The sequence below is a fragment of the Molossus molossus genome, unplaced genomic scaffold (genome assembly GCF_014108415.1).
Source record: "Molossus molossus isolate mMolMol1 unplaced genomic scaffold, mMolMol1.p scaffold_m16_p_2, whole genome shotgun sequence".
NCBI classification, from domain to species: Eukaryota; Metazoa; Chordata; class Mammalia; order Chiroptera; family Molossidae; genus Molossus; species Molossus molossus.
The window spans coordinates 71,325,357-71,469,535 of record NW_023425355.1 but is presented as its reverse complement, the minus strand read 5'-3'; the positions used below and the strand labels follow the sequence as shown (position 1 = coordinate 71,469,535).

At 38.9% G+C, this 144,179-nt stretch overlaps 1 protein-coding gene and 1 pseudogene across 4 annotated transcripts; both read right to left on the bottom strand.

The window, feature by feature from the left end:
- Positions 1–37,167: 37,167 nt before the first annotated feature.
- Positions 37,168–37,606, bottom strand: LOC118635346 (annotated as a pseudogene).
- A 3,001-nt stretch (positions 37,607–40,607) lies between these two features.
- FHL1 (four and a half LIM domains 1) lies at positions 40,608–138,885 on the bottom strand. Of its 4 annotated transcripts, none has more exons than XM_036271530.1 (7): positions 138,734–138,885; positions 106,978–107,051; positions 45,329–45,510; positions 44,694–44,868; positions 43,908–44,077; positions 43,256–43,442; positions 40,608–42,118 (listed from the first exon to the last, which is right to left on the bottom strand). In XM_036271530.1, the coding sequence occupies exons 3-7, from the start codon at positions 45,482–45,484 to the stop codon at positions 41,964–41,966; spliced, it is 843 nt and encodes a 280-aa protein (XP_036127423.1). In that variant the 5' UTR covers positions 45,485–45,510; positions 106,978–107,051; positions 138,734–138,885; the 3' UTR covers positions 40,608–41,963. The 4 variants fall into 4 exon arrangements, with proteins under 4 accessions (XP_036127423.1, XP_036127421.1, XP_036127420.1 ...); XM_036271528.1 differs by having other exon boundaries at positions 138,763–138,885; XM_036271531.1 differs by lacking the exons at positions 106,978–107,051; positions 138,734–138,885 and adding exons at positions 42,502–42,701; positions 53,391–53,481 and having other exon boundaries at positions 41,936–42,118.
- Positions 138,886–144,179: the final 5,294 nt, after the last annotated feature.

Below are 144,179 nucleotides of genomic sequence, written 5' to 3'. Positions count from 1 at the left end.
TTTTCCCTGTCCAACATAATTGTTGCCTTTTGTTTCATACTAAACCATTTACTTACTGAAGAATCTTCACTACATTGATTCAGGTCAAATGCCACTGTCACAGGGATCTTTATGAGAATAAAAATTTATTAGAGTGAGGTAGTTACAACAATATTAAATTTTAGCAAAAGAATTCTGTCAGTTCCTTGGAGCTTTTGGCAATGGACTTGACTAGTATAACTGTTAGCAAAGTTGTTTTGTCATGTACAGCTCTTTTCTTCATATGTTTCTCCATAGAGACTTCATCACCCCAACAAAAGCAGCAGTAGCCAGGAGCAAAAGTGCTTCTTCATCATCAATCCCTGGAAAAGATATTCTAGGTAACAGGCATTGGGTAGAAACCTGAAAAGTGTTAGTATTTGTACTTAAAGAGTTGGTTGTATCACTTAATATGTTGCAATAAGGCATGAAAATAATTTGAATCAATAGTTTCCAAGTGAGTGATTTTACCCAACATTTTATGTTGCATGTTTATTTTATGACTTCTAGCATTGTAGAGTAGTTATTTGGGTGATAGGTCATTTATAGGATGAGATAGGTAACTTTGGTGGTGGGTGTTAAATTACAAAGCTCTGTGGTTTTCTTGACCTGTGCTTATGTGTCACAGTACTGTAAAAAGTACTGGATTTTAAAAGTATAGAAAAACTTAATATCAAAGGAGTAAGTTTTGTACTACATATCCCTTTTTCCCCTAAAATACAGAAAAATAACACTGAGATGCTCTTTGGCTTGTAATTAAGAACACAAAGGTTGTTAGTAAAATAAAATAAAATTTCAGGGTTATGTAGATTTCCTCATTTATAAGTCACATATAGTGTTAGACACGCCTGTGGGTAGTTATACCTCCTCAGTAATGGAGAGATCTAACACATTGTTCCCATCATTTGTTTTCTCCTTTTTTCTCCATTTTTTTTTTTACAGTTCATAATTCCATTTATTGTAGATGATCTTGAAATGAAAACAAAGTAACATATTTTTAAATGCCAGAACAATTTTGTTTTGCTATATATGTTGAAAATATTTTTTCAGTAATACATATGCATTACAATATTTTGGTGTATTTTTTATGTTTTTATTTATTTATTTTTGTTTGTTTTTTTATGAATTTTTATTTATTTTTTTTGTTACAGATATTTTACCTTTTTACCCCATTGGCACCCCCCACCCCACCCCACCTCTGCCCCATCCCAAGCTTAGTTGTCCATGTCCATTGGTCATGCATACATGCATATAAGTTCTGTGGTTTATCTCTTCCCACCCCCCCAACCCCCATCCCCTCTTCTGAGGGATGTCAGTCTGTGCCCTACTTCCATGTGTCTGGGTCTACAGTATTCCTCAGACTGTTATGTTCATTATATTCCGTATATAAGTGAGATCATGTGGTATTTGTCTTTTTCTGCTTGGCTTCTTTCACTTAGGATAATACTTTCCAGGTCCCTCCATGTCGTCTCAAAGGATAAGAGATCTTTCTTTCTTCCCACTGCATAGTACTCCATTGTGTATATGTACCACAGCTTTTTTATCCATTCGTCTACTGGTGGACACTTGGGCTGTTTCCAGATCTTAGCTATTGTAAATAGTGCTGCTATGAACATGGGGGTACATATATTCTTCCTGATTGGTGTTTCAGGCTTCTTAGGGTATATTCCCAGCAGTGGGATCACTGGGTCAAATGGAAGTTCAATTTTTAATTTTTTGAGGTAGCACCATATTGTTTTCCATAGCGGCTGCAACAGTCTGCATTCCCACCAGCAGTGTATTAGAGTCCCCTTTTCTCCACACCCTCGCCAACACTTGTTGTTTGATGATTTGTTGATGGCGGCCATTCTGACAGGTGTGAGGTGATACCTCATTGTTGTTTTAATTTGCATCTCTCTGATGATTAGTGATGTTGAGCATTTCTTCATATATCTCTTGGCCATTTGTATGTCCTGTTTGGAGAGGTGTCTATTCAGCTCCTCTGCCCATTTTTTAATTGGGTTCTTTGTCTTCCTTTTGTGGAGTTGTATGAGCACTCTATATATATTGGAAATTAACCCCTTATCTGATACATCATTGGCAATGATGTTCTCCCATACAGTGGGTTGCCTTTCCATTTTGATGATTGTGTCTTTTGCTGTGCAGAAGCTTTTGAGTTTGATGTAGTCCCATGTGTTCATTTTCTCCTTTATTTCTGTTGCCTTAGGTGATGTATCAATGAAAATTCTGCTCCGTATGATGTCCGAAATTTTGTTGCCTACATTTTCTTCTAGAATTTTTATGGATTCACGGGTCACATTTAAGTCTTTTATCCATTTTGAGTTTATTTTGGTATATGGTGTAAGTTGATGGTCTAGTTTCATTTTTTTGCATGTAGCTGTCCAATTTTCCCAACATTATTTATTAAAGAGGCTGTCTTTACTCCACTGTATGCTCTTGCCACCTTTGTCAAATATTAATTGAGCGTATTGCCTTAGGTCCATTTCTGGGTTTTCAGTTCTGTTCCACTGGTCTATATGCCTGTTCTTGTGCCAGTACCAGGCTGTTTTGGTTACAGTCGCTTTGTAGTATAACCTGATATCTGGTATTGTAATCCCACCTACTTTGTTCTTCTTTTTCAAGATTGCTGTGGCTATTCGGGGTCTTTTTTGGTTCCATATGAACTTTTGAAGTATTTGTTCTAGTTCTATGAAATATGTCGTTGGTATTTTGATTGGGATTGCATTGAATCTATAGATTGCTTTGGGTCGTATGGACATTTTAATGATGTTAATTCTTCCAATCCATGAACAGGGTATGTGCTTCCACTTTTTTATATCTTCCTCTATTTCTTTTTTCAATGACCTGTAGTTTTCTGCAAATAGGTCCTTTACTTCTTTGGTTAAGTTTATTCCTAGGTATCGTAATTTTTTTGGAGCGATGGTAAATGGGATTTTTTTTTAGTTTTTCTTTCTCTGAGTTAATCATTGATGTACAAGAATGCCGTCGATTTCTTGACGTTAATTTTGTATCCTGCTACTTTGCCAAATTCATTTATTAAGTCTAATAGATTTTTGATGGAGTCTTTAGGGTTTTCTATGTACAATATCATGTCATCTGCAAATAATGACAGTTTCACTTCCTCCTTTCCAATTTGGATCCCTTTTATTTTTTCTTCATGTCTGATTGCTGTGGCTAAAACTTCCAGTACAATGTTAAATAAGAGTGGCGAAAGTGGACATCCCTCTCTTGTTCCTGTTCTTAATGGAAATGTTTTTAGTTTCTGTCCATTGAGTATGATGTTGGCTGTAGGTCTTTCATATATGGCCTTTATTATGTCGAGATATGATCCCTCTATTCCTACATTGCTGAGCGTTTTTATCAGAAATGGATGCTGGATTTTGTTGAATGCTTTTTCAGCATCTATTGATATGATCATGTGGTTTTTATTCTTCATTTTGTTTATGTGGTGTATCACGTTTATTGATTTGCGAATATTGTACCAGCCTTGCATCCCTGGAATGAATCCCACTTGGTCATGGTGAATAATTTCTGGATCCTATTTGCTAATATTTTGTTCAGGATTTTGGCGTCTATGTTCATCAGGGATATTGGCCTGTAGTTTTCTTTCTTCGTAGTGTCTTTTTCTGGTTTTGGAATTAGAATTATGCTGGCCTCATAGAACGTGTTTGGAAGTCTTCCTTCTTCTTGAATTTTTTGAAATAGTTTGAGGAGAATGGGTGTTAGTTCTTTTTTGAATGTTCGGTAAAACTCCCCCGTGAAACCATCTGGGCCTGGGCTTTTGTTTGCTGGGAGAGTCTTGATTACCTCTTCAATTTCCTTAGTTGTTATTGGTCTGTTCAAGTTTTCTATCTCTTCCGGGAATAGTTTTGGGAGACTGTGTGTTTCTAGAAATTTGTTCATTTCACTTAGATTGTCGAATTTGTTGCCATATAGTTGTTCATAGTAGTTGTTAACGATCTTTTGTATTTCCGTAGTGTTGGTTGTTACTTCTCCTCTTTCATTTCTGATTTTGTGTGTTTGGGTTCTCTCTCTTTGTTTCTTGGTGAGTCTAGCTAAGGGTCCATCCATCTTGTTTATCTTTTCGAAAAACCAGCTCTTTGTTTCATTGATCCTTTGAATTGTTTTTTTGCTCTCTATGTCGTTTATTTCTGCTCTGATCTTTACTATTTCCTTCCTTCTACTTGCTCTGGGGTTTTCTTTTTGTTTGCTTTCTAATTCTTTAAGTTGTGAGGTTAGACAGTCAATTAGAAATTTTTCTTGTTTTTTGAGGTAGGCCTGTAGTGCTATGAACTTCCCTCTCAGAACTGCTTTCGCTGCATCCCATAGATTTTGTGTTGTTGTGTGTTCATTTTCATTGGTTTCCAGGAAGTTTTTAATTTCTTCCTTGATCTCCTCGGTGACCCATTCATTGTTTAATAACATGCTATTTAGCCTCCATGTGTTGAAATGTCTTTGCATGTTCTTGTTGCAATTGATTTCTAGTTTCATGCCATTGTGATCTGAGAAGATGCTTGATATGATTTCAATCTTCTTGAACTTGTAGAGATTTAGTTTGTGTCCTATCATGTGGTCTATCTTTGAGAATGTCGCATGTGCACTTGAGAAGAATGTGTATTCTGTAGTTTTGGGGTGTAATTCTCTGTAGATATCTATTAAATCCATTTGGTCTAGTCCTTCATTTAGAGTCTCTGTTTCCTTGCTAATTTTTTGCCTAGAGGATCTATCCAGTGCTGTCAACGGGGTGTTGAAGTCCCCTGCTATGATTGTATTGTTGTCGATTTCTCCTTGGAAGTCCTCCAGAAGATTTTTAATATATTTTGGTGCTCCTATATTGGGTGCATATATGTTTATCAAGGTTATATCTTCCTGTTAGATAGATCCTTTCAATATTATGTAGTGGCCGTCTTTGTCTCTAGTTATGGTGTTCATTTTGAAATCTATTTTATCAGATATGAGAATTGCTACCCCAGCTTTTTTTTGCTTTCCATTTGCTTGAAAAATTTTTTCCATCCCTTCACTTTCAACCTATGTGAGTCTTTTGTTGAGAGGTGGGTCTCTTGTAAACAACATATAGATGAGTCATGCTTTCTTATCCAATCAGCTACTCTGTGTCTCTTTATGGGAGCATTCAATCCATTTACGTTTAAGGTGATTATTGATATGTATTTATTTATTGCCATTTTTGTTTAGTGTGGTTCTATTTTTCTTCCCATTTCTACTGCTAATTACAGCAGTCCTTTTAACATTTCTTGCAGTGCTGGTTTGGTGCTGATGTATTCCCTTAGCCTTTTTTTTGTCTGGGAAGCTCTTTATTTGATCTTCTATTTTGAATGATAGCCTTGCTGGGTAGAGTAGTCTTGGATTCAGATTCTTGTTTTTCATGACTTTGATTACTTCATGCCATTCCCTTCTGGCCTGTAGTGTTTCTTGTGAGAAGTCAGCTGAGAGCCTTATGGGGTTCCCTTTGTAGGTAATCTGTTGCTTATCTCTTGCTGCTTTTAGGATTCTCTCTTTGTCTTTAATTTGTGGCATTTTAATTACTATGTGTCTTGGTGTGGGCCTGTTTGGGTTCTTCTTACTTGGGACTCTGTGTGCTTCTTGAACTTGAATGCCTTCTTCCTTCACCAAATTAGGGAAGTTTTCTCTCACTATTTTTTTGAATATATTCTCTATCCCTTGCTCATGTTCTTCTTCTTCCGGGACTCCTATGTTGCGAATATTATTACGTTTCCAGTTGTCCCATAGTCTCTTAAGCTGTCTTCCTGTTTTTTAATAGTTTTTTCCTTTTGTTTTTCTGATTGGTTGATTTTTTCTACCCTGTCTTCTAATTCACTGATCCGGTCCTCAGCTTCCCCTACTCTGCTCTTTAAACCTTCCAATGTGTTTTTCATTTCTGATATGTCATTTTTTATCTCTTCTTGTTGGTTTTTAATTTCCATTTGGCTTCTTTTCAGTGTCTCTATGTCCTTACTCATGCTGTTCAGCTTCCTCAAGATCATGGGTCTGAATTCTAGCTCTGTTAACATACCTTATTGCTCCACATTGATCTCATCTTCGGTGGAAGTGTCTTGCTCTTTCATTTGGCTTCTGTTTCTGTGTTTCACCATTTTGGCTATCACTGTGGGCTTTGGAGCCTGTCAAGTTATCCCTGTGGGTGTTGGTGTTCTGCTGTTTGTGGCTCCCTCTCCTGTGTTTAGATGAGCGAGGGAGGACCCACGTTGAACACCACTGTCAAGTCTTACTTTCCTGGTTAAAGTTGCCAGCCCAGGAAATGTACTGTTATCCTCTAGCTTTTTGCCTGGAAGCTAGCAGTCTAGGTTAATTGATGAGTTTTGGGTTGTCAGTTGATTGAAAAACTGTCTCTGGTGCTCAGCCAAGGGGCTTTCAGGAGGGTGGGGCAGATGCTGGTTGTTAGTGAGCCTCAATTAGCACTTCAATGGCCCACAGGGTGGGGTTGGATCTCCGAGGGAGGGGCTGCTGCCTCTCCTCAGAGCTCTGGGAAGGAGCAATGTGGCCACCGTCCTGAGTGGCTGCACTCAGCCAAAGCTCTGAGCGCCCTCCAAACCCCGAGTGTCCCGACACAATTCCCGTCCAGTCTGCCCTCCCTCTGCCAGAGCCCAAGGTGAGTGGCTGTGGCTGTTTCAGCCTCTGTCCCGGCTCTGCGCTGTGGAGCCGCCTGGGAGTGTAACCCGCGGGCGCTGCTCCCAGCTGAGGCTGCTGCCGAGCTGCCTACCGTGGGCTCCCAGCCCCGTCTCGCGCCTTCGCAAGCCTTCCGCGATAGAGTCAGTGTCCCTCGTTGTATGGTCCTAGCAAGCTGCTTTTCTGTTGGTTTTTCCCGTCGATTTGTCTTTGTTATAGTTGTAATTCCTGTTTGGTTCTGGGAGACGGTCTGTGTAGCTCCGTTCACTCCGCCGCAGGTTCCCCAGATTTTTCTTTAAGAAGGAATTCCACACCCTCTCCAGCACTTGTTTGATGATTTGTTGATAGCAGCCATTCTGGCAGGTGTGAGGTATACCTCATCATTATTTTAATTTTCATTTCTCTGGTGATTAGTGATGGTGAGCATTTCTTTATATGTCTCTTGGCCATTTGTATGTCCTTTTTGGAGAGGTGTCTATTTAGGTCCTCTGCCCCCACTTTTTTTCAATCCTCACCTGAGGACATTCCTGCATTTATCTTCAGATAAAGTAGGAGGAAGAGAGGGGGGAACAGAGAAAGAGAAAGAGAGAGACATCGATATGAGAGAGTCACATTAACTGGTTGCCACCCACATGGCCACAACCAAGGTACATGCCCTTAGCAGGAACCAAACACAAAACTCTCTGTTCTACAGGCCCATGCTCTAACCACTGAGCAAAACAGGCCAGGGCCATTTTTTAATTGGGTTCTTTTGCGGAGTTGTATGAGCACTCTATATGTTTTGGAAATTAACCCTTTATCTGATGTATCATTGGCAATTATGGTCTCCCATATAGTGGGTTCCCTTTCCATTTTGGTGGTTGTTTCTTTTGCTGTGCAGAAGCTTTTTAGTTTGATGTAGTCCCATGCGTTCATTTTTTCCTTTGTTTCTCTCTTGCCTTAAGTGATGTATCAGTGAAAATTCTCTGCGTATGATGTCTGAAATTTTGTTGCCTACAGTTTCTTCTAGGGTTTTTATGGATTCATGAGTTACATTTAAGTCTTTTATCCATTTTTACTATATTCTTGTGTATGGTGTAAGTTGATGGTCTTGTTTCATTTTTTTGCATGTAGCTGTCCAATTTTCCCAACACCATTTATTAAAGAGGCTGTCTTTACTCCACTGTATGCTCTTGCCACCTTTGTCAAATATTAATGGAACATATTGCCTTGGGTCCATTTCTGGGTTTTCAGTTCTGTTCCACTGGTCTATATGCCTGTTCTTGTGCCAGTACCAGGCTGTTTTGGTTACAGTCGCTTTGTAGTATAACCTGATATCTCGTATTGTGATCCCACCTACTTTGTTCTTCTTTTTCAAGATTGCTGTGGCTATTTGGGGTCTTTTTTGGTTCCATATGAACTTTTGAAGTATTTGTTCTAGTTTTGTGAAATATGTCATTGGTATTTTGATGGGGATGGCATTGAATCTATAGATTGCTTTGTGTAGTATGGACTCTAGTACACTGCAGGTGGGAATACAGACTGGTGCAGCCACTATGGAAAACAGTATGGTGTTTCCTCAAAAAATTAAAAATTGAATTGTCATTTGACCCAGTGATCCCACTTCTAGAAATATATTTTAAGAATCCTGAAATACCAATCAGAAAGAATATATGTACCTCTATGTTCATAGCAGCACTATTTATAATCACTAAGATCTGGAAACAGCCCAAGTGTCCATCAATAGATGAGTGGATAAAAAAGCTGTGGTAGCCCTGGCTGGTTTGGCTCAGCGTTAGAGCGTCCGCCTGCGGTCCAGAGAGACCCGGGTTCGGTTCCCGCTAAGGGCATGTACCTCGGTTGCAGTTTGTCCCCGGCCCTGGTTGGTCATGCGGGTGGCAGCCACTCGATGTGTCCCTTTCGCATCGATGTTTCTCTCTCTCTCTTCCTCTCCCTCCCACTCTATCTGTACAAAAAATGGAAAAATGTCCTCGGGTGAGGATTAAAAAAAAAAAAAAAAAAAAGCTGTGGTACATATATACAATGGAATACTATGTAGCTGTAAGAAAGAAAGATCTCTTATCCTTTGAGACAACATGGAGGGACCTCGAGAGTATTATGCTAAGCTAAATAAGCCAATCAGAGAAAGACAAATACCACATGATCTCAGTTATTTGTGGAATATAATGAACAAGGTGGGCTGATGAACAAAATAGACTCAGAAACATTGAAAGAAATATGGTTCAGACTGACAAACCTCAGAAGAGCGGAGCAAGGGGAGGAGATGAATCAAAGAACTTATATGCATGTATGCATAACCAATGGACATTGACAACAATGCTAGGGGAGGGGGGGGCGGGATGGTCTAGGGGGGAAAAAGGAGAAACATCTGTAACAAAAATAAATTAATAAAAATTGGAGAAAAATAAACAAACAAATAAATAAATAATAAAATATTATAACTGGGAGTGGGGGGTGGGGAGGGATTTCACAGCAAATTCTTTATAACAGGAAAAATATTTTTCTTATAAAGTATTCATTCTTGATGTCTTATGACCCTCACTTTGATATATGGTTTATTTAAAATAAAGAAATTACTGCCTGGTTGGTGTGACTCACTGGTTGAGCATCGACCCATGCACTAAGAGGTCACTGGTTTGATTTCTGGTCAGGGCACATGTCTGGGTTGTGGGCCTGATCCCCAGTGGGGGTGTGTGTGCAGGAGACAGCCAGTCAATGTTCTCTCTTATCGATGTTCTCTCTTATCGATGTTTTTATCTCTCTCTCCTTCTCCCTTCCTTTCTCTCTAAAATCAATACAGAAAAATATTTTTAAAATGTTAAAAATAAAATAAAGAAATTAGCCCTGGCCAGTTTGGCTCAGCAGTTAGAGTGTCAGCCCACAGACCAAAGAGTCTTGGGTTCTATTCCAATCAAGGGCACATGGCTCAGTTGTGGTTCGGTCCCTGGCCCTGGTTGAGGTCATGTGGGAGGTAGCCAATCAATGTGTCTCTCTCACATCGATATTTCTGTCTCTTTCTCTTTCTCTTTTTCCCTCCGGCCCTTTCTTCTACTCTGTCTAAAAAATAAATAAGTAAAAAATAAATAAGCCTAAGTGGTATGGCTCAGTTGGTTAAGCATCATCCTGTGCACTGAAAGATCAAAGGTTCAATTCCTGGTCAGGGCGCATACCCAGATTTCGGGTCTATTCCCTCGTTGGGGAGCATGCAGGGACAGCAGCTGATTGATGTTTCTCACTCACATCGACGTTTCTCTCTTTCTCCCTCTATCTTCCTCTTTCTTTAAAATCAACAAACGCATATTTAAAAAATAAAATAATGAAATTAGTCACATGGACTAAAGTATTATCATATGCCTTCATGCGTTTACCTTATGTTACTGATAGTCTTGGATTCTTTCGTTATCTACAGTTAGCCAGATTATGATCAGCCAAATATTGTAATATACTATTATCAATGGTTAGCTAAATAGTAATAATTTAATAAAAATTAACAAATTTAAAAATGTATGCTAGATATATTTTTGTTTAATTAAGTATTTAAGATTTCTACACTTCATTTAGATTGAATATAAACTTGTTTTCCTCTATATTCAGATATAAGTATTTTTTCCCACATAGGGTCAACTTAGTAAGTTATCTCAAAATAGCTAAACTAAAGTAGGAGTGTGGAGTACATTATTTCATTTTGGAATAAGTAGTTGTTAAAAAGAAATATTACTTCTGTTGTGGTGGGGATTTGGGGTTTTGAACAAAATCTGTTATATAGTCACTGTTAGATTGCTTTTCATAAATTTTAGACCATAAATATATATATGGTTTGTTTTTATATGATTGATTGTCTTACACCTCTTTGTTGGACGGAGAGGCAGTAAGTTCCCTAAACTAACTGTTTCACATGTTAATTTAAACTAGAGTCTGGTAATAAAAGCACACAAGAGATTATGAATGCTGAGGGAGCAACAACAATTTTGGCAGCAAAACACCTTGCTCGTAAACATTTAAAAAAAAAAGAAAAACTACAAAAAAAAAATGGAGCAAAGGTCAGTACAATATCATCCTTTCTATGCTATAAATCTTGGCTGGGCCTAAAATTTGAAAGTCAAAATTTACCCTCAAGTTAGATGTATTATAAATTCTCAAAGAGTGATTGACTTTTTCTTTAGCATGAATCAGAAATGAGTGTGGGAAACATGTCAAGCAGAGAGAGGACACTGATGTGTAGATGAATGGCATAGGCCTCTTTCACCTTTATGCATCATGTCCCTTGAAGGTATGATATAGAGATGCATAAAGAGATCAAAACTTCTGTCAGGATTCTGGATCTCAGCAATGGAACCTGAGTAATCACATAAGACCTTTTCTGTTGGCATTCACTGGTGTCAGCCCTGTCTTTTTCAAAGGCCTTTTGTAACTTTAGAATTTATAAACCTGGGAAGTATACTTTCTTGTGTTTTACTAATGGTGCTTTCCAATGACCTTTGGGACACCTGAATTTCATTAGTCATTGCTGGAAAGATTTTCTGCGGACATCAGATTTCATGTACAGCTGCATGCATTGTAAGTCAATCAAAAGGTTCCTTGATTCACCATCTTGAGGCCTGTTCAAGTTGGGGCCCTGAATTGTAAACCACTGTCTATTACCTGACTTTTTTTTTTAAGTATTAAGTGTTTTGTTTTGTTTTGTTTTTAATAATATAATCACATGCTTTCCATATCCTTTACATGGCTTTGGGAGAAAGGACACAGGGATATTGTGAATATCTAAAAACTATAATTTGAAGACTATTACTCATTGTCTCATGTAAACAGAGCTGATTTAGCTTGTTTTTTATTTTTATTTTTTCAGAGAGACAGAGGAAGGGAGGGGGAGAGAGAAACACTAATATGAGTGGGAAACATTGATCACCTGCCTCCTGCATGCCCCCTACTGGGGATTGAGCCCACAGCTCGGGCATGTGTCCTGACTGGGAATCGAACAGGCAACCTTTGGGTGCACAGGAGAATGCCCAACCAACTGAGCCACACTGGCCAGAGCTGATTTAGCATTTTAAAAGCCCTCAATACTGGTATTTGTGGATTGGGCTTTTTTCCTCTGGGTACTACCAGACCCTCCTCTAAATTACCCCTATTACACCCCCATGTGATATTGGGTGTGAGCATATGTAAGTGGAGAGTTCCATGTGTCTAAAACAGTTAAGAAAGAGTTATAGTCTTCCCCTGACACCCCTCAGTGTTTTAAGATGCAAAGTAGCTCACCACTTGATAGAAATATTTTTCTACTTCCAAGGGCTAGTTTTCCCCATTTAAAAAAGGTGAAATTATGCAAATCTTGTGAAGTAACAACACAGAAAATGTAATGAATCTGGTATAAATACAAATTGTACTTACTGCAAGCCATATATGGTAGAGACCAAGACAAATACTAAGAGTTGTTTAAATATTTATGTCATTAGAAAAGAGAAAGATATGGCAAAGAAAGCAGTTTGCCAAAGTACGTAAGTGAAACTACGTACTTTGAAACTATTAATGGTCTGTTAACCGCTATTAATGATAACCCTGGGGTCCTGGAAGGGACTAACACATGCCTTCCAAATCCTCAAAATAATAGCCTAGTTTTGTACATTTTAACTAACGCTTTAAAAACTGCTAATCCATATATGTTATAGATACTCTCAATCAAAAGGTTATGTTCTTTTAGCTGGATAACATTTTACTTTTTAATTTTTTAAACCTGTGTTGTCTGCTATCATTCTGATATATTGAGGTACAACATTTTTATATAAATTTCCTAGAAAGGGGACACCAAATTAAAAGCTCAAGAGGAGGTCAACAAACTCAAGAAGGAGCAGGAAAAAATTATGTTACAGAATTCACAAGAAAGATTAGAAGGAAAAAAAGGTAATCTCTCTCTCTTGCTCTCGCTTTCACTCTCACTCTTTGTTTGGGGAGTTTCATTCTTTGTTTAAAACAATGTTAGGCACATAATATCAGCACATGTTTTTGATGATCACAAATAAGTGACATGCCAGCCCTTGGTTGTTTTCCCACTCTACTCTTTTCTTCCTTATCTAAGGATATGATCTTTCCTGCCTAGAAGGGTCTCCTTTTATTGACCATATCTATCCCTCATGGAACAGTGATGACCATTACAGTGATGCCTCGATATAGCAAACTTATGGAAACAAAGCTCCTTTGAACAGAATTACTCAGGTCATGGTAGGGGTTGGTGGCAATTAGGTTTTCTTCTAACCTGGACCAGAAAGTGCAGGTCTCTCTGAGAGACCAAAGTGCAGGCTTTTTGTATAGCAGAACCTCACTTTGTGTAACTTACATGCCTCATGTGGAAGCAAGGAAGGCCTCGTTCCTGGTGGAGGTGCTACAAGGCCTCTGTCAGATCCATCACCCTGAGGAAGGCAGAGAGTTGCAGCTCTCCTTATTTACAGGAAAAGAAGTGTACACTGGGAAAATAATTCTTAGCCCTCCTATGTGTGTGCTCTTTCTAGTAACAAAATCTCTGACAGTGTAGCATCATTGGGGTGCATTCTTTTCATTAACATCAGCCTCAGGCATGGTCTGTTTAGACTAAAACTATATTTAAAAGTTCTGGTTGGTTTGCAATAGTATATGCTTAGGCTAAGTAATGCATTTCAAAGTCTTCAAAATTAGGAGTGAGGAATCATTCGGATTTTTGTATTACCATAGCAAAAACAGTTATCACCACTCAAAGCATTTTCTAGATGACTGAATTTCAACTGCTGGCCAAGTCTGTGTCAGTTAAGTGTGTGGATTTGGAATAGTCATTGATATTATCCACTTCTGGAAAATGGAAATAACCAACTTCTTCAGGACCAATGTTTTGTACAATTCATTTTCATGTTTGAAATTTTATTTTCCTTTAAATAGAGACTTGAGGAAATGATGAAGCAGACAAAGAAGAAAGATTCAAATGTCTCAAAAGTAGTCTCCATGATCCTACCAGCAGTATATAAACATCCCTGCTGCTTCACATTCTTTTTAAGTTTTGGCAGTCTAGTGGTAATGAAATAAAGTATCACATTGCATTTTACTGATATTAAAAGGGTTGAGCATGTTTTTCAGATCTTTAGTTATCTTTCATGGTTTTTATTTTCCTTTTTAAAATATATTTTTGTTGAATTTTTAGAGAGAGATAGAAACATCAGTGTGAGAAGGAAACGTCAATCAGCTGCCCCCTGCATGCCCTCTACCTGGGGATCGAGCCCACAACCCAGGAATGTGCCCCTGATCGGTAATCAAACCAGGACCTCCCAGTTCATGGGGCGATGCTAAATCCACTGAGCCATAGCAGCAGACTCTTTCATGTTTTTATCTTGTGTGAAATGCTTATTAAGGCCTTTTGCCCAGAATTTTTGGGCTGATTTGTCTTTTTCTTACTAATTTGTAGTTCTGTAAATGTTCTATATTCTACTTCTTTCTTGGAAATAATTTTAAAAAATGAGGATTGTGGGACAATTTCAAGCCTGCCAACATTCGCATCATAGACGTGCCAGAAGGAGAAGAGAGAGAACAAGAAATTGAAAACCTATTTGAAATACTAATGACAGAAAACTTCCCTAACTTGGTGGAGGAAGCAGACATACAAGTCCAGGAAGCACAGAGTTCCAAACAAGATGAACCCAAAGAGGTTCACACCAAGACACTCCATCATCAAATTGACAAAGGTTAAATACAAAGAGAGAATCTTAAAAGTAGCAAGAGAAAAGCAGTTTATTACCTACAAAGGAGATCCCATAAGACTGTCAGCTGATTTCTCAAAAGAAACTTTGCAGGCCAGAAAGGAGTGGCAGGAGATATTCAAGGTGATGTAAAGCAACGACCTACAACCAAGACTACTATATCCTGCAAAGCTATCACTTAGAATTGATGGACATATCAAGAATTTCCCAGATAAGAAAAAGCTAAAGGAGTTCATCACCACAAAACCAGTATTATATGAAATGTTGAAGGGTCTTTTTGAAGGAGAAGAAGAATAAAAATATGAACAGTAAAATGGCAATTAATACATATCTAGCAACAATTGAATCTACAAACAAAATAAGCAAGCAGAACAGAAACAGACTCATAGATACAGAGAACTTTTTGTTGCTTGCCAGATGGGCATGGACTGGGGGGAATGGGTGAATTAAGAAGTACAAATTGGTTGATAGACTGATGAACCTCAAAGCGAAGGGGGGAGGGAGGGCGGGATGAGATAAACCAAAGAACTATGCATATATGCATAACCAATGGTACCGGCAATAGTGTGGGGAAGGCAGGAAGGTGGCAAGATTGGGGAGGAGGGGGTCAATGGGGAAAAAAGGAGGTACATCTGTAATACATTTAACAATAAAGATGAGTTTTTAAAAAAAGGAATACTCTATGGGTGATTACTTGAAAGACATTAACCTACAAGACCCGTGGAAACACTCTACTAAGAGGCACAGTGATGATGAGGAAAGAGCACTGGAGCTAGAAAATCCACATTAGTCCTCACTCCACCTTACTGGCCATGTCCCAGGTCAGCTTGAAGAAGGGTCAGGGTTCCTGCAGCCTTCACACTTAACTGCTCATAGTGCTTCGACATGTCCATGGATCCTAGGACTTTGTAGGACACACTTTGAAAACCAGCATGTTCTGTGATCTCCAGACCCGCTTCCAGCCCTCCCATTTTATCATTCTGAAAGTTCATTTATTTCCAAAGCATTTCTTAAAAATTAAAGTATAAAAGTATAAAACTTCTTTCAGGACAAAACCTTGGTTTGGGGATAATCAGGATTATCCACCGGCTGCACCCAGATTATCATTCAGGGCAGAGGTCTGTGCAATTCACTTCTCAACCTGTGTTTCCAAAACCAAAAGGCCTTTGTTTTTCTTTCCTTGAGAAGCTCTCTTTGACATTGAGAGGCAGCATAGGCTGGTTTAAAGATTGGGGATATGGAGAACATTTATAAGAGCACCAGGTATGTGAGCAACTACAGGGTGGCAGCTGGGGGTCCTGGTCCCATTTTGAAGGAAAGATAGCCAGGGCCCAGTTGCTAGGAGAGTAGCATCTTCTCTACTGATCTTTTCTTTCTGGTCACATATGTAATCCTCATGCAGCCTGGAAGAGAATTTATCCTCCATTCTGGGTTTCAACTTCCAGGCCCATCTCCCAAAATTCCTCTGCCTCCGACTTGAACCAGACATAGAAAATAACTATCCAAAAAAAGAAATCATCAAAAAGGAATTTTAGCAGATCTCAGAAGATGCTCACTCATGTCATCTTGACACTGGCCTACAAAGAAGGGTTCTGAGTAAAGAGTTGTTTTGATTTCCTGTAAAAATCTTCATTGTTGTCGTATTTTCCTGTCAACAAGTGTTTGAGTGTGCATCAAGGGTGTGTTTATAAAATAGCAATTCTTAAATTTCTAAAAGAATCTCTACTGAAAGAATAATTTTCTCTCAGTACATATTTGAAACCTTAAAATAAAATAATGTTTATTCTATTTAACAATTACATTAATTTAGCAATTAAAAACTCCTGTTTGATTTTACAGAGAACATAGTAGGTTATTCAAGGGACTCAAGATTGCTCACAAGGGCTTTGTTGGATTGTTTCTAATATGCCGATACCAAAGTTTGCAAAATAGAATAAAGCATATTTTACCATTATGTATGTCTTTTTTAAAGTGTGCCAGCTGAGTACACAAGCAGTGATGCCTCCAAATGCTGGGAGTCCTAGAAAGCATGATCTTGCAAGTATTTCCTTTTGGAGTACATATTGGGATTTATCTACAAAAATATGTATTATTCTTATTGTGTACATAAGGCAGTATTTGGCTGTTGTCTGGTAGGGTATGTTTAATTACTCCAAATGTTTACTGTGTACAATATTTTTTTGTTTGTGCCCTGCAGTCCTGCTCTTCAGTATACACCCATGCTTGAGATACGGAACCAAAATTTGCTTGCCTTTCTCTAGCCACTGGCTGCAAGTGAGTATAGAACCAGTGTTATTCTTCAGTCCTTGTGATAGATAGGCACACAGACATACACATGTACATGCATGCACACACACACACACACACAAGCTATATATATTTACTGAAATGCAATGAATCCTGATTGAAGCTATTGATTAAAACTTTAATGCAAATTAGTTGTACGAATGCTAGTGAGTTTTCTGGTGAATCACAAATACTTCAAAGCAGGCCCTTGTTCCTTTCTAGTCACCAGTCTTGGATTAGTGAGTGGAAATAATTATTCTTTATTGTTCCTTAGTTCTTTGCTATTCAGAGTACTATGCCTTTGTTATATATTAAATTTTGGGGCCTTAGATTTTTTTAAATTTTATTATTCTTACAAATGTGTCTCCTTTTTTTTCCCCTTTAAAACCCTCCTCCCCATCTCCCCCACCCTGTCCCCGGCTTTGTTGTCCATATTCATTGGTTATTCATACATGCATATAAGTTCCGTGGTTTATTTCTTCCCTCACACCACCACCCCCTCTTCTGAGGGTGGTCAGTCTGAACTCCACTTCCACATCTCTGGGTCTACCCTATTTCTCAGACTGTTATGTTCATTATATTCCACAAATAAGTGAGATCATGTGGTATTTGTCTTTTTCAGCTTGGCTTGTTTGGCTTAGGATGATACTTTCAAAGTCCCTCCATGTCATCTCAAAGGATAAGAGATCTGTCTTTCTTACAGTTGCATAGTATTCCATTGTGTATATGTACCATGGTTTTTTTATCCATTCATCTACTGATGGACACTTGGGCTGTTTCCAAATCTTAGCTATTGTAAATAGTACTGCTATGAAAATAGGGGTACATATACTTTCGGATTGGTGTTTCAGTCTTCTTAGGGTATGTTCCTAGAAGTGGGATCACTGGGTCAAATGGAATTTCAATTTTTAATTTTTTGAGGTAACACCATAGTGTTTTCCATAGTGGCTGCACCAGTCTGCATTCCCACCAGCAGTGTACTAGAGTCCCCTTTTCTCCACACCCTCGCCAACACTTGTTGTTTATGATTTGTTGATGGTGGTCATTCTGACAGGTGTGAGATGATACCTCATTGTGGTTTTAATTTGAATGTCTCTGATGATTATTGATGTTGAGTATTTCTTCATATGTCACTTGGCCATTTTTATGTCCAGTTTGGAGAGTTGTCTATTTACCTCCTCTGCCCATTTTTTAATTGGGTTCTTTGTCTTCCTTTTGCTGAGTTATATGAATACTCTATGTATTTTGGAAGTTAACCCATTATCTGATGTATCATTGGCAATGATGGTCTCCCATACCTTTCCATTTTGATGATTGTATCTTTTGCTGTGCAGAAGCTTTTGAGTTTGATGTAGTCCCATTTGTTCATTTTTTCCTTTGTTCCTGTTGCCTTAGGTGATGTATCAGTAAAATTCTGTTGCGAATGATGTCTGAAATTTTGTTGCCTACATTTTCTTCTAGGATTTTTATGGATTCATGGGTCACATTTAAGTATTTTATCCATTTTGAAAGTATTCTTGTGTATGGTGTAAGTTGATGGTCTAGTTTCATTTTTTTTTTGCATGTAGCTGTTTAATTTACCCAACACCATTTATTAAAGAGGCTATCTTTACTCCACTGTATACTGTTGTCACCTTTGTCAAATATTAATTGAGCATAATATCCTGGGTCAATTTCTGGGTTCTCTGTTCTGTTCCACTGGTCTGTATGCCTGTTCTTGTGCCAGTATCAGGCTGTTTTGACTACAGTGGCTTTGTAGTATAACCTGAAATCTTGTAATGTGATCCCTCTAACTTTGTTCTTCTTTTACAAGATTGCTGTGGCTACTCGAGGTCTTTTTTGGTTCCATATGAACTTTTGAAGTATTTGTTCTAGTTCTATGAAGTATGTCATTGGCATTTTGATAGGGATTGCATTGAATTTACAGATTGCTTTGGATAATATGGACATTTTAATGATATTAATTCTTCCAATCCATGAACAAGGTATGTGCTTCCACTTTTTCATATCTTCCTCTATTTCTGTTTTCAGTGTCCTGTAGTTTTCTGCAAATAGGTCCTTACTTCCTTGGTTAAATTTATTCCTAGGTATCTCAATTTTTTGCCATGATGGTAAGTGGGATTGCTTTTTCAGTTTCTCTTTCTGTGAGTTCATCATTGGTGTAAAAGAATGCCATCAGTTTCTTGATGTTAATTTTGTATCCTGCTACTTTGCCAAATTTATTTATTAAGTCTAGTAGATTTTTGATGGAATATTTAGGGTTTTCCATGTCATCCTCAAATAATGAAAGTTTCACTTCCCTTTTATAATTTGGATCCCTTTATTTTTACTTCATTTCTGATTGCTGTGGCTAACACTTCCAGTACTATGTTAAATAAGAGTGGCAAAAGTGGGCATCCCTGTCTTTTTCCTGTTCTTAAGAGAAATGCTTTTAGTTTATACCCATTGAGTATGATGTTGGCTGTAGGTCTTTCATATATGGCCTTTATTATGTCAAGGTATGATCACTCTATTCACATATTTCTGAGCGTTTTTGCCAGAAATAGATGCTGCATTTTGTCGAATGCTTTTTTCAGCATCTATTGATATGATCATGTGGTTTTCATTCTTCATTTTATTTATGTGGTGTATCACATTTGTTGATTTGTGTATATTGTACCAGCCTTGCATCCCTGGGATGAATCCCACTTGGTCATGGCAAATAATTTTTTTGATATATTGCTGGATCTGATTTGCTTGTATTTTACTCAGGATTTTTACGTCTATGTTCATCAGGGATATTGGCCTGTAGTTTTCTTTCTTTGTAGTGTCTTTTTCTGGTTTTGGAATTAGAATTATGCTGGCCTCATAAAATGAGTTTGGAAGTCTTTCTTCCTCTTGAATTTTTTGAAATAGTTTGAGGAGAATGGGTGTTAGTTCTTCTTTGAAAGTTTGGTAAAACTCCCCCATGAAGCCATCCGGGCCTGGGCTTTTGTTTGTTGGGAGTGTCTAGATTACCTCTTCAATTGTTTTAGTTATTATTTGTCTGTTCAAGTTTTCTATCTCTTCCTGGTTCAGTTTTGGGAGACCATGTGTTTCTAGAAATTTGTCCATTTCGCTTAGATTGTTGAATTTGTTGCTATATAATTGTTCATGGTAGTTGTTAACGATCTTTTGTATTTCTGTGGTGTCGGTTGTTAATTCTCATCTTTCATTTCTGATTTTGTGTATTTTTTCTACCCTGTCTTCTAATTCACTGATCTGGTCCTCAGCTTCCTCTACTCTGCTGTTTAGACCTTCCAATGTGTTCTTTATTTCTGATATATCAGTCTTTATTTCTTCTTGGTGGTTTTTAATTTCCAGATGGTTGATTTTCAACATTTCTATGTCTTTACTCATGGTGTTGATGTCCGTACTCATGCTGTTGAGCTTCCTCAAGATCATGGCTCTGAACTCTACCTCTGATAATTTGCTTAGCTGCATTTCATTTATCTCATTTTCGATAGCGTTCTCTTGTTCTTTCATTTGGGATTTGTTTCTTTGTTTCACCAGTTTCACTATCTCAGTGAGCTTTGGAGCCTGCCAAATTTTTCTGTTGGTGTTGGTGTTCTGCTGTTTGTGGCTCCCTCTACTGGGTTTGGATGAGCATGGGAAGACCCACATTAAACTCCACTGTCAAGTCTTACTTTCCTGGGTAGAGTTGCAAGCCTAGGAATTGTTTAGTTGTTCTCTCGCTTTTTGACTGGAGGCTATTAGTCATAGTTACTTGAAGATCCTGGGGTTCTCAGTTGAATGAAAAACTCCATCTAGTGTTCAGTGTAAGGGGATTTCCTGAGGGTGAGGCAGATGCTGGTTGTTAATGAGCCTCAATTTGAATTTCAATGACCCACCTGGGTGGGGTTGAATCTCTGAGGGAGGGGCTGCCCCCTCTCCCCAGAGCCCTGGGAAGGAGTAAGATGGCCACTGTCCTGAATCTTGCATGATCACAACTGAGAAAAAGCTCTGAGAGCCCTCCAAGTCCCCAGTGTCCTCACACATTTCCAATCCAGTCTGCCCTCCCTCTGCCAGAGTCCAAGGTTAGTGGCTGTTGCTATTTTAGCATTCTGTTCCTGCTCTTTGCGCTGTGGAGCCGCTTGCTAGTTTAACCTCGAAGGCGCTGCTTGCAGCTAAGATCACTCCTGTCTATGGGTTCTGAGCCTGTCCTCATACCTCCGCAATCCTACCAGGATTGATTCAGTGTCCCTGGTTATATGATCCTTGCAAGCTGCTTCTCTGTTGCTTTTTCCTTATGACTTGTCTTTATTTTAGTTGTAACTCCAGCTTAGTCCTGGAAGATTTTCTGTGTAGCTTCCATTCACTCTGCCAATATTAGATTTTAAAACGATTTTTAAACACTACTTCTTTTATATAGAATGGAGACAGTCATCTCCATTCTATATAAGAGTATTTCTGATATTTTTCTGCATAAATATCACATGCTGAATCACTCCATTATACCTCCACATAAATCTGTGCTCTGTGAAATAAACTTTGCAGGTAAAGCCAAGTTTTCTTTTCATTATAATAACACAAAATGAACTGGTGGCAGTATAAAGGTGACACCAATTATTAACCAATCAATGAACATAGGCAATTGGCAACTTCAATAAGTAATTGAATCTGCCCAGCCAGTGTGGCTCAGTCCATGAGAAGTGCCCCATGGACTGAGAGGACCCAATCCTTTCCTGGTCAGGGCACATGCCTGTGTTGCTGGCTTGGTCCCCAGTAGGGGGTGTGCAGGAGGCAGCCGATGCATATTTCTTTCTCACACTGATATTTCTATCTCTTGTTCCCTTCCTCTCTCTCTAAAAAATCAATAAAAACATATTTAAAATATAAATAAGTAATCAAATCCTGTGATGCTCCTCATTAGCTAGTCGGTAATTTGGAAGAGTTCCACTTGTGCAACATTAAGATGTGATTTTCAAAACTCTGATATTCCTGCACCTGTTTCAATGCCTATTACTCTTCCCCATCATGGGTCTGACTTATACTTGAGGCCAGTTTTTAAAGTACCTTTTTTTTCCCACTGTGGTGAAATTCACATAAGTCACCACTCAGTAGCATTTAGTACTTTCACAGTTTTGTGCAGCCATCACCACAATCTAGTTCCAGAATATTTTCATCACCATGCAAAGAAACCCTGGACCTTTACACACTCATTCCCCACTCCTCCTCCCATAGCCCTTCTAAACCTCACCTTTGGTGCTTGCCATGGATCAGGAAAATACATTTGCTTTTTGAAGTCTGAGTGTGTGCTCAGGCAGTGATTATACTGTTATATACCCATCTCTTCATGATGTCACTCACTAAGTGCATGACAGAACCAGTGTTCTGATGTGCCTATAAAGGTCTATTTCCAATCTTGAAACATGTTCTACTCCACTAGTTATTGTTTTTGATAAGGCAAGGTTCAATCTTCGAGGTCTGGAGCTTATAGCCGTTCCCCACTTAGCATTCCATTCTGTTGGTTCTTCTGTTGGAGCTGTTGAAACAGATATCCCCTGGCATGCACAGAACTTGAAATGCTGTGTAAGCACCCTATTTACAGCTGCAAAGTAATTGACGCTGATCTAGATTCCCCCTCTTGCTCTGGGCTGGTGCCCTTGAATCTGTTAGGGGACATGTTGATTGCCTCCAGTTTCCTTTCTTCTCTGGATAACCTCTTGGTGTCCTCTCCCTTGAGGAACAGGTTCCTGGACTCACCAGTAGATTCTGAGGATGAGCACTTTTCTTCCACCTATTTTATGAACATCAGAATAAAGCCTTTTAAACACTCCAATCCCGGACAACCACAAAAGTGCAGTATGGAATAATGTAAGGGACACTAGAATGATATCTGAAGACCTGAATCTTAGCCAAGGTGGCTGTGCATGTGTGCACATTATGGCCATGTAATTGTGCACGTTATGGCCCCTCTGAGCCCTCTTATCTGCTGAGTGAGGGGGTTTGCAGTACAATCTCTGAGGACCCTTTCATTCTTATTCTGAGGAGTCACTAACTCATGGTGGAAAGAGCTGGAGGACTGGGACTAATAAAACAGTAGCTAGTGTCTATAAGCAAAAGCCTGGAGGCATACTGGCTTATTCTATCTGGGGTCAATTCCCTGTGTCAGTTTCAGCGCCCCCACCCCAGACCTGGTTTATTGAAGCAGGACCCAGAAAGGCCACCTTGTCTTTAGTCTCCCCACCAGTCCAGTTCCAGTGTTTCCATAAGGGTGTATCTAACTTACTCCAACTATATTACAATAACTGTAGTTAACTTTGCACATACTATATTCCAGGAACTTTATAGGCATCACTTTAAACCTTCACAATAATCCTATGAGGTGTGGGTATTCATTTTACACAGAGATTTGTGGAGATTGGCATTTGTTCAAGGTCACACAATTAGAAACAGGTAGAGCTGACTCAAACCCAAGTTTTTCTGATTCTACATTTATTAATTTTTTTTTTTTTAGAGAAAGAGAGGAAGGTAGAGGGAGAGACAGAAACATTGATGAGAGAGGAAATCAATTGGCTGCCTCCTGTACACCCTGCACTGGGGATTTGGCCCACAACCTGGGCATGTGCCCCAACCAGGAATCAAACCGGCGACCTCTTGGTGTGTGGGTCAATGCTCAACCACCGTGCCACATTAGCCGGGTAAGTTTGTCTGATTCCAGAGCCAGCACCCCAAACTGCTTGGGGAGTGGGAACAGTGTCCTGTGGTTTGCATGGTAGTTAATATACAGTCTTTGGTGATGGAGATAAAATAATTGCAAAAGTCTATTGAGTGCTTTTATTGGTTGTCAGTCGCTCTGCTGAGCACTTATATTGTCTTCAAATCTACATGTGGTTCTCCAAGGTAGGAATTCTAAGTTGCATTTTATAGTCAAGGAAAAAAGCTCAGGTACATTAAGTAACTGGCTCAAGGGCTCATAATTAGAAAATGACAGGACAGCCAGGGTGGCCAGGATTTGAACACCAGTAGATGGGCTCCAGAACCAACTTTGATAACCACAAGTAGATATGAGTTTGTTTGTTTGTTTGTTTTACATTTCTTATTTTTTATTTCAACATTTAAAATATTCACAGACATCTTCATGGAAGAAGTACCAAATAGTATACAGGTATTACACAGTTACAGAATTACATATTTATGACTATGTAAATGTTTACCCCTAGAATTTATCTGGAAAATCACCAGTTTAAAAAAAAAAACTTTTGGGTGTTTTATTGGATTAATTTCCATAAAAAGTGAATGGCAAAGAATATCAGGAGAGATACCTAAATATTAGCCAGCACTTTTTTTATATTTCAAAATTTTATAGTACTCTTCTAACATAACCATGATAGGAATACTTAATACTCTAATCTTCTTTCCCTGTCAATAGCCAAGGCCCAAGATGTACATACTTTTTATTTTCATAAGTCTTTTTTTTAACATTATGTGGCCTGGCCAGTGTGGCTCAGTGGTTGAGCATCAACCCATGCACCAAGAGATTGCCAGTTTGATTTCTGGTCAGGGCACATGCCCAGGTTGTGGGCCAGATCCCTGGTGAGGGGCATGCAGGAGGTGGCCAATTGATATTCTCTTTCATTGATGTTTCTATCTCTCTCTCCCTCTCCCTTCTTCTCTATCTAAAATCAATAAAGAAAGAAAAAAAAAAAAACAGCCCTGGCCGGTTTGGCTCAGTGGTTAGAACATCGGCCCACAGACCGGAGAGTCCTGGGTTCAGTTCCAGCTAAGGGCATGCACCTCTGTTGCAGTTTGTCCCTGGCCCCTGTTGGGGTCATATGCAACCAATCCATGTGGCTCTCTCACGTCGATGTTTCTCTCTCTCTTTCTCCCTCCCACTCTATCAGACAATAAATTTAAAAAATATATATGCGTGGAATAGGTTAATCATCACAGGATTTTGACTAGCTAATGAAGTAGGAACAGTCTTCAAAAGAAGTTCTTAACCAGTTATGAAACAAAACGGGAATAATCAAATTATATACAGTATTTCTTTTTTAGTCGTTCTTTTAATAAAAAATCAAGAGTGTTGGAAATTGGTCAAATGCTGCTTGTAGTTTAAAAGATAAAGAGTAACACCTCATTAGAAAAGCCTTGCTGCTGAGTACATTCAATGGCTGGTATTAATTAAATTAATTTTGACATTACACAGTAAGAAACATCTGTCCAAAAGTGCCAAGCTAGCTTCCTGAAGAAATCTTACCAAAAAGATAAAAGTTTAAACAGAAAACAAAAGTACCGTTTCAGTATAAGTTAATTTGGCTCTTATTTTAACCAAGTTATTACCCTTTCCTACACACACAAAATAATAATTTCTATATACTGCATATCAAGTAACATTATAATTTTTTAATTTCTTAATTTATTTTTTTGTTACATGTTTCTCATTTTTCAACCCATTGGCACCACGCTCCCCACCCCACCCCCGCCCCATCCCCGGCTTTGTTGCCATGTCCATTGGACATGCATACATAAAATAAGTTCTGTGGTTTAGCTCCTCCCACCTCCCCACCCCCTCTTCTGAGGGATGTCAGTCTGTGCCCTACTTCCATGTTTCTGAGTCTACCGTGTTCCTCAGACTGTTATGTTCACTATATTCCGTATATAAGTGAGATCATGTGGTATTTGTCTTTTTCTGCTTGGCTTCTTTCACTTAGGATATTTTCCAGGTCCCTCCATGTCATCTCAAAGGATAAGAGATCTTTCTTTCTTACAGCTGCATAGTACTCCATTGTGTATATGTACCACTGCTTTCTCATCCATTCGTCTACTGATGGACACTTGGGCTGTTTCCAGATCTTAGCTATTGTAAATAGTGCTGCTATAAACATGGGGGTACATATATTCTTACTGATTGGTGTTTCAGGCTTCTTAGGGTACACTCCGGGAAGCGGGATCACTGGGTCAAATGGAAGTTCAATTTTTAATTTTTTGAGGTAACACCATATTGTTTTCTATAGTGGCTGCACCAGTCTTCATTCCCACCAGCAGTGTATTACAGTCCCCTTTTCTCCACACCCTTGCCAACACTTGCTGTTTGATGATTTGTTGATGGCGGCCATTCTGACAGGAGTGAGGTGATACCTCATTTTTGTTTTAATTTGCATCTCTCTGATGATTAGTGATGTTGAGCATTTCTTCATATGTCTCTTGGCCATTTGTATGTCCTGTTTGGAGAGGTGTCTATTCAGCTCCTCTGCCCATTTTTTAATTGGGTTCTTTGTCTTCCTTTTGTTGAGTTGTGTGAGCACTCTATATATATTGGAAATTAACCCCTTATCTGATATATCATTGGCAATGATGTTCTCCCATACAGTGGGTTGCCTTTCCATTTGGATGACTGTTTATTTTGCTGTGCAGTAGCTTTTTAATTTGATGTAGACCCATGTGTTCATTTTCTCCTTTATTTCTGTTGCCTTAGGTGATGTACCAGTGAAAATTCTGCTCTGTATGATGTCCGAAATTTTGTTGCCTACATTTTCTTCTAGAATTTTTATAGATTCATGGGTCACATTTAAGTCTTTTATCCATTTTGAGTTTATTTTTGTGTATGGGGTAAGTTGATGGTCTAGTTTCATTTTTTTGCATGTAGCTTTCCAATTTACCCAACACCGTTTATTAAAGAGACTGTCTTTACTCCACTGTATGCTCTTGCCACCTTTGTCAAATACTAATTGAGCATATTGCCTTGGGTCCATTTCTGGGTTTTCAATTCTGTTCCACTGGTCTATATGCCTGTTCTTGAGCCAGTACCAGGCTGTTTTGATTACAGTCGCTTTGTAGTATAACTTGATATCTGGTATTGTGATCCCACCTATTTTGTCCTTCTTTTTCAAAATTGCTTTGGCTATTCAGGGACTTTTTTGGTTCCATAAGAACTTTTGAAGTATTTGTTCCAGTTCTGTGAAATATGTCGTTGCTATTTTGATGGGGATTGCACTGAATTTATAGATTGCTTTGGGTCGTATGGACATTTTCATGATGTTAATTCTTCCTATCCATGAACAACGTATGTGCTTCCACTTTTTTTATATCTTCCTCTATTTCTTTTTTTTTTTCCTCACCCAAGGACATTTTTCCATTTTTTGTTCAGATAGAGTGGTAGGGAGGGAGAGGAAGAGAGAGAGAGAGAAAAAAACATCGACGTGAAAGGGACACATCGAGTGGCTGCCACCCGCACGACCAACCAGGGCTGGGGACAAACTGCAACCGAGGTACGTGCCCTTAGCGGGAACCGAACCTGGGTCTCTGGACCGCATGCAGATGCTCTAACCGCTGAACCAAACCGGCCTGGGCTCTATTTCTTTTTTTTCAATATCCTGTAGTTTTCTGCAAATAGGTCCTTTACTTCTTTGGTTAAGTTTATTCCTAGATATCTTAATTTTTTTGGCGTGATGGTAAATGGGATTGTTTTCTCAGTTTCTCTTTCTGTGAGTTCATCATTGGTGTACAAGAATGCCGCTGATTTCTTGACATTAATTTTGTATCCTGCGACTTTGCCAAATTCATTTATTAAGTCTAGTAGATTTTTGATGGAGTCTTTAATATCATGTCATCTGCAAATAATGACAGTTTCACTTCCTCCTTTCCAATTTGGATCCCTTTTATTTTTTCCTCATGTCTGATTGCTGTGGCTAAGACTTCCAGTACTATGTTAAATTAGGGTGGTGAAAGTGGAAATCCCTGTCTTGTTCCTGTTCTTAATGGAATTGTTTTTAGTTTCTGTCCATTGAGTATGATGTTGGCTGTAGGTCTTTCATATATGGCCTTTATTATGTCAAGATATGATCCCTCTATTCCCACATTGCTGAGCATTTTTATCAGAAATGGATGCTGGATTTTCAGCATCTGTTGATATGATCATGTGGTTTTTATTCTTCATTTTGTTTATGTGGTGTATCACGTTTATTGATTTGCGAATATTGTACCAGCCTTGCATCCCTGGAATGAATCCCACTTGGACATGGTGAATAATTTTTTTGATGTATTGCTGGATCCCATTTGCTAGTATTTTGTTCAGGATTTTGGCGTCTATCTTCATCAGGGATATTGGCATGTAGTTTTCTTTCTTTGTAGTGTCTTTTTCTGGTTTTGGAATTAGAATTATGCTGGCCTCATAGAACGTGTTTGGAAGTCTTCCTTCTTCTTGAATTTTTTGAAATAGTTTGTGGAGAATGGGTGTTAGTTCTTTTTTGAATGTTTGGTAAAACTCTCCCGTGAAGCCATCTGGGCCTGGGCTTTTGTTTGCTCAGAGAGTCTTGATTACCTCTTCCACTTCCTTAGTTGTTATTGGTCTGTTCAAGTTTTCTATCTCTTCCTGGCACAGTTTTGGGAGACTGTGTGTTTCTAGAAATTTGTCCATTTCGCTTAGATTGTCGAATTTGTTGTCATATAATTGTTCATAGTAGCTGTTAACGATCTTTTGTATTTCTGTGGTGTTGGTTGTTACTTCTCCTCTTTCATTTCTGATTTTGTGTATTTGGGTTCTCTCTCTTTGTTTCTTGGTGAGTCTAGCTAAGGGTCTATCAATCTTGTTTATCTTTTCGAAAAACCAGCTCTTTGTTTCATTGATTCTTTGAATTGTTTTCTTTTTTGTCTCTATGTCATTTATTTCTGCTGTGATCTTTACTATTTCCTTCCTTCTACTTGCTCTGGTGTTATCTTTTTGTTTGCTTTCTAATTCTTTAAGTTGTGAGGTTAGACAGTCAATTAGAAATTTTTCTTGTTTTTTGAGGTAGGCCTGTAGTGCTATGAACTTCCCTCTCAGAACTGCTTTCGCTGCATCCCATAGATTTTGTGTTGTTGTGTGTTCATTTTCATTGGTTTCCAGGAAGTTTTTAGTTTCTTCCTTGATCTCCTCGGTGACCCATTCATTGTTTAATAACATGCTATTTAGCCTCCATGTGTTGAAATGTCTTTGCATGTTCTTGTTGCAATTGATTTCTAGTTTCATGCCTTTGTGATCTGAGAAGATGCTTGATATGATTTCAATCTTCATGAACTTGTAGAGATTAAGTTTGTGTCCTATCATTTGGTCTATCTTTGAGAATGCCCCATGTGCACTTGAGAAGAATGTGTATTCTGTAGTTTTGGGGTGCAATTCTCTGTAGATATCTATTAAAACCATTTGGTCTAGTGCTTCATTTAGAGTCTCTGTTTCCTTGCTAATTTTTTGTCTAGAGGATCTATCCAGTGGTGTCAATGGGGTGTTGAAGTCCCCTGCTATGATTGTATTACTGTCGATTTCTCCTTGGAAGTCCTCCAGAAGATTTTTAATACATTTTGGTGCTCCTATATTGGGTGCATATATGTTTATCAAGGTTATATCTTCCTGTTGGATAGATCCTGTCAATATTATGTAGTGGCCTTCTTTGTCTCTAGTTATGGCCTTCATTTTGAAATCTATTTTATCAGATATGAGTATTGCTACCCCAGCTTTTTTCTCCTTTCCATTTGCTTGGAAGATTTTTTTCCATCTCTTCACTTTCAACCTATGTGAGTCTTTTGTTGTAAGGTTGTTCTCTTGCAAACAACATATAGATGAGTCATGCTACCTTATCCAATCAGCTACTCTGTGTTTTTTTTTGGGGGGAGCATTCAATTCATTTACATTTAAGGTGATTATTGATATGTACTTATTTATTGCCATTTTTGTTTAGTGTGGTTCTATTTTTCTTCCCATTTCTCCTGCTAATTACAGCAGTCCTTTTAATATTTCTTGCAGTGCTGGTTTGGTGCTAATATATTCCCTTAGCCTTTTTTTGTCTGGGAAGCTCTTTATTTGCCCTTCTATTTTGAATGATAGTCTTGCTGGGTAGAGTAGTCTTGGATTCAGATCCTTATTTTTCATTACCTAGATTACTTCATGCCATTCCCTTCTGGCCTGTAGTGTTTCTTGTGAGAAATCAGCTGAGAGCCTTATGGGGTTCCCTTTGTAGGTAACCTGTTGCTTATCTCATGCTGCTTTTAGGATTCTCTCTTTGTCTTTAATTTGTGGCATTTTAATTACTATGTGTCTTGGTGTGGGCCTGTTTGGGTTCTTCTTACTTGGGACTCTCTGTGCTTCTTGAACTTGAATGCCTTCTTCCTTCACCAAATTAGGGAAATTTTCTGTCACTATTTTTTTTAATATATTTTCTGTCCCATGCTCATTTTCTTCTTCTTCCGGGACTCCTATGATGCGAATATTATTACGTTTCCAGTTGTCCCATAGTTCTCTTAAGCTGTCTTCCTGTTTTTTAATCATTTTTTCCTTTTGGTTTTCTGATTGGTTGATTTTTTTTCTACCCTGTCTTCTAATTCACTGATCTGGTCCTCTGCTTCCCCTACTCTGCTTTTTAAACCTTCCAATGTGTTTTTCATTTCTGATATGTCATTTTTTATCTCTTCTTTTTAATTTCCAATTGGCTTATTTTCAGCATCTCTATGTTCTTAATCATGCTGTTGAGCTTCCTCAAGATCATGGCTCTGAATTCTAGCTCTGTTAACATGCCTAACTGCTCCACATTGATCTCATCTTTGGTGGAGGTCTGTTGCTCTTTCATTTGTCTTCTGTTTCTGTGTTTCACCATTTTGGCTATCCCAGTGGGCTTTGGAGCCTGTCAAGTATTCCCTGTGGGTGTTGGTGTTCTGCTGTTTGTGGCTCCCTCTCCTGGGTTTAGATGAGCGAGGGAGGACCTACGTTAAACACCAGTGTCAAGTCTTACTTTCCTGGTTAAAGTTGCTAGCCCAGGAAAGTACTGTTATCCTCTAGCTTTTTGCCTGGAGGCTAGCAGTTGAGGTTACTTGATGAGTTTTGGGTTTTCAGTTGATTGAAAAACTCCCTCAGGCGCTCAGCTTAAGGGGATTTCAGGAGGGTGGGGCATTGCTGGTTGTTAAGGACCTTCAATTAGCACTTCAATGGCCCACAGGGTGGGGTTGGATCTCTGAGGGAGGGGCTGCTGCCTCTCCCCAGAGCCCTGGGAAGGAGCTATATGGCCACTGTCCTGCGTGGCAGCAACTCAGCAAAATCTCTGAGTGCCCTCCAAATCCCGAGTGTCCCCATACAGTTCCAATCCAGTCTGCCTTCCCTCTGCTGGAGCCCAAGGTGAGTGGCTGTGGCTATTTTAGCCTCTGTCCCAGCTCCCCGCTGTGGAGCCACTTGGGAGTGTTACCCGAGGGTGCTGCTCCCAGCTAAGGCCGCTGCGGAGCTGCCAACCGTGGGCTCCCAGCCCCCTCTGGCGCCTTCGCAATCCTACCAGGATCGAGTCAGTGTCCCTGCTTATATGGTCATCGCAAGCTGCTTTTCTGTTGGTTTTTCCCATCGATTTGTCTGTGTTATAGTTGTAATTCCAGTTTGGTTCTGGGAGATGATCTGTGTAGCTTCCATTCACTCCCCCGCCATTTTGGAATCAGTCTCAAGTAACATTATTTAAATGAATTTAGCAGTCAACAAATTCTGCCAGAGAAACACTCCTTATATGAAGGTTTAACTTATGACAAGGTAAACGCCTAGAAAAGCCTAAGTAATAATAAATTTTAGCACCATCTCTCTATTACCAGGTTATTTCAAAATGCATACATTCCTTAAATTCATATAAACTAAGGAAATTGAACCATTATTCCCTCTCCATCTACCTTTTCTGTATATATAAGGAATACTTTACAAATGTACCCAATTAAGTTAATAGGACACATTCATGTTTCCAAAAAAGGGGAAGATTATCAATCATGATTTGTCTAAAACACATTATCCTACTTAGTAACATTTAAGTCCAGTACATTAAATTTGGTACATATTATTTTTTTTATTTATTTTTTTTTTCCAAATCTTTATTGTTGGATGTAAAATGTATTACAGATGTTCCACATTTTTCCCCCATTGACCCCCTCCTCCCCACTCCCGCCCCCCTCCCACCTTTTCCCACACTATTGTCTGTGTCCATTGGTAATGCATATAAGTTCTTTGGTTTATTTCTTCCCACCCCCCCAACCCCTTTCCCTTTGAGGTTTGTCAGTCTAGCAATGAGTTTGTGCTTCTTAATCCCTTCACCTTTTTCACCCATTCCCCCAACCCCCTTCCCAACTGGCAACCAATAAAATGTTCTCTGTATCTATGAGAATGTTTCTGTTCTTCCTGTTCATTTTGTTTGTAGATTCCATTGTTGATAGATATGTATTCATTGCCATTTTGTTTGTTCATACATTTTCTCTTTTTCTTCAAAAAGACCCTTCATCATTTTATATAATAATGGTTTGGTGGTGATGAACTCCTTTAACTTTTTCTTGTCTGGGAAAGTTTTTGTATGTCCATCGATTCTAAATGACAGCTTTGCAGGATACAGTAATTTTGGTTGTAGGTTCTTGGTTTTCATCACTCTGAATATTTCTTGCCACTCCCTTCTGGCCTGCAAAGTTTCTTTTGAGAAATCAGCTGACAGCCTAATGGGTACTCCCTTGTAGGTAACTAGCTGCCTTTCTCTTGCTGCTTTTAATATTCTCTCTTTGTCTTGAACCTTTTGCATTTTGATGATGATGTGTCTTGGTGTGGGCCTCTTGGGGTTCATCTTGTTTGGGACTCTCTGTGCTTCCTGGACTTGTATGTCTGTTTCCTTCACCAAGTTAGGAAAGTTTTCTGCCATTATTGTTTCAAACAGGTTTTCAATTTCTTGTTCTCTCTCTTCTCCTTCGGGCACCCCCAAGATGCGAATGTTGGCACGCTTGAAGTTATCCCAGAGGCTCCTTACTCTATCCTCATTTTTTTGGATTCTTTTTTCTTTTTGCTCTTCTGATTGGGGATTTTTTGCTTCCTTATATTCCAAATCGATGGTTTGCTCCTTGGATCTACATACTCTATTATTGAAGCTGTGTAAATTATTCTTTATTTCAGTTAATGCCTCCTTTAATTCTAACTGTGTATCCATGATTTCTAACTGGTCCTTTTTTATGCTCTTGATGCCCTCCCTAAGTTCACTGAGGTTCTCACTAAGTTCATTGAGCATCCTTATAAGCAGTATTTTGAACTCAGTATCTGTTAGGTTGCTTATCTCCCTTTCGCTTAGTTCTTTTATTGGGGTTTTGTTCTGTTCTTTCATTTGGGACCTGTTTCTTTGTATCCTCATTTTGGCTGCCTCCCTGTGTTTGTTTCTGTGTATTACTTAATGAGAGGTATGGGGCTCGCTGAGACCCGGTGCTGCTCGTTTGAAAGAATTTAGGAAAAACCTGAAGCAGGATCCAAGACTGGCCAATCCTATGGTTAAGCAAGTGGCAACAGCTTGTTGAAGTTGTGTGGGGCGGGGCGGGGCCTCAGGGAGTCAGCAGGGCGGGGCTACGAGTGTGAGCCAGGTTGCTGGAGTCCCAGATATGGCTTCTGTCTGCAGTCCCCGGGAAGGGCTCACCAAAGGAACAAAGGCCTCTGACAGCACGTTTGTCCCCGAGGCAGCCCCCTCTCCAGCTCTCGCTCCAGTGCCAAACAGCTCAGTTCTTCCCTGTGTGTCTCTGGTGCCCCTGGAGCTGCCTCCCCTCCGAGCTTAGAGGGAGAGAGTCCCATAAGTCCGTGCGCCGGCCCTTTAGGGAGCTGCCTGGGGCTCCAGCCGCTTCAGCTTCCCTGAGCCTCAGTTCCCGCTGGTTTTTCCAGCCAGAAGCTATGGGGACTTCTCTTCCTGGCACTGGAACCCTGAGCGGGGCACCTGGTGTGGGACGGGGACCCCTCAGTCCTCAGGAAGGACCTTCCCAGCTGCGGGATCCTCCTGATTTTTATCCACCATGCTTGGGTGTGGGACCAGCCTGTCTCGCCGCTGCGCGCTCCGCTGCCACCGCGCCACCGCCCCCCCCTCGCGCCGCCGCCCCTCCTACCGGTCTGGATGTAGCTGCTTTTTTTTTTTCCTTAGTTCCGTAGTTGTACGACTTCCATTCAGCTTGATTTCAGGCGGTTTTGAATGATGGTTGTCCTGTAGTTTAGTTGTAACTTTGATGTGGTTGTGGGAGGACGCGATACCGCGTTTACCTACGCCACCATCTTGACCGGAAGTCTGTACATATTATTTGATGAAGGCTAAAATACCTGAAGATAATTTATTTTTCCAATTATGTACTGATTAGGGATACTGCTACACACACACACACACACACACACACACACACACACACAAATATATATACGTAAAAAAAAAATAGAATAGCTGCCACATAAATTGGTAACTATATGTGACCTGCCAGATGGTTTGGAAATCAAGTCCTTGACAATTCTATAAACTGTTTTAGACATAGTTAGCCATCAAACTTGGCATAACAGTGAAACTCTCTGATAAGGCAGTAAACATTTTTAAATTTTATTTTAGCTACCAAATGTAGTTTGGCAATAAGATTTTTTCACCTCTTTCAAACTTTATTTATTTATTTTTTTGGTACGTGCCCCTAGTGGGAACCGAACCCAGGACTCTCTGGTCCACAGGCTGACACTCCAATGCTGAGCCAAACCTACCAGGGCCCTTTGAAACTTTTTTTAAAAATGTTTTTATCGTCCTGGCCGGTTTGGATCATAGATGCAGCGGTTCTCAACCTGTGGGTCACAACCCCTTTGGGGGTTGAATGACCCTTTCACAGGGGTCCCCTAAGACATAACAGTAGCAAAATTACAGTTATGAAGTAGCAATGAAAATAATTTTATGGTTGGGGGTCACCACAACATGAGGAACTGTATTAAAGGGTTGCAGCATTAGGAAGGTTGAGAACCACTGGGTTAGAGTGTCGACCCATGGACCAGGGAGTCCAGAGTTCGGTTCCCGCCAAGGGCTCGTACCTCGGTTGCAGTTCGTCCCCGGCCCCAGTTGGGGTCATATGGGGTGGCAACCACTCTCTGTGTTCATCTTACATTGATGTTTTTCTCTCTCTCTTCCTCCCTCTCTCCCTTACACCCTATCTGAAGATAAATGCAAAAATGTCCTTGGGTGAGGATAAAAAAAAGTTTTTATTTTATTGTTGTTTTTTTATTTGAGAGAGAAACATCAATAATTGAGAAGTTCGATTGGCTGCCTCTTCATGCCTCCCACTTGGGATCTTGCCCGCAACCCAGGCATGTGCCCTGACCAGGAATAGAATGATGCTCAATCCAGTGAGCCACACCAGATGAGCTCAACCTTTCTTTTTACTATTCTATTTAGAATTGTGTCCTATCAATGTGATCAAAATATCATTTAGTTTGAATAGAATTTGTTTGTCTTCACTGCCTTCTTTAACTTCAGTTGTAGTTCCCTTACATTTTTTTTCCTAAGGCATACTATGCCCTATTTATTGTTGCCAAGCCCCTGAAACCTGTGCCTCAATTTGAGTATGCTTTGTCACTAGATCAGTGAAAATCCTAACAGTGCCTGTTAAACCTTAGTAACTTTTAAGTCCAGTACATTAACTGCAGAAGAACCAAGTCTACTGAAGCAAAGGCCAAAAAACACAAGTTTATGCTCTTTCCCCTAAAAACTGACCACATTACCTACTATAATATTAAAGCTCAATGATATCTCTGGTTATATATAATCCATGCTCAATGTTATAAAATAAAATTTTAATCTTTTACAATTTTTATTAAATCTATTCTAATTTAACAGTGATTTTATAGACATCATCCTATGGTGAAGATGTTTAATAAGTGAAAGCAAATCAGACATTTAAGTCATTATTGTCTGCAGACTAAACAATAATATAACTACTACACAGAACACTACAGGTAATGACATATTTACTTGCTCATAGTTTTCATACAAGCCGTGTTATTTATCAAACTATATCTCCTACTACCATATATAATACAGTAGAATTAGTTATTGTAATTCTCATATAATATTTTAATTACAAGTACCTTATTGAGGTAACTAACATTTTGACTGTTTCACTGACTTTCCAGATTAGCATAATAAATTCAAGAAAAAGCAAAAAGTGAAATGAAAACTGAACATGACAAGTTATGAAAGAAAAATAAAGATAAAAAGGGGAAAGTGAAGTATCACTGGGGTGGAAAAACCAAAGCCTAGACATTTGTTCAGGAGAAAACAGATTGACTATGGATTTCACAAATCAAAAGTTTGTAAATTCAATACAATATAAATAATTTTGAATGTAAAAGCCAAGTTGAAATTAAAAGGTCTATAAACTTAACTTTTGACCTTAAACAATGCCAATTCTTATGATTAAAGAAGGCACAACAGTTAAGATTGTATTACTTGATTTTATTTTATACTATGTGGTGGACACAACGCAATGCCCCTTAATAAAGTTGACAATTAGCCTCACTCAGAACAGCTTAAAAAATTTACTTTTTTTTTTAAAAAAATTTTTTTAATTTATTTGTTACAGATGTTTCTCCTTTTTTACCCCATTGGCACCCCCCTCCTCACCCCAACCCCGCCCCATCCCTGGCTTTGTTGTCCATGTCTATTGGTTATGTATACATGCATATAAGTTCTGTGGTTTATCTCTTCCCACCACCCCCACCCCTTCTTCTGAGGGATGTCAGTCTGTGCACTACTTCCATGTTTCTGGGTCTACCGTATTCCTCAGACTGTTATGTTCATTATATTCCGTATATAAGTGAGATCATGTGGTATTTGTCTTTTTCTGCTTGGCTTTTTTCACTTAGGATAATACTTTCCAGGTCCCTCCATGTTGTCTCAAAGGATAAGAGATCTTTCTTTCTTACAGCTGCATAGTACTCCATTGTGTATATGTACCACTGCTTACTTATCCATTCATCTACTGATGGACACTTGGGCTGTTTCCAGATCTTAGCTATTGTAAATAGTGCTGCTATGAACATGGGGGTACATATATTCTTACTGATTGGTGTTTTAGGTTTCCTAGGGTATATTTTTAGAAGCGGGATCACTGGGTCAAATGGAAGTTCAATTTTTAATTTTTTGAGGTGACACCATATTGTTTTCCATAGTGGCTGCACCAGTCTGCATTCCCACCAGCAGTGCACTAGAGTCCCCTTTTCTCCACACCCTCGCCAACACTTGTTGTTTGATGATTTGTTGATGGCGGCCATTCTGACAGGTGTGAGCTGATATCTCATTTTTGTTTTAATTTGCATCTCTCTGATGATTAGTGATGTTGAGCATTTCTTCATATGTCTCTTGGCCATTTGTACGTCCTGTTTGGAGAGGTGTCTATTCAGCTCCTCTGCCCATTTTTCAATTGGGTTCTTTGTTTTCCTTTTTTTGAGTTGTATGAGCACTCTATATATATTGGAAGTTAACCCCTTATCTGATATATCATTGGCAGTGATGTTCGCCCATACAGTGGGTAGCCTTTCCATTTTGATAATGGTTTCTTTTGCTGTGCAGAAGCTTTTTAGATTGATGTAGCAAAGAAATTCACTTTAAAAAAAAATATGTTATTACAAAATATTCTACAATCCAAATATATGATAGCTTGGAAAACAACATTTGAAAACAAAAATCAATATAAAAAGACAATAAATCAACTAGAACAATACAAGTTTTATTTGGTTCTGATTTTACAGTTTTCTTACTGCATCATCAATGTCAGAAATCTGTTCCTTCAGCTGGCTCCATTGCTTGGTATTTAAAGAAACACCTCTTCTTCCTGGTTTCACTTCACCTTCTGAATCCATTCAATATTCTCTAATATCAATTAGGACTTTTCCTTTAAAGTCCTGAACACTGATGTACTTCGTTTTCCCAATCTGAAACATGTTGTCATCTCTGCTGCTGTTGCTCTGCTTACAAGATGACAAGGCTCTTGAAGTTTCTCCAGACTTTTGGTTCTGAAGTAACTTGCTTTTTCATCTTTAACTTTTTGTCAACTTTACTGTCAGAATCACTGCCAGAAGAGGGTAAAGAAACAAGTTCTTTTACGCATTTCTCTGTTCCTGCTGCGGCACAGCCCTGTGCTTGCTCACTTGCTGGAGACTCAGGTAGATAAGTTGTTGACATCCTGCTTCCTTTAATTATGAGGGAGAAAAGGTTTTCCTACTGAAAATTTGGTAACTAAAATTCCCCATCTTTCCTCCTGAGTCTTATGGTTGTCACTATGCATGACACTTTCCTTGTTGTGATGTGTAAGACACTGTCCCTGACCTAAGGGGTTTCACCATTTTTATGGCAGTGCAGTGTCATAATGGATAGGCTACAGGTGTGTCCAGGGTGGCAATTTGTGACTTACTATCTGCGACCTTAGGCAAACCAAATAACCTCTCTGAACTTCAGTTTGCTTAAGTGGAAGATAGGGGCAAGAGTGCCAGTGTTGGCTGTGAGGGTCTGATGTAATATGTATAAGATGCTTACAGTGGAACTCCTTTTCCTGAACTTGTTTCATTCTGGAAGGCTTTTCGAGAAGCAATTTGTTTGAAAACCAAATCAATTTTTCCCATTAGAAATAATGTAAATTGAATTAATACATTCCACACTCCCAAATGATTCCGTTTTAACCTTTCTTATATACAGTACATGTCTAGTGTACTGCTTAATCTATAAATAAACACTTTACAAGCAAAAATGACATGAAAGGTAAATGAAAATTTAACAAAAAGGAAATGAAATGTACAGTAAAAAATGAAAATTTATGTACACACTAGAACTTACCTTTAATATAGAGCAACAAAAGCAAAAAAAAAAAAAAAAACGAAAATATTCACAGCACATTTCCTGAAATGATAACAAAGTGAGGTTTAGCAGTAAACTAACTCATAGTCATGCACTCTCCTTTCTTTGTCACCTGAGAGACTCATGTCTGATCATGGAAGTGTTAGCATAAAAGGGTTGTTGGGTTGAGAACCAAAGTTTTGTTTGACATCTGAGACACTTTTCAAAAAAATCCCCACCTGAGGATATTTCTCCATTTATCTTCAGATAGAGTGGGAGGGAGGGAGGGAGGGAGGGAGGGAGGGAGGGAGGGAAAGAGAGAAACATCAATGTGAGAGAGACACATAGACTGGTTGCCTGCTGCACGAACTGCAACCGAGGTACATGCCCTAGACCGGAACTGAAACCGAGACTCTTTGTTCCACAGGTCAGCGGCTCTAACTGCTGAGCCAAACCTGCCAGGACAACTGAGACACTTTTTGTGAACAACTTGGTCAAGAACCAATTTGTTCCAGATGGGAGATGTTCGAGAACCAAGGTTTGACTGTATTTCTAAAGATATCGAGTGTTAAGAGCAGGCATCGGGTGGCAAGCAATAGCCAGAGGCTGACTCCCGTGGTTTTGTTTCCTGGTGGGAGAAGTCTGTTAGGAATATGGAGGAAGTGGTGGAGTGGTGATACAGGGCTGAGGGCCTGACAGAAGTTCATGCAATACTGGTAGCTGCAGTCTGTAATTGTGTGGCTTATCTCAGCAGAGCTCTTTGGGCGTGGTGTGGGCAGGGGGTTTGCAGGCCTAGTGGAAAAGGAAAGCAAAGGGGTAACAGAATTAAGGAGGGAATAAAAAACGATTGAAATTAGAGCACAGAATCTAGGGTAAATATGGAGGGAAGTAAAGGCCACTAGAGACTGAGAAAACCTGGAGCAGTCAGTGAACTAGAAGGCCAAGAATGAACTCAGTGAGAATAAGTAGGATCAGGAAGAAGGCATGGTTAGAGTACAGATGAGTCTGGATGCTGCAAAGTTCCAGGGTTTGCTGAAGTGGAGCAAGCAGAGGAGGAGGGTACTAGAGATGTGTCATGGCAAGTCTTGGGTGAATGGTGGGAATGTGCGTGTCCTATCTGGGCTCTATCCCTTGCCAGGGTCTCAGGAAGCAGAGAGGTGCCATCTAAATTCCCTACCCCACTCACTTACTTGGGACCCCAGATAACTAGATATACAGTCAGCACTCGTTTATCGCGGTTAATCAGTTCCAGACTCTACAGCAAAAAATGAATTTTGCTAGTAGGATTCTTTTTTATATGCAGCTGTCCCTCGCTACTTCGCGCTTACACTGCAGCTTCACTCTATCGCGGTTTTTTTCAAATATAGTATAGTATAGTATTTGAAAAAAAAAACATGATAGAGTGAAGCCGCGAAAGTCAAAGTGCAAAGTGGCGAGGGTCGATTATAGACTCTTCATTGTTTAAGGGTTTCTCATTTCTCCAGGAAAACACAAGGGGATGGTCCCCATTCATAAAAATGCTCATGGTTTCTTGCTGACAGGTTCTGATTCCCTTCTAACATAGTAAATATTAGAACTCAAGGGGTTCTGCCCTTTGCTTTTATTGCCCTGGGCTTTGCTCATCAAAGACTACCGTGCTCTCCCAACTCTTCCTTTAGCTGAAATGTAGTTTGACTAGGTGCCCTTATGGCCTGGTGACCCTTCCATCATGTGGGAGGAGAGTGCAGCAGACACCTATTTCACTGGACCTCCAGTGCTGCTCTGCAATGACCTTGGCAGGTGGGTAGGTTGAATGACTCAAGAACATGAGCCCCAGAGATGTGTAGCAATTATCTAGAAGCTGAAACCTCTGTCAACCCTATCCCCTACTGTATGAAGTTCATGGACCCAAATGAGCATCCTCCCAAATAAGCACTGTCTACAAGGGGGAATGAAGTTCTCCTGAAGGCCCAATGCTAGAGGGCAGCAGTTGAGGACATAGCAGTGCTCAACATTGGTCCAGAGCTCCAGAGGACACAGAGAAAGGGTAGCCAACAAAATAAGGATTGTTATAATTTCTCAATGACGTTTCAGCCACAGTTCCCTTCTCTCCCCCCCCATCCCGCACCCCATCTCTCTTGCCAAAGATATTTTGCCCCTTTTAAGGGAGGGCAACATCTGGGAAATGCTATTTGGGTCAGAATGGGTTTTTGTTGTTTTTAACTCAATCCAAGTGCTGTTATAGGTTTGCTTGGTCTTGTTTGTAATTCCTGAGTATGTCCTTGAAGAAAGGAAAGAAGTCATTCAGGTTTCTGGATCAGTAGCATTACCTTATAGCAATTCTACAGGGCAGAAGAAAAAGATAGGAGGCAAGTTATTTATATGCTGCTTTATTTCTGTAATGATACACTGAAATGTTAGATGATATTAACTAATGACAAAATATAGAAATGAGGCATCGACTTCTCTAATCATTACTACAAGAATGTTAATATGTATTGTCATTACATGTTCACTTTGATATTGTCTCATTCTACTATGTAATATAATAATGTAGACAGAATACAGTAAGTAGGTGATATTGCATCTCAGGTAAGCACTATATGGCTGCCTGTGAGGATGGAGACCTCCCCACTCCACCAGAGATATAGCTAAGTTCTTTAGGAACAGTCCTAAGTATTATAAGAGAAGGGACATTGGTGGGCCTCTTTAACACAGAGACAAAGAGCAGACAACTACTATGTTATAAGGGATTCAACTCGCCACTGGAATTGTCACATCAATGTCAATGACAGTCCTGGCACCTGCTCAACTACCCCTCTAGAGTTTTATGGTTACTTCTGTAGGATGATTTCAAAACTGCAGGAACGTTTGAGGAGGCTAAAATATTTCATGCAAGTCTCCAAACCGATAATCTATATTGCTATTAATTAAAACAAAATATTATTAATTTTAAAAAATGACAGCTGGGTTAGTTTTGTTAAAATTCCAGAAGAGAAGTATTCACTGTGACGATGTTCCTCTGAAACAGGCTCATTTTCTCAGATCTACCTACACTTTCCACATCACCTGCATGTTCCATGCTTGAAAGTAGGAACATTCAGAAAACACAGCACTCCGGAAACTCAAAGGTTAGTATGGGGAAAAGGTCAGTTTAGAATCACAGCTAAGTTCAAATGTTAATTTTCTAGAAATTCATATTAGTCCATCCAAAGCACAAAAGAACAGAGGAAGGTTTTGATGAGGAAGTTAAACCATGCATTTCGATAAGTTCTCTTTCTGCTCACAGAACACAGGATGAGCAGCGAGTTGGAGCAGCCGCTGCAACTCTTGTGTCCTGTGATGACATGGTGGTTCCCAGCTGAGTCACAAAGGGCATCTCAGTGGGAACTTTATGTCTTAGGCTTCTTGCTTACATCATTAAGCAGCTAAATGGTTAGTACTTTTCTGCTTTGTGATAAACTTGCAGAAGAGTCCATCTATCTAAGTGTTCGTTTTTTATATGCAGCTATCACAAAATTAACTTTGTTGCGGAGCTGGTTTTGCTAAATCTTAGAATGATCACTGTGTGCCCTTATTTGAGTAATACTGTAAAATGGGATAAAAGACAGAAAGAACAACTTTTTAGAGGTGGGAGACTGTTCTTCCCCTATGGATGGTATAGGGCAGAGGGTGAGGACACAAAGAACAAGACTCAATTCCATTTTACAGGACAGGAGCCCCTGTCAATTTACAGCTTTTTGGCACAGTCGGGACAATACACTTGCTCCTGATGGAAAACAAAGCGCTTGTTGGCCAGATTCATGGAGCATTTTTTGCAGTGGAAGCAGTAGTCGTGCCAGGATTGTCCTTCATAGGCCACCACACTGGAGCCTTTACCAAACCCTGTGGAAAACACAAAAGAGAACAAAAGAGACAGCTGAATTAATACAGGTGAGAGATGCAATGCTGCCTTGCCCATTCACAGAGCCAACAAGCATGGAAGGGCAGCATCTGCTGGCTCCCAGGCCACCCCTCTCCACCGTGATCTGTCCCCTATGCCATGCCACCGTGACCCTGCTACATCTCTCAAGAACCTGAGAAGATGCCAGAGCTCAGCCAAGGGCTTCCCTGATTTAAAGAACCCACATTCCCATGCCACCACAATCTCCCTGTGACACTTGCATGGACCTCCCAGCATAACCAGTTTCTTTGATTTAGGTCAGGGCCATGGCATCAAAGTGTCCACCAGGAGGCAAACTTGGGCTGTTTGTGGGGTGTGCACTTACCGGGCCTCGAGGAGCTGCTAAGCTTCGATTTTTTCTATAAAGAACCACCACCCACGAGGGACAACTCCTCTCTCCACCCGGATGCCTGCCCCGGAGGTTGGCGCTGGGAAACAGGGTGAGAGGCAAGCGTTTCCCGTGGCACACTGGGGGCTTCCTAGCTTTAGAGACTGGGTGGCTCACTCTTGACACAGTCCTTTTCCCTGAGGATGGCAAAAGTCTTCTCAAATGTACATTTCAAGGCTCCCCGGGGTGATGGGAATAGTGGAGGCAGGGAAAGGGCCCAGGGCACGTGGATCCCGGCGTGGCGCGAGATGAGGAATGAAGTTATTAGCTCGGCTTCTGATGGCAACACAGCTGCCCACAGGCACCTCTGACCTAGCCTTCAGCTATGGTGTGTTGTGATCCCACAGCCTATAGCCTCCCTCCCCTCCCCCTTGCCTCTCTCCCACCCCTACCCCATTCTCCCTCCCACCCTCCAAATCCTTCACGCAGTGCCTGCCCATGGCATGGGTCTCAGGCTCATAAACTCTGCAGCACAGTGTTGTCAGCAGCAGTCAGAAAGTGTTCTGTATTGCAAAGGCTAACCTGGCCTGGGGGAGAATTCAAAACTATTTGGGGGCTTTTGGGATCACAATGGCAAGGGGAGGGGGCATTCTTTGGGGCCTTTGTGAATGAAACCAACGTAGGAAAATGAGAGATGATTACCATGCGCAAAACCTAGCCTGGTCGACTTAGCAAGGACTCTTTAGCCTACCAGTGATGGGGTTCTTGCATCCAGCACACTTCTTGGCCACAAAGTTCTTGTAGCAATCCACGCAGTAATACTGGTCCTCCACAGCGGTGAAACGCTGCCCAGCCAGCTTCTTAGAGCAGGTAACACACACAAAGCACTCGGCATGCCAGGGCTGATCCTGGTAAGTGATTCCTCCAGATGTGATGGCCTAGACCAGGGAGTGTAGCACCAAATTCAGATTCAACAACCATTTTGTTGAACGCCTACTATGTGCCAGGCACTGTGCTGGGCGCTTTGGTCTACAATATCTCATTTAATCGCCACAACGGCCATGGGAGGAAGGTGCTATTATTATCCCCAAGTTACAGATGAAGATACCGAGGCTTAGAGAAGTCGAGCCCCTGTGTGAGGTTACTCAGCAACTAGGTGGTGGAGGTAGGCCTCTAGAACCAGGGCTGCCTGTGCCTCCAGGGTAAGTGCCTTTTGGACAGCCTGAGTTGGTCTGGGCACTGCTTTCTACTACCAGTCTCCTCATCTGTAAAATGAGCATAATAATTCCCACGTCACAGGGCCGTTGTGAGGATGGAATGGGATAGTGTGTGTGCAAGTGCTCTGCCAACTGTCAAACACTTCTAGAAACAACAGTCCATGCAGAACTCGCATGACAACATACCTTGTTGCACTTCACGCAATGCTTGGCAAATTTGGACTCATGGCAAGTCATGCAGTAGAAGTCCTCCCCTTTAGGGAAGAAGCTTCCAGACCCAATGACTTGCTTGCAGTTGCTGCAGGTGAAGCAGTCTTTGTGCCAGACGATCCCCTTGTACTCCACATTCTGATCTCCTATGGGAGGGGAGGAATTGATTGGATAGCCCCACTGATAGTGCTCTGCAGGGGACTGCATCCACTCAGCTCTCACCCTGGGCCCTCCAGAGATGAGGGAATGCAGGCCCTGCAGTTACTGGCCTCACGCTTCCAATGAACCTACCCGTGGGGGGTTTCTCAACGATGGCCTACTTGTAGGTGTGCCTACTCAGATCTGTTGAGGAGGGGACCCCAGCTGTAGTGTTTGAGGAGTAGATACCTGAGTCCCCACTCCCATGCCCTTTGTGGACTTCAGAGGTTCTGCAGGGGACTGGCTGACCCAGAGTTACACCCTAAGGAAGAAGCATGCTTCAATCACTTACTCTACCCAAATGAGAAAGTGCTACATACTTTTCACTTCCTTTTCTTGCCACAGACAGTTCTCTCCAGTGGTCTTTAGTTTCCGAATGTGTGCGTGTATGCGAGCATATATGTGTACGCATGTATACATGTATATATATATATGCGTGCATATATATGCTAAAAGCTAAGAGCAGCTCACAGCAGCATTAGCCCCATCCTCCCAAGCAGCCCCACTTTATCTATGCCCACAGGTCTTCTCCCTGGCTACCCGGGGAGTAAGTGTGGGCAGTACCTGCCACAATTGGCTTGAAGCAGCCCTTGCACTTGGGGGAGTCCTCCTTCGTGGTGCACTTATTGCACAGGATCTTGTTGTCCTTCGACATAAAAGTCTCGTTGGCCAAGGGGTGCAGGCACTTGGCACAGCGGAAGCAGGTGTCATGCCAATAGCGGTTCTTATAGTGCACCTCCTAGAAACCAAGCATAAAGGGTTGGGCTGCTGTGAGTAACCCAGGGGTACTAGGAGGGGAGTAGGGGCCGAATACTGAGATGACACCACCCCTTGTACCTGGGGATGCCCTTAGGAGAATGTTTTAGTGAGTTACATGAAGGACACTGAGGTGAGGATGGAAGACTCACAGTTCCTGAAACAAGAAAAAGAGTACAACCAACAGAACTGGCATGGGCCTTGGCACCAGCTGCTCTAAGTTCCACACAGACAGCTCAGGACACTGTCAAGGGAACAAGCATTAGAAGCAAGGGTGGTTGGCTCCTAGGCCAGGGCCTCTGTTTCCTTGTCTCTGTACCACTGCCTGTCCTGCCTTCCACATGGGTGGCTGCAGTAATGAGAATATGGGAGAGGGCAGACTTTTGTTGTCTCAGCCACAGGAAAATCACCTTATCCCATCCGCAGGTGAGGACAACTGTTACCTTGGAGTCTGCACCAATAGGCTTGCGGCATTCCACACAGGTATTGGCACAGAACTTGTCAAAGCACTTCAGGCAGCAGTGGTGGCCATCCTTCTCCACGTATTTCTTACCCTGCAGGGGGTCCCTGCAGTAGTGGCAGTCAAATTTCTCAGCCATGGTGCCCACCTTGTACCTGGAGGGACCTATGGGGGCAAGGAGGCAGAAGAAATGACCAATGGAAAGACTAGCATGCTGTATCACAGAGGCTTCTGGGGGAGAGCTACACAAGGTCACTCGGGGCCTGTAGGTGCCAAGGCAACAGATATTTCAGTAAGACTCCTGAGAAGAAAGAACCCGTGAGGGTAGCTCCCCAGGGGCCAGAAGGCCAATGGCTAGGGAAGTCTCTGGGGACTTGGGAGAAACCCTTGCTAGGATATCCCCCTGTGCTGCTTCACACGGAACACTGAGGGGGACAAGTGGATCAGAGCTTTTGTTGGCCTGACAGGGGCTCTGGGTGATGTGGTAGCTCTGAGCAGTGATTGAACTAGTGCAGGGGTATGATGGAGCAGGCAAGAGAGGAGTTGTTTTACACAAAGGGACACACAGCTTTGGGAACAGTGTGCATGAAGCAGGTGCTCTGGGGAGAGACGCTTGGCTGGGTTACAGGCTGGCTGGCTCAGCTGGTTGGTGGAGGAGGAAGATGCCCAGACCTCTGCTTTAAGGACTTTGTTCTAGACAGTGAGCCAGAACCCTTCCTGCCAGCTTACAGCTCCTCCTCCATAACTTCTTGGGGAGGGGAGAAATAGCATCCTCTGGAGGTCTTGGTTTCCTCTTTATTTTTTTATCCTCACCCGAGGACTTTTTTTTTTTGCATTTATCTTCAGATAGAGTGGGAGGGAGAAAGGGAGAGGGAGAGAGGGAGAGAGAGAGAGAGAAACATCAAGTGTTTGCCACCCACAAGATCCCAACCGGGGCCGAGCACAAACTGCAACCGAGGTACAAACCCTTATCAGGAACTGAACCCAGGACTCTCCGGTCTGTGGGCCAATGCTCTAACCACTGAGCAAAACTGGCCACGGCTTGGTTTCCTCTTGACCGGAAAATTCAATTCATCTGAACAAAGAGTCACTGCTGTCTGTAGACAATGCTAGGCACATAAGCAATCCTTATTAATTTGCTTAAAATGTCTGTATTTGCCCAGCCAGTGTGGCTCAGTGGATTAAGTGTTGTTCTGTGGAGTGGGAGGTCCTGGCTCAATTCCTGGTCAGGGCACATGCCTGGGTTGCAGGCTCGATCCCCAGTGGGGAGGAGAAGGGGCTGTAGGAGGCAGCTGATTGATGTTTTCTCTCTCATATCCAAGTTTCTCTCTTTCTCTCCCTCCCCCCTCTCTAAAAAAAATCAATAAAAACATTTAAATAAATAAATAAATGTCTATATTTACTTAAAATCTGGCAGAAAACTTTTATATCTCTGAATGGATCCCAAGGAGTTTTGCCCAACGTATGAACAAATCCCCTTGCCCCATCTTGACCTCCACCCACCTGCAATTACAAACATTGCTAAGGCACTCTTAATTCTGTCACCAAAAAGGTACCAAATGCGAGTATCTATAAGCTCTCAACTTCTTAAACATATGGTAACTTGTTCCACTCTCCCTGAAAAAGAAACTTACATTGGCAAATAAGTAGCAATTATTTAACTTGCTTCAGGAAACATGAGAATGGGGACTGGTTTTTTTTGTTTTTTTTTTCAACTACCCACAAACATGGTTATTGTGCTAGCAGACGCCTCCAGTGTAATTTAGAGAAAGAATGAGGGGAAAACAATGAGCAGCTGCCCAGTACTCCAGGCAGCTCTGCACTAACTAAACGGGTCCAAACTCCCTCTGGATCCCATTCCCAGTTTTTTTGTTTGTTTGTTTCTTTGTTTTGTTTATATATTTTTCTTTATTGAATTTTAGAGAGAGAATAAGGGAAAGGGAGAGAGAGATAGAAACATCAATGACAGAGAACAACAACTGGCTGCCTCCTGCATGCCCTCCACTGGGGATCGGGACAACCACCTGGGTATATACCCCGACCAGGAGTTGAACTGGTGACCTCTTAGTGCATGGGTCGATGCTCAACCACTGAGTCACACTGGCTGGACCCAGTTTTTTTTGTTTTTTTGTTTTGTTTTGTTTTTATACAAACACATGTCCAAGATGTTTGGATCTGGTTGCCATAGGCAACCAAATAGCAGAGTGTGAGCTAAGGAAACTCTACCGTGTGTTTCAGACCCTGCCTTGGTGAAGGCTAGTGAATTGTCACTCAGAACTGGGTCAGTTACGGAAGCCAGTCCCCCAAAAGAGGGAATCGGACCACTGATAAGCATCATGTTCTGAACCAGCCCCATTCCAGCTTATGGGGGCACACAGAACCCTCATCTCCATAGAACTGATGATTGAAGCAAGTAAGTATCATTCTTGGGCAAAGATAATTGTTCAAGGCAGCTGTATCACAGCAGAGATTTATTGAGACCAGAGAATGGTTCTTACTAGTACTTTCCCCCCAAAAGAAAAGCAGGATGTTCCCTTACATCATTGTGTTAGAAATAAAAAGCAGAGACATGATGAAGCCAGGGTCCATCCCCTTGAACTATGTAGCTTTGAAACTGCCTTTAGCTTCTGCATACAGAAAAAAGTACCTGTCACAGTGATAGCATGTTGAAAATCACTCTCCTAAATTCATTCTTTCTGGTCCTTTATATGTTACATAAAATCTTTGTCTTACTGGCTTTTCCATATTGAAATGGTGCATTCAACAAAGATTTACTTTCTTGTTAAGAGCTGAGTAGAGAAACCAAATAAATCTTCAGTAACAGTACATGCCAGGAAATTAAATTATCAGTGGCTCCTAAATGCCATTTGACAGGAAATTGGAATCTATAAGATTAGACAACACTGGTTAGTAATCTCAGCTGGTTTAGCCCATTAGAGACTATCATTTTGGACAATATTTGAAAATCCCTCCTCCCTTACCAAAGTCCCTGTTTATAGAATAAAGCGTTGAACACTACTCAGTTTAATATCACTCTCTTCTAGGCATCCAGAGGATGAAATAATGTATGGTTCACTAATGAACATGGAGGTACCAGAATGTGTTGAATATGGAGTCACATTCAATGAAGTTGCTTACCACTTTATCATTCTTATAGTACAGGGTCTTAAACCAAGCAAAAGGAAAATTAAATAAATCTGCAGTGAGAAAAATCCAGGGTCATTCTTTTTTTTTTTTTTTTTTATCTTTACCCAAAGACATTTTTGCAGTTATCTTCAGATGAAGTGGGAAGGAGGGAGGGAGGGAGAAAGAAAGAGAGAAATATTGACGTGAGAGAGACACATCGAGTGGTTGCCACCCACAAAACCCCAACCATGGCCAGGGACAAACTGCAACCGAGGTACGTGCCCTTAGCGGGAACCGAACCCGGGACTCTCTAGTCTGCAGGCTGACCCTGTAACCGCTGAGCCAAACCAGCCAGGGCCAGGGTCATTCTTTTAGAACTTATTTTCACATCGGACTCAAGCCTTTTTCTTTTTTAAAATCCTCACCTGAGGATATGTTTATCATTGATTCTAGAGGGACAGGAAGACAGAGAGGGAGGGAGGGAAGGAGGGAGAAAAAGGGAGAAGGATGGAGGGAGAGAGAGAGAGGAAGGGAGAAGGAAGGAGGGAAAGGGAGAGAAAGGGAGGGAGAGAGAGACTCATCGGTTGCTTCCCACAGGCACCCCAACTGGGGATCAAACCGAAATGGGGGTTATGTGCCCTGATCTGGAATCAAACCCATGACCCTTTGGTGCTTGGATGATGCTCTAGCTAGCTGAGCCACACAGGCCAAAGCAAGCCTTTTTCATGTGTGTGGAAACACTTATTTGTCAAGACAAAATAGGCAATTCTACGCATGCTGGCTTTATACTGTCTAATGAGTAAACAGGATGGAAATACTTAAAGCATGTTAACAATGTTGATGACAAATTCATGAACTTTAGTACTCTTTCGTAATAAATACAATTAAGAAGAACTTGGGTAACCTGAATTAACTTACTTTTTTTTTTTCTAACCTTATGATTATTTGGTCCCAAACTATTTCAAACAGTCCTGCAGTGTGCTTTAGGAGGAAGCTTGAGTAATACATTCCTGCTGATGAGATAGTTACCATGCCAAAACTTTGCATAGAATATGAAAGATGTGTATAAGAGCAAAATACTTTGTTACTACTTATGTTCAAAGACGTTAACAACTCTAAGATAAGAGCTTATAAATGACAACACCGAGAGCTTCCAAAAAGATAGCAAATATCCTGATTTGTGAGCTCCATGAAAATGAGACATAGTTAGGCACTGACTTCATGAAAAGAAAGCTTTGCACTTTCCTCTTTTCCTTTGTTGGAAATAAGAGAATAGAGAAAAATAATGGTGGCACTGATATTTTCTTTGGGGTTCTCTTTAATCTTAATTAATGACATATACTGAGGTATTTACCTCTTAGGGAATAATTTTTATCCCTTCAGCGAATTTCTAAGTACATGAAATCTGAAGTTTTTCAACCTTCCAAAACTTCCAGATCTGTTTGCCTTGACTTATTTCTGTTATCTGGAAAAGGGCATGTCATCAATCACTGAATGAAACTTAGATACATGTAACTACAGCACTGCTTCCCTTCCTGCCTAGTAGGTTAGAATCAGCTGGAAATGTGACTGGGTAATCAAGTTTTAGATATTTATTCCAAGGTGGTAGCCTGACTTTCATGCTATGCCTGTTTCAAAAGCCACATCATTCTTCACTTAATAAACAAGTTTCCTCTTTCAGAAAATTTCTGAACTACATCCAACATGCTATAAGGTGCCTACATAAACCTCAATATCTCAATAAAAAGTTTTGGCTTTTGATTTAATCATGCATATATATGAGTAATATAACATTTCAACTTTTTAAACTATAAATCTCTCAATATAGAAGATTGTATTTTTATTTAATAACCTTGCTTGTGTTTTTATGTGTATTTTCTCACATACTGTATGCTGATGTTCATTTTTCCCCTCATGCCTAAGTAGCTCAAAATAAGAATATTTAAGGAAAAAGTGATTATTATAACTAGGTAGCATTTTTCTAATTAAGCACTTTCCCTGAATTGTATAATGTACAATGTAAACAATGAAGAGCAACACAAATGAAAAACAAAAAAACAAAAAACATTCAGGTTATTTCTGCTCTGTTAATTGCTAAGTCCAACAAACCAGTATGTTAGTCACTCCATGTATAAATAGTGGCTTCTAAAGAAATGGTACTGTATATTATTTTCCTGAGAACATTCAACAAATGGAATGAAGCCTTGCCTGATGAATAGGACACTTGTGTAACAGAGAAGTGCTCACACTCATGCACTTGAAGGTGTCATCAGATATTTGGGAATAAATACCTAAGTAGCTGGAATGAAATGAAGTTCATGAGTTCGTGGCTGAAAAGTAGTCATTCATAGAATTTCATAGAAAACCAGAAAGTGTTTTTTCCCTTAAAAACAGAATGTGTGCAAAATGATTCAATGTTATTAGCAACCTCACTTGTACACTGCATTTAGAAAAAAGAACACATATAAATCTCTTTTTGGGTCACTGATAGACAGGTAACATAATTTAGAATATATCTGGTTATCAGGAGGGTTAGATAGAGATTATTAAATGAAAATTTATGTGTCACTAACTTTCCACTATGCCAGATTCTATTCTAGGGCTATTTTTTCCATAGTTCAAGCTTTTCTTAACATTTTTAAAATTGATTTTAGAGACAGGGAGGGAGGGAGGGAAAGGAAGGGAGGGAGAGAGAGAAAAGAGAGAAGAGAAACAACGATGAGAGAAACATTGAACAGTTGCCACTTGCACATGCCCTGACAGTGATCGAACTTGCATCCTGGGTATGTGTTCTGACCAGAAATCAAACCAGCAACCTTTTGGTATGTGGGATGATGCTCCAGCAAACTGATCTACCCAGCCAGGTCGAAGCTTTTCGTAATGTTGTACACATTATGTGCCGCATGTTTCATCTTCCCTATAGGACAAAAATACTTCCAAACCAACAGCATTAGAATATGTGTTTTCAGTTTCTCTAGCTGTGATGAAGTAGTAAGCAGTCATTTGTTGGTCATTAAAAATACAAAACATTCAGCTTCACCTTCAACTACCATTTTTCAGTTATTTAAAAAAGCCAATTCAGTTTGATTACTCCATCTCACCTCACTTTTCCATCCATGACCTGAGAATAGACTGCTGGGGCTGTGTAACCGAGTGAGCAGTAGCTGGTGAAAGAAATTAATGGCTGTACTATATGGCAAATTATCTTACTTCCTTTTCACCCATACCTACCTCTGTCCTCAGTGTGAAAGACCAAAGTGTAAAGGATTTCAACTTACATAATTTTGCAGACTGTAAGAGTTCAATAACAAAAGTATAAATTCTTGTTCTTGAAATGTCCTCTCAGTATGTGGATGGTCACTAAAAATGGATTCTGATCCAGTTTTGTCCACACAAAGCTCATTTCAAGGCAATGTGGACTTTTTCTTGTGAAGATTTCTCTTTTGTCTGATTTCATGGACTTATGAACCCGATGCAATACAAAATAACACTTCCTGATTTAAAAATTCATCTAAAAGTTGTCAATTAATTTGTCTAATTTAGTCATAGTTATAACCTCCATATTTATATAAGCAAGAATAAAGTAAGGATTGGGTGCAATTTAAAACCAAAGTTTGGGTGTGCTATAATTATGTCACCTTCTAAATACAGTATGTCCCTATTTTATCACTTAATTAGAAAATAAAATGGGAGTTACTCCACAAGTTAATATGCATTCAAGGTCCATTGGAACAACTGGTGCAGCTGAATAGTGTGCCTACACCCAGAGATTGTGTATGTTGGCCGATACCACAATCTCAGGCATGTAGTGCCATGCTTGTAAAATGGCTCCTGGGAGGGGGGAGGGGAACAAACAGCTCTTGAACTCTTGAACAAGGAAGATAATGCATATTAATTAATTAAAGCAGGGAATTCCATTGCAGCACATTTGTTTTAAAACACCAAAGGAGACATTTCTAAAATGTTCTTATTGTTTAAATATTGACAAGCAATCACAAGTTTATAAAAATAATTTTTCTAAAAGAATGCCACTGGGGAGGACGGTGTCAATGGGGGGAAACGGAGAAACATCTGTAACAAAAATAAATTAACTAATGTAAATAAATAAATAAATACCTAATCCTCAAAACAAACAAAAACTAAAAGAATGCCACTAATAATTGCTTTGTCCCTTAATCTCAAAATTGGGAGACAGGACAAAGTACTTGGTTTCTAAGAAAGGGAACCGTTACTAAGGCAGAGGGCAACAAAGCAACAGTGACATTTCTGGTTTAGGAGAAGAGACAGGCAGTAGGCTGACTAGAGAGAACCGGGCATTCTGAGGAGACTGCCTGTCCTTTGACGCCTTTTCTACAGTGTCTTGTCCGTGGCCGAAGGGCTTCCTTAACATCATGTTACAAAACAAGAGAAAGACTCTTATGGTAATAACAGTCTAGAGGTTCTGAAACTTTGCCCCCTTTCCATTAATAAGCTAAGTGTTATATCAAAAGGATCATAGCTCTTTCTTCAGGAAGACTAAAAACATTCACAAAAAGGGAAGATATTTGGTAAGTCATGAACTTTGTCAAGGTAAGGACTTTTATTTTATAAATAACCAAAATTTTCTAACCCAAAAACCCTTCTTTCCTCACACAATTTCTTACAGTTTCATAAGATGTCCTGAAAAAATGTACAATATAGTAAAAGGATTATGTTTTAAGAATAAGCCACTCAAACTGCTACTTTTACTTGAATAAGAATATATTTTGTCTTTGAAACAGCATTAGAAGGCAAGAACAGAACAGAGATGACCTATGTCTTATTTACTATTTAAACAATACGAAATTCATTTAATCAAAGAGTATCTTTTAAGGAATTGATGGATTTACTGCCCTGACAAACTTATGCTCAATAGAAGATCAAGAATATGAAACTTTTACCTGAGTGTCTATGGGAAGCCATGGCTCAGAGACCAAGTTCAGGAGCATAGACCAGTCCTCCCTGGAACCCAGCTGATAAGGCTGTGGCTCCTTTGTGAACATACATTTAAGGAGAAGCAGCTAACACAAAAATAACCAAGAGCAGATGGCCCACCCCTCCCCAGAGATCACAACCTTAATCCCACTAGAAAATTCTTAACCATTTTAGGTGATCCAAAGGAGAAGAATAGAACCCAGTAAAAATACCAAACACTACATATAAATACCTGTGGGGCTACTCAGCATCCAAATTAGCTCCAGAGCCAGAGAGGCCACATAGAAAGTCATCCCTGTACCGGAATAAAATTTGGACTCAGCTCTGACATAGCTTAACACTGAGCCATGCTTGTTAACCCACTTTATATGCCTAAAGAGCTTGTATTTGGCTCTACAAAAAAATTCCTTCTTGTGCCATTAATGATAAAAGTACCTATAAGAAATAGACTTATGTTATCAGTGTAATTAAAAGTAATTAAATACTATGAATATAGATATCAAGGGAATTATCAATGTCTTCCTTGGTATGTACCAGATTAGCAGAAGTACTGGAAAGAACAATTCTAGCCACACATCTTCTTAGTGTCAGAGAAGGATAGGACAGAGACATACACATTTTACCTGCTATCTACACAAGGAAGATAATTTGTCCCACAAAGAAAATCCCTTGCTTTTCACTGTAAGGACAATAAAAGTGAAAATATGGATGGAAATGAAGACAGCAACCTATCGTGTTGTAACAGCCCAACAGGCCATCCGATGGCTGGAGGCTGGTCATTAGGAACAAGCTCTAGGAAAAGTCAAGGTTGTGAGGATGGCCTGTAAATCCTCCATGACCCACTGCCCTGTTCCTTCTCTGGCCCTATCCCTGGCCCCCCTGCCCTCACTCCCTTCAACTGCAGCCTCAATGGCCTTGGAGCTATCCCCTGCACCCTCCAGACATGCCCTACATCAGGGTCCCAACACTAATTCCCTCAGCACCAAGCCTCCCAAGGTTGCTCCTCTGCTTCACTTCCTCAAGGCTTTACTCTAAATCACTTTTTCAGTGATGTCTTCTTTGACTACCCTATTTAAAATTGCAACCATGGCCTGACTGGTGTGGCTCCGTGGTGGAGCGTAGACCGGTGCACCAAGTGGTCACCAGTTTGATTCCCAATCAGGGCACATGCCCAGGTTTTGGGCCCAAACCTCAGTGAAGGGCATGCTAGAGGAGGCCAATCTATGTTTTTTCTCATCAATGTTTCTCTCTCCCTCTCCCTTCCTCTCTCTCTAAAAGTCAATAAAAAAATATTTTTTAATTGCAACCATGCTTCCTGCCCTGGTGTTTCCTACGCTCTTCCCTAGTTTATTCCCCCACAATAATTATTTGTTGAAAAATGAAATAAAGTCAGCAAAGACTGTTAATTAAGCCTTATATAATACCAAAACACAATCCCACCTGGAACACTAAAAGTGGCTTTGGCTACTGAAGTTCAAGGCAGGCAATCTTCACTCTGCAACAGGCATAGTACCTTATAGACACTGTCTTATTTAATGCATGTTAATGGTTTTTCCCTATTCGTGCATCTCCTCTACCAGGGTGAGGGCTGGGAATATGCTTTACTTGTCTTCCTAGTCTCAGCATCTAGCAGGTAGCAATACTTGCTTCATGGATAAAGGAATGAGTTTTGCAATTCTTATGCTCTTCAAACGTGGAGTGAAGAATTAATCTAAAAGACAGCTTGCTTAAAATTAGTCTAAAAGAAATTGTCAGTAACTCCTAGTTAGCTGGAAAATGTCATAACAATAAAAGCCAGGATATGTTAAAGGCAAATGACATGATAATGTAAGATACAGTCCTTCCTTCCAAGTGTACCAAGATCAATATACAAATTACTGTCAGGCAAGGCAGAGCAAGGTGAGTATTACAAGAGATATAAAGTGGTGTTGAAATTTATCACAGGCAGCAATCACATTAGGTTTGGGGGGATTAGACAATACTTGATGAATGTGATAATATTTGATCTGGTCCCTGAAGAACAGGTAACACTTTAGCACAAGGAGAAGAGGAAAGAGAATTCCAAGAAAAGGTACATTGTAAGCAAAGGTATGAGAAAAGCACAGGACCTTCTCCAGAAGCAGGATACAGCCCAGCACAGGAGCATAGGATATGGAAGTAGTGACACACAAAACTACAAAGGAAGGGGAAGCCAGAGCATGAAGGGCCTTTTTGCAATTGGTGCAAGGGAAGGGTGGGATCGGAATAATGCAAGAAGTAACAAGAAGTGTGGATCCTAGGGCAGAAAAGTCAGGAATCAGGAAGAATCTGGAAGGGTATTGTGGTTGTCCAGAGGAGATATAAGGGGGTACTGAATAAAAGAAAGCAATAATGGCAATGGGCCATGAAAAGAAAGAAGGGTTGTACAGGCCACTGTGCGGCAGGACTGAAAGTACAGGTTTGATGTATCAGAAGGAAAGGAGCTGGTGATTCGTCTGATTTGGTGATTCTTGGTGACTAGGAAAATAATGGGGAATTTGAGAGGCAGCACTGGTGGGGGAAAGAGTGGTAATTTATTTGGGTTCTTCTGAGATGTCAATAACTAAACCCCTTTAATGGAATCAACGTTGTCAAGTCAAGAGAGAAATAGGGCTACTGGTAAGGTTATGGTGGAGTCATGTTTGTGGGAATTCTTGCACTGCAATCTAATCCCAGACCTTTACCTAGCAAACACCACAGGGCGGATCAAACTTCCAAATTTCAAAGTGGTGCAACCTAAGAGTCAAACACAGCAAATTCAGTGACCTAGATGGCCCACACTTCAACATCATTCACACCTTGGCTCAAGGTCACGCTTCTCCCTTTACTATATATATATAGTTTACAAAAGAAATTTCCAAAGGATTTAAAACTTCTTCACACAACTACTGGCCATTAGTCATGGCAGAGACAAGAGGCTGTCAACAATCTGGAATGGAGTCTTGCCTGGCCAGTGTGGGTCAGTGGATTGAGCATTGTCCCATGGACTGAGAGGTCCCGGTTCAATTCCCAGTCAGGGCAAATGCCTGGGTTGCAGACTCGATCCCCAGTCAGGGGTGTGCAGGAGGCAGCTGATCAATGTTTCTCTCTCACATCAATGTTTCTATCTCTCTCCCTTCCTCTCTCTACATAAATTCATTTTTTAAAGGCTCAGTGGAATGGAGTCTTTGTGGGTTTATCAGTAGTTTGATCTTCATGTTTTTATATTATTCTTCTCCTCCTGCCTACTATTAATAAGTTAATATACTGTAAGTTTTCCTCAATATAATTTTGCCAGACTACTAGTTCCTTCACCAACAATTTTACTGAGTGACTCCAACTATGAGATTAGGCATCTAGTCATGTACTATGATATGATGTGATTTGATGCTGAGCTCTCCCAAATATTTCTTGTCCTATGTGTCCTTGCCATCTCATATACCTGTCAATCTTTACAAGGGGAAGAGTATTTTTCTTACTGAATAATCAAATTTTGCAGTCACTGCTTAAATGTTACACTGCAGGGCACGCCTGTCAAAGAATAAAATAAGGAAGCCCCACGAGAACCACCTAAGGGATGATTTCATCATGTAAGATCTAAATGAAAGCAAAGCTGAAATTCTTTATCCCCAAAGGATCTCTGAGTTTCAGAGAAAAGAAAAGGGCAGTTATGAAAGGGTAAGACCTGTCACAAATGAGGTTAGATATATGAAACACAGAACTTTGCAAATTGCAAAGCACCATGAAAATGTTCATTTATTCCAGTGAAGATCTGTTCATTTCACAATTAACCAGGGCTTAGAAGGTTTCCTTGTAATATTCACACAGAGATTAAGAATTTAGACACATACCAAGGCCTTTCCAACTTGATTTCTAGAAATGTCATCCCATGCTTCATAACAGTTTCAAATGTCTCCTGTCCTCAAAGTCGGCCCCTTCCTATATTGCTATGAAACTCTCACCAAGATGTATGAGCTATCCCATCCATATACTACAGATATGCTTATGGGCCCCTAATCAGAAATTATCATCAAACAACACTGAATAAACGACTTTCAAAGCAAACTACTATATGATCTCAGATTTTTTACAAAAATAAAGTGGCACTTAAAAAAAACACAGAGAAAAATGATAAAACAAAAGAATCAGAAAACAGAAATATTCAATGAGCAAAAACTAAAAGCATTTCCCTTAAGAACAGAAACAAGACAGGATACCCACTTTCACACACTTCTTTAACATAGCACTGGAAGTCTTAGCCTCGGCAACTAGACAAGAAGAGAAAATAAAAGGGATCTAAATTGGAAAGGAGAAAGTGAATGTGTCATTATTCACAGACAAGATACTATACATAGAAAACCCTAAGGACTCCATGAAAAATCTACTATATTTAATAAATAAATTTGGCAAACTAGCAGGATACTAAATTAACATACAGAAATTGATGGCATTTTTATATACCAATAATGAACACTCAGAAAGGGAAACAAACAACAACAAAATCCCATTTACCATTACAGCAATAAAAACTAAGATACCTAGGAATAAACTTAACCAAAGAAGTAAAGGACCTGTTCTCAGAAAACTACAGGTCATTGAAAAAAGAAATAGAGGAAGATATAAAAAAGTGGAAACATATACCATGTTCATGGATTAGAAGAATTAACATCATTAAAATGTCCATACTACCCAAAGCAATCTACAGATTCAATGCAATCCCTATTAAAGTACCAACGGCATATTTCACAGATCTAGAACAAATAATCCAAAAGTTTATATGGAACCATAAAAGACCTCGAATAACCACAGCAATTTTGAAAAGAAAAAAGAAAAGTAGGAGGGATCACAATACCAGATATCAAGTTATATTACAAAGCCATTGTAATCAAAACATCCAGGTAATGGCACAAGAACAGGCACATAGATCAATGGAACAGAATAGAGAACCCAGATATCGACCAAAGACAGTATGCACAATTAACATTTGACAAAGGAAGACAAGAGCATACAATGGAGAAAAGACAGTCTCTTTAATAAATGGTATTGGGAAAATTGAACAGCTATATGCAAAATCATAAAATTAGACCACCAACTTACACCATACACAAGAATAAACTAAAAATGGATAAAAGACTAATATGTAACCCATGAAACCATAAAAATCCTAGAAGAAAATGTAGGCAGAAAAATCTCACACATTATATGTAGAGGAATTTTTACTGATACATTGCCTAGGGAAAGAAAAACGAAGGAAAAAAAATCAGTAAATGAAACTACATCAAACTAAAAAGCTTCTGTAGAGCGAAAAAAGAAAAAAACAGCATCAAAATCAAAAGGGAACCCAGTCTCTGGGAGAACATATTTTCCAACAAAACATTGACTATGGGGTTAATTTCCAAAATATATAGAGTACTCATACAACTCAACATAAGAAAGACAAGCAATCCAATTAAAAAATGCGCAGAGGACCTGAATAGACACTTCTCCATACAGGACATACAAATGGTCAGGAGACATATGAAAAAATTCGCAACATCTCTTATCATCACAGAAATGCAAATTAAAACGACTGTGAGATATCACCTCACACCTGCCAGAATGGTGGCCATCAACAAATCCTCAAACAACAAATGCTGGTGAGGATGTGAAGAAAAGGAAACTCTAGTACACTGCTGGTGGGAATGCAGATTGGTGCAGCCACTGTGGAAAACAATACGGTGTTTCCTCAAAAAATTAAAAATGAAACTGCCATTTGGCCCAGTGATCCCACTCCTTGAAATGTATCCTAAGCAGCCTGAAACACCAATCAGGAAGAATATATGCACCTCTATGTTCATAGCAGCGCTATTTACAATAGCTAAGATCTAGAAACAGATCAAGTGCCTATCAGTAGATGAGTGGATAAAAAAGCTGTGATATATATATATATATATATATATATATATATATATACACACACACACACACACACACACACATATACACACACACAATGGAGTACTATGCAGCTGTAAGAAAGAGAGATCTCTTACCCTTGGAGATGACATGGAGGGACTTGGTGAGTATTATGCTAAGTAAAATAAGCCAGTCAGAGAAAAACAAGTACCACATGATCTCACTTATTTGTGGAACATAATGAACAAATAAGCTGTCGACCAAAAGAGATCCAGAATCATGGAAGTAGGGAATAGACTGAGAAAGCTCAGAGGGATGCGGGGCGGGAGGGGTGGAAAGAGATAGATCAAAGATAAATGCACAACCGATTGACAAGGACATTAGGCTGGGGAAGGCAGGAGGGTGGTGGGAGCAGGAAGAAGGGGGTCAACAGCGACAAAAGGGGGACATCTGTAATATTTTCAACAATAAAAAATTTTTTAAAAAACAGAAAATATTTTAGGAGGAAACATGAATACACACACAAGAATTTCAGGTGAATGTACCATAAAACTGAGAAGCTGGTAAGGATAAATCTGTCATATTTTAGGTGTTCAAATTCTCTTCCAGTCTATTTCTACCACCCGCTTGTGATATATCTGTTTTATTTCCATGTTGCCATGTGCCATGATTCAAAACACCCTTTCAATCATGCTAAGTCCTGGCACTCACCAAGCTCACCTGTTGTGGACATTTCAAGCCTCTGATAGATGGTTGAGAGCTAAATATGCATGACACTAGTCTATGATTTACCAAGTAGATTAATATCCATTAATAGGAAAAAACAGCAAATCAAATAAGCTTCAATCTCTTTATTCTTAAAGCTACTAATGGAGATTGACTGCTTGACCAGAGGTGTTGTCACAATACATCCTGAGCCCTGCACTTCCTAGTGTGAGGTCTCGACTAGCAACATAAAATCTGTTTTCATTTACCAAAGGTCTGTAATTAATGTTACCTTATTATGCATTGGTGTTTTCCATTCCCAAACAGGGGATAGCTCTGGAATTCTGAGTAAAGGTGCACAGAAACAGGAGTAAGAGCACAGGAAAAGGAAAGAGATCAAGCAGTGATCTGGCTGTCACTCAAAGTCTAGATTTTGTTAGGCAATAGGGTTGAGTAATAGCAGGGACAATCAGATTTATAGTGGATGAAAATTACTTAAGGTGAAAACCTCACTTGGTCCCCATTATCAAGTTTTTCCCAAGGGCCATTATTTATCTGCCTGAGCATTGTCTCAATCTAGATTTGAAGCAGACACTCAAGGAGGATCTAGGAGGGTTGTGGTGCTCAGTGATTCATAGCTGAGTAGACATGAGTAACTTTCTGTGGAAAGAGCTGTTCTGTTTGTGAGGACAGGTACTAGTATATGAAAACTCAGCAGTAGACCAGAGTAAAGGCCAATGTGATCTTGTGAGTAGCCTATTGTGAGGTCATGGCCTGAAAGGGTAGCCTGTTTCTTCGGTCAGTCTGTGCATAGTCAGTACAGAGCATAATAGGTAGGATTTGTGGATGTTTCCATCTCCATAATGACAAAGTTGGAAATTATCTTAAGATAGCATCTAGTCCAACCACCTCATTTTACAGATGTGGAAACTAAGATGCAGAGGTGGAAGAAAACTTGCTTCACTATGTTAACAACAGCTTCATGTCTATAACCCAAGTGTCCAGACTTCCAAGGCACTATTCCTTGCATAATATCAAGCTGTTTCCATCAAGGGCTCTTTACTCATGGCAATGTAAAACCTAGGAATGTGGTTTATGGTGAATGGGGTTCATGGTCCCTTCAGTTTTGACAATTATCAGCAGAAGCTAGGTGTCTGGGTCACAAATCTTAAGACTAAGGGACAGTTATATGATTTGTAGATGAACACTTTGCAGATTTTCTCATGCTACATCAAAAGTCGAAGCAGAGAGACCATTAAACTTCAGCTGAAATAACTGGGAAATGGCACTTGATACAGAGCCAAGAGAGACAAGGACCAGGTTGGTGGAGCAGCATAGGTTTTACCTAAACAAATGATACTTAAGGAGCATGAGTGAGTGATTTAAAAGCTCTTAAAGTCAGACAATAAGTTCACCACACCAGGCAGTGAGTACATGAACAGAACAACAGAACACAAAGTCTGCCAAACAGAGCATGGAAAGAAGTCTGCAGCTATAGAGGCAGAAGCTACCAAAGGTCATGAACTTGAAAAGATGATCACATTTACCTCAAATTTCAACCCTTCTTCTTCATTTTCTCTCTCCTTTTTTTTTTTTTTTTTTTTTATCCTCACCCAAGGACATTTTTTGCATTTATTTTCAGATAGAGTGGGCGGGAGAGACAGGTGAAGAGAGAGAGAGAAACAGCGATGTGAGAGAGACGCATGGACTGGTTGCCACCCACAAGACCCCAACCTGAGCCGGGGACAAACTGCAATCGAGGTAATTGCCCTTAGCGGGAACAGAACCCAGGTCTCTCTGGTCCACAAGCCGACACTCTAACCACTGAGCCAAATTGGCCAGAGCTTCTTCTTCATATTCAAGCAGTGTGATACTCAAAGAGAACAAATATGTGAATATGTATCTAGTGTAAATAAGATCCGATTTTCTAAGGTTTCGAAAACTAAACAAAGAGTGATGGTGATTATTACATCCAATGGAGTTCAGATAAAATGGTTTAGAATGGATCATAGCTATTTTTTAATATTTCCATGAAATAAATTAAGATCTTAATTTTATAATATTTTAACAACTAACATTATTCTAAGACAAATAATATGGATTTTTCACTGAGTTTAATATGGCTGTATCTTTTTTTTTTTTTTTTAGTTTCAAAGGAATACAATGTAGTGGCTAAGATTATGGACTCTAGAGCCAGAATGTCTAGAATCAAATCCTTCCTCCAAGTTTTACTTAACTTCTCTGTGATTCAATTTGCTCACCTGTACAATGGGGATAACAAAACCTACATTAATTGGGTTATTGGGAGAAATAAAGTAGTTAATATCTGCAACATTCAGAACAGTAGCTGGTACACAGTAAGCACAAAATAGTATTATTTATTCAATTACACTCTAAAAATATGGATGCCCAAGTAGCAGATTTCTGCAAAAGAAGAATTTATCTTCAAGTTTACCAGTTCACAAGGGATATGTGGAGAAGTGAGAAAAGCTCAGGATCGTGGCCAAGAGTCCAGCTGTAAGGCTTATGGGCCTGAGAATGCTTAGAGCAATTCTCAAAGTCCTAGTAACTCAGAGGAATCAGCCTCTGGCAGTGTGACAGCCCAGAGGAGAGAGCTGTATATCCCACACAGGTAAGGAGGGTTCAGGAACACATGATGGAGATCTAGGGAGAATAAAACTCTGCATTTTTGATACTCTACTGCAAATAAAAGACCTGCTAGATCTAGGTCACCTGCTCAGTCTTGGGGTCAGGAAGGCTCTTCCCTACGTCCCTCCTACCAAGTAAGGGCCCAGTGAACCCAAAGGATGATTAGACTTTCCAGCACAATGAACAAGAGCTTGCTGTGATGTTACTAATTAATGAGGCAGGCCACCTGTGGTTCAAATATCTGATATCAAGTTGGTCTGAAGATCAACAATAAAAAGAGGCTACCTATACCATCAGAATAGTAGCTCTAGCCAGAATGTGGGCTAGTTTTGTACTGAGTTAATTCTGAATGAATACCAAGGATGTAAATCTGAAAGACCCTCTCTTCTTAGGCCACTTCTAGGAAGGACTCAGCAGCTCAGATGAGGTAAGGTTGCTTGTGGGGAGACTTAGCTTCAGTGGGCACAGTAATAACTAAGGTTTCAGGGGTAGCAAACTAAAATATGCATTGTATATCCCACTCCTGACCAAAGATACAATGTGGTCATGCCTACTCCAAGATGAATTCAAGTTAAAGCACCTGGAGTTGGAAAGAATGACAGAAGACTGATATCTGACCAACCTGTAGACAGGCTGGGCCACAGTCCACCATGACCCAGAACTTATAAACTGTTGGTAACTAGGGGAAGAAAAGCTGTATTATCAGGTCCAATGATCTTCCTCAAAAGCCCTAAAGCTAATCCCCTATCAGGAAGGGCTCCTTAAACCCTGTGACTCAGTTTAACCCAGAAGAACACAAAGAAGGGAACAGGGACAAATCACTAGTCCAGGGAGGCAGGATAAGGGCAGAGGCAGCTCTGGGATCAGCTGTGGGGAGAGAAAAGACAAACTGGTCCAAAAGACTCTCTGAAGTTCTTTGAAATTTCCATAGCCTTCTCTCCTAGTGGCAGGGTTTGGCAAAGCCTTCAGCCACAATATCTCAATCCCATATAACTCAAACTTCTTTATTTGGTTATTTTGACTAAAATTCTATCAATCGGGGCTTCATTAGGATTAACAATAAAATAAAAAGATCACTGTTGAGTGTTAGTGAAAGGAACTAAAGGATATGAAGTCCTCTGGAGTTATCAGTATATTGATTATATTAGGGTGACACTGGTTATCAAAATTAAACAGTTTTCAGGTGCATAATTCCACAACATATCATCTGTGCACTGTATTGTATGTTTACCACTCCATGTGGATTTATTTCTTAAATGTTTTTTGAAAAGGTACAAAAGAGTATATAGTGAAGTCTTCATCCCCTACCTGTACCCAAATACCCACTTCCCCCTTCCATCAGTAATCAATGATACCAGTGTCTTCTTGTGTTTCCAGAAATACTGGGCATATGAGAAACACATAGCTATATACATTTTTTAAAAACATAATGGTGATATACTATCCATACTCTTCTACACCCTGCCTTTTCTACTTAATATATTTTAGAGAATTTCCCATGTTAGTACATAGAGACTTTCTGTTTTGTAACATGTACATAGTACTCAACTGTATAAATATATCACAATTTATTTAATCAATCCCTTATTTACAGACATTTACGTTGCTTATAGTCTGTTTTATCACAAACAATGCTGTAAGAAATATACAAAATTTAAAGTGATGGAATGGACCAACTTAAAAAAGTAGTAAGTTACTTTAATCATACTGTCTTCCTCTCACACCCAACAGGGTCAGCTGCACTAAAAGAGCAGAGTTGTGAAATTTATAAGGGAAGGGAGTGAGAAAAAGGAAAAGGATAAAAGGATCTCAGGTGGATCAGATAGCTCCCACCAAAGCTTACTGAAATGACAGATTATTTTTGTTTACACAGAGAAGACGCCATCTGGAAATCCTATACCAACTACACTAAGGTTACCCTCAGTTAATAAACCACCCAGACAGGAAGCAGCTTTTGATTCCAAGTCAAGTACTCTTTGCACCAAATCACAATGCCTTGGCCAACAAATTACAAAACAATAAACTCAGTAAAATTCTTATCCTGACAAAGTGTCCATATGGTCATACAGAGAGGGATCATGACAGATTAGTGGCAATGAAGGATTTACCCCTCAAACTTAGTGTTCATCAACTCTTTAGGCTGAAAAGCTATAAAGTACATGTGATAGTTGACTTTCAAATATTCAAGTTCTCTTTTTAACCTATTTTTTAAAATGAAAGGTGGCTTCTCAGCTTTAGATTATAATGGAGCCACCTGAGCTGGGCACAAGTCCTTTTGGACTATTAGACAAGCAACATGTCAATGATGCATTATCATCAACCAAGTGCATAGCCCTGACTCATAGGTTTGACCTTAACTGCCTGCTGGGAGAACAAAACCCCATATTCGTTTGTTAAAGAAACCTGTCAGGGGTTTTCCAACTCTATCTGTATCAGAGCTTTAAATTAACCTTGAAAGTGTTCCTTCTTTAAAGTAGAAGAGTAGCCTGAGGTCTGTAGTCTCAAAATTAGTGTTTCCTGAAATGGGCACTTGCTATATAAAGGTCACATAACTAACTGAAGCCAGGTGACTTGTGTTCTATTTGTCACTGATTTATCAACTTAGATTGTACCTCCCAATTTCTCTGAACAAACAAGAAAAAGAAATTTCATAGTACTCTCATTCTAATCTCAAAGCTAACATGCAAAAAATTAACTATTTACAGGTTGATGTTTGTAAATCAGCTTAGTATATGGAAATGATTTAAAAAATATACCTACTAGCTATTTTTGTTAGATGTTAAAACTGGTATCTGCAGTCACGGTGTAGTGGACCAGGACTATTATAAAAATCACAAAACTGAATTAATTTTCATTCACTTCAAATGGTCTACTCATTTAATATCACAAATCAATGCTAAAGTCTATATAAATGATCATATTGGACAAGGAAGCATACAGAGAAGAGACTAATTCTGGAGCTGTGAAACAGTATATTTAATTTGAAAACATTTTTAGCAGGTGCAAAACCAATTATAAGTTAACTCTGTAAAAATAAATTTAGACAACAGTATAAAAGTTAAATGAATTTTAAGCTTTCATTTAATGAAGAAAAAACAGTACATGTTTCATTGACTTTTCTCTTTTGTAACTCAAGAAATGTATAATAGATGTGGAATCAAAAATCCCAGATGGAAACCCTGACTATGGTGAGCTGCTCACTAGCAAAGTTAATTTTTCTTCCTGATAAAATGGGGACCTTAATACTGTCCTGCTTTCGCTACAGAATTGTTTTAGGAAGCAAATTAAATCATGTGTCAAAGCACTGTATGAACTGAAAAGTAATTTCAAAGTAATATATTAGTAAAAACCACCACCCAACACCTCCACAATTGACACACTCAAGGGGTGGACTGAGCAGGCACCAGAGCTCTGCTGAAGTAAGTCCTGCTCAATGGGGTTGGCACCTGCACAGCTGATCCTCTACAGTGGTTGGAGGTTGGTGGTAGGTGGTCACAGCCAGTCCTGGAAGCTAACTGACCTGGGCTCAACTACAACAGGAGAGTGTACACAGCCCACATAGGGGGCATACCTGGAATGCTCAGCTTGGGTGATCAGGGAGGCTGTGCCACTGGACGCTACAGAATACCTACTACATTAGACAACTCTACCAAGCCTGGGAGATGTAGCAGCTCTACCTAATACATAGAAACAAACACAGGGAGGCAGCCAAAATAAGAAGAAAAAATCCATGCCTCAAAGAACTAAATGAAATGGAGAAAAGCAATCTACTAGATGTAGACTTCAAAGCATTGGGTATAAGGATGCCTGATTAATTTAGGGAAAGAACAGATTAACTTAATGATAACTTCAAAAGAGACAGGAAACATAAAAAATGAGATTGAAAGCATAAGAAAAAGAACCAGTTTGAAATGAAGAATACGATAACTGAAATGAAGAATGTATTACAGGGAGTAAACAGTGGAGAAGATGAAGCAGAGGATCAAATCAGAGATTTTGGAGATAAAGAAGCAGAAAACACCCTATCAGAACAGCAAAAAGAATTAGGAGCCTCTGGGACAAATTTAAGTGTACCAACATTCACATCATGGAGATGTCAGAAGGAGAAGAGAGAGAGCAAGGAATTTAAAACCTATTTGAAAAATAATGACAAAAAACTTCCCTAACTTGGTGAAGGAAATAGACATACAAGTCCAGGAAGGGCAGAGAGTCTCAAACAAGATGAACCCAAAGAGGCCCATACCAAGACACATCATAATTAAAATTCAAAAGTTTAAGGACAAGGAAAGATTCTTTTTTTCTCCTTTATTGATTTTAGAGAGAGAGGAAGGGAGAGGGAGAGGGAGATAGAAACATCAATGAGAGAGAACATCAATTGGCTGCCTCCTGCATGCCCCCCTCTGGGGATCTGGCCCACAACCTGAGCGTGTGCCCTGACCAGGAATCGAACTGACAACCTCTTGGTGCATGGATCAACGCTCAACCACTGAGCCACACTGGCCAGGCCAAACAAAGATTCTCAAAAGCAGCAAAGAAAAGCACTTAGTTACCTACAAGGGGGCTTCCATAAGACTATCACATGACTTCTCAATAGAAACTTTATAGGCCAGAAGGGACTATAAAGTGATGAAAAGCAAGAACCTATAACCAAGATTATTCTACCCAGCAAGGCTATCATTTAGAATCAAAGGTCAGGTAAAGAGCTTCCCCGACACAAACAAAAACAAACAAACAAAAAACAAAGCTAAAGGAGTTCATCACCACCAAATCAGTATTATATGAAATGGTAAAAGGTCTTCTTTAAAAATAGTAAGGAAGCCCTGGCTCAGTTCACTGAGCATCAGACCATGCACCAAGGGTATTCGTTTTGATTTCGGGTTGGGGCACATGTCTGGGTTTTGGGCTTGACCCCCAGTGGGGGGCGTGCAGAAGGCAGCCAATCTCACATCAATGTCTCTCTCTCTCCCTCTAAAAAATCAATAAAAACATATTTTTTAAAAAAGAATAGTAGAGCAGCTGGCGTGGCTCAGTGGACTGAGCATTGTTCCGTGGACTGAGAGGTCCCGATTCGATTCCTAGTGAGGGCACATGCCCAGGGTTGTGGGCTTGATCCCCAGTGCAGGCGTGCCGATCAATGTTTCTCTCTGACATCGATGTTTCTATCTTTCTCACTCTTTCTCTCTAGAAAATCAATAAAAACATTAAAAAAAAAAAACAGAATAAAAAAAACAAGATAAAATATGAACAATAAAATTGACATAAATAAATATCAACAACTGAATCTAAAAAAAAAATAATAAGCTAGCAGAACAGAAACAGATTAATAGATACAGAGAACATTTTGATGGTTGCCAGATAGGAGGGGGTTTGGGGGGGGGGGTGAAAATGGATGAAAAAGGTGAAGTCATTAAGAAGTACAAATTGGGCCTGGCTGGTGTGGCTCAGTGGATTGAGCATTGACCCATGCACCAAGAGGTCACTGGTTCTATTACTGGTTGGGGCACATGCCCAGGTTGTGGGCCTGATCCCCAGTGAGGGGCATGCACAGGACAGTCAATCGATATTCTCTGTCATTGATGTCTCTATCTTTCCCCCTCTCCCTTTCTCTCTAAAATCAATAAAGAAAAATTATTTTTAAAAAATAAGTACAAATTGGTTGTTACAGAATAGTCATGGGTATGTAAAAGTACAGCACAGGAAATATAGTCACTAATACTGCAATAACTATGTATGGTGTCAGATGGGTGTAAGATTTATTGGGATGTTCACTTAGTAAGTCATGTAATGTCTAATCACTGAGGTGTATACCTGGAACTAATATAACAATGTATCTGAACTATAATTGAAAAATTTTTTAAAGTAGAAAAAGGTATATATATATATATATATATATATATATATATATATGTATATATATATATACACACACACACACACATGCATATATATATGCATAAATACATATACATATATACATATATACATATACAGTTGATCCTTAAACAATATGGGGGTTAGAGGAGCTAACCCCCACTGCCGAAAATCCACATATGACTTTCGACCACCTCAAGACATTACTACTAATAGCCTACTGTTGACCAGAAGCCTTACCAGTAACATAAGCCATGGATTAACACATATTTTGTAAGCTATATGTATTATGTACTGTATTCTTACAAGAGATTAAGCTAGAGAAAAGAAAATGTTATTAAAAATCATAAGAAAAAATACATTTACAATATTTATTGAAGAAAAAATCTGCTTATTAATGGACCCATGCTGTACAAACCCGTGTTGTTTGAGGATCAAGTATACATAAATTAGGCTTTGTAACTAAGTAGGTAGTGTCTTCTAATTTTTCAGGTGGATTTAATTTTTATAATGATTCACACAATTTTCACAATAAACACACACATTTATCATGCACCATAAAATTCTAGTAGCAGATCATTGAGAAAATTATGATAATCTCCATGATAGGGAATTCTCTCTCTCTCTGTTTCTGTCTCTCTCTCTCTCAATTTAGCCCAAGCTTTGAAGGATAAAGAATTGACAAAAATAGTCACATGGGCATTTTAGTTTTATTTAGGGTATAGCTATTTAATCCTCTTGATATTTAGTTAATATTTAATTCTTTGTAAAGGCACAAGTAAGTATCTGGGAACAAATGTACAATAAGTAAACTCCACATAAATCTTAGATCTTTGCTTTGATCTAAAAATCAAAAGCATACTCCTCTACATATTTGTAATTGGTAACTTTAATTGCTTTAAGTAACTGACACGGTTTATACTTTATTCTTTACAAAGATAATAATTTGGAAAGCTCTCAACAAAACAAAACAAAAAATTAAGTTAAGACAGAAGACTTTTATTCCTGAAAAATTAAATAAAACAAGGAACACTATTTCTGTTGTTGAAAGGGCTGGAGATTTAGTAACAACTTGAAGAAGTGAATTAATCCCTTTGTAACACAGCCAAGACAGGGTTTGTTTTCCTACTGTTATGATGGTAACTTAGAACACACAGGACAACAATATCAAATATCAATTCCCTCCAGAGTTGTAACTTTCTAAATGTAGTAATTACTAATTTGTCAAGATTATCATTCAATCTGCAAATAATTTCAGCAAAATAATGTGAACCTCCATGCTACTATCTACATCAAGTCCTCAAATGCTATCAAATAATAACCATGTACTGTTTTCATGAAATAAGACTACAGGTGTTACAGGTAGATAAACTGAGACATTAAAACATTAAGTGTCTCATCTTAAAAGAGGGGGCAAGGTCAAGCTAAGAATAGAAGCTCAAGTACTGTCACCTGTCCTAATCATAAATCTAAGACACTTCCTACCTTCCTGCTAGCAATAAGTACAAAGTCTAATCAATTTCTATGTGTTTTAAACATGTTTTGCAGTAAAATGAATCATCTAAACTGATTTGTCAAAATATTTAATAAAGGTGGCTCTGTGTACTATGGAATATAAAGTATTCAGACACAAAACAACTTTTTTTCAAATAATATTACATCTAAAAATTTATAAAATAATTCCAAAAGCTTTAGGCCTAACAGAAACTAGATATAGCCTTAAATTCCTCTAATATACTATATGTAGTAAACCAGCTTTATTATTAGTGCTTATAAAAGCATCACAGAATAAGTCAGTCACTTTCTGAGATCAAAGAGCAAGTCAGTGGTAGAGGAATCAAATCTTTGCAACCTAATAGTCTCTTCCAAGAGTTATTTTCCCTCCCCCACCATTTATCTTTTCTCTGAGGTTTGTCAGTCTATTCCCTACTTCCATGTTTCTGGATCTATTTTGTTCATCAGCTTATTTTGTTCATTATATTTCACAAATAAGTGAGATCATGTGATGCTTGTCTTTTTTTCTGACTGGCTTATTTCGCTTAGGATAATACTCTCCAGGTCCCTCCATGTGGTCTCAAAGGGTAAGAGATCTCTCTTTCTTACGGCTGCATAGTACTCCATTGTGTATATGTACCACATCTTTTTTATCCATTTGTCTACTGGTAGACACTTGGGCTGTTTCCAGATCTTAGCTACTGTAAATAGTGCTGCTACAAACATGGGGGTATATATTCTTTCTGATTGGTGTTTTTAAATTCATGATCTCCTGGCATATTTAAAATATGTCTAATCATCAAGTTCCCTACCCATATTCCCCACTTAACCCCTGCCCTCAAAAATTCTGTTCTAACTTTTTGTGGTTAAACATCAAATTTTCTTGGAAGGTCCAGAGATTGGGAAGACAGCAGGGATCTGTTTCTACACAAGCAACAGCAGCTGAAACTGAAGTGGAAATTAGCCCCTATAAGGGAGTAGTAAAAACAGTTTTGAAATACTTTTAAGGGATATCCTGCAAGCTAACTCAAGAGTGCAAGTGAAGACTTCCAGAAGAAAATATACCCAGTCAACCCCCCAGGCCAAGGAAGAGTGTTTGGATATGACTCTGGGGACTAAGAACAAAGGGTACAACATAGCAGTTTTGCAAGAATGCAGGGAGTGCTTTCTGCATAAATAGGGGCAAAAGCCATACTCCAGTATCTTTCCTCTCCGTCCCAGTCTTACTGTTCCAATGGTAAGAAGAGGTTTTTTTTGTTTGTTTGTTTGTTTGTTTTTTTAAATAATTTGCACTTAACACCAGGGTTTAGAATCAGATCCAGAACAAACCAACTTACCACTCAGTTAACTTACTCTTCTGCTTTCCAAATCCAAAAGAGTTTGCTGCATTGACTAACACTTGATGTTTATTAACACTTTTTTTTATTAATTTATTCATTTTTGTTACAGATGTTTCTCCTTTTTCCCCCATTGATTCCCCCCTCACCCTCCTCCCCACCCTGTCCCCAGCTTTGTTGTCCATGTCCACTGTTCATGCACAGATGCATATAACTTCTGTGGTTTATCTCTCCCCGACTACCCTGTTCTGGGAATTGTCAATCTGTACCCCACTTCCACATCTCTGGGAATACCCCATTCCTCAGACTGTTACCTTCATTATATTCCACAAATAAGTGAGATCATATACTTGTCTTTCTCTGTTTGGCTTATTTCACTTAGGATAATACTTTCCAGGTCCCTCCATGTCATTTCAAAGGATAAGAGATCTTTCTTTCTTACAGCTGTATAGTACTCCATTGTGTATATGTACCACAGCTTTTTTATCCATTCATCTACTGATGGACACTTGGGCTGTTTCCAGATCTTAGCTATTTTAAATAGTGCTACGAACATGGGGGTACATATATTCTTTCTGATTGGTGTTTCAGGCTTCTTAGATATTCCTAGAAGTGGGATCACTGGGTCAAATGGAAGTTCAATTTTTAATTTTTTGAGGTAACACCATATTGTTTTCCATAGTGGCTGTACCAGTCTGCATTCCCACCAGCAGTGTACTAGAGTCCCCTTTTCTCCACACCCTCGCCAACACTTGTTTGATGATTTGTTGATGGCGGCCATTCTGACAGGTGTGAGGTGATACCTCATAGTTGTTTTAACTTGCATCTTTCTGATGCTTAGCACTTTTAAAGATGATCCTGTCTCTCTGTAAGAAATGGAAGTTATTTGGCTTGTGTCTCAAAGATGAAAACAAAATTTACAAGTATACTCCCCCTCTTTATTAGGGGTCAGCAATGTCTGAGTCATGATAAAGTTCAGATTTAAAAATAAGTCAGTATTCTTCTCCAACTCTATGCCAAAACTCCAGAAAAATATGTTTCTTTTAAAATAAGGCTCCTGAATTTTTCCCAGTAAAACTAAAAGGACCATTTATTTTATATCTTTTACAGGATCTAGTGACAATTTACACAATCTGTGTAATGTTTGAAATGCCAGACTCCAAGTTTAGACAATATATAAAGTTAACTAAAATCTACATTTACTTTGTAATGCATCTGAAAATAATATCGGTAGATGGATAGACAGACAGATGGATAGATATGTGATAAAACAAGCATAGTGAAATGTTTTTAATGGTAGACTTAATGATGTGTACATAGGTGTTCACTGCAAAATCATTTCAACTTTGAAAATCTTCATAATAAAATGTTAGGGGAAAAATAAAATATAGATAAAAAAACATTTTAAAAATTGACTGCAGCTACACACAAGCAGGTATTGGCTTCTGAAGGCATTTTAGTCCACAGGTACAGAATGTGCTACAATCTGAATGAAGGGACCAACGTGAGTACCACAGCCTCCAAGTGAAAGCAATCTGCCAAAGCTGTTGTAAGGCTTTTCAGGAATAATCAAAGAAGCTACAAAAATCTCATAATATTTTTTTTTCTTTATTGATTTCAGAGAAAGAGGAAGGGAGAGGGAGAGAGGGATAGAAACATCAATGAGCAAGAATATCGATTGGCTGCCTCCTACATGCCCCACATTGGGGATCAGGCCCAACACCTGGGCATGTGCCCTGACAGGGAGTCAAACCAGCAACCTCTTGGTGCATGAGTAGATAGATACTCAACAACTGAGCCACACTGGCCAGGCGGAAAATATCCTAATAAACTACAATACTGCACATATACATATTCAGACCTTTGCTGAGCAATCTGAGCTACAAGCCAAGAGAGAGACCTCTTTGAAGGTTCCCTAATCCATTCACACAGCCCCGTCTGAGGAATGACACTGGAGCCAGCCTCCAGCCTCTTAACTACCTTTCCCCTTTTATGGTCATTTCAAGTTGAAAGCATATACTCATCTGTTTCCAAATTTCTGAAGGTACTAGAAAAAAATCTAAATATAACAGATGGATAAGTGCTCATGGTAACTGGAAACCAAAATGTAACTTCAGCTTCCGCAGGCTAGTTCTTAACACCATGGCTTTAGTGTAATGGTCTTGCTGAAGACCTTTTGTCTTTATTTCCACAACAGAAATATTACCCTGGCTTTGATAGATGGCAGACTAAGTATTATTCAAAATCATGTTTTAAGTTGATATTAATAACTTTTACTTATTTTAAAGTCAATCACTAAGTGTTCTCCAGTATGCTAACATTTACTACAAAAGACAGTTGAAGCATGTGTGTTATTTTTTTAATTAGTTCTTTAAAATAGTTCAACACACTTTTAAAAATCTAATTCAAATGGTGGTAAAACCTCTGAAACATTTCTCAGAATTCTAGGGTTCCAAGGACTATAACGTGAAAACCACTAGACCCTCTATTTGTACTGTTAGTGCTTATTAAATCTATGACCCTTAGGTAATATAAACAGCCACTAAACCCTCTCTAGACTTATACATATGTATAAGTAAGTGGTATCCTGCGGGTAACTTCCTGATTCTGAATCTCTTCCCCCACCCCCTTACAGTAGCTAACTAATGTTCTGTCCCATTATCCTCAACCCCAAATCTCCTTTTTTAAAAAAATATGTTTTTATTGATTTTTTTTAATAAAGAGAGAGAGAAAGGGAGAGATGGAAACACATCAGACACATTGATCACCTGCCTCCTACACACCCCCTATTGGGGATCAAGCCTAAAACCCAAGCAGGTTCCCTGACCAGGAATCGAACTGCCTCTCAGTCCATGGGAAGATGCTTACTCCACAGAGCCACACTGGCTGGGCTCTGTATTTAATCACATAAACAAGACCCTCTGTTTCCTAGTCTGGCCTTCCAAGTTTCAACAATACAAACAATGTGACCATGTAATGGGGGGGGGGGTTAAATGTGAAAGGGGCAGAGTTATGTATGTGCTTGTATACTTGGTAGTAGTTAAAAGCAAACATAAACTCCGAGTCTGAAAAGAGAGATTATTTCACATTCAATTTACCATCTCTTCTTAGCCACCACCAAAACCAATCTGAGAATCATAGCAAATCTAATAGCAGCTCTAAGTATGTAAAATTGAAACAACATTATCATATGCACACTAAAATGTTTAGAGGTGAAGTGTACAGATGCCTGCAGTTTACTTTGAAATGCATCCAAAAATTTAAGATGGATGGATATGTGATAAAGCAAATATAGTAATTTTTTTTAAATTTTAGAATCTGGGTGGTAGGTATATGAGTGTTCACTGTATATCTTCAAATTTTCTCTTTGTAAAACTTCAAAATAAAATGTTTGAAAAAATGATGCCATGTGGTAGGAGGGACCATTCCATTCAAGAATATGCTCCAATAATGTCAGAATACTGATATTAGTGGAACAGGGAGTCAAAGTTCCTGAGATTGTTCTGTGTAATACCACACTAGTGCTGTGGTTTGTAATTTATAAAATGTCTTTCACTTAAAAAATTATATCTCTAGTAAATGCTTACTAAGCCTTTAGTATGAAATAATAAATGATATGGAAGACACCAGAGAAAATATTAATATTCTTGCTCACTAGGAGCTCCCAGTTTCCTGGGAAAAGCTGAATATAACTTAAGACTGTGACCCCAACCAAATCCTCACTCTCTTAGATTGTCCCTGAAAAAAAAGAAAAAGGAAAAAGAAAAAAAAAAGGAAAAGACCAAAGAGTTTTGGTCAAGACCCTGTGTAATCTATGAGGACTCACATACAGAGGACATAGCTGGGGACATAAAGAATGGGCTAAAAATAATAAAACATACTGTATTGTTTTCAGTTTCCAACCTATCACATGAGCCCAATGCCAAGGGTGGAGCGCATCCTCTCCAATTAGTCAGCACTTGAACCATTTTAGTGAGCCAAAGACACTATGGATTATGAATCCCCTAGCCCATGTATACTGACAACTACATATGCAAACTCTCATTAGAATCCACCAAAAATGCTCCACTGGTTCTGAGAAAGAAACACTGAAAATATCTTAAGTAAATTATTAATTTATAACCCTGAAGAATACATTTAAATTGTCATATCACATGGTTTAAGAGATATCCACAGACTCGCAAAGACCACAAATTATCACCAAACTAGCTAAAACCACTGCTTTACCACTTAGGTGAAGAACTATTAAACTGCTTGTTTCTCCAATAAATGGATATCACTCATCAAGAGATGCTATACAAAGTGTGAAGCTTAGCTGGCTGATAGGACAAGAGAATGAGGCTACTATTCTAAATACATTTTAATGTATTTCATCCTTTTTTATTTAAATTGACTTGACCCTTAGAGTTGTTTAAACATAATTGAAATATTAACAGTTAAATAAATAATAAAATAAATTATAACTATTATTAGCACAGTTCTCTACACTGGGCTTTCAACACATAAGATTTATAAGAAAATAATGATGACAAGCATAATGATACAAGTGCTACTCTTTCTGATGCTTTATTAAGGGCTTCCAACCTTAACATCTTGATTTCTGTAAAAGTTTTGACTTCAGCTATGCTTATTGTACTGACCATAATAAAATTTATATGATTTAGCTATGACCTTAACCTAATACATTTTCTAAGTTCAGAGTTATAATACACATCAGTCAAGGTTTCAACCCCAGAACTTGAGGAGTATCCCAAATTTACCTTACAAGTATGGATCTCTTCTACAAGTGAGCATCTGTTGTTGGCTTTGCAAGCCTTTGCCCTATTAACAGAAGAGTTGACAATGGAGAAAAATCTTAAAATAACTCCCATATCCACTGAGTTTTATGATGTTAAAAATTTTAATAAGTATTCACAAATTTCTGTTAGATTTTAACTGAACTTGATGACAGAGCTGAACTCTAACATTATTTGGGGGAATAAAGATGCAAGGGCACCTATGTCACTTCCCTTGTCTCAGCCTTTGTGCAATCCTTATAATTTACTGATTCTTTTATTCTCCTTTGAAAGAAAATTTACATACATGAATTTGTTCCCAGAGAAGATGAAAGGACTTGCAAATAAATAAATTATCTATGAGTAAACTAACACAGCATGCAATAGCCTTAAATCACTCTGATTAATTTTGGATTAATTATTAAATTTCTATAACTGGAGTATACTTGCAAATCTCTAAGGATCATATGGAAGCAGATAAAAATCTTAAAGGGTCATTTGAACCAACTGAAATCCAAGATGGTTTTACTCTAGCTACTTTAGAGATTTTCATTTCACATCAATTGGGTATAGATAGAACACTAGATTTGATTTTCAGTGTCCAGAACTGACTTCTTTCATGGGAATCGCAGTCAAGCCCAACTTTTGTTATAGACTTCCACAACACAGTTTAATACACTTGAATTCTGAAATATGATTTGGATATATACATGCAAGAAAATTTATAACCCTCTAATCGATAAAGGAAATACTTTTTAAAATAAAATTGTAATAGTAATGTTCCCATTGATTGAATATTCTTATAAAAGTTTCCCTAATAAAAAGTTCTTATATACAGTTCATTCACATTAACTAAATATTTTATTTCATTGAAAAAATTACTTCCTGGGACCATTAGCTATGTTGTGTGCATATGTGTTTATCTAAAAGACTTCTCAGCTTTCTTCACAAGTGCTATATGAACTCTGATTGAAGATGGCATAAGAATTGAAGACTGGAGATTCCACTTTGCAAGAGTCCAATTAGGACTCTTTCTCTAAGTGGGGCAGTTTCTCTCCTAAAGTGAAAATGAATTCCTTCTACATCAGAGGCTGGGAAAGTTAGGAGATGTACAAGAGGTCAAAATTAAGTCCATTAAATCCCAGCCCCAGATTTAGTCACCATAGAGACAGGAAAGATAAATAAACCAGCAACCTTAACAAATGTGCTGCAACTTTGCCAGACATATCTTTGACTTACCATTATTTTTACCTAAGTATCTTTCAGTCCAATCATAACTGATGATGAAGACTACAAAACCAAACAAAACTAGGCCCAAAAGAAATTGGAATGCTCAAGCTGGCGAAGGGCAGGCAAGGAGTCAAGAGCTACCCCCTTCCTAGTGTGCCTCTCTGTTTCCCTTGAAGAACTATTGCAACATGAAGCTCCAGAGGCAATGACAAATGGGGAAAATATGTGGTGCTAAAGCCAGAAGAAACCATGTCAAAAAAGAAAAACAGACATGAAGTAACTAATCTAATTAAAGGAGAAAAGTATACTTACAGCAGGGAAACAAGCAAATCTGAAACAGGGACTGCAACTGGCGGGGAAGGGATGCTGAAAGGCCCATGACACTAGAGTGAATTTTTGTTATTATCTAAATGAAACCAGAAGATGAAATTTGGCATTCCTTTGAATTATGGCTACATTAAGGTTCTACTTTAGTGTACACTAAGTCTTTAAACATAAGATACACTCCCTGGCACTTGTATACATTAATGAAAAGCTCTGAGACAAATACTTATACGTTGTCATGTGGGACACCCAGATGCCTCTGTACCAACCACAGGAAACAAAAACAATGGGAGTTCAAGATGATGGAATAAAGTAGCAAGTAGGAACTGTATCATCAGAACTCCATGTTTAGGCTCTGGACATCAGTCCTCATTGTGTTTCAGAGTTATTTACTAAACACCCACTGTGTGACCAGTGGGAATATTGCTGGTCGTGATACAGAGTTGATTTAAGTAGGTAAAAGCTGAAGATCCTCAACCTCTAAGCAAGCATATACTTATGGTAAAATATACAAACAACAGGACAATAATACAAATAAAATCTCAAATAAAATATTTCTTACATTTGTCCATGTGCCTTCTAATTCTTGTCTCTGTGTACATATCTCTTTACAAGGTTATAAATCATAACACACACAATTTTGTGTCCTGTATTTTTTAAGTAAGGCTATATTATACAAATTAATATTGCTCTGCAATGTTAGAATTATAATTTTGGTCAGAGTTATGGGATTCCACTGTGTAGAGTAGCATAATTACCAAACCAAAAATATGTGATGAACAAATGATCTATTACTCTATTTTGGATATTTAAATAATTTCTAGTTTTGTGTCCTTATAAATAACACTGTTTTGACTACCTATAACATAGAGCTTTTTTTTCTTCTTTTCTTAGGACAATTTATTTCTTAGAATGTATTTCCCAAAATAGGATTACTGGATCAAGGGGTACCAATCTTTGCGACTTTTGCTATATATATATATATTAAGCCTAATAATGTTCCAAAAGACTTTTAACCAACTTACAATTTTACTAGTAATGAATCAGTGTTTATCAGTTTCAAGGTAACCATATTAGCATAGGGTTTCCTTTTTGTTTTCATTGATTTAATAGGTGAAAAACTATACTTTGTTTCCATTTGAATATGCTTGTTTTTGCATACCAGAGAGGCTGAACCATTCTTCTCTGCATTTATTTGTTCTTCCCTGCATTTATTTACTTCGTGATTTAATGTGAGAATCTTTTGTCTGTGTACCTACTGCAGAATTCATTCAGCTAACAGTTATGGCACATCTACTCTATGTCAGGCCTATGCCAGACCTTATGATCTATATGAGCTCTCTGCATAATATGGAAATTATCTTGTCAAATTCACAACTTTTCCTGGTGTGTTTTCCATTTCATTAGTTATTTTTCCACCTTTATTGAAGTATAAATAACAAAATTGTATATTTTTAAGGTACAATACGATGATTTGATATATAAATACATTATGAAATGATTCTCACAATCAAGTTAATTAACACATCCATCATCTCAGAGTTACCATTTCTTTTGTGTGTGGTTAGAATGCTTAAGGTCTATTCTCTTAGCACATTTTTATATATTTTAATCTGTTGGTCTCTTCCTTTGTGACTTCTATCATTTTACAGCTTACATGGTTATCATATAACCAGAGATTTAATAATTATCTATTTTCTGTGGTCTTATTTCTAAGTTTTCTAAGAGTCTTATAAATAATATAGTCTCCTATTATTATAAAATAAAAAGCTCTATCCTGGCTAGTGTGGTTTCGGGTTCAATCCCTGGTCAAGGGCATGTACCTGGGTTGCAGGTTCGATCCCGGCCCCAGTGGGGTCATGTGGGAGGCAGCCAATTGATGTGTCTCACTCACATAAATGTTTCTCTCTCTCTCTCTCCCTCCTTCCCTTCAACTCTATCTAAAAATCAATGGAAAGCCCAGCCGGTGTGGCTCAGTGGCTAAGCATCAACTCATGCACCAAGAGGTTGCCAGTTCGATTCCTGGTCAGGGCATATGCCCAGGTTGTGGGCCACATCCCCAGTGGAGGGGCATGCATCAGGTGGCCAATTGATGTTCTCTCTCATTGATATTTCTCTCTCTGTCTCTCCCTTTCCTTCTCCCTTCTTCTCTCTCTAAAATCAATAAAGAAAAAAAAAAGAAAAAGTCAATGGAAAAATATCCTCAGGTGAGGATTAACTAATTAATTAATTAATTAATTAGTCAATTAATTTACTAAAATAAAAATAAACATAATTGATCTTTTTAACTCACCATGCTGAAACTAGAAGTAAACACAGTTTTATCTATAAAGATTCAACCTCACATAGCCTGGATAAGATTTCTTCCTCTTTCTCAGGCCGAAGAAAAAGACATTTAGAACCATTACTACAAAAACTGCCTTTTCTTGGTATCGCTTTAGGGTAAGTCCCCTCACTACTCAAAAAGAGGTGAATCCTCAGACTAGCAGTAGTGTAACCTGGTGCTGGTTGCAATAGCAGAATCTCACACCATACCCCAGACCTGCTGCATCCGAATCTACATGTTAAAAGTCTGAGAAGCGCTGGGTAGATCAAAGGAATCCTCCAAACTCTGCTGATGCTCCTTCTCTCAATCAGGCACCACCAGAATATATCCCTCCCCTCAAATGTTTACCTTCAGCCCAATTTAATGCACCCCCTTCAAATGAACATTATCTAACATCATGCACCTGAAAAGTAACACAATAATACTTTAAGAGAAAGGACAGATCTAAGTTTGCAACCTCAATTGCATCTAGAGTGGAGTTGAAAACACACATGCCTATAAGGACTAAGTAGGTTTTTCTTATAAATGAGTAAAACATTCATATAATGGCAACTGCCCTTGTCCTTAGTATCAAGAAGATAACAGTGTCTGAAGCCTATGGCAAATTTCAGAATGCATGTTACATCTAAAGATACAGCAGCTATTTGGCTCCAGCCTAATGTTACCAAATAGGAATGCAGGCTCAATGTTGCCAGATCTGATATTTCAAGAGAAGCTGAAAATCTGGATTTTTGAAAATGTAAAATATCTCAATTTTTAAATTCCAGCAATTCATGTAAAATTTTAAAAGAATGCCTTTGTATGCCAGATCCAGCCCACCAGTATGAACCCTTGGCTCTAGGCAGATGATTTCCAAACCTATTAAGTTTGTGTAACCCACCTGTGCGGATTCTCATGTTTACTGCTAGTGCACCAAGGAGAGAGGTCACATCAATATAAATGGTACAAATCAAATCACTATGACTACTATATTTTAAAATTTTGTTTCGTGGTTATTAAAAACTCCCAAATTAGGGTAGTGCCAGGTAAGTTGCGAGAAGAAGCTTAAATCCTGTCGCTTGCATTTAGGACCACTTAAATCCACAATGGTCCATAGTGGGAAAAACAATGAACTTCATCGTAAACAGATTGCATATTATAAACAAACTGGTTAATATCATCCGACTACACTGCCAAGTGAGAGAAGTGGAATAAGGAGAGCAGCAAAAAAAAATTTGTCTTCAGGGAGAAAACAATGGCGGCAGAGTGAATGGAAGCTATACAGACGGTCTTCCAGGACCAAACTGGAATTACAATGAAAATAAAGACAAATCATCAGTAAAAAGCAACAGAAAAGCAGCTTGAAAGACCACATAACCAGGGACACTGACTCAATCCTGGTAGGCTTGAGGAGACACGAGAGGGGGGCTGGGAGCCCACAGTCCTCAGTGGCCTTAGCTGGGAGCAGCGGCACTGGCAGGGGCCTTAGCTGGGAGCCCACAGACAGGAGGGACCTTGGCTGTGAGCAGTAGCCTTAGCTTGGAACTCACAGACAGCAGCGGCCTGAGCTGGGAGCAGCGCCCTCGGGTTAAAGTCCCAAGTGGCTCCACAGCACAGAGCCAGAACAGAGGCTGAAATAGCCACAGCTACTCACGTTGGGCTCTAGCAGAGGGAGGGCACACTGGACAGGAACTGTGTGGGGACACTCTGGATCTGGAGGGCTCTCAGAGCTTTTGCTGAGTTGTGGCTACACAGGACTGTGATCATCTTACTCCTTCCCAGGACTCTGGGGAGAGGCAGGGGTCCCTCCCTCAGAGATTCAACCCCACCTGGTGGCCATTGACATGGAAATTGATGCCCATTAACAACCATCATGGAAATCCCATTACTCTGAGCACCTGAGGGAGTTTTTCCATTCAACTCAGAAGCCAAGGGTCTTCGGGGAAACCAACAGATAGCCTCCAGGAAAAAGCTAGAGGATAACTGTACCACTACTGGGCTAGCAACTCTAACCAGGAAAGTAAGATTTGACAGTGGTGTTTAATGAGGATCCTCCCTGGCTCATCCAAACCCAGGAGAGGGAGACACAAACAGCAGAATACCAACACCCACAGGGAAAGTTTGGTAGGCTCCAAACCCCACTGTGATAGTCAAAATGGTGAAACACAGAAGCAAAAGCCAAATGGAGGAACAAGAGACCTCTACTGAAGATGAGATAAATGAGGTGCAGTTAAGCAAGTTAACAGAACTAGAGTTCAGAGCCATGATCTTGAGGAAGCTCAACAGCATGTGTAAGGAACTGAGCATCATGAGTAAAGATATAGAAATGGTAAAAATCAACCAGTTGGAAATTAAAAACCAGCAAGAAGAAATGTTGAAAATCAACCAGTTGGAAATTAAAAATCAGCATATCAGAAAAAAAGAAAACATTGGAAAGTCTAAATAGCAGAGTAGAGGAAGGTGAGGACTGAATCAGTGAATTAGAAGACAGGGTAGAAAAAAATCAACCAATCAGAAAACTAAAAGGAAAAAAATAATTAAAAAGCAGGAAAACAGCTTAAGAGAACTGTGGGACAACTGGAAACATAATAACATTCACATTATATTAGTCCCTAAAGAAGAAGAAAATGAGCAAGGGTTAGAGAATATATTTGAAGAAATACTGACAGAAAACTTTCCTAATCTGGTAAAGGAAGAAGGCATTCAAGTTCAAGAAGCACAGAGAGCCCTAAAGAAGAGGAACCCAAACAGGCCCACACCAAGACACATAGTAATCAAAGTGCAAAAAATTAAAGACAAAGTGAGAATCCTAAAAGCAGCAAGAGAGAAGCAACAGGTTAACTACAAAGGAAACCTCATAAGGCTCTCAGCTGACATCTCAAGAGAAACACTACAGGCCAGAGGGAATAGCATAAAGAAATCAAGGTCATGAAATACAAAGATCTGAATCCAAGGCTACTCTACCCAGCAAGGCTATCATTAAAAATAGAAGGACAAATAAAGAGCTTCCCAGACAATAAAAAGCTAAGGGAATACAATTGCACCAAACTAGCACTGAAAGAAATGTTAAAAGGACTGCTGTAATTAGCAGGAGAAATAGGAAGAAAAATAGAACCACACTAAACAAAAATGGCAATAAATAAGTACATATCAATAATCACCTTAAATGTAAATGGATTGAATGCTCCCATAAAAAGAAACAGAGTAGCTGATTGGATAAGAAAGCATGACTTATCTATATGTTGTTTACAAGACACCCACCTCACAACAAAAGACTAACATAGGTTGAAAGTGAAGGGATGGAAAAAAAATCTTCCAAACAACAGAAAGGAAAAAAACCTTGGGTAGCAATACTCATATCTGATAAAATAGGTTTCAAAATGAAGGCCATAACTAGAGACAAAGAAGGCCAATACATAATATAGAAAGGATCTATCCAACGGGAGGATATAACCTTGAAAACATATACGGACCCAATATAGGAGCACCAAAATATATTAAATATCTTCTGGAGAACTTCAAAAGAGAAATCGATAGCAATAAGATCATAGCAGGGGAGTTCAACACCCCGCTGACATCACTTGATAGATCCTCTAGAAAAAAATTAGCAAGGAAACACAGACTCTAAATGCAGTACTAGACCCAATGGATTTAATAGATATCGACAGAGAATTACATGCCAAAAATACAGAATTCACACTCTTCTCAAGTGCACATGAACATTCTCAAAGATAGACCACATGTTAGGTCACAAACTAAGTCTCTACAAGTTCAAGATGATTGAAATCATATCAAGCATCTTCTCAGATCACAATGGCATGAAAATAGAAATCAATTGCAACGAGAACATACAAAGGCATTTGACCACATGGAAGCTAAATAGCATGTTATTAAACAATGAATGGGTTACCGAGGAGGTCAAAGAAGAAATTAAAAGCTTCCTGGAAACTAATGAAAATGAACACACAACAACACAAAATCTATGGGATGCAGCAAGAGCAGTTCTGAGACGGAAGTTCATAGCAATACATGCCTACCTCAAGAATCAAGAAAAATCTCTAATAGACTATCTAACCTCACAACTTAAATAACTAGAGAGCCAACTAAAAGAAAACCCCACAGCAAGTAAAAGGAAGTAAATAATAAAGATCAGAGCAGAAATAAATGACATGGAGTCCAAAAAAAAATAAAAAATTCAAAGGATCAATGAAATAAAGAGCTGGTTTTTCGAAAAGATAAACAACACTGATGGACCCTTAGCTAGACTCACCAAGAAACAAAAAGAGAGAACCCAAATACACAAAATCAGAAAAGAAAGAGGAGAAGTAACCGCTAACACCACAAAAATACAGAAGATCGTTAACAACTACTATGAACAACTATATGGCAACAAATTCAACAATCTAAACAAAATGGACAAATTTCTAGAAACACATAGTCTCTCAAAACTTGACCTGGAAGAGATAGAAAACTTGAACAGACCAATATCAATAGAAGAAATTAAAGATGTAATCAAGACTCTCCCAGCAAACAAAAGCCCAGGGTCAGATGGCTTCAAGGGGGAGTTTTACCGAACATTCAAAGAAGAAATAACATCCATTCTCCTCAAACTATTTCAAAAAATTCAAGAAGAAGAAAGTCTTCCAAACTCGTTTCATGAAGCCAGCATAATTCTAATTCCAAAAGCAGAAAAAGACACTACAAAGAAAGAAAACTGCAGGCCAATATCCCTGATGAACATAGACACCAAAATCCTGAACGAAATACTAGCAAATCAGATCCAGCAATACACCAAAAAATTTATTCACCATGACTAAGTGGGACTCATCCCAGGAATGCAAGGCTGGTACAATATTCTCAAATCAATAAACATGATACATCACATAAATAAAATGAAGAATAAAAACCAAATGATCATACCAATAGATGCCAAAAAAGTGATGACAAAATCCAGTATTCATTTCTGATAAAAACACTCAGCAATGTGGGAATAAATGGGTCATATTGAGACTTCACAAAGGCCATATATGAAAGACCTACAGTCAACATCATACTCAATGGGCAGAAACTAAAACCATTTCCCTTAAGAACAGGAACAAGGCAAGGATGCCCACTTTTGCCATGCTTATTTAACATAGTACTGGAAGTCGGAAAAAATGGCAGCGGAGTGAACGGAGCTACACAGACCGTCTCCCAGAACCAAACTGGAATTACAATTATAACACAGACAAATCGACGGGAAAAAACAACAGAAAAGCAGCTTGGAGGACCATACAACGAGGGACACTGACTCCATCCCGGTAGGCTTGCGAAGGCACAAGACGGGGCTGGGAGCCCACGGTCGGCAGCTCGGCAGCGGCCTCAGCTGGGAGTGGCGCCCTCGGGTTACACTCCCAGGCGGCTCCACAGTGCAGCCGGGACAGAAGCTAAAACAGCCACAGCCACTCACCTTGGGCTCTAGCAGAGGGAGGGCGAACTGGACTGGAACTGTGTCGGGACACTTGGGGTTTGGAGGGCGCTCAGAGCTTTTGCTCAGTGCAGCCACTCAGGACGGTGGCCATATTGCTCCTTCCCAGGGCTCTGAGGAGAGGCAGCAGCCCCTCCCTCGGAGATCCAACCCCACCCTGTGGGCCATGGAAGTGCTAATTGAGGCTCACTAGCAACCAGCATCTGCCCCACCCTCCTGAAAGCCCCTTGGCTGAGCACCAGAGGGAGTTTTTCAATCAACTGACAACCCAAAACTCATCAAGTAACCTAGACTGCTAGCCTCCAGGAAAAAACTACGTTTCCTGGGCTGGCAACTTTAACCAGGAAAGTAAGACTTGACAGTGGTGTTCAACGTGGGTCCTCCCTCGCTCATCTAAACACAGGAGAGGGAGCCACAAACAGCAGAACACCAACACCCACAGGGAGAACTTGACAGGCTCCAAAGCCCACAGTGAGAGCCAAAATGGTGAAACACAGAAACAGAAGACAAATGAAAGGGCAAGAGACCTCCACCGAAGATGAAATCAACGTGGAGCAATTAGGCATGTTAACAGAGCTAGAATTCAGAGCCATGATCTTAAGGAAGCTGAACAGCATGAGTAAGGACATAGAGACACTGAAAATAAGCCAATTGGAAATTAAAAACCAACAAGAAGAGATAAAAAATGACATATCAGAAATGAAAAACACATTGGAAGGTTTAAAAAGCAGAGTAGAGGAAGCTGAGGACCGGATCAGTGAATTAGAAGACAGGGTAGAAAAAATCAACCAATCAGAAAAACAAAAGGAAAAAAACTATTAAAAAACAGGAAGACAGCTTAAGAGAACTATGGGACAACTGGAAACATAATAATATTCGCATCATAGGAGTCCCAGAAGAAGAAGAAAATGAGCAAGGGATAGAGAATATATTCCAAAAAATAGTGAGAGAAAACTTCCCTAATTTGGTGAAGGAAGAAGGCATTCAAGTTCAAGAAGCACAGAGAGTCCCAAGTAAGAAGAACCCAAACAGGCCCACACCAAGACACATAGTAATTAAAATGCCACAAATTAAAGACAAAGAGAGAATCCTAAAAGAAGCAAGAGATAGGCAACAGGTTACCTACAAAGGGAACCCCATAAGGCTCTCAGCTGACTTCTCACAAGAAACACTACAGGCCAGAAGGGAATGGCATGAAGTAATCAAAGTCATGAAAAACAAGAATCTGAATCCAAGACTACTCTACCCAGCAAGACTATCATTCAAAATACTAGATCAAATAAAGAGCTTCCCAGACAAAAAAAGGCTAAGGGACTACATTAGCACCAAACCAGCACTGCAAGAAATTTTAAAAGGACTGCTGTAATTAGCAGTAGAAATGGGAAGAAAAATAGAACCACATTAAACAAAAATGGCAATAAATAAGTACATATCAATATTCACCATAAACGTAAATGGATTCAATGCTCCCATAAAAAGACACAGAGTAGCTGATTGGATAAGAAAGCATGACTCATCTATATGTTGTTTACAAGAAACCCACCTCTCAACAAAAGACTCACATAGGTTGAAAGTGAAGAGATGGAAAAAAATCTTCCAAGCAAATGGAAAGGAGAGAAAAGCTGGGGTAGCAATACTCATATCTGATAAAATAGATTTCAAAATGAAGACCATAACTAGAGACAAAGAACGCCACTATATAATATTGAAAGGATCTATCCAAGAGGAACATATAACCTTGATAAACATATATGCACCCAATATAGGAGCACCAAAATATATTAAAAATCTTCTGGAGGACTTCCAAGGAGAAATCGACAACAATACAATCATAGCAGGGGACTTCAACACCCCATTGACAGCACTGGATAGATCCTCTAGGCTAAAAATTAGCAAGGAAACAGAGACTCTAAATGAAGCACTAGACCAAATGGATTTAATAGATATCTACAGAGAATTACACCCCAAAACTACAGAATACACATTCTTCTCAAGTGCACATGCGACATTCTCAAAGATAGACCACATGATAGGACACAAACTAAATATCTACAAGTTCAAGAAGATTGAAATCATATCAAGCATCTTCTCAGATCACAATGGCATGAAAATAGAAATCAATTGCAACAAGAACATGCAAAGACATTTCAACACATGGAGGCTAAATAGCATGTTATTAAACAATGAATGGATTATCATGGAGATCAAGAAAGAAATTTAAAACTTCCTGGAAACCAATGAAAATGAACACACAACAACACAAAATCTATGGGATGCAGCAAAAGCAGTTATGAGAGGGAAGTTCATAGCACTACAGGCCTACCTCAAAAAACAAGAAAAATTTCTAATTGACTGTCTAACCTCACAACTTAAGGAATTAGAAAGCAAACAAAAAGAAAACCCCAGAGCAAGTAGAAGGAAGGAAATAGTAAAGATCAGAGCAGAAATAAATGACATAGAGACCAAAAAAACAATTCAAAGGATCAATGAAACAAAGAGCTGGTTTTTCAAAAAGATAAACAAGATTGATGGACCCTTAGCTAGACTCACCAAGGAACAAAGAGAGAGAACCCAAATACCCAAAATCAGAAATGAAAGAGGAGAAGTAACAAAACACCACGGAAACACAAAAGATCGTTAACAACTGCTATGAACAACTATATGGCAACAAATTCGACAATCTAAGCGAAATGGACAAATTTCTAGAAACACACAGTCTCCCAAAACTACTCCCGGAAGAGATAGAAAACTTGAACAGACCAATAACAACTAAGGAAATTGAAGAGGTAATCAAGACTCTCCCAGCAAACAAAAGCTCAGGCCCAGATGGGTTCACGGGGGAGTTTTACCGAACATTCAAAAAAGAACTAACACCCATTCTCCGCAAACTCTTTAAAAAAATTCAAGAAGAAGGAAGACTTCCAAACACGTTCTATGAAGCCAGCATAATTCTAATTCCAAAACCAGAAAAAGACTCTATGAAGAAAGAAAACTACAGGCCAATATCCCTGATGAACATAGACGCCAAAATCCTGAACAAAATATTAGCAAAGCGGATCCAGAAATACATCAAAAAAATTATTCACCATAACCAAGTGGGATTCATTCCAGGGATGCAAGGCTGGTACAATATTCGCAAATCAATAAACGTGATACACCACATAAACAAAATGAAGAATAAAAACCACATGATCATATCAATAGATGCTGAAAAAGCATTTGACAAAATCCAGCATCCATTTCTGATAAAAACGCTCAGCAATGTAGGAATACAGGGATCATATCTCGACATAATAAAGGCCATGTATGAAAGACCTACAGCCAACATCATACTCAATGGACAGAAACTGAAAACATTTCCATTAAGAACAAGAACAAAACAGGGATGTCCACTTTCGCCACTCTAATTTAACATTCTACTGGAAGTCTTAGCCACAGCAATCAGACATGAAGAACAAATGAAAGGGATCCAAATTGGAAAGGAGGAAGTGAAACTGTCATTATTTGCAGATGACATGATATTGTACATAGAAAACCCTAAAGACTCCTTCAAAAATCTACTAGACTTAATAAATGAATTTGGCAAAGTAGCAGGATACAAAATTAACGTCAAGAAATCGATGGCATTCTTGTACACCAATGATGAACTCACAGAAAGAGAAACTGAAAAAACAATCCCATTTACCATCACGCCAAAAAAATCACGATACCTAGGAATAAACTTAACCAAAGAAGTAAAGGACCTATTTACAGAAAACTACAGGTCATTGAAAAAAGAAATAGAGGAAGATATAAAAAAGTGGAAGCACATACCCTGTTCATGGATTGGAAGAATTAACATAATTAAAATGTCCATACTACCCAAAGCAATCTATAGATTCAATGCAATCCCCATCAAAATACCAACGACATATTTCATAGAACTGGAACAAATACTTCAAAAGTTCATATGGAACCAAAAAAGACCCCGAATAGCCACAGCAATCTTGAAAAAGAAGAACAAAGTAGGTGGGATCACAATACCAGATATCAGGTTATACTACAAAGCGACTGTAACCAAAACAGCCTGGTAATGGCACAAGAACAGGCATATAGACCAGTGGAACAGAACTGAAAACCCAGAAATGGACCTAAGGCAAAACGCTCAATTAATATTTGACAAAGGTGGCAAGACCATACAGTGCAGTAAAGACAGCCTCTTTAATAAATGGTGTTGGGAAAATTGGACAGCTACATGCAAAAAAATGAAACTAGACCATCAACTTACACCATACACAAAAATAAACTCAAAATGGATAAAAGACTTAAATGTGACCAGTGAATCCATAAAAATTCTAGAGGAAAATGTAGGCAACAAAATTTCGGACATCATATGGAGCAGAATTTTCACTGATACATCACCTAAGGCAACAGAAATAAAGGAGAAAATGAACACATGGGACTACATCAAACTAAAAAGCTTCTCCACAGCAAAAGAAACAATCATCAAAATGGAAAGGCAACCCACTGTATGGGAGAACATCATTGCCAATGATGTATCAGATAAGGGGTTAATTTCCAATATATATAGAGTATTCATACAACTCCACAAAAGGAAGACAAAGAACCCAATTAAAAAATGGGCAGAGGAGCCCTGGTCAGTTTTGCTCAGCGGTTAGAGCATCGGCCTGTGGTCCGGAGAGACCCGGATTCGGTTCCCGCTAAGGGCACGTACCTCGGGTGCAGTTTGTCCCCGGCCCTGGTCGGTCGTGCGGGTGGCAGCCACTCGATGTGTTCCTTTCACGTCGATGTTTCTCTCTCTCTCTCTGTTCCTCTGTCTCCCTCCCACTCTACCTGAACAAAAAATGAAAAAAAAAAAAATGGGCAGAGGAGCTGAATAGACACCTCTCCAAACAGGACATACAAATGGCCAAGAGACATATGAAGAAATGCTCAACATCACTAATCATCAGAGAGATGCAAATTAAAACAACAATGAGGTATCACCTCCTACCTGTCAGAATGGCCGCCATCAACAAATCATCAAACAACAAGTGTTGGCGAGGGTGTGGAAAAAGAGGACTGTAATACACTGCTGGTGGGAATGCAGACTGGTGCAGCCGCTATGGAAAACTATATGGTGCTACCTCAAAAAATTAAAAATTGAACTCCCATTTGACCCAGTGATCCCACTGCTGGGAATGTACCCTAAGAAACCTGAAACACCAATCAGGAAGAATATATGTACCCCCATGTTCATAGCAGCACTATTTACAATAGCTAAGATCTAGAAACAGCCCAAGTGTCCACCAGTAGACGAATGGATAAAAAAGCTGTGGTACATATACACAATGGAGTACTATGCAGTGGTAAGAAAGACAGAACTCTTATCCTTTGAGATGATATGGAGGGACCTGGAAATTATTATCCTAAGTGAAAGAAACCAAGCAGAAAAAGACAAATACCACATGATCTCACTTATATATGGAATATAATGAACATAACAGTCTGAGGAATACAGTAGACCCAGACACATGGAAGTAGGGCACAGACTGACATCCCTCAGAAGAGGGGATGGGGGGGTGGGGGGGTGGAAAGAGATATACCACAGAACTTATATGCATGTATGCATGACCAATGGACATGGACAACTAAGCCGGGGACGGGGCAGAGGTGGGGTGGGGTGGGGGATGCCAATGGGGTAAAAAGTTAAAATATCTGTAACAAAAAAATAAATAAAAATTCATAAAAAAAAATAAAAAATAAAAAAATAAAAAGGCAGGAAAAAAAAAAGAATACATAATTCAAAAAACAAAACAAAAAACATAGTACTGGAAGTCTAACCACAGCAATCAAACAGAAAGAAAAAATAAAAGGAATCCAAATGGGAAAGGAGGAAGTGAAACTATTCTTATTCGCGGATGACATAATACTATACGTAGAAAACCTTAAAGACTCCATCAAAAATTTACTACATATAATATATGAATTTGGTAAAGTAGCAGGATACAAAATTAACATCCAGAAATCAATGGCATTCTTATACACCCATGATGAACTCACAGAAAGAGAAACTAAGAATACAATCCCATTTACCATTGTGGCAAAAAAAATGAAGATAACTAGGAATAAACTTAACCAAAGAAATAAAGGATTTATTCACAGAAAACTACAGGTCATTGTAAAATGAAATAGAGGAAGATACAAAAAAATGGAAGCACATACCCTCTTCATGGATTGGAAGAATTAACATCATTAAAATGTCCATAACCCAAGGCAATCTATAGATTCAATGCAATCCCCATCAAAATACCAATGGCATACATCACAGAGTTAGAGAAAATACCTCAAAAGTTTATGTGGAACCAAAAAAGACCTTGAATAGCCACAGCAATCTTGAAAATGAAGAACAAGGTTGGACGGATCACATTTCCAGATTTCAGGTTATACTACAAAGCCACTGTAATCAAAACAGCCTGGTCCTGGCACAAGAACTGGTACATAGACTAATGGAACTGAACAGAGAACCCAGAATAGGGCCCAAGGCACTATGCTCAATTAATATTTGACAAAGGGGGCAAGAGCATACAGTGGAGTAAGGACAACCTCTTTAATAAATGGTGTTGAGAAAATTGGACAGCTACATGCAAAAAATGAAGCTAGAACATCAACTTACACCCTACACAAGAATAAGCACAAAATGGATTAAAGACTTAAATGTGACTCATGAATCTATAAAAATCCTAGAAGAAAATGTAGGCAACAAAATTTCAGACATCACACACAGCAGAATTTTCACTAATACATCCCCTAAAGCAACAAAACAAAGGAGAAAATGAACACATGGGACTACATCAAACTCAAAACTTCTGCACAGCGTAATATACAATCATCAAAACGGAAAGGCTACCCACTGTATGGGAGAGGATAATTGTCAATGATATATCAGATAAGGGGTTAATTTCCAATATATATATATAGTGCACATACAACACAACAAAAGGAAAACAAAGAACCCAATTTAAAAATGGGCAGAGGAACTAAATAGACACCTCTCCAAACAGGACACACATATGGCTAAGAGATATATGAAGAAATGCTCAACATCACTAATCATCAGAGAGATGCAAATTAAAACATCAATGAGGTATCACCTTACACCTGTCAGAATGGTCAGAATCAACAAATCATGAAACCACAAGTGTTGGCGAGGGTGTGGAGAAAAGGGGACTCTAGTACACTGCTGGTGGGAATGCCGACTGGTGCAGCCGCTATGGAAAACAATATGGTGTTACCTCAAAGAATTAAAAATTGAACTTCCATTTGACCCAGTGATCCCACTTCTAGGAATATACCCTAAGAAGCTTGAAACACTAATCAGAAAGTATATATGTAGCCCCATGTTCGTAGTAATATTTACAATAGCTAAGATCTGGAAACAGCCCAAGTGTCCATTAGTAGATGAATGGATAAAAAAGCAGTGGTACATATACACAATGGAGTACTATGCAGCTGTAAGAAAGAAAGATCTCTTATCCTTTGAGATGACATGGAGGGACCTGGAAAGTATCATCCTAAGCGAAACAAGCCAAACAGAGAAAGACAAGTATCATATGATCTCACTTACTTGTGGAATATAATGAACATAACAGTCTGAGGAATGGGATATTCCCAGAGATGTTGAAGTGGGGTATAGACTGACAATCCCCAGAAGAGGGGGTGGTGGGGGAGAGATAAACCACAGAACTTATATACATGTATGCATGAACAATAGAAATGGACAACAAAGTTGGGGACAGGGCAATGAGAGAGAGGGAGGAGGAATGAGTGGGGGGAAAAGGAGAGACATCTGTAAAAAATATTAATTAATTAATTAATTAAATAAATTTGTCTTCAATGAAAAAAGTTGCTTTATGTTGGAAAAGACAGAAAACCAAATTGTTTGGTAATTGTTTCAGAAGAAGAAAAAGAGAAAATCCTAAGAGAATGTCAAGAAAATGACACTGGAGTCCATCATGGCATATCCTGAACTCTCACTCTAATGGAATCCAATTGCTATTGGACTCCTGTGACCAGTGATGTTAAACAGTGGATATATGCTTGTCATCATTGTCAAATGGCAAAAAATACAGTTATTCTAGCACCAAAACTGCCCCTTTTGAAGATGGAAAATCCATGGAGTATAGTTAGTGTTGTTCTAATGGGCCTATTTCATACAAGCAACAGAAGTCATGTATATGCTATAATCATGACAGATTTGTTCACAAAATGGATTATGATTTTGCCTCTATGTGATGTTTCAGCATCAGAAATGTCTAAAGCTATTATCAATATTTTTTCTTATATGGACCTCCTCAGAAAATAATAATGGCCCAAAGAGATGAGTTCATTCATCAGATCAATGTTGAACTGTGTGGATTGTTTGGCACAAAGCAAATTGTAATTTCTCATTCCTCTCAATCTGTTAACCAAACTGAAGGTATACCTAACACCATAAAAACATTTCTTTCCAAACACTGTGCTGACCACCCAAACTACTGGGATGATCACCTATCAGCTGTTTCATTTGCCTTCAATATAACTCATTTGGAGCCTACTAAAAATACACCACACTTTCAAAAGTTTAATTGAAATTCTTATGTGCCTGAGACTTCAGATGTTCTCCATGAAGTGGATGGTGATAATACAAGTATGTTTGCCAAAATTCTAGGTGCAATTAAAGAAGCTGATAAAATAATGGAGAATAAGACAACTTCAGTGTGCCAGATGGAGAATAACAACGTTGATGAAATACATAAAAACAAAATAATTATTAAAAAGAAACCAACACAATTAAATCCATTTCATCTAAAAGTGGGTCATGAAGTTTTAAGGCAAAGGAAAAACTGGTGCAAGGATGGCCGTTTTCAATCGTAATGGGTTGGTCCTTGTGTCATTGACTATATTACAGAAAGTAGATGTGCTGTTCTGAGAGACAACACGGGGACTAGGCTTAAAAGGCCTATCAAAATGTCTCACCTTAAGCCCTATGTAAAAGACTACAGTGAACAAAAGTCTTAACCTCTTATAAGGTTCAGTAGTGGCAGATCATGACTACATTGGATTGCCTTAAATTTCAGTTGGAGCATAGCAAGCAAGTATTCTGGTAGAAGATGCAACTATTGGTGTAGTTGATAATAAATTACTGACATCAAGCAAGGATGGTGAACTATTAGAATATAGAGATGCCAAAATCTCTCCATTGATAGAAGATAATAGTAATCTTGAAAAGCAGACATTCAGTCTGTTGGACTCCTCAAACCAAGTTCTTGAGTACTTCACTTAGTAAATACCAAAATTCATTTGCAGTGCTTATTTAGGATATATAACTCCTTGAAACTTGATATTTTTTCAATCAAGAAAGGTTGTATAGGAGAAGTGTCTGGACTTACATAAGTTGAAAATAAAGGGATGAAAAAAAATCTTTCAAACAAACAAAAAGGAAAAAAAAGCTGGGGTAGCAATACTCATATCTGATGAAGTAGATTCAAAATAAAGACCATAACTACAGACAAAGAAGGCCACTACATAATATTGACAAAATCTATCCAACAGGAAGATATAACCTTGGTAAACACATATGCACCCAATTTAGGAGCACCAACATATATTAAAAATCTTCTGGAGGACATCAAAGAAGAAATCGGCAGCAATACAATCATAGCAGAGGACTTCAACACCCTGCTGACATCACTGGATAGATCATCTAAGCAAAAAATTAACAAGGAAACACAGACTCTAAAAGAAGCGCTAGATCAAATGGATTTCATAGATATCTACAGAGAATTATACCACAAAATTGCAGAATTCACATTCTTCTCAAGTGCACATGGGACATTCTCAAAGATAGACCACATGCTAAGGCACAAACTAAGTCTCTACAAGTTCAAGAAGATGAAAATAATATCAAGCATCTTGTCAGATCACAATGGCATGAAACTAGAAATCAATTGCAACAAGAACATGCAAAGACATTTGAAAACATGGAGGCTAAATAGCATGTTATTGAACAATAAATGGGTTACCATGGAGATCCAGGAAGAAATTAAAAACTTCCTGGAAACCAATGAAAATGAACACACAACAACACAAAATCTATGGGATACAGCGAAAGCAGTTCTGAGAGGAAAGTTCATAGCACTGCATGCCTACCTCAAGAAATAAGAAAAATTTCTAATAGACTATCTAACTTCCCAACTTAAAGAACTAGAAAGCAAACAAACAAACAAAAACCCAGAGGAAGTAGAAGGAAGGAAATAGTAAAGATCAGAGCAGAACTAAAAGACATGGAGAACAGAAAAAAAAAACAAAAACAATTCAAAGGATCAATAAAACAAAGAGCTGGTTCTTTCAAAAGATAAACAAGATTGATGGACCCTTAGCTAGACTCCCCAAGAAACAAAGAGAGAGAACCCAAATACACAAAATCAGAAATGAAAGAGGAGAAATAATAACTGACACCACAGAAACACAAAGGATCATTAACAAATATAATGAACATTTATAAAACAACAAATTCGACAATCTATGTGAAATGGACAAATTTTTGAAACACACAGTCTCCCAAAACTGAACTGGTAACAGACAGAAAACTTGAACAGACCAATAACAACAACAGAAATTGAAGATGTAATCAAGACTCTCCCATTAAACAAAAGCCCAAGCCCAGACAGCTTCACAGGGGACTTTTACCAAACATTCAAAGAAGAACTAATACGCATTATCCTCAAACTATTAAAAACAATTCAAGAAGAAGGAAGACTTCCAAACTCGTTTTATGAGGCCAGCATAATTCTAACTCCAAAACCAAAGAAAGAAAACTACAGGCCAATATGCCAGATAAACATAGACGCCAAAATCCCAAACAAAATACAAGCAAATGAAATCCAGCAATACATCAAAAAAATTATTCACCATGACCAAGTGGGATTCATCCCAGGGATGCAAGGGTGGTACAATATTCACAAATCAATAAATATGATACACCACATAAACAAAATGAAAGATAAAAATCATACAATCATATCAGTAGATGCTGAAAAAGCATTCGACAAAATCCAGCACCCATTTCTGATATAAACGCTCAGCAATCTGGGAATACAGGGATCATATCTCAACATAATAAAGACCATAGATGATAGACTTAAAGCCAACATCACACTCAATGGGCAAAAACTAAAAGCATTTCCCTTAAGAACAGGAACAAGAACATGTCAACTTTCAGGTGGGGGGGAGAGGTAAACCACAGAACTTATATGCATGAACGATGGACTTTGACAACAAAGCAGGGAATTGGGTGAGAAGCAGGGGGGGGTATCAGTGGGAGAAAAAGGAGAAACATTTGTAACAAAATAAATTAATTAATTAAATAAATAAATATATAAAATAAAATTAAAACTTCCATATAAATGAGTTGACCATATGTCAGTGATTAAACTATTTCCTAGATGTGAAATACATGTTTAGTTAAAAACATTGTCCCTAATGCAGAAGCAAAGAGAGTACCCAGTCTTGTATGTGTTAAGAATTATGTTGTCTTCAAGATTTTGTTCCAAATAATTCCATAACTAGAAATTCCAAAATGGCAGCAGAGTGAATGGAAGCTACACAGACTGTCTCCCACTACCAAACTGGAATTACAACTAAAACACAGACAAATCGATGGGAAAAAGCAAAAGAAAAGCGGCTTGCGAGGATCATATAACCAGAGACAATGACTCAATCCTGGAAGGATTGCGGAGGCGCAAAAGGAGGGCAGGGAGCCCACAGACAGCAGCGACCTTAGCTGTGAGCAGCACCCTCTGTTTAAACTCCCAATCGGCTCCACAGCACAGAGCCAGGACAGATGCTAAAATAGCCATAACCACTCACCTTGGGCTCCGGCAGAGGGAGGGCAGACTGGATTGGAACTGTATGGGAACACTCGGGATTTGGAGGACGCTCATAGCTTTTACTGAGTTGCAGCCACACAGGATGGTGGCCATCTTGCTCCTTCCCAGGGCTCAGAAAAGAGGCAGCAGCCCCTCCCTCAGAGATTTAACCCCACCAGTGGCCATTGAAATGTAAATTGAAGCTCACTAACAAACAGCATCTGCCAGACCCTGAAAAATCCCTTAAAACTCAGCACCTGAGGGAGTTTTTCATTCAACTGACAACCCATGGCTCTTAAAGTAACTGATACTGATAGCCTCCAGGCAAAAAGCTAGAGGATAACTGTACCATTCCTGGGATAGCAACTCTAACCAAGAAAGTAAGACTTGACAGTGGTGTTTAACATGGGTCCTCCCTAGCTCATCCAAACCTAGGAGAGGCAGCCACAAACAACAGAACACCAACACCCACAGGGAAAATTTGGCAGGCTGCAAAGCCCACTGTGATACCCAAAATGGTGAAACACAGAAATAAAAGCCAAATGAAAGAACAAGAGACCTCTGCCAAAGATGAGATAAATGTGGAGCAGTTAGGAAAGTTAATAGAGCTAGAATTCAGAGCCATGATCTTGAGGAAGCTCAACAGCATGAGGAAGGACATAGAGATGTTGAAAATCAACAAATTGGAAATTAAAAACCACCAAGCAGAAATCAAGAATGACATATCAGAAATAAAGAACACATTGGAAGGTCTAAGCAGCAGAGTAGAGGAAGCTGAGGAACAAATCAGTGAATTAGAAGACAGGGTAGAAAAAAAAACAACCAATCAAACAACCAAAAGGCAAAAATGATTTAAAAAAAATAACAGAAAGAAAACTTAAGAGAACTTTGGGACAACAGGAGACATAATAATATTCGCGTCATAGGAGTCCTCAAAGAAGAAGAAAATGAGCAAGGGTTAGAGAATATATTTGAAGAAATAGTGACAGAAAACTTCCCCACTTTGGTGAAGGAAGAAGGCATTCAAGTTCAAGAAGCACAGAGAGTCCCAAGTAAGAAGAACCCAAACAGGCCCACACCAAGAAACATAGTAATTAAAATGCCACAAATTAAAGACAAAGAGAGAATCCTAAAGGCAGCAAGAGATAAGCAACAAGTTATCTGCAAAGGAACCCCCATAAGGCTCTCTCCTCACTTCTCAAAAAAACCACTACAGGCCAGAAGGAAATGGCATGAAGTAATGAAGGTCATCAAATACAGGGATCTGAATCCAAGACTACTCTACCCAGCAAGGCTGTCATTCACAATAGAAGGTCAAATAAAGAGCTTCCCAGACAAAAAAAAAAAAAAAAAAAAAAAAAAAGGCTAATAGAATGCATTAGCACCAAATCAGTACTGCAAGAAATGTTAAAAGGACTGCTGTAATTAGTAGAAGAAATAGGATGAAAAATATAACCAAACTAAACAAAAATGGCAATAAATAAGTACATATCAATAAACACCTTAAATGTAAATGGACTGAATGCTCCGATAAAAAGACACAGAGTAGCTGATTGGATACAAAAGCATGACTCATCTATGTGTTGTTTACAAGAGACCCACCTCCGAACAAAAGACTCACATAGGTTGAACTGAAGGGATGGAAAAAATGTTCCAAGCAAACGGAAAGGAGAAAAAAAACTGGGGTAGCAATAGTCATATCTGATAAAATAGATTTCAAAATAAAGGCCATAAATAGAAACAAAGGCCACTACATAATATTGACAAAATCTATCCAACAGGAAGATATAACCTTGATAAACATATATGCACCCAATATAAGACCACCAAAATATATTAAAAATCTTCTGGAGGAGATCAAAGGAGAAATCGGCAGCAATACAATCATAGCAAGGGACTTCAACACCCCACTGACATCATTGGATAGATCTTCTAGACAAAAAACTTAGCAAGGAAACAGAGACTCTCAATGAAGCACTAGACCAAATGGATTTAATAGATATCTACAGAGAATTACACCCCAAAACTACAGAATTCACATTCTTCTCAAGTGCACATGGGACATTCTCAAAGATACACCACATGATAGGACACACACTAAATCTCTACAAGTTCAAGATTATTGAAATCATATCAAGCATCGTCTCAGACCACAATGGCATGAAACTAGAAATTAATTGCAACAAAAATATGCAAAGATATCTGAACACATAGAGGCTAAATAGCATGTTATTAAATAATGAATGGGTTGCCATGGACATCAAGGAAGAAATTAAAAACTTCCTGGAAACCAATGAAAATGAACACACAACAACACAAAATCTATGGGATGCAGCAAAAGCAGTTCTGAGAGGGAAGTTCATAACACTACAGGCATATCTCACGAAACAAGAAAAATTTCAAATTGACTGTTTAACCTCACAACTTAAAGAATTAGAAAGCAAACAAAAAGAAAACCCCAGAGCAAATAGAAGAAAGGAAATACTAAAGATCAGAACAGAAATAAATGACATAAAGACCAAAATAAAAAATAAAAAAATCAAAGGATCAATGAAACAAAGAGCTGGTTTTTCGAAAAGATAAACAAGATTGATGGACCCTTAGCTAGACTCACCAAGAAACAATGAGAGAGGAAAAAAAATACACAAAATCAGAAATGAAACAGGAGAGGTAACAACTGACACCACAGAAATATAACAGATCATTAACAGCTACTATGAACAATCATATGGCAACAAATTTGACAATATAAGCAAAATGGACAAATTTCTAGAAACACATAGTCTCCCAATACTGGACCGGGAAGAGACAGAAAATTTGAATACACCAATAACAACTAAGGAAATTGAAGATGTAATCAAGACTCTCCCATCAAACAAAAGCCCAGGCCCGGATGGCTTCATGGGGGATTTTTACTGAATATTCAAAAAAGAAATAACACCCATTCTCCTCAAACTATTTCAAAAAAGTGAAGAAGGAAGAGTTTCAAACTTCTTTTATGAGGCCAGCATAATTCTAATTCCAAAACCAGAAAAAGACACTACAAAGAGAGAAAACTACAGGCCAATATCCCTGATAAACATAGACACCAAAATCCTGAACAAAATACTAGCAAATTGGATCCAGCAATACACCAAAAAAATTATTCACAATGACCAAGTGGGATTCATTCCAGGGTTGCAAGGCTGGTACAATATTTCCAAATCAATAAATGTGATATAGCACATAAACAAAATGAAAAATAAAAACCACATGATCATATCAATAGTTGCTGAAAAAGCATTCAACAAAATCCACCATACATTTCTGATAAAAACATTCGGCAATTTGGGAATAGAGGGATCATATCTCGACATAATAAAGGCCATATATGAAAGACCTACAGCCAACATCATACTCAGTGGGCAGAAACTAAAATCATTACCCTTAAGAACAGAAACAAGACAGGGATGCTCACTTTCGCCACTCTTATTTAACATAGTACTGGAAGTCTTAGCCACAGCAATCAGACAGGTTGAAAAAATAAAAGGGATCCAAATTTAAAAGGAGGAAGTGAAACTGACATTATTTGAAGATGACATAAGATTATACATAGAAAACCCTATAGACTCCATCAAAAATCTACTAGACTTAATAAATGAATTTGGCATAGCAGCAGGACACAACATTTACGTCAGGGAATCAATTGCATTTTAATACACCGCTGATGAACTCACCGAAAAGGAAACTAAGAAAACAATCCCATTTACCATTGTGGCAAAAAAAATTTAAGATACCTAGGAATAAACTTAACCAAGAAAGTAAAGGACCAATTTACAGAAAACTACAGGACATTGAAAAAGAAATAGAGGAAGATATTAAAAAGTGGAAGCACATACCCTGTTCATGGATTGGAAGAATTAACATCATTAAAATGTCCATATTACCCAAAGCAATCTGTAGATTCAATGCAATCCCCATTAAAATACCAATAACATATTTCACAGAACTAGAACAAATACTTCAAAAGTTCATATGGAACCAAAAAGATCCTGAATAGCCACAGCAATCTTGAAAAAGAAGGACAAAATAGGTAGGAACACAATACTAGATATCAGGTTATACTGCAAAGCGACTGTAATCAAAACAGCCAGGTGCTGGCACAAAAACAGGCATATAGACCAGTGGAACACAATGGAGAACCCAGAAATGGACCCAAGACAATATGCTCAATTAATAGTTGACAAAGTTCTCAAGAGCATACAGTGGAGTAACGACAGCCTCTTTAATAAATGGTGTTGGGAAAATTAGACAGCTACATGCAAAAAAATGAAACTAGACCATCAACTTACACCATACACAAAAATAAACTCAAAATGGATAAAAGACTTAAATGTGACCCGTGAATCCATAAAAATTCTAGAAGAAAATGTAGGCAACAAAATTTCAGACATCATACACAGCAGAATTTTCACTGATACATCACCTAAGGCAACAGAAACAAAGGAGAAAATGAACACATGGGACTACATCAAACTAAATTGCTTCTTCACAGCAAAAGAAACAACCATCAACATGGAATTGCAACCTACTGTACGGGAGAATATCATTGCCAATGATACATCAGATAAGGGATTAGTTTCTAAAATATATAGGAAGACAAAGAACCCAATTAAAAATTAGGCAAAGGTGCTGAATAGACACTTCTCCAAACAGGGCATACAAATGGCCAAGAGACATATGAAGAAATGCTCAACATCACTAAATTATCAGAGAGATGCAAATTAAAACAACATAGAGGTATCACCTCACACCTGTCCGAATGGCCTCTATCAACAAATCATCAAACAACAAATGTTTATGAGAGTGTGGAGAAAAGGGGACTCTAGTACACTGCTAGTGGGAATGCAGACTGGTGCAGTCACTATGGAAAACAATATGGTGTTACCTCAAAAAATTAAAAAGTGAACTTCAATTTGACCCAATGATCCCACCTCTTAGAATATACCCTAAGAAGCCTGAAGCACCAATCAGAAAGAATATATGTACCACCATGTTTGTAGCAGCACTATTTACAATAGCTAAGATCTGAAAACAGCCCAAATGTCCATCAGTAGACGAATGGATAAGAAAGCTGTGGTACATATACACAATGGAGTACTATGCAGCGGTAAGAAAGAAAGATCTTTTATCCTTTGAGATGACATGGAGGGACTTGAAAAGTATTATCCTAAGTGAAACAAGCCAAGCAGAAAAAGACAAATACCACATGTTCTCACTCATTTATGGAATATAATGAACATAACAGTCTGAGGAATAGTGTAACCCAGAAACATGGAAGTAGGGTACCGTCTGACAATCCCCAGAAGATGGGATGGCGGGGGGAGGGAAGAGATAAACCGCAGAACTTATATGCATGTATGCATAACCAATGTACATGGACAACAAAGCCGGGGATGGGGCGGCGGGAATGGGGAGGAGGGTGTCAATGGAAAAAAGGAGAAATATCTGTAACAAAAATAATATCAAAAATAAATTTTGACTAGATAATAAAACCAAATAATAATAATAATAATTCCATAACTAAAAGGCAGCCAAATGGAATAATTGCAAACCCTTGAATTATATATTTTTCCTGTCATAAATGCTGTGTTAAACATAAAATGGGACACATCATTTAAAAAAACAAAATATCCTCCAATGGAAACTGCAAAGTCCATTTTCCTAAATTGTTCAATTATTCCAAACTAACATTTAAAATTAGAGTGTGGAATACACTGTATACATTTGTTTTCTTTATGGGGTCATTTGGATCCCTGGCACAGCTGCTTCCCCAGCAATTACTGCATACTTCATTAGTTGCACATGCATCTACAGAGGTGGCATAAACTGCAGGCTCAAAGAGCAGATTGGATACAGGTACTTTGAATTGTACCCCTGAACCCAAAGCAGTTTACTCAATACTGGGCTATTTTATTTTATTTTTTATCCTCACCAGAGGACTTTTTATTATTATTATTATTTTGCATTTATCTTCAGATAGAGCAGGAGGGAGAAAGAGAGAGAGAAACATTGAGTGGTTGCCACCCACAGGACACCAACCAGGGCCAGGGACAAACTGCAACCGAGGTACACGCCCTTAGCAGGAACCAAACCTGGGACGCTCTGGTCTGTGGGCTGACACCCTAACTACTGAGCCAAACCGGCCAGGGCATGACAATTTAATTTTAAAAGGCAATGTTTTCACTGCCTTTTTGAAAAGAGAGTTTGAGGGTCCCTTATCCTCTGCCATTCTTGGCCAGTATCTCTTTTCACATTACGGGGCTCTAAGTATGATTTCATTCAAGCTTAAAGTTTGTACCATGTACATCATGAAGACTTGCAAATTTCTATCATCTATGCCTGTCTATTATCCAGGTTTTTCATTGTTGTATGACTATATCACTATCCATTTTCCAGCTGATAGACATTCGGATTGTTTCCAGTTTTTTGCTTTTATGAACATTTCTATAAATATTCTGTATTCCCTGGTCTATCTTACTAAAAGGTTCTCTAGACTGTATAGTACGTAGAAGTCAAATTGCTGAGTTCTAAGACATGCATATTGTCAATTTTACTAGATAATACCTATCAGCATTCCAATATATCATTCAAACTTTCTCATTGCTCTGCATCATCAATAAATTTTCTTAAACTTCTTAATTTTTGCTAATCTAATGGGAATAAAATAACATTATTTTGCTTTAAAAATAATTTAAAAAGGCAAATCATTTTTTAGCTACATCATCTGCAAAAAGAAAAACAATCTAGGGATGTCTACACTTGAAGAATATCAGACCAAAATATATTATTGTTTTTGTTTTGCTCATTCCTACACTCCTGGCCTAGTACATAGTAGGGCTGAATAAATGAATGAAAGAAAAGAAGATCACAAGCTACAAATGCATTGTAACTTTAAACTGTATTACATCAATTCTATATATTTCTGTCAGGGTGACAACAGAATTTAACAGATTATATTTAATAAATCAACTGAGAAACTCACTGCTCTAAAAGAGAACACAAGTTTTGGTCAAATTAAAGATGTCATCGGCCCTGGCCAGTGTTACTCAGTGTTTAGAGTGTCAGCCCACAGACTGAAAGGTCATGGGTTCAATTCCTAGGCAAGGGCACATACCTTGGCTGCAGGTTCAAACTCCAGCCTGGTTGGGGTGCCTGCGGGAGGCAACCAATTGATGTGTCTCTCTCACATCGATGTTTCTTTCTCTTTCTCTCTGTCTCCCCCTTCCTCCCTCCCTCCCTTCTACTCTCTCTAAAAATCAATGAAAAAAATATCCTTGGGTGAGGATTAACAAAAAAAGATAAAGATGTCATTGGAACATTCTTAATATCACAAAACAACTTCAAATATGTGTTCAAAAGCTTCTATCAAAAAGTTCCATTTTAAGAGTACAGTCTTATATACATAGTTACCATTAAATATTTTTTTCCTTAAAACTTTCTTTCAATTTTATTGATTTTTTTTTTAGAGAGAAATGGAGGTGAAGGAACAACAATTTACGAGAGAAACATCGATTGGTTGCCTCCTGCATGCACCACAACCAGGGATCAAACATGCAACATATGTATGTGCCCTGACTGGGAATTGAACCCACCACCTTTTGGTGTAGGGGATGACACTCCAACCAACTGAGCCACACATGGCAGGGCTGAAAAAGTTTTTAATTAAATGTATTTGGGTGACAATGGTTAATAAAATTATATAGGTTTAAAGTGTACAATTCTATGATACATTATCTGTATATTAAAGTTTTCTACTGATGAAACTTGTCATAGTGTCATATTGCTGTGGAATGACTAAGAACAAAAAATGCATGTGAATGGCCACGTTTCGCCTAGCCAGCATCTCCAACTAAGTTAATGGGAGGATATTTTCCCCTTCCGTGTATCTCCTTGAACAATCTAATCTGCGTCTGTGAAAAAAACAAAAATAAGAGCTGTGAAGGGGCTCACAGCTAAAATCTCTGCTCTTTAGGCAGAGCACAGTGCTTTCCATCTGCCCTGGGAATGGTTCCTCAGAGGATGGTCAAACATTCACAATCTCATACTTGAGCCAAAGCAGTTCTGCTTTGGTATTCTCTATTGGGGTTAGACCTAAGAATTTATTGGAAAACAGGTTTCTATAATTTAAAAAAAAAATAAATTGAAAACAACTATTTCAGGTAAAGGCCAAGAATGATAGGGCTTAGACTCAAAGATGGAAGAGTCCATCTCTGGCAGCTGAGAGAAACTGCTGAAGCTTCTGTCACTGAGCCAGTGTAAAGCCCTAGGCCCTGGGAAGGACTTCCAACTTCTACCATAATTGATAAAATTGGAAAAAATTCTGATTAAACACTTCTAAAAACCAGTCCTACTTTTTTTTAACTCATTAAGGTATAATATATTTAGGTATTTGAATATATATTTTTTAAGTCTGTGCATTATTCTGCAGCAAGTAGATGCAACAAATGCAATTACTGCCACCTAGTGAACATCTACCCTAACAGAAATACAAGGACCTACGTTAAATGTGGGAGTGTGCATGGTGGCATGGCACAGTGGAAGGGAAGAAAAAACACATGGCTACACAAAAGCAGAAAGACTGGGGCCCCTTCCACTATGCCTTGATGAACCATCTTTGAGATTCTCTCCTTTCACTATTTTCATAAGTGAATATCCAGTCTCTCAAAGACAGAAATAGGTAACCCTGAATCATCATGGAGAAGACATAAGCTAACATGGCTAAATGAAGAAGATAGAGGACAGTTATCCAATGTGTTAAATGAAAAGGCTGGTCAGCCCAGCCTAATTCCATGCCCAGCCAGTGTGGCTCAGTGGATTGAGTGTCATCCCATGGATTTAGAGGCCTCAGTTCAATTCCAGGTCAGGACATATGCTTGGTTTGCAGACTCGATCCCCAGTAGGGGGAGTGCAGGAGGTGGCTGATCCATGTTTCTCTTTCACATCAATGTTTCTATCTCTCTCTCTCTCTTCCTCTCTCTCTAAAATATCAATTTAAAAAAACATACACAGAGAAAAGGCTGGTCAATCTGGCTGCTCCCACCAGTGCAACGCTCTGAACTTTAATACTAATCAGAAAAAAATCTTCTGGCCCATGTTAATGTAAGCCAGTGGAAGCATTCTGTGGCAGTCCTACCATCAGATTCTACAGAGGCATCCTGCACCTCGGCTCCTTTCATTGACAGTTGACTGGGTTAGCCCAACCTCTTCACAGTTGTCAGCAAGAATCTTTCCCCTCCATCCCAGTATTTGCTCCATGCAGCTTTCCTGCTCCCTACTGTTCACACTATGACATGAGCAGATCCTTATTTTCAAATAGACCTAACAATTCTGTTGTGCTTGGCACATTCACTTTTCATGCCCCACCCCCCCAATTAAAAGCAAATGAGATTTTTTTCCCTTGAAAAGGCATTCCCTAGAGAGGTAATATTTAGGGTAAGCAGTGATAATGGTTGGGTCAATTAAAATTAACCCTTTTAAATCTACTGTACAAATAAAGCTCTTCATACAAGGTCAACCCTAACACTATACATGAAAAGGCTGGAGAGCAGTGTAAGGAACAATTAGTAGTACTTACTTCACACTGGATATGTGGACAATAAGATGTATTCAGCAAGGGCTGGATATAGTTGTCAACAACTTCCAACGTGCCTAAGTTAGGAAAAAATGAAAATCAAGAGGTAAAGTTACCTTTTCAGAAGTATGAAATTCTAAAAAAGGTAAACTTTTTTTGAAATGGCTCATGATGACACATTCTACTTTGTATTTACTACCCTTAAAGTTAAAGAAAAACTGCCAAGATGGTCTGCATATTTCCCCAAAAGTCTGTTTATCATATAACATTTGCACCGGCAGTGGATCTGGCCTCCTCATTATCAAGCTGTACTAGGACAAACACTCAGCATTGTTAGTGGAGTGAGCTCATGGCCTATTTTGATTTTAAATTAACATTTGGCAGTAACCCGGGTCATCAAAACAAATGACTCAGTCATTTAGAATAAATTTATTACTTGAGCCCTTTCCCCCCTCTTTTTAACATCTTTCAAATATTTTGCCATAGGAGAACTCAGATTCAGACAGAATGTAGAGCACAAGTCATCAGAGGAATATTTAGAGGTGTTGCCATGGAGATGAGATGCCCTATGACTGCTGAAGCTATCTCCAATCAACAACAGGATTAGGATGCAGGCTGGTGGGCGGGCTTGTTCAGTGAGGATGGTTCCACATTGAATAGCTAGGAAACAGGTGTGCCCTGTTCCTATCTCATCACAGCACAAAGACAGTACACCCTGACCTGCTGTCATCCCCATAAGCATGGTCATCCCCCTTATTACCCACTCCTCATTATTCAGAAAGGACTGGCTTGAGCTAAGGAGAGAGGAAGTGTGATCACTGTATTATCTCCAATGTATGAAATCCTGAAACTCATACCAAGAGCACTTTTATATCAACTGTGAAATGTACAGAGAGCAAATGAAATCTGAGGAAAAGACAGCTCCCTGAGAGAAGGGCCCTGTCTATTCTGTTTACTGCTCTAATTCCATGCCCAGACCAGCGCCTGGCATACAGAAGTATCTACCAAATAAAATAGGGCAAACATAAACCAAGGATTATAACCAGATTCATAACTGCCCCTCACCTGCTCCAACCAACTTTTTCCAGGATGACCATCAAACAAGCAGTGGTTAGAGATTTATTTATTTATTTATCCTCACCCAAGTGTATGTTTATTGATTTTTTAGAGAGAGAGGAAGGGAGAGAGAAAAACATCAATGTGAAAGAGAAACACTGATCAGTTGCCTCCTGTATATGCCCCAACCAGGGATCGAACCCACAACCTAGGTATGTGCCCGAACCAGGAATCAAGCCTGCAATATTCTGTTGTATGGGATGACCTCCAACCAACTGAGTCACCTGGCCAGGGCTGTAGATTTTTGAAAATGTTACTAATGTACTGAAAAATAAATAGCTCATTCAGTGTTAGTTCAATAGGCTAATGGGTCCATCTGTTTAGAGATCTTAATGACAAGTGTTATTGTAGAAGATAACTCTGCCAAACTCAACGAGGACAAGTCTTCTGAGTACAGAGTCAGAGTTTTGGTCTACCAAGTCAAAAGCCCAGAGGAAAGCAAATTTGTGCCAGCAGTGAAGAGCTAACTTTCACGAGCAAATGTTTGAAAGGAACACTTCTAGTCCTCTTCCCGCCTATACTTAAGTAGAGAGAATATTTTCATATTCTATCATATGAATATGTATTATTTGTTTCATATTATATCTCCTTTGTCCTATAAAACTTCAGGTTTCTTGGTTGCAGGGATAGATCCCTTATTTATTTTCTATCTTTCAGTACTTTGAATGGTATGTATATACAAAAGGCTTTGCTCAGTTTCATCTCCCACCACTTACATCCCACTCATATGGAAATCAAAGTGCCATACTCTTTCTGCAGCTGCAGCAAGAATGCAGCATGGCACAGCTATTCACAGTAAGGATGCTAGAGTCAGAATGCCTAGATTCAAACACTAGCCACACCTCATATTAGCTATATAGCCTTGCTCAGCTGCACAATGGTAACCTGTATCACAGAGGTTCTGTAAAGTGGCAAGAGGGCACTGCATGTAAAACTTTTAACAGTGCCTCACACATAAAAGGTACTCACTGAATACTAGATATATAATTATCATTATAATATTATATAATTATATAATTATCATTATAATTATATAGCAGGCACAGAGTAAAAATGTTATCAAACTTGGATAATAAGTTCATATGCTGCCACAAATGCTTGGCACCAAATATATCCCTCTTTAGAGTCAACCCAATTTAAACTTCCAACCTGAATCAATCACACTCTAGATTTAGTCTACTATTTCATTTTATGCACCCTTCTGGAATCGATTTTTCCTGGAGCTGGATTTGGTACATACTAGTTACTACTTGAAGGATTCAGCTCTCTACTTAAGACCCAGAATAGCTTCTTCCCTAAGACCATAACCCTGCCAGTACTTTCCCTGTCTTACATCTGTCTGCTCCCCCCCTCTCCAATTTCAGGCTTTGAGTGGCCCCTGGCACTGGGGTACCAGAGAACCTGTCTCCTAGTAAACACAAGACTTCCTTTGAAGGAAGTTCTTGCATGTCATGCTCCCTGACACCTGCCAGAGGGCAGAAGAGAGAAAGGACCAAAGGCTGAGCAGGCAGAGCTCTCACATTGGGGTCAAACTTGGGGCCTTGTCAGGAGAGTCTTGGGTTCCATAGTTCATAGTTTCATCAGGAACTAGAACACAAGATAAAAACAGACAGCAAGATTTTAACAACATTTATAGTTCTGTTTCACTTTATTGTCTGTGCTAGTGTGTCCCACTTAACATTTAGTTAGGTTGGGAGGACATGACACTCATGGCAAGTAGAATTGTATACACTTTTGAAACTGCAGTGTGAACTATATGCCTCTGACCAGACATAATACAAACTGTGTTGACAATATTGCAGAATAAAAACAAAACAGCAGCCGAACACACTGAGTAAAATATGACAACAAATAATCCAAAATAAAACCCAAACACTTCAGGGTCAGTCATATTTTTAAATAAATCATGTTAATCTTATCTTACTCTGACAGAATTAATAAGTGAAGTTAGATAAATCATTTATATTATTCCAGAAAAAGCCAGTAGCTATGTTTTTGTCACATTTAACATACACAATCATTCTCCTTAAGGTTTAACAATAGTATTTTTTTAATATGTTTTTATTGATTTTTTTAGAGAAAAAGGAAGGGAGAGAGAAAAACATTGATGAGAGAGAAACATGGATCTACTGCCCCCTGCACACCCCGTACTGGAGATTGAGTCTACAACCTGGGCTTGTGCCCTTACCAGGAATGGAACTGGTGACCTATTGGTACATTGGATGACACTCAACCAACTGAGCCACACCAGCCAGCATTAACAATAGTATTGTGGTCACAAACAGTGGCAACCCTATCGCTACTGTCAGCCAAGCTTAAATGTTCCCCATATCACCAATAAATTAGATGAATTATGTGAAAAACTACAATCCAGAGACAGCAGCTGTTTGAATGAGCCTAAAATACCAGTTCAATCAATCAAAATGGATGAGCCCCACAGAAGTAATGTCTCAATAAAATTCTTTTAATGTGACTGGCATGGAAACCATCCCTTAATGTTGTCCTTCACAATATTCTCTCCTACCTAAGAAACCAAATAGTGGTGAACCCTAAATATCTTCTTAATTAGGTACACTTATGATGGTAACAGGCAGTTTAGACTTCTCCTTTATCCTACTTTTATTTAAATGCTTACACTATGGTAGTCAGAAACACTGTCATATGCACCTTTCAAAACAATAAAATTTTATATTTTACAATAAAATCCAATAATAAATACAAGTGAGATGGCCACTGGCTCATTTCTTTTAGCAAAAGAACTGATAAACTGGCTCTCATTCAGCAAAATAACTTATTGATACAAATAAATGGTTCATATAAAAGATGCTTCATTTTTAATAATTTTACCATAATTAAGATCTGCAAAATAATCAAATATTTAACAATATATTAATAAACAAAAATCAAAAGTCTATTATGTTATAGAAATACAATAAAATCTAATTTTGTGTCCTTATATTAAGATTTAGTATAGAGTATATCTGGTGATGTGTATCAGGTGATATAAACTATATTGTGTCTAGAAGATCATCTATTCACAAGTTTCTACACTTATGTCATATGATATAAGCATAATATTCTTCACAATCTGGAAGAGAAAGTTTTATCCTTATTCAGTTTGGGAAAAGATATATTTTAAAAATGTATATATATATCTACTAGATATACTACATGTTTAAAGTTGTGATCAGTCTAGATTTTTACAGTTTCTTCACAAAATTAAAAAGTGAATAGCTTTACCAAAGTTAGAGTGGTGAGCCATTTTCAAACCTTGTACTGGTATAGGTAACCCTTTAAAATGTGAATTTTCACCCTGACTGGTTTGCTCAGTGGTTAGAGCATTAGTCTGTGGTCCAGAGAGACCCAGGTTCGGTTCCCGCTAAGGGCATGTACCCAACTAAAGACTAAGGAGGTGTTTTGATGGACCATTTCTGGATACAAATTTAAAGACCTTTTTGGTCAAAAGGCAAAATAAGCAATAAACTATATTTATTTTTTTCACTGAAGTAATAAACATTGAGAATATTTTTGCAACAAAAGGGTTTATATCATACTAAAATCTTCTGCACAGCACAGGAAACCATCAATAAAAAAAAAGTCAACCTATTGAAAGGAAGAAAATATCTGAAAATCATATATCTGATAAAGGACTAATATTAAAAATAAAAAGTTGGGCAAAAGTAGGCTTACAGTTGTTCACATGGAAAATAATACAATAATAGTATAAGAATAAACTGTGTTTTGTTTACTCACAACTGTAAACCTACTTTTGCCCCACTCTGTATATAAAGAACTCATACAACTCAATGGCAAAATTTTTAAAAAAAGAACAAAAACAAAGAAAACCAATCTGATTTAAAAATGGGCAGAAGGTTTAAAGAGATATTTTATTTTTATTTTTTTCCCTTATTGATTTTAGAAAGAGAGAGGAAATGAGAGGGGGTAAAAGACAGAAACATCGATGAGAGAGAACATCAACTGGCCACCTCCCACATGATCCCCATTGGGGATTGGGCCCACAATCTGGGCATGTGTCCTGACCGGGAATTGAACTGGTGACCTCTTGGTACATGGGTTGACATTCAGCCACTGAGCCACACCAGTGAGACTGAAGAGATATTTTTTTTTTTAAATACAGATGGCCAACAGACATATGAAAAGATGCTCAACGTCACTAGACAATGCAAATTAAAACCACAATGAGATAGGATAGCACCTCCATTTGTCAGAATGGCTATCATCAATAAATCCACAAACAAGTGTTAGTGAGGATGAGGAAAAAAGGGAACCCTCATGTACTGTTGGTGGGAGTCCAGATTGGTACAACTGATATGGAAAACATTACTCAGTTTCCTTAAAAAATTAAAACTAGAACTACCATGTAATCTAGCTATTTCACTTCTGGGTATTTACCTAAAGAAAATGAAAACACTAACTTGAAAAGATATATACCCCTATGTTCATTAAAGCATTATATATAATAGCCAAGATACAGAAACAACTTAAGTATCCATCAGTGAATAAGTGGATAAATGTGATATTTGTCTTTCTCTGCTTGGCCTGTTTTGCTTAGCATAATACTCTCCAGGTCCTTCCATGCCATCTCAAATGATAAAAGATCTTTCTTTCTTACAGCTGTATAGTATTCCATATGTACATGTACCACAGCTTTTTAATCCACTCATCTACTGATGGACACTTGGGTTGTTTCCAGATCTTAGCTATTATAAATAGTGCTGCTATGAACATAAGACAAATATCACATGATCTCACTTATTTGTGGAATATAATGAACTAAACAAACTGCTGAAAAAATTAACCCAGAGACATGGAGGTGGGGTACAGGCTGACAAACCTCAGAGGAGGGGGGGTGGTTTGTGAGGGAAGAGATAAACCACAGAACTTACATGGATATATGCATGACCAATGAACATAGACAACAAAGCTGGGGATGAGGTGGGGGAAAGGGGAGGAGGGTGTCCATGGAGGAAAAATGAGAAACATCTGTAACAAAAACAAATTAATAAATAAAAAATTAAAAAAATAAGTGGATAGAAAATTACAAGATATATATATATATATATATATATATATATATATACACACATATATAATTCAGCTATAAAAAGGAATAAAATTCTTGCCATTTTCAATAACATAGATGGCCTTCAAGGGCATTATGCTAAGCAAAATTAGTCAGATAAAGACAAATACCATATGACCTCTCTTATATGTGAAATTTAAAATAAAACAAAACAAACAACAAGTGAATATATACAGAGAAAAGATTCGTGGTTGCTAGAGGCAGAAGAGTGGAAGAAATGGATGAAGGGGGTCAAAAGGTTTTTTAAAAGATTAATTTTCAGTGTATATTGTTGCATAATTGCTGGCTAGTGAGCTTTATGAGACTAAAAACAGAAAAGTAAAATAATAATAATAAGAAAACATTAAGAATCTTTAAAATGCTGTCAATAACAGAATAGAGGAATATAAAATTATCAGGCATAAGGAACAAATGGGAACAATGCCAATAAATAAATAAATAAATAAATAAATAAATAAATAAATAAAGGCAAAATTCAGCAAGAAAAATGGAGAGGCAAATATTTACTAAAGTCAAAAGGTAAAATCCTTTAAATTCTTGTCCTCTGCCCTAATGTTCAATGGTATTCTTGTTTTGTATTTAAAATAGAGAGATTGATGTCCTTTCAATGACAATTACAGCAGCTCCCAAATCAAACAAATGATAAAATAAAAATTCACTTAATTGACTGACAGGTTTGAATTAGTCATTGCCACAGCATTCTTTCCAAACATTCTTTCGTTAAGAGAAACAGGTTTTTTGTCTCCCTGCCATGATGACCATGGGTAGTCTTTTGGATGACTACAATTTCATATTTTTATGTAACTCACTGGGGAACAACCATTCCCCAAATTAGAACTCCTAAATCAAAGCAATGGGGCACAAAAAATAAGTACAGATCCATAAAATGTGACAATTCAGATAGCTCTGGCTGTTCCAGAAGTCTGAGAGGAATTCCTGAGTTGAAGATATTCTAACACTGCCCTCACTCCCACAACCATCACCAAATCCTGTCCATTGGTCCTACAAGAGTTTACATACCTTTTTTCTTCCTTATAATGTCAGTTCTACAATCCTAATTTAGCCCATTATTACTTCACACCTAGACTACTTCATCAGACTTAACTCTGGACATGCCCCCTTCTTCAAATATCTGCCAGAATAATCTTTCAAATGTGCCACCTTGCAAGTATCACTCACTTTCCCCAAGACCTTCCTCCACTGTAACCTAAAGTCCATATTTCTAGTATGAAATTCGAGACCTTCCAATCAGACCCAAATCCACTTTTCACCTCCCCCACACTCAAGTCTTGCTTTAGCTGACCTCATGCCTCATGCCTCTGAGGTTTGTTGCCACTGAAGAATAACAGTTGCTCATGCCCCCTTCCCTAAACCAATAATTCCAAAATTAGCTGCACCAGAGGAATCAGAGCAACTAGTAATATCTTGGGTACCTGAAGTTTCCCCAGATGAAGCTAATGTGCAGCCAAGTTTGAGAACCATGCCCCAAATTCCTATAGAGCAAATGTCAAAGTATAGTGAGCATCAGAATCTTCTGGGGGCGAGGAAGTTGTTAAAACCAGTTCTGGGCCCCACCCCTAGTGTTTCTGATTCACTAGGTCTGGAGTGCGCCCATGAATTGGCATTTCTAAAAAGTTCCCAGGTGATGCTGATGCTGCTGGTCCAAGGACACCACTTTGAGAACTGCTGCTCTATAATTGTAATTAATATAACTATATAGTGTAAATATATGTACCATATATAGCAGGTCCTCAAATAACATCATTTTATTTTGTCATATGAGATGCTGTAGGAACTTAACTCTTTTTGTTGTTAATCCTCACTCGAGGATATTTTTCCATTGATTTTTATTTTATTTTAAATGTTTTTTATTTTATTTTTTTAGACAGAGAGAAGAAAGGAGAGAGAGAAACATCGATGTGAGAGAGAAACATCAATTGGCTGCCTCCTGCACACCCCTGACTAGGGATCGTGCCCACAACCTGGGCATGTGGCCTGACTGGGAATTCAACAGGGAGCTCTCAGTCCACGGGATGCAGATCAATCCACTGAGCCACACCTGCAGGGCTTTTCCATTATTTTTTAGATAGAGTGGAAGGGAGGGAGAAACACTGATGTGAGAGAGACACATTGATTGGTTGCCTCCCACATGACCACAACTGGGGCCAGGGATCAAACCTGCAACTCAGGAATGTGCCCTTGACCAGGAATTGAACCCATGACCCTTTGGTCCACAGGCCCACGCTCTAACTGCTGAGCCAAACCGGTCAGGGGGGAACTTAATTCTTTTTTTATATCAATTAGCCTATGGTAAATTGATTTCATTTATATGTTGTTTTGCCTAAAGTCTCAGAACCTATCAATGACATTGAGGACTTACTGTACAAATAATAGTTACTATTATATGTACATACAATAAATAGTTATTATATGTACACTTTATTTAGCAAAAGAGAATGTAGCACGTTCTGCTAGTTTAACTTTTTAACACATTTGTTTATGAACCAATCCTCAAAATGTTTTAAAGATCATCTAGTCCAATTCCCTTTTTATATACAGACTCCAAGAGGGGAAGTGATTTGCCCAAAGGATCAGAGAGCTATTGGCAGAACTTGGGCTAAGATTCAAAACTCCCAACTCCTCCTCTCCCTCAGTTCAATACTCTTTCCACCACATCCTTAATGCATCTCTAATAACTTCTTCAATTAGAATGGACGTTCCTTGCTTGAAGAGATCACTTTTGTTTTTAATATTCCCCACAGTATCCAGCAAGCCTAGCAAAGTGCCTAGAACATAGAGTAAGCATTCAATAAATGTTTGCTGATTTCATTTTATGAAGTACTCAGCCTTCATAAGCTGGGTTTGGCAAAGTGCTGGCAATTGGGCAGCTCTGCTCCAATCACTTAGACATACAGTAAGTCCTTCACATCAGCACCCACATTGCTGATATATGATTTAGGGACAATAATAAGCACATAAAGACAAATTATATAGGTTTTAAAAGTGGAAGGAACAATAAGTTTATAAGGTATTATTCAAATCTCAGGTTGCATTCAGAAAATGTTTACAACACACCCTAAGTTCCATTCTATACCTAACAAACCACCACAGCAGTAAAAACCTGGCAGTTATGGTGGTCTAAAGTACACTTCTTTGGTAATTAGGCCAATGGTCCCCTTTTTTTGGTGAGGCCCTCCTTGTTCCTTAACAGAAATTCCACAAGCTACTGAATTAACGGTAAAGAGGAGATAGGGAGGGAGATGAAGAGAAGCCAAAGGTCTGTGAGAAGCAGTTGGGTGAGCACAAGGACAAGAGGATGTTGTCACATACCTGGCCTTGTATGCTATTGCCATTACACCTTCCAGACCAGCCAACTATTTCCAGCAGCTTCACTGATAGGAGGAGCATGACTATGCTAGGCCTCACGACTGACTAAGCCTGTCTGTACATTATGATTTGGCCAGAGTGATAATTTTGCCTTTGCTACAATGGACAGAAATTGCTGTATAATCAAGCCAGTTGCAGAATTGGTATTGAGAGTGAAGGTGACAATAGGAATGCACTGGATATGCCACTATTTGGTTCACCACTGGCACAAAGTAACCTGTGATCTTGGCAACTGAACTGGAATCCTCAGCCTCCTTCGGGGATTGTACCTCTAGAGAAAGGTTTCCTGTCTTGTCTCCTTCTCCATCGCCCTATTAAAATTTGCCTCTTCTAACAGACATAGGAACAAACATACACTATAGTCAATCAGGCAGGCAGAGAAAATACATAAAAACTTGTCTAATACGAGGTGTAACAATGAATACAGAACAAATCCATACGTAAACAATTATTTCTGATATACAAAATAATTTTTTTTCTTATTTCTTTTCAGCTATTATTAAATAGTGCTGCTATGAACATAGGGGTACATATGTTCTTTCTGATTGGTATTTCAGGATTCTTAGGATGTATTCCTAAAAGTAGGATCACTGGGTCAAATGGAAGTTCAATTCTTAAATTTTTGAGGAAACACCATATTATTTTCTATAGTGGCTGCACCAGTCTGCATTCCCACCAGCAGTGTACTACAGTCTCCTTTTCTCCACACCCTTGCAAGCACTTGTTGTTTGATGATTTGTTGATGGCAGCCATTCTGGCATGTGTGAGGTGATCCCTCATAGTTGTTTTAATGTATATCTCTCTGATGATTAGTGATGTTGAGCATTTTTTCATATGTCTCTTGGCCATTTGTATGTCCTATTTGGAGGTGTCTGTTTAGGTCTTCTGCCAATTTTTTAACTGGATTTTTTGTTTGAGTTCTATGAGTACTCTATAGATTTTGGAAATTAACCCCTTATCTGATGTATCGTTGGCAGTTATGCTCTCCCATATAGCGGGTTCCCTTTCCATTTTGATGGTTGTTTCTTTTGCCTTAGGTGTTGTATCAGTGAAAAGTCTACTGCGTATGATGTCTGAAATTTTATTGCCTACATTTTTCTAGGATTTTTATGGATTCATGAGTCACATTTAAGTCTTTTAACCATTTTCACTTTATTCTTGTGTATGGTGTAAATGGGTGGTCTATATTTTTTTGCAGGTAGTTGTCCAATTTCCCCAACACCATTTATTAAAGAGGTTGTCTTTACTCCATTGTATGTTCTTGCCAACTTTGTCAAATATTAATTAAGCATAATGTCTTGGGGCAATTTTTGGGTTCTCTGTTTTGTTCCATTGATCTATATGTCAGTTCTTGTGCCAGTACCTGGCTGTTTTGAATACAATGACTTTGTAGTATAACCTGATATTCGGTATTGTGATTCCACCTACTTTGTCCTTCTTTTTCAAGATTTCTCTGGCTATTCGGGATCTTTTCAGTTCCATATAAACTTTTGGGATATTTGTTCTAGTTCTGTGAAATGTGTTGTTGGTATTTTAATGGAAAGTGCATTGAATCTATAGATTGCTTTGGGTAGTAAGGCCATTTTAATGATGTTAATTTTTCCAACCCAGTAACAAGGTATACAAGGTATATGCTTCCCCTGTTTTTTTTATATCTTCCTCTATTTCTCTTTTCAATGTCCTGTAGCTTTCTGAGAATAGGTCCTTTACTTCTTTGGTTAAGTTTATTCCTAGGTATCTTAGCTTTTATTGCTGCAATGGTAAATGGGATTGTTTTTTAGTTTCTTTTTCTGTGACTTCATTATTGGTGTATAAGAATGTTGTCAATTTCTTGATGTTAATTTTGCATCCTGCTACTTTGCCAAATTCATTTATTAGCTCTAATGGATATTTTGTTTAAATTTTTTTCTTTATTGATTTTAGGAAGAGAGGAAGTGAGAGGGAGAGAGAGATAGAAACATCTATGAGAGAGAACATCGATTAGTGGCCTCTTGCATGCCTCTACTGGGGATCGGGTCCACAACCTGGGCATGTGTCTTCACCAGGAAACAAAACTGACCTCTCGGTGCATGGGTCAATACTCAACCACTGAGCCACACCAGCTAGACTCTGATTTTTTATAAAGCCTTTATTGTTTTTTTTTTGTACAATATTATGTCATCTGCAAATAATGACAGTTTCTCTTTCTCCTTTCCAATTTGGATCCCTTTTATTTTTCCTTCATGTCTAATTGCTATGGCTAAGACTTCCAGGACTATGTTAAATAAGAGTGGCGGAAGTGGGCAACCCAGTCTTATTCCTTTTGTTAAGAGAAATGCTTTTAGTTTTTACCCATTGAGTATGATGTTGGCTGTAGGTATTTTTATATATGGCCTTTATTATATCGAGATATGATTCCTCTATTCCTACATTGCTGAGTGTGTTAATCAGAAATGGGTGCTGGATATTGTCGAATGGTTTTTCAGTATCTATTTATATGATCATATGGTTTTTATCTTTCATTTTGTTTATGTGGTGTATCACATTTATTTATTTGTGAATATTGTACGACCCTTGCATCCCTGGGATGAATCCCACTGGGTCATGGTGAATAATTTTTTGATGTATTGCTGGATCCAATTTGCTAATATTTTGTTAAGGATTTCGGCATCTAAGTTCATCAGGGATATTGGTCTGTAATGTTCTTTCCTTGTAGTGTCTTTATCTGGTTTTGGAATTAGAATCATGCTAGACTCATAAAATGCATTTGGAAGTCTTCCTTCTTCTTGGATTTTTGGGAATAGTTTGAGGAGAATGGGTGTTAGATCCTCTTTGAGTGTTCAGTAAAACTCCCCCGTGAAGCTGTCTAGGCCCAGGCTTTTGTTTGCTGGGAGTTTATTGATTACATCTTCAATTTCCCTAATTGTTATTGGTCTGTTCAAGTTTTTTATCTCTTACCAGTTCAGTTTTGGGAGACTGTGTGTTTCTAGAAATTTGTCCATTTCACCTTGATTGTCCAATTTGTTGGTATATAATTGTTTGTTGTATGTTTTAATGATCCTTTGTATTTCTGTGGTGTCAGTTGTTACTTCTCCTCTTTCATTTCTGATTGTTTACTTGGGTCTTCTCTTTTTGTTTCTTGGTGAATCTGGCAAAGGGTCCATCAGTCCTGTTTATCTTTTCAAGGAATCAGCTATTTGTTTTATAAATTTTTTTAAATTTATTTTTAGAGCAAGAAAAAAGGAGAGGGAGATAAATATAGAAACATCAGTGAGAGAGAATATCAATTGACAGCCTCCTGCATGACCCCTACTGGGGGTTTGGCCCACAACCTGGGCATGTGTCCTGATCAGAAATCAAACCAGTGACCTTATTGTGCATTAGGCGATGCTCAACCAGTGAGCCACACCGGCCAGGCTGTTTCATAGATATTTTGAATTGTGTTTTTTGTTTCTATGTAGTTTATTTCAGCTCTGACCCTTACTATTCCTTTCCCTCTACTTGCTCTGGGTTTTCTTTAGTTGTAGGGTTAGAAATCAATTAGAAAATTTTCTTGATTCTTGAAGTAGGCCTGTAGTGCTATCAACTTCCCACTCATGACTGTTTTTGCTGCATCCCATAAATTTGGTGTTGTTGCATGTTCATTTTCATTGTTTTCCATGAAAATTTTAATTTCTTCATTGATCTCCTTGGTAACCCATTTGTTGTTTAATAACATACTATTTAGCCTCCATGTGTTTACATGTTCGTGCTGTAACTAATTTCTAGTTTCTTGCCATTGTGATCTGAGAAGTTGCTTGATATGATTTCAATATTCTTGAACTTGTGGAGACTTAGTTTGTGTCCAAACATGTGGTCTATCTTTGAGAATGTCCCATGTGCACTTGACAAGAATTTGAACTCTGCAGTTTTGGGGTGTAATTCTCCGTAGATATCTATGAAATCCATTTGATCTAGTGCATCATTTACAGTCACTGTTTCCTTGTTAATATTTTGTCTAGAGGCTCTATTCAGTAATTTGAGCAGAGTATTGAATTCTTCTGCTATGATTGTACTGCTGTTAATTTCTCCTTTGAAGTCCTTCGTAAGTTTTTTACTGTATTTTGGTGCTCCTATGTTGGGTGCATATATGTTTACCAAGGTTATATCCTCCTATTGGACAGATTCTTTCAATATGATGTAGTCGCCTACTTTGTCTCTAGTTATGGCCTTCGTTTTGAAGTCTATTTTATCAGATATGAGTATTGCTACCACAGCTTTTTTCCCCTTTCCGTTTGCTTGGAAGATTTTTTCCATACCTTCACTTTCAACCTATTTGAGTCTTTTGTTGTGAGGTGGGTCTCTTGTAAACAATATGTATATGATTCATGCTTTCTTATCCAATCAGCTACTCTGTGTCTTTTGATCTGAGAGATGAATCCATTCACATAATGTTATTATTCATATGTACTAATTTATTGCCATTTTTGTTCATTATGGTTAAGTTTCTCTTCCTATGTCTTCTGCTTATTACAGCAGTCCTTTTAACATTTCTTGCAGTGCTCATTTGGTGCTAATATATTCCCTTAGCCTTTTTTTTTTTTTTTTTTTTTTTGTATGTGAAGGTCTTTATTTCACCTTCTATTCTGAGTGATAGCCTTGCTGAATAGAGTAGTCTTAGATTCAGTTGCTCATTTTTCATGACCTTGATTACTTCATACCATTCCCTTCTGGCCTGTAGTTTCTGTTGAGAAGTCAGCTGAGAGCCTTAGGGTGGTTCCTTCGTAGTTAACCGGTTGCTTATCTCTTGCTGCATTTAAGATTCTCTCTTTGTCTTTTATTTTTAGCATTTTAATTATTATGTATCTTGGTGTGGTCCTGTTTGGGTTCTTCTTATTTGGGGCTCTCTGTGCTTCTTGAACTTGTATGCCTTTTACTTTCATCAAGCTAGGAAAGTTTTCTGTCACTATTTCTTCAAATGTATTCTAAAACCCTTGCTCATTTTCTTCTTCTGGCACTCCTATGATGCGGAGTTGTTATGTTTCATGTTGTCCCACTGTTCTTAAGCTGTCTTCCTGTTTTTCAATTGTGTTTTCTTTTTGCTTCTCTGATTGGGTGATTTTTCCTATCCTGTTTTCTAATTCACTGATCTGGTTCTCAGTTTCCTCTACTCTGCTGGTTATTCCTTCTAATGTGTTCTTTATTTCTACTATGTCCTTCTTCATTTCCAATTGGTTGGTTTTCAATATCTCTATATCTTTACTCTTGTTTTTGAGCTTCCTCGTAATCATTACTCTAAACTCTGACTCTGATATTTTGCTTAATTCCATGTCATTTATTTCTTCTCCTGTAGAATTATCTTGTTCTTTCATTGGGATTTTTTTCTTTGTTTCACCATTGTGGCTGTCTCAGTGGGTTTTGGAGCCTGCCAGTTTTTCCCTGTTGGTGTTGGTGTTCTTCTGGTTGTGGCTTCCTCTACTGGGTTGTGGCTCCCATATTAAACACCATTGTCAAGTCTTACTTTCCTGGGTAGATTTGCAAGCCAAGGAAAGGTTCAGTTATCCTCTAGCCATTTGCCTGGAGGCTATTAGTCACAGTTACTTAAGTAGCCTCAATTTTTAGCCCTCAGCTGAATGTAAAATCCCTCATGTGTAAAAGGATTTCCAGCGGGTGGGATACTTGCTTGATATCAGATTTGGTGTTAATGAGCCTCAATTTGGATTTCTCTGGCCTGGCCTGTTGGTGTTGAATTCCTGTGAGAGGGGCTGTTGCTTCTCACTAAGGTTATGGAAAGGGGCTCTTTGATTAATGTGGCTACTGTCCTGTGAGGGAGTGATTCAGCACAAAACTACCGGTGCCCTCCTCTCCACCCTTCTCCTCAGCCAGGAGCTCTGGGCTCTCTCCACACAGTTCCATTCCAGTCCATTCTCCCTCTGCTGGAGCCCAAGATGAGTAGATGTAGCTTATTTGGTGCTTTTTAGAACCCCCACTTTCTTAACAGAAAGCACATACAGCTAATACAGCTCTCCACTGCTGTCTGCACCCACCCTTATGCACCTCCATAGTTCCTACCAGCCTTGATTTGGCATCCTCTTTCTGTCCCTGGTTGTACAAGTTCTCTCCAGCTGCTTTTCAGTTTTTTCCTGATGATTTGTCTTCATTTTAGTTGTAATTCCAGTTTGGTCCTTGGAGATGGTCTGTGTAGCTTCTATTCACTCTGCCACCATTTTCCACTCTCCTTACAAAATAAATGTTAATGCCCACACTTGTGTGGCTCAGTTGGGTGTAGCATTGTCCCATGCACTGAAAGGTGGTAGGTTCAATTATCAGTCAGGGCACTTACTCAGGTTGCGGGTTTGATCCCCAGTCAAGGGGCATACAGGAGACAACCAACTGATGTCTCTTTCTCTCTCACTCTCTCTAAAATCAGTAAAAAAAAAAAAAAATATATCCTTGGATGAGGATTAAAAAAAAAAATTAATAAGTTAAAGAGGTGAAGCCTATTACCAACCCCCTCCTTTATTGGTATTTTTTCAAATAATTAAGTTTTTCATCCTGGGTCTAATTAAAGATCTGATGGACACATTTCATGGACAACCATGTGCCCAAAATATCCATTCCTTGAATGAGCATCCTAATTTACATTCTAACTCTCAATGCCTTGTCAGTTTTTTCTCTTCCAACAACTTTAACATCACCATAATATTTACTTATCTCCCTCGGTATCAATGTCCCTCTCAAACCCAATCTCCCACCCTCTTTCCCCTCCCTTATTATTGCCTACCATGGAATGTTCTGTTTCACAGCCAATTCTAGAAAGTAACACATACCTGTAGTTGCTCTAATAATCACCCAGTTCCAATATAGAGAAACCATTTACAGTAAGACCTTTAAAAATCTAATCTTTTCAAACAGGTTTAGTGTAGATCTGGCTGGCCACACTGGGTAACTGCATGGAAGTTCTGGTGTCAGAGGTCAGTGCTTCTACAAGCCCTGCAATAGCCTTTGGTCCAAAGCAATCAAACTGTGACCTGGATATTAGCTTCAAGAGTCAGCATGAGCCCACCAACTGTCACAATTGCTAGTGACACCACAAATGCAAGGATAGAAAGGGCTCACTGGGTTGTAGGTCAGGGGATTTGTCAAGTCTGGAGATCCAGTCCTCCACTGCAAAGATGGCAGAAGGCCCAATGGTGGCAAAGTCCAAACCCAATACTCACAATGACTGGTTCAGTAAGTACTGTGCAACCAGATGGTGGTTAGCAGTACTGGGCAGCTCTTTCAGAAGCTCATACTTTCACTTTTCAGGGGAACCATGATACAAAGTTATGTCACTCAAGAAGCACTTCTTTTATTTTAATAGTACTTAAAAAAAACATTGTACTTTCATCAATAAGTTAATAATAAAAAGTGCCTGATATATTCTTTGCATTTATGAATCCCAAATGTGCAAAGGGGTTGTTTTTTACTAATAAATTTTTAGCAGTTTTAGGGTTACAGAAAAATTGAGTGGAAAGACAGTTTCCATCCAATCAACATCCCCTTCCAGTTTCCTCAATTATTAACAACTTGCATTACTGTAGTTTATTTGTAACAACTGATAAGCCAATATTGATATATAATTAACTAAACTTCACAGTTTACATTAGAGTTCACTCTTTATGTTGGGAATTCTACAGATTTTGACAAATCTTGAAGGTGTTTTTTAAATCTTTTACAATACATTCTGAGGAGCAATAAATCAGCTTATCTCAAGACAATTTTATTTTATTATATTTTAGAGAGAGTGGAAGGAAGGCAGGGAGAGAAACATCGATGTGAGAGAGACACATTGATTGGTTGCCTCCCACATGACCCCAACTGAGGCCAGGGATTGAACCTGCATCCCAGCTATGTGCCCTCGATGGGGAATCGAACCCACAACTCTTTAGGTCTTTGGGCCAATGCTCTAACTGCTGAGCCAAACCGGTCAGGGCCCTCAAGACAATTTTAATTGCTTTATCTTTGTAAAAAATGTTTCATATGGATATTATAATGTAAAGCATTCATTTCTCTTTACTAATTTGTGGTTTCAAATACTATCTATAACATAGCTCTGCAAACAAATTTGACATTGATTATCCGTAAACCAACCATTCACAACTCTAAAACCTCCACCTTGGCTCCAAACATGAAAGGAATCTGAAGAAATTATTGAATCACAAAACAGAAAGTAAAAAAATGGCATCTGAGACAATATCTGACATGGGGAATTTAGTCAGTGTGTTGATGACTCAGTCTAGACATGTTCATAAAAACAGTTGTATCACTAAATTTTTTTAAATTTAAATGAAATGGGGTTGAAGTGAACATGATTTTCTTGACCATGTTCATGAATTATTAATGCAACATGCACTGGTAGACTTGTGTGATAGTCTTTTGTGATACTTAATTTTTACATGTCCCAAGTCTCTGTGTGTACCTGCATAGACAAAGAAAAAAACAACTCCTGTTGTCTTTTATTGAAGGCTTTCCAGGATTGCATGTCTGCTCCTGGGCTCTGTTTTAAGTACGTGTATCCTTTGCTTGTATTTTGTATTTTTAAAAAATAGGAAAAAGAACCATTTGTTGTTGAGCATATTGTCATTGTCCCCTTTATTTTCTTTCTTTTTTTTTCTTTTTGGGACATTTGAAATAAGTTATTCTTTTTTGAATATTTTCTGCTTTCATAAACTTTTGTTTTGTTTTAAAATGGCTTTATAGCTTGGCCGGTATGGCTCAGTGGCTGAGTGTGGACCCATGCACAAAGAGGTCACTGGTTCGATTCCCAGTCAGGGCACATGCCCAGGTTGTGGGCCTAATCCCCAGTGGGGGGCATGCAGGAGGTGGCCAATCAATGTTCTTTCTCATCATTGTTTCTATCTCTCTTTCCCTGTCCCTTCCTCTCTCTCTAGAGAAGGTGAACGAGGAGGGGGTAATAGTAAAGCTCTTAAATTGTCTAATAATTGTTTATTCAATTGAATACATCAATGGGAAAGTAATACTGAATTTAGTAAAAGCTTGCTTCTTGTGTAAGTATATAAAGATGATAGACCAATGGACAGAAAATTCCCTCTGAATCTGTTTGAAATATTTTGCAAAGCTCAAGGGATTGGACTATTCCTGAGTAATAAAAATACACATACATTAGCTGGATATTATATATATACATATATATAATATTTATTCTCATTTTCATTTTTACTTTAAAGATAAACATGAAATAAAATTAAAATTATTATATTTTCCCTGTTCTTGAGGAATTTGACACCTCACTATAACTATTTCAGAAGAATATACACCACTTTTCCATTTTATCAGAGTTGTTTCTCTGGTGGATGTAATGTCCTTTCGATCCAAGTATGTAATGAGGCTATTTAATAAGGATGCTATAGTTTATTTGCAGGAAAATTTCTTAAGTACTCATCTTTAGAAAACCAGACAGTCTTATTTTATCTTAAACATAGAAAAGAAAATTGCATTTGGATATAAATATGGTCTTTGGAAAGAGAAGGATCCACAAAATTTCATATCTAAGTTTAGAAAGCGGATCTCACACAAAAGCAGTTCAGTGGTTGCCTGGGAACATGGGCAGAGGGAAGAATATACTATAAATGGGGCCTAAGGAAACTTTTGTAGGGGTAATAAAAATATTCTACATCCTGATTATGACAGTAGTTTCATGGGTATATCCATCTGCCAAAACTCAGCGAATTATATGCCTTAAGTAAATGCAGTTTATTTTATGTAAATGATACTCAATAAACTTGATATTAACATTCTACAATGTATAAGTATATCAAATCCTCATGTTGTACCGTTTAAATATATACAATTACATTTGTTAATTATTCCTTAATAAAGGGGGGGAGTGGATATTTTAAAAAGTGGCTCTAACAAAGGCAGACTGCTATAGATCAGGGATTTTCAACTGGTATGCCACAAGAATTTTTAAAACATGCAATACCTGATTATTTAGTCAGGGGAACTGAGTTCCTTTCCCTTAGACTGCCAAATAAAATTTTAAAAATGATTCACAGCCTGGCCAGTGTGGCTCACTGGTTGAGCATTGACCCATGCACCAAGAGGTCACTGGTTCAATTCCCAGTCAAGGCACATGCCCAAGTTGTGGGCCTGATCTCCAGTAGGGGGCATGCAGGAGGTGGCCAATTGATGTTCTCTCTCATCGATGTTTTTGTCTCTCTCTCTCTCCCCCTTCCTCTCTCTCTAAAATCAATAAAGAAGAAATATTTTTTTAAAAATTATTAACAAAATAGCCATCTGGTATGAATGAATCAAAATTATACCCATTGTTTTGTCAGATCGACAAAAAATATATTTTTGGTGTGCCACAGAATTTTAGTAGTTTATGTGTGCCATGAGATGAAAAAGTTTGAAAATTGCTGCTGTTGATACAAGTATAAACTTTCACCACCTACTAGCTTAGCTATTTGATTTCTTTTCTTAGCACAGTTAAGTGTACTTACTATAATGGAAAACTTCCTTGTTCCTTACTTAAAAAGAGGCAGAGTTTCAGGTATACAGCATAGTGGTTAATGGAGTGCTGACTCTTTTAAAGTACATTGTTCTACCCTTTCATGTACATGTTTATTTCTCAAGCTGGTTTAGTACAGTATTTCTAAATATCAACCTTCTCTTTTTAGGGTACCCATTAATGAGGCAGGTGAAAAGCAAGGCTGTGTGTAAAACCTTAAGCCAAGCTGAAGTATGGACATGCTTAGCAGCACATGAAATAAAGAATTGTTTACCTGCAGCCAGCATTTGAAATAATATTCCAACAGCAAATCCTAAATGCATGACCATCATCACTTTTGTTTTTGGCTTTAAAACTCAAGAGACTTTTAGTAACAATACAAGTTGTCTAACAACCAAATTCAATTTTGGTTTATAAACATTTTGAACATGCAAAAAAAAAAAGAAAAAGGCAGAACTTCTTATGGCCTAGAAGGAAATGGTGCTAGGATCTGAAAACTTGAATTGACACTGGCATCTGGAGATGTAGAATCTTTGACAAGGAACTTACAGTGTCTCCTTAGTACCCAGAAGCTATCTGGCTGAGAACTTTATCATTTCAAGTATTTAAACTACCATTTTTACAGGGAATTTCTTAGAAACTTGAATTTTTTTTTTATTAATTTAGATGTCTAAATCTACTACTATGGTTTCGTGATACAGAATTTTTGAGACTTAATAATTCATGTGCGTTTATCTTTGTGTGTCTGTCTATGTGTACTCTTTAGTCTCTAAGAAACCTGGGAGAAGGGTGGACACCTGGTTACTTCAGTTCACCTGACCACATGAGAGGCCACACTGAGTAATGCCAACCATCAGTTTCACAAGCAAGAATGATATGTAAAGCTAGATCTGACAGTAACTGAAAGACCAATCCTTAATGTCTTCCTAATAAAGCACACATTTTAAAAAATATATGTTTTTATTGATTTTAGAGGGGGGGGAGGGAGAGAGAGGGAGAGAGAGGGACATCTATGTGAGAAACACTAATTGGTTGCCAACCGCAAACAACACTCTGACCCATCCTAATTGGACTGAACTGCAACCTGGGCATGTGCCCTGACCAGGAATCAAACCAGCAACCCTTTGGTGCACTACCCTTTGTTGCACAGGACTATGCTCAACCAACTGAGCCACAATGGCCAATGGCATAAAGCACACATTTTTAAACTTGACAGGAGTCAAGCAGCCTTATCTACACTCTAAGAGTGAAAGTGAATGACAAATCTTACTAATTAATTCAGCATAGAAATTTACTTTCATATCATCCTTGTCAAAACAACCTTAATGATAAAATCTCAGCATCCTCAGCTATCATTTCCTTAGTACTGAAAAGTATATGTAAAACTTTGTGAATACAACCGTCCCTCATTTATCGTGGTTAATCCCTTCCGGACTCTAGCTGTTGCACTTGGCGTTGACGGATTCCTGGGGTGCTTGAATACATAGGCCTACAGTCCATACTTACAGTAATTTTAATTTTAATTGTACTACATGGGTGTATAATTGACTCAGACAACCGAGCGTGCACTGTATCATTTTCACTGCCTTGATCAATTTTTTAATGAATATATTTGAAAAAAAACACAATAGAGTGAAGCCGCGGAAGTCAAAGCACGAAGTGGCGAGGGACAACTGTACTACAAATTTTGTGATTAGAGTATGAATGGATCATTTTGTCTTGGAATATATATAACCCAGAGTGTTTAATGTGGGTAAATAAAATATAAATTCTACAAGCAGTACATTGCTGACCACAAAGACTTATTTTGATTGTTCTTTTCTTTTTCTAGGTTTCACTGCATGAAAGAAAACAGTACACTAGTATCTCCTATCTGCGCATTTCTACCTATAGTAGTTCAAAAATAAAGTACAATCAAATCTCATTGTTCAAATACAGAATAAAACCCATTTTCTAAAAGACACACAGTGTGCTACAGGAAGCTTGGAAGACCTGTTTGCTCACTGACAATGCACACACTCATTAACAGGCAAAAATGAGAAACAGGAGCAAATACTACTTAAGAACACAGCCCTAGGCAAGGGTAAAATTTCCTCATCTGTTCAAATAGTAAGCCCTTAGCACTAAGTATTTATATGCATTATTTCACAAACCTTTAGCATTTGCTGGGGCCCTGGCTATAAAGAAGGGGTGATTTTGTGTTCACAGGTTTACATATAGATGGGTAAAAGGTTTACAGTTGCTCATATGGAAAATAACACAATCACTAATAAATAATACAAGAAAAAATTCTGTGTGTGTACTCACAACTATAAATCTACTTTTTCTCCACTCTGTATATGAGGCCTATGTCATCTCTCAACGTATTTTGTTTTATTCTGTTCTATCAGTGATATTTCTGCATTGAGTGACACCAGCTCTACTCAGCCCACACTTGCTCCAGACAGCAGCTCCCCTGACTATCCTAGGCTGAAAAAAAGGACCTGGTCCAGTCCAGGTTGGGATAACTGTAATAATGGTAAATGAGGTAAAGGGGACACAGTGGCACATGAATATGCTAATGTGGATACACTGACAGCAAGACAAAAGGAAAGTGGGCTATCAGTTGGACTGAAAAAAAGAGTCACTCTACGTGTGAAACAGTCACACAGGCAAAGGAGACATAAATAGTGAGCCACACAGCTACAGAGAGAGATGAAGAGGGCAGGGAAAGTGTTGTTGAAAGTATTATAGATGTTCCCCTTTTACCCCAACGACCCTCTCCACCCAACTCCTGCCCCCTCATGCCTTCATCACACTTTTGTCTGTGTCCATTGGTTATGCATATATGGATATAAGTTACTCTCTTCCCAACCCCTCCACATTCTCTCTGAGATTCATCAGTCTGTTCCGTGCTTCCATGTCTGTAGATCTATTTTGTTCATCAGTATGTTTTGTTTATTAGATTCCACATATAAGTGAGATCATGTGACACTTGTCTTTCTCTGACTGGCTTATTTCACTTAGCATAATACTCTCCATGCTGTCTCAAAGGGTAAGAGAGCCTTCTTTTTTTACAGCTGCATAGTATTCCACTGTGTAAATGTACCACAGCTTTTTTATCCACTCCTCTATTGATGGACACTTGAGCTGTTTCCAGATCTTAGCTATTTTAAATAGTGCTGCTATGAACATGGGGGGCCATATATTCTTTCCGATTGGTGTTTCAGGTTTCTTAGGCTACATACCTAAAAGTGAGATCTCTAGGTCAAATGGCAGTTCAATTTTTAATTTCTTGAGGAAACACCATATTGTTTTCCATGGTGGCTACACCAGTCTGCATTCCCACTAGTACTGTACTAGAGTCCCCTTTTCTCCACATCCTCACCAGCACTCGTTTGTTGATTTGTTGATGGTACCCATTCTGGTAGGTGTGAGGTGATACCTCATTGTAGTTTTAATTTCATCACTCTTGACGATTAGTTACACTGAGCTTTTTTTCATATGGCTCTTGGCCCTGTGTACATTCTGTTTGGAGAAGTGTCTATACAGGTCCTCTGCCCATTTTCTAATTGGATTGATTGTCTTCTTTTTGTTGAGTTATATGACTACTTTACATATTTTGGAGATTAACGTCCTATAAGATGTATCATTGGCAAATATGTTCTCCCATATAGTGGATTCCCTTTCATTTTGATGCTGGTTTCTTTTGCCATGCAGAAACTTTTTACTTTGATGTAGTCCCATTTATTAATTTTTCCTTTGTTTCTCTTGCCCTAGGCAATGTATCAATGAATATTCTGCTACATGTGATGTCTGAGATTTTGATGCCTACATTTTCTTCTAGGAGTTTTAGTGCCAAATTCAAACAATTATGTGTATGTTAATGATGCCACACTGCCAGCATTTGCTACAATTTCTTAACTTCCTACCTAAATTTAGAAGAAGATGCAATCTTTAACATTTCTTTCCCATAGTTTTAACATACATCTCATTGTAAAAATGAAACAAATAATTTTGTTCTAATTGTGATCTTCCAGGCTCCATGTGTAAAGATTCATATAAAGTTGCTTTTCATTCCTCTAACTATAGACTTGTTTGATATGCCTTGGTATTTGCCCCATAAGCCAGGGAAAATTGAACTGAGGGCCAGATGCACAAAAGATGTTCCTCATCACTAATCTTCAATATCAATAAAGCAGATTATATGAAAATTTCATGTACTACTCATAACTGTTTTGATTATTTTCTGAAATTAGGAAATACTTGGCCTTTTTGATATCCTTTAGTATAGTTAATATAGTTCCACCATAAAAGCGTGCTGTTTTGAGGGACAGGCTAACAGAAAGTTCTTGACTGTGAGAAGTTTGTAACTAGAAAATAAAAACTTACCTACTATGGAGGGCCTACAACTTCAAACTAGAACTCAGACATTAACACATTATATGACCTTGGAGCAGGTGCTTGACCTTTTTGAGCCTCCTTTCCCTCATCTGTAAAATGAAGGGGGTGGGTGCCAACAGGCCTTTCTAGCATTGAAATTCTATCAATAAAGCTGGAGGAGGAGAAATTTTTAGGGGATTACATGAAGAGGTCACAGGAAAGTTCTCCAGCTCCCTGGCAACTTTTTCTTTCTTTTTTTCTTTTATCCTCACCCGAGGACATTTTTGCATTTATCTTCAGATAGAGCAGGATGGAGAGAGAGGGGAAGAGAGAGAGAGAGAAACATCGATGTGAGACAGACACACTCAGGTGGTTGCCATCCACACAACCCCAACTGGGGCAGGGACAAACTGCAACCGAGGTACGTGCCCTTAGTAGGAACCGAACCCAGGACTCTCTGGTCCTCAGGCCAACACTCTAACCACCGAGCCAAACCAGCCAAGGCCCCTGGCAGCTTTTTCATTTCACTCCTTTTGACCATGAGTTCTATTTGCAATGCAACAATAATTCAGAAAATATTTTGGTAAAGTTTAAAAAAATAACTTAGACTACATTATATGTTGGACATTCTGCAAAGGACTTGAATCCACCATTTTAAAAAACCACTGCATTTTAGAAAGAAATATAAAACAATAGTCACTAATTTCTGGGTGGTGGATTATGACCGATTTTTATTTTCTTTAGACTTTTATGTATTTTCAGAATTTCCTTACAGTGAAAAAATACCACTCTTATCATTAAAAAATTAGACTTCAAAAGGATTAGAGTGTTATTACAAGTTTGATCAGATCTCTCAAGTCTATTCTGAAAGTTGGAGGGGGCACAAAATCAGGCAGTATCACAATGAGTGTTGGGTTGGTTACCCAAGTGGCTGATCGCTGTAATCAGAATCAGGATATTAATATTACAACCAAAATCTATGGTTCACAGTCCTAAGTGAAAATCAAAATGTACATTTTATCTAAATAACATTTCTTATTTTTCCCCCAGCATCCTGGCCCTTGAGAATCATGGTTAAAATCCCTTTCTGATTTAAAGTAAATGAAATGAAACACAAGGTTCTTCTTCTACCCCCATAAAAAGAAGCTTGCCAGATAAAATATGACTGCTAATGGCTATTTGCTAATTTTCCTCTTTTTATGCTCTAAAACACAACACATCAAAAGTTAAAATATTTAGCTGTCAAAACAAAACACTCCCATATGAAAAACACAAGCATGCGTTTGATGATGTTTTTTATAAAAACAACTTCCATAGAAGAAAAAACAAATGTTTAAATTGCGTAAAAAGATGACAAAACCAAATGTTGTCATTACAAAGTTCTATATGACAGTCCCAAGGGAAGGTAGAGGGTAAGCTGCAGAAATTATCTAAACACAATTCAGTAACTTCCAGTTTTATGATTATCAAAAAGTGTTCCAAAATTTCAAGTAAGACAGAAAATTAAGTTCTCCAAAATAACAATGACAGGCTTAGTTTGGATAGATCTCCAAAACTAATTCCATGTTGCACTCAGTTCACATCAGTTAAGGAAGATACAGCTATTCACTTCTCCATTCTCTTCATGAATGTAATCCAACATCTACAACATGTTACCTCTAAAATTACTTTTTATAGGACTGGTTACTCATGTCTCTGTGGTCTACTTCTCAGCTCACCCCCTTCACCAACCTGAAGTTGTAGATCAAGCAGCAGGGGACAGTGGCTTAGTCAAGGGACTTAAGTTCAAATCCCAACTCTGCTGCTTATTACTTGTGCAATCTTAGACAAGTTACTTCACTAATCTTATCTATAAAACGTGCATAACTACTCTGCAGAGTTGCTGTGAGTATAATATTACATAATGGTTATAAATTCAACTCATGTATTTTCTAGAATTATAGTAGGCCTTCAAGTAATATTGGTTCCCCTTCTCTCCCTACTCCTTGCTACTTATTCCAAGTATGATCAAATTTAGCATTTATGGTTTTAATTACTATCAAGCAAGCTCAATGGCATAGATGACATGTAGTCATTTTAATTTTGTTGAATAAGATTTTGAACAGAGCATGCACAAGGAAGACAGTATGACATTGTGAACCATGAACTTCTGAGAAATAAACAATCTTTTGATGTCTACTTCCAATCTTTTGATGTCTAAGGCAAGTTACTTTACCATTCTGAACCTGGTTCCTCACTTATAAAATGAAGAGAATATGCCATGCATACAAGTACCTGGCACAGAGTAATTATTATCAATGGTAGCTGTTATTGGTCTTTTAATTACTCAGGTCCATACATGAGAACCAGTCACTTTTAATACTAGTAAAGTGGGCTCAGCAAACTACTCAAGTCACATCAAGACACTGTCATTGTTCTCTCCTGAAGTTACATGTTATTACATTTTGTAGAGGAAATTATATCAACCTCAGCACTGACTTTTTTAATTTAGATCACTTTTTGTTGGGGTGAGGGAGTGGAGCCTGCCCTGTGTGCTACAGAATGTTAAAGCAGCATTTTTTGGCCTCTCAGAGGCATGCCAAGTGCCAAGTTGTAACAGCCAAAAATGTCTCCGGACAATGTTCAAAGTTTCCTGGGGGCAAAACTGCCCCAGTTAGAAACCACTGATCCAGCTCGCTTTGCAAAAAGGGGAATTCTTAAAGACTTCAGGAGGTAGCCATTCAGGAGGGCAAAGGTTTACTGGAGCTATTATTTAGTATTAGCCACTCTTCTGGGCTCCACCAATAATAATCCTTTATTATCCATAATTCAAAGTTGATCACAGAAAAATAAAATTTTGGCCCAATGTACTGTCAGAAAATGCTTTAAGTCACAGGAAGGAGTGCTGGCCATCTTCTCATTACTCTACACAGGAATATAAAATGCTGAAATTCAATATCAAGAATTCTGCTATGGCCCTGGCCGGTTTGGCTCAGCGGTTAGAGCGTCGGCCTGTGGTCCTGAGAGACCCGGGTTCAGTTCCCGCTAAGGGCACGTACCTCGGTTGCAGTTTGTCCCCGGCCCTGGTTGGGTTGTGCGGGTGGCAGCCACTGGATGTCTTCCTTTCACGTCGATGTTTCTCTCTCTCTCTGTTCCTCTCTCTCCCTCCCACTCTACCTGAACAAAAAATGGAAAAATGTCCTCGGGTGAGGATAAAAAAAAAAAAGAATTCTGCTATGTCCTCTTTATTTTAAATCAAGTTTATCTTTTTAAAAAGATCATAGACCTGCCCTGGCCAGCTTGGCCTAGCGGTTAGAGCCTCAGCCTACAGTCCAGAGAGACCCGGGTTCGGTTTCCGCTAAGGGCACGTACCTCGGTTGCAGTTTGTCCTCAGCCCTGGTTGGGTTGGGCGGGAGGCAGCAGCTCGATGAGTCCCTTTCACATCGATGTTTCTCTCTCTCTCTCCCTCCCACTCTATCTTAACAAAAAATGAAAAAATGTACTCAGGTGAGGATAAAATAAATAAAATAAAAAGAACATAGACCTTAAGAAGACTTAAAAACATATTATTGTCCAGCCTGTGTGGCTCAGTGGTTGAGCATTGACCCATGCACCAAGAGGTCACTGATTCGATTCTCAGTCAGGACACATGCCCAGGTTGTAGGCCTGATCCCCAGTGGGGGGTATGCCTGAGGCGGCCAGTCCATGTTCTGTCTCATCGATGTTTCTCTCTGTCTCTCCCTCTCATTTACTCTCTCTAAAATCAGTAAAGAAAAAGACAAAAAATACATATTATTACCCAAAATGAAAAGTAGGTCTTAGTTGGGGAGGTGAAAAAATTCATACAGTGAACAATTCTCTGGAAAGAAATGACTCCACTCTTTGCATGACTAAAGCATATTTAATGTATATAAAGTGCCATGTTAATGTCCAAAAGACTGGAGAACTCTTAATTATTCACAACAAATTCATTTAATAGCACCAGAAGGCAGAAGCCATTTTTTATCCACTATGCACCCCTGCACCTAGCACAGAGCCTCCAACAAAGGCGGTAACTCAGTAAGTATTTGTTGAATAAATGAATAGTCATATATTCTGCTTAAGGAGTCCATTGTAAAAAAAAAAAAAAAGCAAAACAAACAAACAAACAAACAAACAAAAATGTTATTTGCTGTCATCTAACAGGGGCTGAAAGGAAAGCTCTTTTAAGAGAAAATAATTACAGTCGACTTCCCTATTATGCCAAATCTCAACAACTGAAAAATTCAATTACCAAAAAAAATTTTGTAAGCAAAAGTTAGGGAAAGCAACCAAAGAGATAAGTTCAAGCAAGTGCCAACATTTGTTCAACTCCCCCAAGGTTATAAAAGCCAATATTACTGGCACCAGAGGGGAAAAAGGGAGGGGTGTGGGGAAAGAAGGGAATCTGGTAGTGGAGGGCAGAAAAACTGGATCAGTCTCAAAAGGTTAGCTTCCATTGCTTCACCAAACTGTTGATTTTCTTTTTTTTAATGTCAAAACTTTAGGGGTATGGGGCAATTTCTTACACAAAATCTTGATTTACAAATTACTTTTAAAATGGATGTTAACAAAATCTTTAAGGCTATTCAGAAATATACATATTAATTTTTGAAATGTCATCTTTTTTCCCTCCAGTCCCACAGGGCAAACAACAGGTTCTCAAAATGCTGGGTAAGACACTCCATTTATACTTTTTGTCTACAGAAACTTGAGGCCTACCACCCATCAACATGCTTCTCTTGTTAAAAGATTTTAAATCTCTCAGCATTCTATTCATGAAAGAGAAAACAATCAGACTTAAATTCTGCAGGCAAAAAGTCCATGTATAACTTTTGACTCCCCAAAGGCTGTTCCTGGGTATCTTCAGGGGTGTGGTACCAGGATGCCGCCCCCCAGATACTCAAATCTGTGCATGTTCAAGTCACTTGTACAAAATGGTGTAGACCAATGCATACAGTCAGAACTCTATAACTGCAGACGCCCAAGGGCAGATGGAAAGCAGTATAGGTATTTACTGAAAAAAATCACCTTATAAGTGTACCCTTGAAGTTCAAACCTGTGCTGTTCAAGGTTAACTGTACTATTTTAGATTGTTGCCTATGCATAGAATTCCTATCACATTAACATTAAAAATGGTGTATATAATAGTGTTTATATAAATGTATTTGCATTAATTTTTGAGACCCAAATCTCTATTTCTACTTAAACATTTTCAGGTTAGTATTTCCAGTAAATAAGTAATTATCTTATTTCAGTTATGCATTAGTTTGACACTTATACATTAGTATCATACAAGAGAAAATTTTACCAATTTAAATCTTACACATATTTTTAAATGTTTCACTAAAAAATCTAGACTTGGTTAAAAAAACAAACAAACATATTGAGTTTTTTACTCACTATGTCAATGGTAGCTTAGAATTTAAAAAATACGATATGGCTACAGAACCTATATGGTAGTATTAGACTATGTTAATATTGGGAGGTGGTTTGTACAAATCATGGTATATCTGACCAATTTCCTGTTGCATAGAGATTGTATTTGCTCTTAAAATGTTACAAAAAACTGAATGTAAAGACTAGATTTGAACCTTATGTAACCAAAATGGGAAAGCAGTATATAGCCTCACCACATTAAAGGTCTTTAGCAAATAAGAGCAAGAGTTTCCAAAGGCAAAGTTACCATCCCAGAAGCCCTTGCTTCTTCAGTGTAAAGAATGTTCCCAGAGAATACGAAGTGGGGAAGGAAAGGCTTTACACAATTCCAAGGGGGCCATAATTTAAATTTATGTTATTCTGCAAATGTTCACATTTCCAAGGAACAACATAAAACTTACATTAAAACTGTCTTAACCAAAATAATGGAAAAAAATTATTTCTGCTGCTCTATAAGCTTGCCATAGATTTGATAACCCAGGGAAGAATTACAATTACAAAATCATGGCTCCAATTAGGAAAACTGGATCTATTCCAAATTTAAATCAAAAGGGGCTCAGATAATCCAGATGAAATGATTTAAATGAACACAGAGGACTTCCTGCAAAGACACTGGACATTTATTCTGTTTTTACCTCTTCTTAAAGCCAAGCAAAAATTCTACGACATATCTCTTGCCCCTCAGGAATTTCAAAATCCAAACCTGGAGTCCCCTAATAAACCCTATTCTATTATTTTCCCAAGGGGTCTCCCTGATACAAGGTTTTTATTGTAAAGGGCAAAATCTAACTCGAGAAACTTGCACAGTCCCAAATGCAGAAAATAATATAGCACTGAACCCAAACCACACACAGGCTTCGTTTGCTGATTTCCACAAGTCCACCTAGTCCTAGTTTATAAGAGGCCACAAGGAATGGAAAGGAAAGAGAAACTTCGAAAGCAGAAGACACTCTCCCAGAGCCTAGAACAGAGGACACCTTATAGGGATTTCAAAACACGGAAAGGTCACACCCTGCAATTCTGAAAATCCACCTTCTAAGGCTCAACCCACATGACAGAACCTTCCTCTTGCTTGTCTAGGTTCAACACTGGAGTTGAAATCCACCATTCTCCACACCCCCTTTCGCCAACACAATCATCCCCCATCCCTTAGATAGAAGCAAAGTGGGCTCTCGCTCTCCCTCCCCATTCTCCCAGCACACCCCTCTCTCCTCCAACCCTCCAGCACCCTGTAGGAGAAAACCAAGGACAGCCCCTTACCTCCACTCCCTGGAATCCCCACCCCCACCATCCTCCTTGGGAGAACCAAAGCAGGTCCCCCTTCACTACCTCCCTAATCCCCACCATCCTGGATTAGAAAACTAAGGTGAGACCCCCCCACACTTCACTTCACCCGCTGCCCAGGTACGCTACTAACTACCCTTGCTGAAAAAAAACAAGAAGTGCCCCTAACTCGCCCCACCCCCACTGCCCAAAATCCCGGGTGAGAAAACCAAGAGCCCCGTTTGTTCCCATCTCCCTCCCCATCATTCCGCAGAAGAGAATGCGGAGATCTCCCCTTTCCTTCAGGCTCCCCCTACCTTCATCCACTCCCTCCCCAGTTGTTCCCCATCCCCAATGCCCACCACCTCCCACTACCTAGGCGAAAGCCCTAGGGAGGCCGAAGCCTGCACCAGAAGAGAGCTCCTCCCCCCGCCCTGCTGTGAAGGTCCCGCAGCCTGCAGCTCATTGCGCCCCCAGCCCCATCCCCCCAGACTGGCGGCCGGGCCAGAAGCTGCAGGTAGCCGGCCCTAGAAGGCTCGGCAGACCTGAGGGATGGCAGCCGCAGAGGCGGGGCCAGAGGGCAGCGGATCTGCAGGACGAAAACCGGGAGGCACACATACACGCACTCGCGGGGAGTAAGCGGGCTTACTGCCTGGGGATGCTAGGCAGCGTAGCTGTCCGGGCGGCGGCCCCTACCAGCACAGAGACCGAGGTGGCTGCGCTGCGGCAGTAGCAGTAGCAGCAGTGGTGGCTGTCGACTGAGCCCCCTCAGCCAGCTGGAGATGTAGGGCGCAAGAGGGAAGCGAGGGGAGGGGCGCGCTTGTGGGGGCGGGAAGGGGAGGGAGCGCGCGCAGGGGCGGACTCCGCTGGCCTGGGGCGGGGCCTGTAGGGGCAGCTGTGCTGGGCGAGCACTTGGGGGCTGGTAGGGCAGAGGGTTGGAGGCGAGCCCCATGCATACTGCGCGCCCACGGGGCCGTTTCGGGAGCGGTGACGCTGCCTGCAAGGCGCGAGTGCACCGAGAAGGTGACTGTGGGGTGGCGGTGGCGAGCGCTTCCCCGTAGGGCCTATACTGGCCTGGTGAGGACTGCTGGCTCCCAGGGCCCTCCTCCTTTGAGCTGCAGCTTTGGAGACCAGTGACCAGTCATGAGTCATTGCCTGCTGCCTCACCCAGGGCAGGGGACTTGAGAATAACAAAGAAAGGCTAGCAAAGGTGGCCCCACTAACCTGCAGCCCTTCAAAGCGGTCCATACAGAACATACTCTGTTTTGCCCCCCACTGCGGAACCTCGTGGTTACCCTTAATAACAAGCAGGAGTGGGAGTGAAAGGAGGCCCATCTAAGTCCAGAGCCACCATCCAGAGGGCTTTACATCTCTCCGAAAAACACTGATGGCAGCCACAGGTAGCTACTCATTCATTCACTCAACATTCAGTTTACTGAGCCCTCACCATGTGCCAATAAATGTGTCAGGCGCTGGGGAGACAGGTAGAGTCCTGCAGAACACTCTCCACCCTGCCCTGGGAGCTTGTAATCTAGTCTAGGAGACAGATGATGAAGAAATGAGAAAATAATCAAATCTGGAGTGAAACCTGTGCAGGAAAAGAAGAGAGTGTAAATTATGTGATTAGGAAGGAGGAGATGGCATTTAAGCTCTGCCCTGAAAGTTATGAAAGGAGAAACCATAAGAACAGGGAGTGAAAAGCCCTCCAAAAATAGGCAGCAGGTGTACAAAAGCCAGAGAGAGGGGAGGAATTTTGATGCCTTGGAACTAAGGTTGTGATGGTTTTGATGGGCACCAGAAGAGCTGGGGAGAGTAGCACAATAAAAGGTTGGACAAGTTGGTGGAGACCAGAACATGAACTGCATCCTAGTCAATGGGGAGACCGTTTTATTAAAAAAAAAAAAAGATGTGAGGACTTCAGGGTTTTTCTTTCGCCTTTTAGCAAAATAAATATGAGGGGCTTCAGTCAAGATGGTGACATAGGTAAACTCGGTACTTGCCTCCTCCCACAACCACATCAAAATTACAATTAAACTACAAAACAATCATCATTCAGAACTTCCTGTAATTGCACTGAATGTTAGTCCTACAACTATGAAATTAAAGGAAAAGCCACATCAAAACTAGTAGGAGGAGCAGAGATGTGGAAGGGCTGGTCTCACACCCAGGTACGGTGGATAAAAATCAGGAGGAAGATCAAGAGGTCATCTTGAGAAGATGGCAGCAGGCAGGGCCAGAGGGAGGGTGAGTGTGTGAGAGAGTGAGCAAATGTGTGAGAGCGTGTGAGTGGACTCGAAGGTGGACAACCAAACCCTAGCAGTGCAGAGACGCAGAGCAGAAGGTTCCTGTGCTGTGGATGGAGCAGCTGGCTACCACAATAAGCGGCCCTTCAGGGCATTTCTTCCTGCTCCTCCAGGAGGTCCCACCATTTTGGAACATCCCAGGTCTTCCCTGGGAGGAGGCAGTGGGAGTGGCTAGGGCCCAGCAACCTGAGCCCACCAGCATACCTGGCACCATCAAACCAGTGGACACCTTGTCAACAAAGGGCAGTGCACAGTAGCAGAGCTCCAAAGGTGCTGGCCGCAGAAGCCAAAGACAGCCTAGAGACCAGCATCATCCCCCACAGTAGCAGCCCAACCTGAGTCAAGATATACCCCTAGCAACAAAGGTTAGGGAGCAGAAATCCATCCCCAGGCAAAAAAAAAATTAAATAATTTTAAAAAAGCACAGACCAGCAGATGAAACCCATCCCCACAAACTACAGCAAAAGCTGAGCAGGAGTTGAGCTCCACGGGGCAGCAGCACACCCCAGCCACCAAGCAGCGGGACCTGGGGCTCCACAGAGGCCTGTGCAGTCCAGTAGCTCACAAATGCAGTGGGAAGCCCTAGCCCCAGAGAGACTGGTGTGAGCTAGCTTCCCACCCGTGGGAACTGCAGGGGGCAGGGGCACCAGAGAGGCCTGTGCCACCCAACAGGGACTATGTAATCTAGTTACCCATGGGACCTGTCGGGTGCTGAAGCACCAGAGAGGCCTGCTCAACCTAGCAGGGACTGTGCCATCCAGTTTCCCACTGGGCCTGTGAAGTGCTGAAGCACCAGAGAGGCCTGTGCCACCCAGGAGGGACTGCACAATCTACTTACCCACAGGGCCTGTGGGGTACTGAAGGACCAGAGAGGAATGTGAGACCCAGCAGCACATAAAATAGGCATAGAGCCAGGTCCCCAGAGGGACTGTGTGATCCAGTTACCTGCATGACCTGCAGTGTTCGAGGACACCAGAAAAGCCTGTGTGACCCAGCTGCACACAAGATTGGCTTAGTGGATATGAAGAAGGAGGCGGACTGAATAGAAGCCATGCAGACAATCCCCCAAGACAAAACAGGAATTACAACTAAAATAAAGACAAATCCTAGGAAAAAAGCAACAGAAGAACAGCAGGACAACACCATATAACCAGGGAAAATGGGCGAACACCAGGGCTACATTCCAAGGCACTAAGTAACTGAGACTACTAGACACCAGGAAAAAGCTAGAGGATAACTGAACGTTTCCTGGGCTTATAAATCTACCCAGGAACGTAAGACTTGAAAGCGGTGTTTAATGTGGGCCCACCCAGGCTCATGCGAACCCAGTAGAGAAAACCAGAAACAGCAAAACAGCATAACCCACAGGGAAAATTTGGCAGGCTTCAAAGCCCACTGTGATAGCCAAAATGGTGAAACACAGGAAAAAAAGCCAAATGAAAGAACAAGAGATCTCTACCAAAGATGAGATAAATGTCAAACCATTAAGCAAGTTAACAGAACTAAATTCAGAGTCGTGATCTTGAGGAAGCTCAACAGCATGTGTAAGGACATGAGCACCATGAGTAAAGATATAGAAATTTTGAAAATCAACCAGTTGGAAATTAAAAACCACCAAGGAGAAATGAAGAACACATAAAGAAGGACTACAGAGCAGAGTAGAGGAAGCTGAGGACCGGATCAGTGAATTAGAAGACAGGGTAGAAAAAATCAACCAATAAGAAAACCAAAAGGAAAAAAAAAATTATTAAAAAACAGGAAGATAGCTTAAGAGGACTGTGGGAAAACTGGAAAGGTAATAATATTCGCATCATAGGAGTCCTCGAACAGGACGAAAATGGGCAAGGCTTGGAGAATATATTTGAAGAAATAATGACAGAAAACATTCCTAACTTGGTGAAGGAAGAAGGCATTCAAGTTCAATAAGCACAGAGAGCCCCAAGTAAGAAGAACCCAAACAGGCTCACACCAAGACACAGAGTAATTAAAATGCCAAAAATTAAAGACAAAGAGAGAATCCTAAAGGCAGCAAGAGATAAGCAACTGGTGACCTACAAGGAAACTCCATAAGGCTCACAGCTGACTTTTCAACAGAAACACTTCAGGACAGAAGGGAGCGGCATGAAGTAATCAAGGTTATGAAAAACAAGGATCTCAATCCAAGAATAATCTAACCAGCAAGGCTATTATTTAAAATGGAATGGCAAATAAAGAGCTTTCCAGAGGGGGGGGGGGAAGGCTAAGGGAATATATTAACACCAAACCAGCACTGCAAGATATGCTAAAAGGACTTCTGTAATTAGTCGATGAAATAGGAATAAAAAGAGAACCACACTAAACAAAAATGGCGAAAAAATAAGTATATATCAATTATCACCTTAAATGTCAATGGTTTGAATGCTCCAACAAAAAGACACAGAGTAGCTGACTGGATAAGAAAGCATGACTCACATATATGTTGTTTACAAGAGACCCATCTCATAATAAAACACTCACATAGGTTGAAAGTGAAGGGATAGAAAAAAATCTTTCAAGCAAACAGAAAGAAAAAAATAACTGGAGTAGCAATAATCATATCTGATAAAGTACATTTCAAAATGAGAACCATAACAGACAAAGAAGGCCACTACATAATATTAAAAGGATCTATCCAACAGAAAGATATAACCTTGATAAACATATAGGCACCCAATATAGGAGCACCAAAATATATTAAAAATCTTCTGGAGGACATCAAAGGAGCAATCGGCAGCAATACTATCATAGCAGGGGACTTCAACACCCCGTTGACACCATTGAATGGATCTTCTAGACAAAAAATTAGCAAGGAAACAGAGACTTTAAATAAAACAATAGACCAAATGGATTTAACAGATATCTACAGTGATTTACACCCTGAAACTACAGAATTCACATTCTTCTCAAGTGCACATGGGACATTCTCAAAATTACACCACATGATAGGAAAAACACTAAACTTCTACAAGTTCAAGATGATTGAAATCATATCAAGAATCTTCTCAGATCACAATGGCATGAAACTATAAATCAATTGCAACAAAAACATGCAAAGACATCTCAACCCATGGAGGTTAAATAGCATGTTATTAAACAATGAATGGATTATCATGGAGATCAAGAAAGAAATTTAAAACGTCCTGGAAACCAATGAAAATGAACACACAACAACACAAAATCTATGGAATGCAGCGAAAGAAGTTCAGAGAGGGAAGTTCATAGCACTATAGGCCTACCTCAAGAAACAAGAAAAATTTCTAATTGACTGTTTAACCTCACAACTTAAAGAATTAGAAAGCAAACAAAAAGAAAACCCCAGAGCAAGTAGAAGGATGGAAATAGTAAAGATCAGAGCAGAAATAAATGACATAAAGACCAAAAAAACAATTCAAATGATCAATGAAACAAAGAGCTGGTTTTTCAAAAAGATAAACAAGATTGACGGACCCTTAGCTAGACTCACCAAGAAACAAAGAGAGAACTCAAATAAACAAAATCAGAAATAAAAGAGGAGAGGTAACAACTGACACTACAGAAATACAAAAGATCATTAATAGCTACTATGAACAATCATATGGCAACAAATCGAACAATCTAAGTAAAATGGACAAATTACTAGAATCACACAGTCTCCCAAAACTGGACCAAGAAGAGATAGAAAACTTGAACAGACCAATAACAACTAAGGAAATTGAAGATGTAATCAAGACTCTCCCAGCAAACAAAAGCCCAGGCCCAGATGGCT

What these genes read in the sequence shown, in the direction of transcription:
- FHL1 (XM_036271531.1), bottom strand. Translation starts at nt 53,412, where the DNA reads ATGGCTTCCCATAGACACTCAG. An exon ending in CTTCAAGCCAATTGTGGCAG is followed by an intron (nt 44,078 to 44,693) that starts GTACTGCCCACA and finishes CCCCTCCCATAG; the next exon opens with GAGATCAGAATGTGGAGTAC. An exon ending in TAGCAGCTCCTCGAGGCCCG is followed by an intron (nt 42,119 to 42,501) that starts GTAAGTGCACAC and finishes TGTTTTCCACAG; the next exon opens with GGTTTGGTAAAGGCTCCAGT.